Raw genomic sequence first — 123,567 nt, 5'->3', positions numbered from 1 at the left:
GAATTTGCTGATGACATTTGTATACTATCCCATCGCTTCCAAGATTCACAACATCAGATCAAAAGTCTTGAAACATTAGCAAAACAAACAGGCACATACATCAACACACAGAAAACTAAATCAATGAGGCTAAATACAAACCAGAAAGATGTTCTTAAGATCGACGACTACAGTTGAAGATGTACAACAATTCACTTACCTTGGAAGTATTGTCAGTAAACCAGGAGCCACATTCGAAGCACAGCAGGTATTTTCAATGCTTAAACCTGTTTGGAGGAGTACTGCTTTAAGAGCTAGCACACAGTTGATGATATTTACCACCAATGTCAAATTTGTACTCTTATACGGATCAGAAACCTGAAGAGAAACAGTTGTATATATCCAAACTTTTGTCAATAAATGAATGTTTGAGAAACATACTCAACATCAGATGGCCAAACAAAATATCCAACAAAGAGTTATGGAAAAGAACCAAACAACAGCCAACAACACAGATAATAAGAAAAAGAAAGTGGAAGTGGATCGGACATACCCTAAAAAAGACAAACATCACCAAGCAAACCCTAGAATGGAACTCCCAAGGACATCGAAAAAGGGGGAGGCCAAAACCCACCTGGCGCAGGGGACTAACAATCGAGCTGACCACAATTGGGAAAACCTAGAAAGAAACAAAACGAGTAGCCATGAACAGAAAGAAATGAAGATAAACTGTAGTTGTCCTATGTCCCCTTGGGACGAAGTGGATTAGGTCAAGTAAGTCAAATTTATAAAAATGACTATATACATGTTAATAGGGGTTTTAATTTTCTAACAAAACTGCTAGCTAGGATTTGTATATCAGATTTTTGTTAGGAAAGATTTATGATTGAATGCAGACAAACAGATAGTCATTAGTAGTAACATTAATTGTACCAATTTAACAGCACCAGATGGCATTATAACAATAAGTGTATCTTCAGTGATGCTTGAGGTGAATATATTTTTTAAAAAACCTAAACTTATATACACGAGAGCTGATAAAAACTGACATTTCCTTAAAGGTCAAATGTAAAAAATATTATTAAATATGAATAAACTCATCATAGATACCAGGACAAAATTTAGTATATACACCAGACGCGCGTTTCGTCTACAAAAGACTCACCAGTGACGCTCGAATCCAAAAAAGTTAAAAAGGCCAAATAAAGTACGAAGTTGAAGAGCATTGAGAACCAACATTCCTAAAAGTTTTGCCAAATACAGCTAAGGTAATCTATGCCTGAGGTAGAAAAGCCTTAGTATTTCAAAAAATGTAAACAGTAAATTTATAAATATAACCATATCAATGACAATTCATGTCAGCACAAAAATTAAGCTTGTGTTAACTACAGGCATTTGAATTTGGAAACATGTTCATTTTGGATGTAAAAAACATGGTTTTTTTTCTTCATTTCAAGGACAGGACTTAAACAGTAAGATCATTAAGATAATCGAATAATGAAAAGATGTATGAAAAAGTTTTTGTCCAAAAGGTAGAATATACCATGGTGACAATATTCTTCAGAAAAATAGGACAATACCATTGCAAAACAAAAGAAGGAAATAAGACATAAATTACAAAACACGACACTGAAAACTATGGTTGATGAACACCAACCCTAACAACAGCCTTGGGGTTATTATGTGGTCCAGAAGGGTGACCAGATCCTGTTCCACTAGCGACAACTTTCATATTTTTCATTGCAATAAAAATTGATTGATATGTTGCTTTCATTTATGTTGTAATTGATGAAAAAGAATACAGGTTATGGCTACGGCATTTGGGCTAGATCATTGTTTATACATGACGCAGATGATCATAACTGTAGACCAAATCATGGTGGCATTCACAAATCATTCGAAGTGATGACTCTTAACCAAAAGGAACACATATACTCATAGTTCTTTGTAAGCATAAACCCTCTTTCACGGAAATCGTGATAGGAACGCTAGCTCTGGAAAACTAGTCTAGTATCATATAAACTGGAGAAAATATAGATGCAAAGTTCACAATTTGAAAGATCAAATTCCTTGTCATAAAGTCTAGTTCTAAACTAACTCTTATTGTTAATTTCTTGTATTAAGTGAAGATATTAAGCAGACTTATTTGTACTTGGTGTATCCTTTAATTTAAGTTCTATTGGATTAATGAGTTCAACATAGTCGCCGAAATGATATGAAAAGTAGTAAATGATAAAGAAAGCTTCTTTCGTGTCCGTTCGAGAGAAGCTTCTGCATAATTTTGGCTCTATTGAATAAAGGACCAATTACCAAGTTTACAACTAGAGTAGTACAGTTGGTTCCCATAGGAATGCTAATTCCCAAAAATAATTCGTTTGAATCAGTTTGTTTTTTGTTACGACGTTTGATCCACTCCTAAACTAGACTTTTGAATCGACGTTTGCCATTCAGGGTAATGCAACAGAGTTGATCTAAGTCTTTCGTTCTTTCTTTAAGTTTAGAATTGGTAAAGGGTACAGAATTCAAAGCTGTCCAAATACTATTGTATGAGGATAGTGACTTAGATTTAATTTACTCAACATATTTTGGAATTTTTAAGATTAAAATTTAGTTCACACCACCATAGAGTATAGTTAGTTTCTGTGACAGTTACTATGAGGCCCTGTTTTGTTTGTTAAAATAGATGTTAACAGTTTGGAAAATGTTTTCGTGGAGCATATGGTATACACACCAGTTCATCTCTGCTGTGTAATTTTGGTTTCCAATACGGTGAGGGAAGCTGTTTCTCTTTGGTTAAAATTCCATAGAGACACAGAACAGACCTTTTCAGGGTTTCCTCTATGATGGATGTTGTAGAAGTATGTAATGAGTTTTCAAAAAAAGAGGTCAATACGGAAATCCTTTTTTTTTTTTGGAAAATTTTTAGAAATTCAAATGTGACGTCACTGTGTGCGTCGATCTCTTCGGCTAACTCGGCTGTGACTTTTTATGTCCTGGTTTATGTTGTTTTATGTATTCATTTTCATTCTGTAGTTAGTCACCACTTCGGTGTTATCATGTATATCTAGTATATAGTTATTTTTATAAATTTACTGTTTGCAAAAGTATGAATTATTCTAAATACTAAGGATGATCTTATCCAAGGTAGAAAACCTTAGCCGTATTATGCACAACTTTTTGGAACTTTTGATCCTCAGTGCTCTTCGACTTTGTACATGTTTTGGCTTTCGAACTTTTTTGATCTGAGCGTCACTGATAATTCTTGTGTAGACGAAACGCGCCGCGTCTGGCGTATTGAATTATAAACCTGGTAACCTTTGTTATTTGTGTTATCTCTGTCCTATATGTTCTCCGATTTTTTTTTGTAGTCCTGTCATGTATTGTTGTCATTTAAGTGTTATATTTAACATTGCCATAAAAGCGGGAGGTTTGGCTAGCACAAAATCAGGTTCAACCAACCATTTTGTCTTAAAATGTCCTGTACTAACTTAGGAAAATTGCAATTGTTATCTTATAGTTCGTTACTATTAGCATGTCGTAATGTTCTATTGTATTGTTTTAAATTTGTGTATTTCTCTGTCCTGAATGTTCTTCCATTTATTTGTATTGTAGTTCTGTCATGTTAAGTTGTCATTTAAAAGTTATATTCAACATTGCAATAAAAGCGGGAGGTTTGACTAGCCACAAAACCAGGTTCAATCCACAATTTTTTCTTAAAATGTCCTGTACCAAGTCAGAAAAATGGCCATTGTTATACTATAGTTCTGTGTGTTACATTTTAGTGTTGTGTTTCTGTTGTGTCGTAGTTCTTCTCTTGCATTTGATGTGTTTCCCTCGGTTTTGGTTTGTAACCCAGATTTGTTTTTATCTCAATCAATTTATGAATTTTGAACAGTGGTATACTACTGTTGCTTTTATAGACGCAGTTTATGTAATGTGATTAACAAACTAAAACGATATTGATATGATTTTTTTCTGCAAGGACAAAAACATCTGGTCATGGAGAGATAGGACTGCTGCTTAGCAACATTTTGGTCACTGAAGATAGATAAAGCATAAGGTCATAGACCCACGGTTTTTGTCGAGCCTGCAACTTTTGTTGCAGAAAGCTCGACATAGGGATAGTGATCCGGCGGCGGTGGCGGCAGAGGCGGTGGCTTTGTTAGATAACTTCTTAAAAGCTTTATATTTTAGAAGGTGGAAGACCTGGATGCTCTCTTAACCTCATTTCATGGATCAGTGAACAAGGTTAAGTTTTGGTGGTCAAGTCCATATCTCAGATACTATAAGCAATAGGGCTAGTATATTCAGTGTATGGAAAGACTGTAAGGTGTACATGTCCAACTGGCAGGTATCATCTTACCTTGACCTCATTATCATGGTTCAGTGGTTATAGATAAATTTTTGTGTTTTGATCTGTTTTTCTCATACTATACGCAATAGGTCTACTATATTTGTTGTATGGAACGATTGTAAGGTGTACATGTTTTACAGAGATGGGTCCGATTACTTTCAATGTAATTGATTAAATTACAATTACTTTGTCATTTGTACGATTAAATTAAATTAATGATTACATCATTTCTGAAAGTGTCTGATTAAATTAATGATTACATTTGCAAAGTAATCATGATTACATCTGATTACAATGAATTAAAAAAAAAATACATTTTGTATGATGTAAATGAATAAACGTTTAATATAGGTATAGCATTTTTTAGAAAGTATTTTGTTTGCTATATTATAAAATGATAACTTCAAACTTCATCTATTTAATTAACCACAAAAGTTCACTTCATACATCCATGAACATTGTGTCACTGGTTATGACCCATTGTACTTAATCATCATTGATCTCTGAATTATTTTGACTTCAATTGAATATAGCTTTATAAAAAGAGTTTGCTGTTTGTCTTCTGACCTATTCTAGACTTTAATTTATATTTGTTTCAAGGTGCAGTTTATGGACGTTAAAATATGGATGAAAATATGGATGAAATAAAGTTACCAGTTTAATCAAATTGTAAACAAAATACAAGTACTAAAAATCATTGCATTTTACATGTCCAGTCGAAATACATACAAATAAAAATTTGCTAATTTTAAACAAGATATTTGTCCCACTTTTAAATTAATTTTGTGCTAATTAGATAAATGATCACATGTCTGATTTATCTTTTACCATATATATTGAGCTATACTCAATTGGTAATTGCAACAAAAACAAACCTTAAATGGTTTCCTACCTGTCAATTCAAAGTTGACAAAAATCACAACATTAACAAAAGATTATAATTAAGGGTTAAAGAAAACTATTACTTGAATATAACAGTTATTTTCAAATATATATATGTAAATTTTTAAATTGTGAATATATGTACAATATCTTTTACTTAGGCCATTGATGACTTTTCAATACTGTAACAGTTTATTTTTTACTGAAGTATACAAACCAATTATCATGCTTTATAAAAACAGTAAACCAAACAATCTTAACATGTTAAATATTATTAGTAATTAAATAAGAATAACAAAAAGGTTCATTTATTGATAAACACAGTTTAAGATTTTTTTCATTGTAATCAGAATGTAATCATAACGTAATCAGGATTACAGGGTATTTTGAAAAGTAATTGATTAAATTAAATTACATGTAATCAGATTTTTGGCTGATTAATGATTACAATGATTACTATAAAAATTGTAATCAATTACAGCTGATTAACGATTACAATTACAATTACCGGAAGTCTGCATGTTTAGCGGGTAGATGTCATGTGACCTTGACCTCATTTTTATGGTTCAGTGGTCAAAGTTAAATTTTTGTGCTTTGGTCTGTTTTCTCATACTATATGCAATAGGTCTACTATATTTGTTGTATGGAACGATTGTAAGGTGTACATGTCTAGCGGGCAGATGTCATGTGACCTTGACCTCATTTTCATGGTTCAGTGGTCAAACTTAAGTTTTTGAGTTTTGGTCTTTTTATCTAATACTATATACTATAATAGGTCAACTTTATTTGGTGTAACGAAATATTTTATGATCTCTATGTCAGTCGCACAGGTTTTATTTGACCGTGATCTCATTTTCACGGTTCATTGCACAGTGTTAAGTTTTTGTGTTTTGGTCTATTTTTCTTAAACTATAAGTAATAGGTCAACTATATATGTTGTATAAAAGCATTGTTAGCTGTACATGTCTGCCTGGCATGGTTCATCTGACCTTGACCTCATTTTCAAGGTTCATTGGTCTATGTTTATCTTGTTATATCATATTTATATCTTATTATAGTTATCTTGGTTAATGTTAAGTTTATGTTACAGTTGTTATAAAGCTTAGCTTTATACTTAGGACTATCAACATAATATCAATGATTAGTATAGAAGGCGAGACATTTCAGCGTGTGCACTCTTGTTAGATTTTGGTTTGTATCAACAACCCAGGTGCCTTAGACCTTTTGAGAAGGGTAACCACGTGTTCTTATTTTGCGTTTTTTACCATTATCTGGAATGATCATCGACTGAATCCATTACTTTTTTTCCAATTTTATGGATGTGGGCTCCCTCAGAGAAGTGTTGTTGACAATGTTGAAGTCACATGCTAATTTCAGTATATTTTCAATCTATGAGTTTGACTATCCCTCTGATATTTTTCGTCCCTCTTTTTTTAATATTAGGAGATGGATTAGATGGTTAAGGCTTGAATTAGTCAATACTAGTATTTCTCGCAACAGGTGTTTGAAGATGAAAATTTTAGTCCAAATATAGGTGGTAGATGTATAAGAGATGGTAGGAATTGAACGGTTTTTGATTAGTTTTTGTATTGGTGGTTTCAAAATCCTTGACAAGCTGTTGGCATGCAAATATCTGATAGAGTCGTTTCTCCGTCAAAGTTTTTCCAAAGCCAACCGGTCCGAATAGTCTGTAAATGGAAATGTTTGTTGGTTAGAATGGTGATTTGTAACTGGGATTCGGAGACCTAATTTTATAAAGAATGAAGTGTCAGGGTCTATACATAACGGCTTCTGCATATATAGAACCATCATGTAATCGATTGATGACTTCGCAGTTCTGAACAGCGGTATACTACTGTTGCCTTTATCCATCAATAGATACAGGAGGTATATACAAAGACGACGATCATGCTTGCCTCTACCCATTCCTCGAGCTGCAGTTTTGGATTTATTAGAGTATACATGTATTCATCGTCAATTTTGACATTGTAACCATAGTGTTTCGCAGTTCACAGTTTGTTTATCCAGTAGTCTTCCTTTTGTCTATACTTCGAGGTGTTTGAAAGTGTTGAATACATCAAATATCATTATTAAAAACCTAATTTCGATGTATAACCAAATATTAGAAATTTACCTATGACGTCACTTTTTGTGGCGTTGATAGATTGGTGTGACACACAGTTTGTAATTCTATTATGCTGTTTTCGTGTACTGTCCTAAATTAATTTTAGTAATTCGTTGTTATTCTGTGGTTAACATTTCGAAATGTATTATTATAATATTTATTTATATATTTCTCTGTCCTGAGTGTTCTTGCATTTATTTGTTCTGTATTCCCGTCATATAATGATGTCATTTTAGCGGTATATTTAAAATAGCCAAAAACGCGAGGTTTAGCTAACACAAAACCCGGTTCAAATCACCATTTTCCCCCTTTAAATGATCTGTACCAAGTTAAGAACATTGTAGTTGTTAACCAACTCCAATGAAAATCCAAAAAGGAAAGTCCCTTATTGAATGGCAATTTCAAAACCTCAAACACATCAAAGTTTGTTTATATATATGTTACATTGTCGTTTAATTTTTGTTGCAAGTTCGTTTATATATATGTAACATTGTCGTTTAATTTTTGTTGCACTTCAGTGTTTCTGATGTTTCGTTTTTTTTCCCTCTTATAGTTGATTTGTTTCCCTCGGGTTAGTTTTTAACCCTGATTTGATTTGTTTTCTTTCAATCGATGTATGACTTTTGAACAGAGGTATACTATTTGCCTTTGATTGTCTACAATAAGAGGTTTTGGAAACTGCTGTTTATTATACCTGAGGTGTGTTACAAGTTGAATGATCAGACTAATGAAATGTTGATAAACCGTCCCAAGGTCATTTACATGTCTGATCTATAAGTGTACCTTTCGTTTCAGCTTAAAATACTAAACAGTAAAAGATCAGTTAATTTACAATGTATGTCATCGTAACATCGTATGCAATCAGCGGTAATGAAATTAATCTCCATCGTTTGATAATTTCTTCTTCCTTAAAGTTTGTTTGTATAGACGAGTTTTCCTCTTTATTTGTAAATTATTCGTTCTGTCCTGTACGTTTATTTCTTAATGTTTCTGGATGATATGCGTTCTTCAAGTTATTCTTATATGAATGTCTCCATTACTTAAAAGTAAAACTAGTCACAAACATACTCAGTGAACTCCGAAGAAAATTCAAAACGGAGAGTCCCTAATCAAATGGTAAAATACTTTGTTCCTGTGTTGTACTTGTTCTTGGTGGATTTTCCGAAGTTTTCAAGAGCACTGTTGATTTTGTCCCAATTTGCTTTTGAATAATGTACATTTTACTGTTACTGATAATACGGGTGTATCTCCAGGTCAGTTAGTAAAGGTTTCCTTCAAGTCCATATATTAGAGATACTATAAGCAATATATCTACTATATTTGGTATATAGAATGATTGTAATGGGTACATGTCCAACTGGTAGGACAGTCATCTGACCTTGACCTCATGTTCATGGTTCAGTGGTCAAAGTTAAGTTAGTAAGTTTTGGTCTTTTTTCCCCCTACTACTCATGATATGCAATAGATCAACTATATTTGGTGTATAGAAATATTTCATGATGTACATGTTGGTTTCGCAGGTTTTATTTGACCGTGACTTCATTTTCACAGTTCGTTTCTCAGTGTAAAGTTTTTGTGTTTTGGTCTGTTTTTGTCGAGCCTTCGACTTTAGTCGAAAAAGCGAGACTAAGCGATCCTACTTTCCGTCGGCGTCGGTGTCGTCGTCGGCGGCGTCCACAAATATTCACTCTGTGGTTAAAGTTTTTGAAATTTTAATAACTTTCTTAAACCAAGGATTTGTATAGTACTATACAAATCCTTGCTTAAACTATACTGGATTTCTATTAAACTTGGACAGAAGCTTGTTTATGATCATAAGATAGTATCCAGAAGTAAATTTGTAAAAATAAAATTCTATTTTTTTCCGTATTTTACTTATAAATGGACTTAGTTTTTTCTGCGGGGAAACATTACATTTACTCTGTGGTTAAAGTTTTTAGAATTTTAATAACTTTCTTAAACTGTCCTTGGTTTGTACCAAACTTGGACAGAAGCTTGTTTATGATCATAAGATAGTATCCAGAAGTAAATTTTGTAAAAAAATAAATCCATTTTTTCCGTATTTTACTTTTAAATGGACTTAGTTTTTCTGCAGGGAAACATTACATTTACTCTGTGGTTAAAGTTTTTAAAATTTTAATAACTTTCTTAAACTATCCTGGGTTTATACCAAACTTGGACAGAAGCTTATTTATGATCATAAGATAGTATCCAGAAGTAAATTTTGTAAAAAGATAACTCCAATTTTTCTGTATTTTACTTTTAAAGGGACTTAGATTTTCTTCCAGTTAACATTACATACAGTCTGCAGTTTAAGTTTTCAAAACATTAATTATATATTCATTTATAACTATCCTACATTTTTACCAAACTTGGACAGATGTTTCTTACAATCGAAAGGAATATTTTTATTGATTTTTTTCCCTCCTTTTTGTTGAGCCTGCGATTTACAGCAAAAGTAGGCGAGACACTGGGTTCCGCGGAACCCTTACAAATTTTTCTTTAGATCAACTATATTTGCTTAATGGAAGGATTGTAAGGTTTATATGTCTATCTGGCAGGTATGATCTGACCCTGACCTCATTTTCCTAGTTCATTGGTCAATGTTAAGTTTTCATTGTTACGTTTGTTTGATAGATACTATAAGCAATAGGTCATCTACATTTAATGCATAGATTTATTTTAAGGTGTACATGTCTGTCTGGCATTGTTCATCTGACCTTGACCTCATTTTCATGGTTAATCGGTCAGTGTTAAGTTTTGTAGGTTAAGACTGTTACTTAGAAACTGTAATCAATGGGTCAACTATGTTTAGTTTATTGAATGATTGTATGGTGTACATGAATTCTCCTTTGGTTTATCTGACCTTGACAACATTTTCTTGGGTCGTTTATATATTATTTGTTGTAAAGCTTTGTATTTAGGACTATCAACATATAATTAATGGTTAGTAAATAAGGCGAAATATTTCAGCATGTGCATTCTTGTTTATTCTCACTTGTGTATCATCTGTCCCTTAATGTTGTGTTGACGAACTCGAGGCTGAATATAGTCGGGGGTTGTGAACAAGAATGCATTGTGAAAATGTTTCACAAATCGATTTGTGTCCTTTAAGCTAGGTCCACACTGCCGATCAGATCAACTCGATGATCCCGATTGTCCAAATTTCCACGATCATGCTAAACCAAATTTTTGATTGGGCCTGTATACGACTTCTACCCGACCGCCATCCGACTATACACGACCTTAACTCGACCATTCGCGACTCCTAAATGACTCCATCACGACTCCATTCCGACAACAAAATGAATACTTATTCGATAATTCCGATCAACTCACGATCTTTACACAATCTTTACTCGACTAGCTAGACCAAATCAACTATTCACGATCTCACGTATATGGGTCGTGGGGATAATCGGGAATTGGACGGGTTTGCACATTTTTAGTATAAAAACGTCCAATTTGTTTTATTTCCTGCCGCTTCGGAGTTGGCATTAAGTGTTACCCTTGTCCGTTTGTACGCACACGTCCCAACATGACCCTTTATAATGTTATATATGCTAGCTGGGGCATTATCAGTGTCCCATGGATACATTCTCCGTTTATTTGGTTATATTGAAAAGAATGTCCGTGTAAATTCATACATTTAAAATGTCTACATAGAAATAAAGCAATTGGATTTGTGGGCAAGGTGCGTCTTCGCTAGCCAAGGGTTACGATCCAATTCCTAGGAGGGAAGTAGATCTTAACCCTTGGCTAGCGAAGATGGGGCAATGTGGTAAGAGCTCAGAAAGACAGGTTAATAGCTGGAACGGAGCTTGTAGAGTGCATAAGTGACGAACAAGACGGTGTAGTCGGCAACGGGCGCCGAGAAATCTAGGTACGGCAGTGGCTGACACGACGACCACTGTGTGGGCAGTATAAGAGACTTGAACCAACTCAACAAAGAGGAACCCAATGCTTATAAGATTCATCATAGTAGACACTGATATGTAATGGTATTGCTCTTTTTTTGGAAATAACACCACAAAATGAGATTTGTCACTGTATTAGTACTTATGTTAGATAGCAATATACATAAAATTTACCATCCCCATTTCCTTGCTTTCTTACAAATAAAGCGTACTGTTTGTAAAATATATGTGCATTAGTATATGTAATCAGTATTTTTCATAGATTTGATATCCAGTAGTTGAATGGTTAAATATAATTACAGTATTTTCTTTTTGCTGTATGGCAACAACCTGTATGTATTTGCCAACAAATATTGCAAAAAGAGAGCAAAGATGACACATGTTTCCCCAAAATTTTATCAAAGTAGAATATCAATCCCCTGGAGTGATACCGTTTCTGAAACAGTTTAAAACTTTACATATATCTATCAAGAGTGCATTTCTTTCTTACCAAAGTTTGGTAAACGTTGTGTGCCGTTTGTTATAGTTTGTTACACGTTTCAGAAGTAGAAACAAATGCATCGTTTTGTAAGAGGGGGTTAAAATTTTGAGTAATTTTAGACAATGGTTTGAGTTATGACAAGCAAGGACACGTTAAGATAATTGATTTGTTGTTAAAGTTACAAAGAAATGCATCGTTTGAACTAACAAACGACGAACGACAAGCTGTAGATGCATTTTCAGCGAGTATTTAGTTTGTCAAGTTTATGCAAAATTTCAAAAGTATGTTAGAAACAAATGATCAAAACGAGTGCTCGCTGAACAGTTTGTATCGTAACTACAGTGAAACCTGATTAAACCGAACCCTGAATAAACCGGAAACCTGTCTAATCCAAACTTGTTCTGAAGACCAATCATATCACATTTTATGCATTGTGAACCTGATGAAACCGAATACCTGCAAAAACCGAACAACATCTCATATCCCGAAAGGGTTCGGTTTAGTCAGGTTTTACTGTATATAAGAAAAAAATTCGCACCAACTTGATGATAAAAAATTGTCTTTCGTCTCATTTTTGTGTGAAATTACGTCAAAAAGTTCGACGGAAAAAAAAATACTGTAAGGTGACCTATAGTTGGTATTAAGAAATTCTGTGTCTTTGGTGTTCTGTGAAGAGCTGTCTCATTGGCAATTGTACCACATCTTTTTTTTTTATGCTACAAATATTGTACCACATCTTCTTTTTTTATGCTACAAATATTTTTATATACATAAAACAGGTAAAATATAATCTTGATGTTCTTATACACCAACTTTGAAAGATAACTTAGTCATCAACAGTCTAACAATGAATATTATTGCACAATTACTTCAATATTTGAAAAATCCGCCGGTGCCGAAATTGCAGGATTTTCTTCCCTTCCGGAACATCTGAGATCATCCCAGGTTTTGTTGGGTTACGTGTTGCTAAGTTTTTAGTTTTCTTCTCGTCGGTTTTCGTTTTTCGCTACATGACTGTGTCGGTTTGTTTTCGACCTTTGAGTTTGATTGTTCCTTTGGTGTCTTTTGCCTCTCTTTTAAAATGTTACCTCTCCTTGCAAAAGTAAAGACACGTATTTTATATGGAGGAATTTTTGTACAGTTAAAAATAATGTTGCCAATATATTTTTGCGGAAGCAGAGTTATGAGAGTAAATAAGATCTGCACACACTTTTAATGAATCGTGTAGCAGTCATGTGTTATCGTGTATGGCCGACTAGAGATCGAAGAGTGGTCAATGTGGTCTCGAAGGGTCCGGGTATTGGTCGGGTTGGTCTGGGATAAAATAAATATACAAGTCGCAGTGATCTGGAAATGATCGAACATTAGTCGAACAAAGGTCGAAATGATCGAGTACTGAACGGTAAAATTTTTGTATTCCGACCAAACTCGATCTCTACACGATCCTTTCCCTATCAATTCGACCGCTACTCGACGTATTCTCGATCTCTTCTCGAGTGACTTGCTTCTCGATCCTTACTCGAATGTTTTTTGACATGTCAAAAACTCTCGGGTAGAAAGTCAGATCGATGACGAGCAAGGTAGACTATCCCGAACATTCTTGTCGAATGAGTCTGATAAGTCTCCCGATCACGTAATTTGACTTGATCGGGCTTGCTCGAGTTGTCTGATCGGCACGGTACGATTATATGCATGTTTAAAATACTATCACTAATTACTATACAGGACACTATTTGGTAATCAACATTGAAGCAAGAAACGCGTATGGTATATAACAATATTTGGTTGTAAATAAGCATCTATTAATGTTATGCAAGACACTATTCATAAAAATTCCAAAGATCTTTTAGAGTACATACAATCTAACTCTCTTTCATCTTGTAACAGTATTAAGACATTTGACTTTCTACTCTTTACACAAGTATTCCACATTCCAAACTAAAAGACAAATTGAAAGAGTTGGTATTACTTTGCTTCATAAAAAAGAATGGCCAACGTAGATACAAGTATCTTGTCTTAGGGAGGGATAAATCATACTTTGTAAAGAATCACTCTGATTCAAACAAAAAATTCTCTGTAACCGATATTATCAAGATGCTTGATTTCTTGATTGACAACATATTTGTAACGTTCGGAGGACGTGTTTTTCAACAGACTGTCGGCATCCCAATGGGAACAAACTGTGCCCCTCTACTTGCCGACTTGTTTCTTTATCATTATGAGGCTGACTTCATGCAGGAACTTCTTAGGAAGAAAGATAAGAAGTTAACAATATCCTTTAACTCTACTTTCCGCTATATAGACGACGTTCTTTCACTAAACAATTCAAAATTTGGTGACTATGTGGAACGCATCTATCCCATCGAATTGGAGATAAAGGATACTACAGATACAGTTAAGTCGGCTTCATATCTTGACTTACATCTAGAAATTGACAATGAGGGTCGGTTGAAAACAAAACTTTACGACAAAAGAGATGATTTCAGCTTTCCAATTGTGAACTTTCCATTTCTAAGTAGCAACATTCCAGCAGCACCTGCATACGGGGTATATATCTCCCAATTGATACGATATTCCCGTGCTTGCATTTCCTATCATGATTTTCTTGATAGAGGGTTACTGCTCACAAGGGAGCTAGTAAACCGAGACTTCCAAATGGTGAAGGTGAAATCATCCATTCGTAAATTTTACGGACGCCATCACGAGTTGGTTGACCGTTATGGAATAACCGTTTCACAAATGATATCGGATATGTTCCTTACGTCGTAACTACAATCCCCTTCCCTTTCATGAATGTGACCTACCGAATTAGACTATTTACCGGATTTGTAATCACATAAACAACACGACGGGTGCCACATGTGGAGCAGGATCTGCTTACCCTTCCGGAGCACCTGAGATCACCCTAGTTTTGGTGGGGTTCGTGTTGTTTATTCTTTAGTTTTCTATGTTGTGTCATGTGTACTATTGTTTTTCTGTTTGTCTTTTTCATTTTTAGCCATGGCATTGTCGTCCCTCTTTCAGTTATCAATACCAAAATTCGTATCAGTCATCAACACATTTAGACTTACATATTTCCACTACGGATACAAACTTATCTTTTAGCAAGACTTTCAGAGTAGTCGTATTTGCTTACATGTTAAAGACGTGTGTCTTTTATCGGCACTTGAAAGATACATCCATCGTGTATCTCTTGAAAGTACCAAACTTATTGTATCTGGTTTTTTTTAGCAAATGAAGATTACCCATTCCTGTAAGTAATCATTTTGAAGAGTAATACATATCTGATTTTCAGTGGAATACATTATTTGGTATTTAGAACTAGATGGGAAAACAAATAGAAATCAAATTTATTTATCATATAATATAATGTATATCCGTAATGATTTTTTTATTCATTGAGGCCTATATGTATATGAAGAATGTTTGATTACTTAAATTTATAAGCCATTATATATGTATATGGTGAGTGTCCGAGAATTTGCCCCCGTTATTGCAAAAGACCAAAGAGGTCCATGGTTTACACCAGATATTCCAATTTAAAACCGTGCAGGTTAGTAAAATGGTATTAAATCTACCCATATATACATGGATACACTAGTAATTTTTAGGGCCCTTTATATAGCTTGCTGTTCTGTGTGAGCCAATGCTCCGTGTTGCAGAACGTACTTGACCTATACTGGTTTATTTTTTATAAATTGTGACTTGGATGGAGAGTTGTCTCATTGGCACTCATACCATATCTTCTTATATCTATACATGAAAACTTATGCATTGTAAATGCATAGCAAATGTCAATGAGACTTCAACTTTTCGAATACACTAAGACAAGACACATATATGGAATTTAACATACTGTGTTCGACAACAGACAAGTGTCTATACACATCATATTAAACTCAAAATCGCTGCAATTCTGGAAATGTGGTGCAGCTAGCTCCCAGTCAAATATTTCTAAACAGTTGGTATTATTTTACAAAGAATGAAGGATGACCCATAGCAACCTACTAGCAATGCTTGAAAGAGGATCCTTCCCAACTTACAATCCGTCTGGTGAATAAGTTCCATTGTTTTAGCCTAGGTGAATGTAATTTCCTTTGTTTTAAGCCTAGGTGAATAAGCTCCTTTGTTTTTAGCCTAGGTTTAAAAGCTCCTTTGTTTTAAGTCTAAGTGAATAAGCTCTTTTGCTTTTAGTCTAGGTGAATAAGCTCCTTTGTTTTTAGTCTAGTTGAATAAGTTCCTTTGCTTTTAGTCTAGTTGAATAAGTTCCTTTATTTTAAGCATAGGTTTATATGCTCCTTTATATTAAGCATAGGTTAATAAGCTCCTTCGTTTTAAGCATATGTTTATAGGCTCCTTTGTTTCTAGCCTAGGTGAATGTAATCTCCTTTGTTTTAATCCTAGGTGAATGTAATCTCCTTTGTTTTAAGCCTAGGTGAATAAACTCTTTTGATTTTAGCCTTAGTTCATAAGCTTCTTTGTTTCTAGTCTAGGTAAATAAGCTCCTTTGTTTTAAGCCTAGGTGATAAGCGCTTTTGTTTAAAGCCTAGTGAATAAGCTCCTTTGCTTTTAATCTAGTTGAATAAGCTCCCTTGCCTTTAGCCTTGGTTAATAAGCTCCTTTGTTTCTAGTCTAGGTGATAATATGCCTTTGCCTTTAGTCTAGGTGAATAAGCTCCTTTGTTTTTAGCCTAAGTGAATAAGCTCCTTTGTTTGAGCCTAGGTTCATAATCTCCTTTGTTTCTAGTATAGGTAAATAGGCTCCTTTGTTTTAAGCCTAGGTGATAAGCTCTTTTGTTTTAAGCCTAGGTGAATAAGTTCCTTTGCTTTTAGTCTAGGTGAAAAAGCTCCTCTGTGTTTAGTTTAGGTGCAAAGGCTTCTTTGCTTTGAGTCTAAGTGAATAAGCTCCTTTGTTATAAGCCAAGGTGATAAGCTCTTTTGTTTTTAGACTAAGTGAATTAGTTCCTTTGCTTTTAGTCTAGGTGACTAATCTCATTTGTTTTAAGCGTAGGTGATAAGCTCTTTGTTCTAGTATAAGTGAATTCATTCATATGCTTTAAGTCTAAGTGAATAAGCACATTTGCTTTCAGTCTAGTTGAATAAGCTCCTTTGTTTTGAGCCGAAGTGAATAAGCGCCTTTGTTTTATTCTAAGTGAATAAGCTGCTTTGCTTTTAGTCTAAGTGAAAAAGCTTCTTTGTTTTTAGCCAAGGTTTATGAGCTCCTTTGTTTTAGCCTAGGTGAATAAGCTGCTTTGTTTTAGCCAAGGTTTATAAGCTCCAGTTTGTTTTTAGCCTTGGTGAATAAGCTCATTTGTTTTAGCCTAAGTTAATACGCTCCAGTTTGTGTTAAGCCAATGTGGATAAGCTCCTTTGTTTTATCCTAGATTTATAAGCTTCAGTTTTTTATTAGCCTAAGTGAATAAGCTCCATTTTTTAAGCCTAGTTTGATAAGCTCCGGTTTAGTTTTAGCCTAGGTGAATAAGCTCCTTTGTTTTTTAGCCTCGGTGAATGAGCTCCTTTGTTTCTAGCCTAGGTTGATAAGCTCCAGTTTATTTTAGTTTAGATGAATAAGCTCCTTTGTTTTAGCCTAGGTGAATAAGCTCCATTTTTTTCCACGTAGTTGAATGAGCTCCTTTATTTTAAGCCTATTTAAGCGGTTAAGCTCATTTGTTTTAACCTAGATGAATAAGTTTCTTTGTTTTTAACATTATGATATTCTTTAAGTACTAGTATATAATATCTGACAAGAGATTGTGTACTAAAATATACATATCTTTTAACAGCTACTTATTTATTTTGAGTATTTGTCGACACCATTTAGTGGTAATTATTTGTTGTTTTTACTTGGAGACAACTACTCTTTCACTAATATCCATCAGTTCATTATATAAACACCAACAACCGTTTACACTATTGTATATTGGATGTTTTCCATAGAAACATATCTAGTCTAAAATGCTTGCTGAATGGTTTTAATTCTTTATCAACCAAAATCAGTTGTGTCCAGTGACGGATTCCGGGGGGGGGGGGGGGGGGAGAGGACATACGCCCTTTATAGAAATGTCTTTTTTGCATTTATACGCCGATAAACATTGCATTCAGCCCTGAAACCAAGAACTGTCATTCAAACGCATTGGGTTTTTTGTGTTCAAAACACTGATTTGCTGAATTCGAGCACCGGAAAAATATTGCTGACGTGACATATTTGATTCTACTACAGATACAATGTAGAAGTTATGTCACTACTTATTTGTTTTAAATTCATGTTTAATCTTAATTACCATTACTTTTTTGTGAATTTTTTGGTAAATAGTAGGCCCATTTCGGGTGAAATCACCATATAAAAAGTTCAATTTATTATCATGAACAAACGAATACTCTATAGAACTGTAATATGGTGCTCTTATGTTTATGTATAAGATACACCCACAAGGGCGTTAGCCCAATTTAGCGTACTTATTGTATGGTAAAGTATGATAAATGCAGGATATACAATCACATTTAATGACATCTTGGTGTAAGTATATTAATGAATCGAAGGTATTGTACATGGAGATAGTAACCACATCCAACGAAATACTTTTTACAATAACCGTATGTATTTGTTTATTTAGTCATTCCTCAGGTTGCATAGTTAACAGTTTTTTTTCTGACTACAACACATTGGTCAAAATTTAAATTTTGTTTTAAAAATAGAAAAGCAATGATTCACATTTGTAACATAAATAAAAGTTTCTTCCTCCTACACCGATATTTATTGTCATATTGACATCGGAAACAGCCCGGAGAACCTCTATACTCATCCTTGCATACATAGACATTAAAACATTGACAATTACAAGTTTAACACATAGTAAATTGATTGTGTATTTGATCGTATCTCGAAAAGACAAAACTATATCAGGTTTACTATAAAGAGACATTGCATTGTGACAGATTAGTCGCCCGGAAAACTTTTCATTCTAGCAGATTTTTTGTTTATAATTTACATATATATAACAGATTTCAAATGATTGATTTTAAACGATTAGACAAACTTTTATGCCTGTGGAAGGTAGTGCCACTTGTGTAGGAACACAGCTTTAAATGAACGAACCTTAGTTCATAGAGATGCTACACTCATACTGTTATTTTTACATAGGACTAAGAATGTTTACTGAGAAGGTTAGTAACATACAAATGTTAGATTTATATAAAGAGGTGCATTCATTAAGATGTGTTCAGAGTATGCTGTTGTACCCAGTGGATAATCTACATTTTCAAACGGATCTGTAAAGCTATTTTTCTATTGCATGTAGTCTAAAGGTTTGCTTTGTTTGTATAAATGTTTGCTTAAGCATTGTAATTAAGATTGACAGCTGCAATCAAAAGATAGGCAGGGCTTCAGCTAGCATGTTTTTATTGATGCTTTCTATCCAAAGATTTATACATGCAAAGCAAGCAAGCCAACTATAAACCTCTAAACTACATGCATAAGGAAAACAGCTCTAAACACACGTTATTGATTGCCTTTTCAGAGAGAATGTACTGATTAAGGAAATACAGAAATTCATACATGTATTTGAAATTGTTATCAGTTCTGCCTTTTTCCTGTAAAACTGAAATGTATTGTGTATGGCCAGACCTTGAAGTCATTAATCTTTGCTCAGTGCTCGGAGCACAAAAATCATGTTCGAAACATAAAATCAAGCATTTTGATTGGTTGATTTTGGAGTATGAGTACAAAAAAACTGACTCGAAAGTTTTATGACTTCAAGGCCAGGTGCATCTTTAATCACCCCATTGAATGTTTTCTACCTCCCCACTAGAATGTACACGACCATTTATCTTAATCATCAAGTGTTCGGAACTGTACATCAGATTCTTTGATTAACAATCATATTTCTTTGACATTGCCATAATATTCTTTATTTACTATTGAAGAGATATGTTTGCCTACGCCTGTAAAACGAATGCATAACACAACATATAAACGATGCTGTCGGAACATTTTTAGAACATGACATTTTACTTTTCTTGTAATGCAATTCCATACAATTAACCTTACTTAATTGTTTATCATGGGTACATCGTTGCAAAGGAAATACCGAATACAATCTTAGTGTTCGATCATTGTCGGAGATGTCTTGTTATTTATTATAGGTTGAATGGCATGTACAAATATTCACACCTGTAAGCAATATCGTTGTAATACTGTAAAGTAAACTGAGCGTTTAATGAGCATTGCATTTGTTTTTATGAAGAAACCAGAAGATTCGTCAAATGTCTTTTATATTTTGTGACTTTTATGCTATATTAAATGAAGTCATTGCAACAAATGCATAGTGAAACGTTCTTTCGTTTGCCGAGAATGATCTTGGTTCTCGGCTATTAGTGGGTATTTAAGCAGGACCCTTCAACTCAAGCAAAATTTATCTTCAAATATTCCAATATCGATATAAACACCTGTCTTCATTACATCTATGATGCTGTACCCTCATATATTGTGTTTTAAGCATATATGTGTAAAGCTCACAATTCACTTGGAACAAAAAAAAAAAAAAGACTCCAACGATTCGTAAACTTAATAAAAATTATAAACAACCATAGATGTTTGCTTTAACTTCCTTCAAAAACAAACTGGATAATCGAAAACAAAATTACATGTGCTATAACAGAGTCATGGTGCATGCACGCACTTATTCTTTATATAAGACTGTGACAGGGTAAATGTCCTAGGTTTTTCATTTGATATACAACCTGCTGAAAAACAGGCAAAAGCTATACCAAAAGGACATTAAAACTCACTAGTCGAAAACAAACCTGACAACGCCATGGCAAAGAAAAGACAAAAACGAACACAAATCACAACATAGAAAACGAAAGAATGACACGAACCCCACCAAAAAACGGCGGTGCTCCGGAAGGGTGAGCAATCTTGCTCTTATCGTTAAAGTGATTTTTGCCTATAATATTAATGGAAATTTGATATCAATCGTGTTAGAGAATCCGTATATACTACTTACATATCATATATAGTATATCTATATATATATATATGTATAAAAATTGCGGTTTTTATCCAACGCAATCATAGGTTTGAACGTAGTTTTCAATTTAGACTCGTTTATATTTTTTCGTTTGGACTTGTATCATATTTTCCCTCCGGTTTATATGATCCGTTCATCCTATATTGACTCTTAAAATTCAAGAGTCTATCTAAAAATGAGGGTACTTTTTAGATGGCCTTCCAAATACCGTTTCGATCCCTAACATCACTGAAGAGACATTTATTGTCGAAATCTGGATCGGCATAACATCGTGGCCACAAGTTATTTTTTTTCTGTTAAAGCATTAAATTTATATTAAGATCCATTTGTTACATCTTGTGATCAATTTTATTTGGCAATCGCCAATGGCAGACAGCAGGGTTAAAGAACATCAGTTGTTCGACCTGTTAGTCAAATGCGTTTTGTTTAAATATACTTTTTCACTTTTTTTTTGTCTTTTTGAAAATGTTGTTTGTGCTGTTTTTAGACCCTTCTACAACGAAATTTGTTTTACATGCACACGTATAAAAATTGCGGTTTTTATCCAACGCAATCATAGGTTTGAACGTAGTTTCAATTTAGACTCGTATATATCTATATATAAACTTATTCTACGATGAAAAGGGAGGAGTAAATTGTGTCCAATCTACTACTATAGGTTTGGTGACGGAAACCTTTCTCGTATTATTTAAGAGAATACTTAACAAAAGGAAGCTGGTATAATACTAAGTGTTTTGTTTATAAATAGTTGTGGTTATAACGTGGTTGTCCGAAGAATGAACCCTTTTGATTAAAATGTCCTTATGCTAGGTGTTTGTAAATATGCAGACTTTGTTTTGCAGATCGTTGAACTTATCTATATTCGCAACCTACATATGCCTTCCTATGGATATTACAGAAAATTGTTTGACCGAAATAAAATAATAAAGAGCAAGCTTGATTCCTTCTGTTATTCCTGTTGGTTTTCACGGAGCATTTCAAATCAATGATACTGATATCCAAGTAGTAGACTCCAAGTAGATATAGGCTCTTGCTATTTGGGTTGATTTAATCCGCCACTTACTACGCCTTATATTTATTGCATGTTTCGAGTCCAACTTCCTCGACAGTATATTTAACACATACATTTGAATTCATTTTTGACAATTGTACATGCATGCATGTTAATACAACAGGAATTTTATCTAAAAATGTCTTGAAGGTAACCTTATAATTTACATCACCAAAAGATGTATGCATGTTTTCAGTCAATCTTTCAAATATTGTGTTTAATAGATGGTCAGCTCGTCAGTGTTGTATAGATAGTAAAACATCTCCAGTGCTACATATAGACAGTAATACAATCTCTTAATGTGTTTGCCATGTTGGTATCCCTATGCTTTTTATTGCTAACTATAAGATTGGTTTTGCGTATTTTCAAGTTTCGAACTCTGACCTGTAGTTGTTTTTACTTCTATCCTTGAAAATATATATCATACTGAGTTAAAATATATTGAAATGTATTGTATTTCTTAAATTACCACTGCCCAGTATACGGCTTTCCTTTGACTGTTTTTCAAGGCAGAGTGTTTTTCAATGCATAGATGTTCACATAGAGTGAGTTATACCTTACAAACTGAAGAGTCTCACTAAAACCGGTGCTATTGTGGAGCTTTTACTTTACAATGAAGGTCTCATTGTAACCTTAAGGCGAAGAACGGTTAAAAAGAAGGGTTAACTTGTTCTTTTCTTTAAATGTTACCAATACATGGGTATAGATATTTTAAGTCGTGAATTTAGACTTCACACCCCTTCTTAATGTGTCTGTGTTATTGTTTACTATACATCTGCTTTTGGTTACTCGTCGTTATACTATTCCAATGCCCTTGCTCTTTGACCACAGGAGGTTGCGAGATGGCATGATGGCTTTATCCAATCTAACGATGATTAAAATATCGGCTTAAAATATAGACCTCTAATCTATTTATCCTCATATAATCTCAATTTAAAAAAAAATTAACTTCACCAGTTTTATTGTAACTTTTTTGAATAGCTTTGCATGTGCGTGCCGATGTTTTGATATTGCATGGTCAGTTTATATCGTAAGTTAATCTGTGCGTCTATAATTGTACTTTCTTTTTTATTACAAGTCTACAACATGCAGAACAACAATTTGTAACATGCCTCTCTATGATGACGAATCGTAAGATTCATTCTAGAGATTTCTATCAATTCAAATAACTCAGATTGTAATGGTAATCGTATTTGTATAGTTCTTTTTTCCTGCTAGTGAATTTTAGTCATACTAAAACATTGGCTAGCAATTCCACTTGTGACAAAAGGTCATACGAAAGGAGCAAATTGTGTAGATAGTTCTATAGACAGACCATGCATGTTTCGCAATATACCAATAAATGAGTTAGTCTTCACCCCCCCCCCCCCCCTAAATCCGGCTCTGACCGCCTCTGATAAACATACATAACAGTGCGAAACATACAGAGATTCAAAAATTGAGGCTCAAATATCTGAAAAAAACTACCGATTCTTTCTATATAACGAGTAAATCAGACGTAACAAAACTTTTCTGTTCAAATATTCTTTTTTAAACTACGATAGTGTACATGTACTTCGGGCAATTCGAACTAGTTAGTATGTAACTCTTGTACACGAAACACTATGTAAAACCAGAACTATAAACGATTACTAAAACAATCTGTATGATGAGGGTTAAATAGTTTTTTTTTTGTAAAATGCTTGAATAATTTCAAGAGAGCACCGGCCGGCTTCTATAGAACGCATTACGATTGTATTTGCATATTTTTTGTAAGATCTGTTGATCTCATAATCGACTATCCTTTATTCAAACAAACAAAAATTCCACAGTGCATGAAAGAGGTGTTAATAACAATCATATATTATTCGTTTCTGTAGACGAATATAACAAGTAAACACAGAGCACCATTGTCGTAGAAAGTTAGCGCAAAGACAGTAAGGCGCAAGATATTTTTAATCAAGGGGTAGAGCCTAGGATTATTTTATGATAGCAGAAGCATGTATTACATGCAAGAAAATTATAAAACAGTTCTTTTTCGCTCAATGGAAGGACTTATTAAACACACACACACACACACACACACACACATTTTTTTTATAATGAAAAAAATCCAAGGGTCGTCACTTGTAAAATTATCGAAGCTAATAAAGCTTAGAACGTAAAAACTATTGAATAGGTTCCAAATTTCAGTAAAACTGAGTATTCTTGACATGTTTAAAACATGGTATGACATTAGAAAAATTAGAAAAATATAAAAATATTTTTCGTCTTTCAAGGTCGTGCCATTATCAGTAGAGGTTTGTTGTATAAAGTATTTTGAATAGGAAACATTGACAAATCTACCGAGTATTGCAAAAAATATTTTATCAAACGGCCAGTAGTGTTAAGTGCTTGCTACTTTTGTCCACTTAAAGACAATTTCATATCACTGAAAAATCACACAACATTAGCGGATGTCTTGCTTTTCAATCCTACCAATTTATGACATAATTTGTTAAGTAGTTGGTCTTCCTGCCATTTGAGGTATATTCAAAGTATAAAAAAGCTTCTGTTTGTTCTTTCTGGCTGATGTTAGAAAGATATGGGCTGTTTATGATATTAAGCTAGGTGAACCATCTTGTAAGTTATCTATTTAGTTTTATTTGAGATTTTTAAAGATATCTGTGTTCTATAATTTTGTTAATCTTTTAATAATCTTTTAACTTTCTATGTCAATATGAAAAAATATTTATGCATGGCTCCTGGGTAATTTGCATGAATTAACATCTGTTTGGAAGTTCAAAAACACGACCTAATCTGAAAAATTAAAAGCACATTATACAGCAGGAAATGTTTGTGTTGTGATCTAATCTACTATCCCAAAGGAAGCGAATATTTAAGAATATGTACATGTGTTATTCTGTTGATCCGTATTATCGGTTAATTAATTATTACATGTATCAAAAATACAATGTATGTGGTTATGCTAACATATTAATCACACAGGGCTCTCTACCCGTCTACCATCTGGAAACTTCTGGAAATAAGGGATTAATTTACCTAATCATTGGTCCAGACGTTGGTCATTGGTCCTCAATCCCGCCTCTTATCTAATTGTGATCATACTAACAGTATGACACACGTGCATGTACACAATCATTCACTAGTATCGGCTTTCACGCGCGTCCCATATATGGAAGTGATGCTGCGCAGTTGAACACTGTGAGTCTCCTGGCATTATCTTGGGAAGTGATTTCGTACATATATTCTGAAGAATCTCACGTTTCTACGATAACCAATCTGATCTAAGACTATTTATAAACCAACCCTGTTTGGCTTAGATGTTGAAAATGTGTGTACAGTGAGAGACAAGCCGGCTTGTTACAAAACATCTCCCTTTTCCTTGTCAACTCTTGGAGTACGGACGGGACCTGACTTTTGACCACCGGAACTGACTTTCGGATTGACTATAATAATAATAGTAAGTTTTAATAACCACTTTTAAATTAATTCAAACTTGAACTGTAATTATTTGGAACTTTATTGCATTGGTAATGCAGTTTTGATTGGCATGATAAAGGTGTTATCAGACAAATTTGTAAACAAAATGTTATTACACTGCCAATCAAATTATTAATTTTAATAGTTTTGAATCTGAGAGTTTTGATGAAATCAACATTTTTTATTAAAGACCGTGAAACAATTAAATGAACAGTTTTAATAGTTTCAATAATAAACATTGGAACTGTTTACTTTTTCTTATTTTTCTTTCTCTTCGTTACTTTTTGTAGATAAAATTTAGGTTTTTAATACAAGTACATGTTAAATGTATGATCTACAAAAACAAATTTTGTTCCACCAAGATAATTTTTTATTTGTTAAACACTTGTTTGATTTCGTACTTATTATGACTTTCACAAAATGACTTCAGGGAAATGTTTTGAAACAATATAATGCAATACAAATGCATTTAACAAAACAAAACAAAAAATGTGGGATCGAGTGTGGGATGAATATTCTCTGACGGATAGTTTTCCCTACGGTGAAAATAAAAATAGCAATCCTCTGGATGTAATTCATCAGTAGGGATAAACTTCAAAGATTTAAAGACGATGATGGGAGATTTTAACGACCGTTACTGGCTATACAGCCCTCGTACAGTTGAGTGTTTTTAAAAGCCGAGTAACACTTGAGAAGCTATAAGTGACAAAAGGGCCGGATTTAAGAGTGGTGCACATAGGTTAAATTGGTTAATTAGTCTCTTAATCTGGCTCAGTCATCTTAATCTATAGCATAGCAATGTGTACATACTACAAAAAACATCTATTATCATGTGCATACAGTTTAGGATCAAACGATGTAGTCTGCTGTAGTGTCAGCTAAGCAGCTATATAAGGGTTGACAACTTTTGACAGATTGGCGCGATATTTCATCTAGAGTTATTGCCCTTTTTCTGTATAATTCATGTAGTAATATCACTTCTGGTATTTTCCTATATTTCTAGTTCACATTGGGTTGGTATGAACAAAAACTTCGGTTAAGCAAGGATTTGTATAGTATACTATACAAATCCTTGGGTTAAGTAAAAAAATAAGTTGATACAAGAAAGAAATTATATATGAAGTATCTATATCACAAAAAAAAATGACAAAAGACATCCATAGACTAAGTCAAAGTGAGTGGAGTTCTGGATTGATTGATACTAGATTTCTGTACATTCATACTTATTGGTTAATTGGCTATAGAGAGTGTTTGTGCAATATATCTAGCCATGGTTAGGTTGAGAAGTACTTTCTTAAGTTTCGTCTGGAAACTTCGCACAATAATCACCAAAAATTAGAATGCAATGTATTAACAACCGGAAATCATAAACGGCATATGGTTATGATTAGTTCAGTTGACTCTTATTTGTTCTACACATATTTTCTTCATAAGTGGTCTTAATAACAAAGTGACTTTAATCAATAAGCACGTCATGATAAAAATCATACTGAGTAATGAATAAATAATTCGAAATATGCCACAAGATGGATACTACTGATCAAGACAACAAACACATATTACATAATGGATATATATACTTATGTCACATATTAAAAAAAACCACACACACACACACAAGCAACGATGACAATACATTTTACTTTAAAACACAGACGTTACATTATACATAAAAATTAACATGTGAATGGATATATAATGAATATGTGAAAATAAAAAATAAAAGTTGTCTTTCTTATACCAAATCGGGTAATACTGCTTGACATCTAAATCGTCAGAGCAAGCACTGAACTAAATTCTAATTCTGGTTATATAATCATATCAGGATAATTCCTGTATTTCTGATATCTACGTACAGTTTAATACAATGTTCAAATGTCTTATAAATATTCAAAATATTTAAAAGATATCGTCTTATTTCTTACATAGAGATATTGATCTATACTCAAAGACAAAAAACTACAGTTTATTATTGAAGAAGACGCCTATTGTTTATGGATTCAAACCGACCTTCATCTTTGTCAGTTTTTTTGTGGGGCTCGTTTAACTCAATCTTAAGTGCTTTTTCTGTGGTGTTTTGTTTACTGCTGTTTGTCTGTCTGTTATATTTTTTGTTGTCATTGCATTGTCAATTTGTTTACAGCTTTTGAGTTAATAAATTCCTCTGGCATTTTTCTGCCTCCTTTTTACCAGTTAGACTTACAAAACAGCCGAAATACATCTAACTAAAATCCCAGAATTACAACATTAATTTGAAAAACAAACACCTGTTTAAAATGGCATGTTTCACATTAAGTACAAGGGAAAAGTAAATTGATGTGTAGATGCTGATAAAAGTAAAACTTAGAATCTATCGGTTTTCATCAATCTGCACCAGCCTATAATGTAAACTCCCAACCTTTCATCAGATTAAAATGAACATCTTAAAGTAAGCATTGATATTTTTACTCGATCTTATCAAATGACGAATGGTTCTCGCATATGTACTGACATCATTTACCGTGAATTTTCCATGTTTCAGAATCGTTTTCTGTAAAATCTACGAGAAAAGAACAATACTTTAAACTCAAATTTCCTGATTTCCATAAGGCAAGAACGTATATTTTTTTCTATGAACATAATTATACTTGATCATTCTACAAAATCTCACCGTATGTTGATGCAGATATTTATTGTTTTATTTTCGTGGTTTCGGCTTGTTTTTTTCATCAACATATACATCACATCTCCTTATTTCATATCTAATTACACACAATCAAGTTTTAAAATAAATGCCATACTAAGTGATAATTTTCATAATCCGATGCAATAAAGTCATCTTTTCAGATGTATTTTGCTAATTCCCAGTACTATATATAGACCAACTCAGATCAGATTTATCCCTACACAACCGTAGCCGGGGGGAGGGGGTCGAGGGGGTGAACCGTTCGTGCGAACCCTTCTGAAAATAAATAAGCACTATTAAAGTCGACGTTCTGTCATGTCTGTTTGTATTGTAACTGTCCAAGTTGAGTGTAATTGGATCGAACCCCCTCTCCCCTTTTTGGAAATTCCTGGCTACGGGCCTGCCCAATATTCTTGTATTTAATAATGTAGTGACGAACTTGGATTTCAGTGTCTGTATAGAACAGCTTGTGAAACTGTAATAATAAATGTCCGAATCCCTTGAAAAACTGGTCACTTATTGCAACTATTGTTTTTTCTCTTAATTATTTAAGCATTGTACAGCATAATTTATAGAATTACTTTTATATTGTTTCATTGAGCTTCTTATCATTGAAAAACTAATTGTCAGCGGCTCAATGGAGAGGGCCTGGGTGTTGAAATGAGCCTATCCTTTTTCATATATCTTATAAATAACATAGAATTAATGATGAAAATCAGGTTAAAACTATAATGTTAAACATACCCCTCCCCTTTTAAGTGTCTAGATCCGCGATAAAACTTTCTATACTGTATGGCCATACGTACATGTAGTTGCTGATTCTGTTTGACGGTACAAAAATTAAAACAGAGCACACAAATAACTTCTTATGTAAATTTGTACTTATAACATTTTCTTGGACACACCAGTTCTATCAGGGTGACAAAGTAAAAAAAAAGAAATTTGGGTGTCCCGAATTTTTTCAACTTGAGAGAACTGTCTATGGAAGTTGGTTCCTTGCATGCATACTTGTGAGACCTCATTGTCTGAGTTCAGATGACTTTTTTTTTTAGCTGGTGTGTTTCTCTTACACTGCCACAGACAAATATTTTTCTATATACCTTAATATAATATTGTTATATAAAGGTATATAGTGGGGAAAAAATCTGAGACAAGTGCTTTTGTACACTGGGTAAACCGTGCTCAGGGTACATTAAGGCAGCAACCATTTGATTTTCTTGGAGGGGCTATGGTTTTTTTTGGGAAAAAAAGTTTGTTTCCAGTTTTTGGAGAAAAAAATAATTTGCTTTTGATTCTGAGAAAAAAAATTTGTTTTGTTTCACCCTCAGCTGCCACTATATGTAATGCTAAAATTGAAAGAAAAAAAATGTTTTTCGCCGCAGGCGGAAAAAAAATTTGTCCAGAAAAAAACCATAGCCCCCCCCCCCCCCCCCCCCCCCCCCCCCAGAAAATCAAATGGTTGCTGCCTAACTTATTTGTTTTCAATCCATACAGTCAGTCAGATAAAGGCATACAATAATACCAAAATGTAAGATCATAACTACCAGTTTAATTATTATTCGTGTAATCGTGACACAAATTATTAATTATCAACTTGTGTTATAAGTACAATTTCACGTTTTCACATTCCTTATATATGAGTGGACATTTCCTAGTTCAAAACAATACACAGTATTAATTTTGTTTACTTTTTAGGTCAATCAGAAGTGATCAAGACCAATATTTTGTGCTGAAGGACCGAACAGGAGCGTCCAAATTTAGCGCCCACCTCAACTTTTTGAATTATTCATTTTAAAACCATTCGAGCGTAAAACACCTATATAAATCAACCATGGCTGAAAGCGAGGCACAATATTACGACGAGGACGAGGACGAGGAGATGCCTTTGACAGAGAGAGATCTCGCAGACGACGCACAGTGGAAATTAATTCAAAAGAATACCTTCACAAGATGGGCAAACGAACATTTAAAAACAGTAAATAAAACAATAGCAGATCTTGAAAATGACTTTTCAGATGGATTAAGATTAGTTGCATTAATTGAAGTTTTATCCGGCAAAAAATTTAAGCATGTCAACAGACGTCCCAACTTCAGGACCCAAAAACTTGAAAATGTCACCAGGGTTTTGGAGTTCCTCGAGAGAGATGAAGGGATAAGAATTGTGAATATAGGTAAGACAGCCGCATGTATATTTTGTTTACATTTTTTATGTTTGCCGGTAAACCGGTATTTATCATGACACACCTGTATTGATGATGTGTATTGAATCATGACAGTCAAAGTGAAACTAAGATTTGTTGTACACCTGTTTTGCCCACCTTTGGAAACCAATTATTCTGACAAAACAACATTTTAAGGGACAATTATTAACAATGTTATTATTAACTTAATGACACACACGTGGGTTTTTACCTGTAAACAGGTCATGACGTTATAATTGTTTATACATGTATACTCAATACACAACAATCTATTCACTACACTGCTTATAAAAAAATCTTTTTTTATATGTTATTTAATAACAAAAAAAAAGCTGAAAATTAACTTATATGCAGTTATCACCAGAGATACATATAATGTGTTACTTGTAAACATGTAAATAGCTCAAAGGTGCAATGGTACATATGAATTATTCATAAGTTTACCAGGTTACAATTTGCTGTGAAAGTGTTAAATGCAGATTGAAGTGGGTCATATAGGTGTGTCAATAACTCATACATTATACATTATTGCCCAAATAAACATGATAAAAGTATATTCTTGTATTGAAAATGCACAACATTTTTGCAAGGTTTGCAATTTACAAGCTTTAGGTCATAGCAAAATCTAAGGTTAAGGCATTCTGATATTATTTTACTGATTTTGTCTGCCTCCACTGCTGATAAAAAAGCCTTTATTTCATATTTATGGACTTTACTTTATTTGTTTTGAGATTTAAAATTGAAAAGGAACTAGCAGTTAAAAGAATTTAATTAAAGTTTGAAACTGATCCTCAACCAGTTTCTGTTTCAGGTAACAGGACATAAATTACCTGTGCCCTTCAATTTTATATCAGTCTGACAAGTAAATTCCTTCATGACCCTTAAGGTGGGTGTATAAACACTGCTAATAAAATTTGATGTCTATAGCAATTTTTAGGTCCAAGCAAAATTCAATTGCTTTCAAGATTTCAAGTATTTTCTCAAAGTTTAGTATTGTGATGAAATTTTATCTTAGTAAGCATTCTTTTTTCATGTTTTCTTAAGAAAAGACATTTTGGATGAAGATTGAAAAAAAAAAAAATTCAAATGTTCAAACTTCAAAAGATAGTATCTCCTTTCCTTTTAATGCACTGCACCTTTATACATTGTAACTGTTATAGATTGAACTTCCTATCTTCTTCAATTCATTCCATGAATGAACATTTGTTTTCTCATGACTGATTTAGTTCAAAAATCAAGATGTTTAAAGTTTATCAAATAGCTCATTTTTCAATGAAAGGTTTCATATCATAGATGGTCTCATTCAAGTAAATAGATCTGGCCATTTTGTTGAATAATGTAAAGGGTAAACAACACCTATTGTATAACAATATCACATGTCAAACGTCTTAACTTTGCCTTATACTATATAGTATTTTTGTAATAAAATACATCAATAGTAAACAGATTCCTTTTACCTTTCATTGCCACAAATAAATTATAAAGGATAGAATTTGATGGACCATAGATCTATGGAATAAGTTGTTTCATTTGGTTTAAAATGCGAACTGTCAGTTTCTTATAGACTTTACTGCATGCGAATCAACTTATTGTATTATTTGGTTAAGTTTTAATCTTGTTTACGGTCTTTCTTGTCTGACAAAACTCTTTTAACTGAGTTCCTGTTTTTAGAAAGAATACCCTTCTCCCCTGATACAAAGATTTTATTGTTGTACATGTGTATCATGTCAGGAGGATAGTATATTTTGTTATGGAAAACAACAGGAAGTGCACATGACAATACTTTACTATCCAGGGTTTTATGAAGATTTATAGATATAAAGTGTAGGCTCAACTAAACAATACATCAAAGATAGGTTTGTCTTTTCAATGCATGTCAGTGGCCTGCAAGAAAGAAACATCAATCCTGTCAATTTCTCTTATTATTTTAATATCTAGACATTCATGTTACATATCACTGAGTTTCTTTGAACTGTAACCCTAATTGACAAATTATGTGTGTATAAACATCTGTGGTGGGAAATATAGCCATTAGTGATGGTACATTTGTAGGTATTACATGTATCCTATGAATGGATTTACTGACTGTGTTAAGTGTGAGGTAGCCTGTCATTTAGTGATCTGGTCACTGTCATAAAATACTATTATTTAACAATAAAGAGTTGTTTGATGGCCTGTTTAAAACTCATAAAGACAGATATATTACTACCTCTTATTACTTTTAAATGCTGATTTAGTTTGAATTAGACCCCCAGTTGTGTAAGCAAATAAATAGTTCTTCATTTTATGTCACTGACTTAAAGTAACTACTATCTTTTTTTATAATATTGAATGATATCTAAATTATAATGATAGACTAAAACACTATTGTAATAATGTAATAATATTCAAACATGATAACTTTTGATTTTACACTTAAAAACACTATTGTCATAATATTCATACATAATAACTTCTTATACTAAACTAACACACTATTGTCATAATATTCAAACATAGTTACTTTTAATACTAGACTAAAACATTATTGTAATAATTTTCAAACATAGTAACTCTTAATACTACAAATAGAATAAAATGCTGTTTTGCAATGTAATCAATAGTTTGGTACTGTGTGCATTAAATTTATGATACTCTTTTTATTTGTCACCACAATGGTTTCAATTCATAAATTAGAATTAGTGTATTCATACAATTCTGATCTGTTGATCACTCTGACAGGTTTAATATCTAGAATATATAAAAAGGTGTGTCTGTATTTAAGCTTTTTCTGTGTATACATGTGTAAAAGTAAAACTTAGTCTGACATCAGACCTCAGATCTTCAATAAAAATAATGTTTTGTTGGTTTATTTAAAATATTTGCTTTTAGCAGTAAAAGCTAAAATGATTTAAAACTCTAGTACATAATAGATTTAAAAAGTGTTGTTAGGTTAACTTGTGACATGCAGTCAGGAAAAACTATAATTTTCTTTTTATTGCGGATGAGGTTCTCTTCCTTGATCCCTTTTGATCTACCTGAGATATCGGTATCATTTATTGAGCATTCTTTGTGATGTCCTCCTCCCCCTTTTTCTGCTTTGTTATAGTCAGCATCTACATGTACATGTATGCATTTATCAAGCTGTCATGTCAGACAAATGGTGCACCACCCGATATATTGTTTTGTCTATCATTTACCTGGTACTAATTGGGGAAAGTGACGTAGGACTTTGAATGATTAGGTGTTCTCATATAGAATGATGACACAACAATGCATCAATGTGCACGTGTAGAAATAAAATGACAGAAATAGACTCAGAACTTTGGCAAGATCTGATTACCAGTATCATTTGCATAGATCAGCAAAATTTCAGTAATACATGTACCTACATGTATCGTTCATTTAGTTTTGATATTATTTTTGTACCTTAAATACTCAAGTTAGTAACATTGAAGAGACTTTAGTCACCTAACTAGCACCCAGTAGCCACATTTATTTTGGAACTATAGCTTATAGTTTTTTTTTCTTCAATGTTGGTTGAAGGTAATGGTTTTTCCTTAGCCTATGTACAGTGTTCATTATTTTCCTTGGAGAGCACATCGATCACTCCTGTGTTGATTTGTTACATTATTTATAAACTATACAGTAATTAATTACAGTGTATAAAGAATAATAAAATACCATCTGGTATAAATCTAGGTACAACACTGATCTGTCAAAACCAATTCTGGTAATAATGCTGACAGGGCATGCGCAGATCATCAAATTCTAGAGAGGACTTTTCAGGAAGAGGTAGCTGAACAAGATAAGCGTTGGAAGATTTTGTAAAATACCTTTAATGGAAGTATCTACAAATTATAACACATTCTCTGTATGATTGCAAAGTAGTATACTTTAACTACTCCCCTAGCAGACATCAAGTTGTAACATTTTTGAATATCATTAAATCAACTTTTTTTGTCAACTTTTTTTGTCAACTTTTTTTCCGATTGGAAGTTGACAAATTTCTGAGGTCTAGAAGAAGACAGGTCAAGATTAAATCAACTTTATACCTGAGTTTTTTTTTAAACTTAAAAGCTCATAGGGAGTATACCTGGATGTATTTTTCTAAATATTGTACTGTGACCTGTGTAGTAAAAGTCCTATAGGAAAAATAATATCGTTTAAAGTCTTCGATAAATATTTTGGTATCTGTGATTGAAAAGAAAAAAATCCCTCATATCCCAGTGTGACTCAAAGTATTTTAATCGACACCTTAATCTGTTTGAGATTATATAACTTTTACTTTAATATCATAATAAGACTGCACAGTTGGATTAGTCTCTGTCTTTTGATATTTTTAATTTCAATTCAGACTGCATACTTTGAATCTAAGAAAGGTTTTTGTCCACCATTAGTGTTGAGGAAGTTACATACATGTATGACAGGTGGCTAATCAAACACTCCCATTAACAGACAACTTCACCTTATTTCACTTCTACCTTATTTGTATAGACCATTTTTTTATCCATGACAAGTGGACTTAAGTGTCTTGGTCAGTTATATCAATACTTTTATAATTGAGGAGCTTTAAGAAGATTACTTAACATGCTTAAAGGAATATTTAGTTACAGAAGTTTTAAGTGCCAATATCAGCATTTTGACTGTGGGATAATTTAGATTATTTATTTTAGCAAAGGGGTCTGTGACATCTTTTAATAGTTACTACGAAGGTAGTTATTTTTCATTTACAATCACTCCTTGCCTTGCAATAGTTTGAATATGCAAGTCTGAAACATGAATTTGCAATGATTGTTATCAAATTACTCGAAATCTGTACCAAAGACATTTACTGGTTAAAAAACTGCTTGCCTCAGAAACATTGTTATTAAAGACGTCATTTCTTATTATCAATCATACATATATGTACATGTAATGTGAATATAAATGAAAAAATGTCATAAATGAATTTGTAACATTCAGTGTAATACTTTTCATACCTGTGGCAGGTAAATAGCCCTGTGGCTCCTGTCTAGGATCATTGGTGCAGAAACTAGTAATTCTTGACATTTTATTTAATTACATGATGGTTGTCTTTCACTTTGAAACAGTCTTGTTTGAATATTGGCACATAGCATTTTTTTGCAACAACTTCAGTGTTTTCTTGTTTTTTTTAATTTTTCAGAACTTTAATCCTGCAAAAGAACAGGATTGGGAGGTTTACCGCAATGTTTTTTTTTTGTGTTTGTGGTGGCTGTCTTTTTCCTTATCTTTCTGCTAGTTACTTTGAATTGATTTAGCCTTGTATTAAAACAAACAAACCTCAGGCCTACAGATCATACTGATTTGACATTAAGAGCTTATTTTTGGTCCATACTTGTACTGAGATACATGTTATAAATTCTAAAAGATATTCAATATCCAAACAAATTTGTGACACAATCTTTAAACCTTTACCATCATATTAAAGTGTATGTAATTTGTAAGTGAGATTTGTGAAATAAAACTTGCCATCTATGTTATGAATCACAGATTGATGTTAAAACTAGTATAACATTGAAATATGAAACACACTTCATTTCTCATGTCTACCCATGCATATAATGACCAAATTTGGCAGAAACTGAATGAATAGGATATAATAAAATGTTCCCCTATATATGGACTACATCCCATAATAATAGTCGGGTAGCTTGGATATAATCAACATAATCACCTACATATTGGAGCAGGTTTCTGACATTGATCAGGATTTATTAATCCTTCTAACGATTAATCTGTCTTTATCAGTCTTTATAGGATGACATATGATAGAGACAGAGATACTGTCACATAAGTAGGGTATTGTAGGGAAAATAAGGTGGATATAATTGCTTGAAGGACCAAACCTAACTAGCTAATCTTGTTTTAATTTCTGCAGTTTACATTTGTGTTATGGTTCGTTTACAAGCTATAAAAATGTTGTAACATGACTGGATGGTGCAGGAAATAAGATGTTATACAAGAGCCCACCCATTAGGTACAAGAAATATAACATGATCTTTATTGATGGTGTTTGTTTGTCATGTTCTGTCAGGGAATTTAATCCAATTCACATATTTACTCAGGATTTGGTTGCATGCTGCAATAGGCCAATTATTTTGTTAATGGATATCCTCTAACATAGACAACTTTGTAACCAATCTTCCTTTACACAAGATGTATTTGATTTAAAGCTTCAATGTGATGGATTTTTGAAAAGGGGATTGGAACTCTCAAAACTGAATAACTTTTTTGGAATTTTTGCATCACAACCTTAAAAAAAAACCCTCAAAATCTAAATCTGATGGACATAAAACACCAATTGACCCAAAGAAAAAGCACAGATGAAAAAATTAGTACACTACACAAAAGATATCCTGCATATAATGAACCCACTAAAAACTTTTCTGAGACTGAAGATGAAAGTTCCAGAATGGGATGTATATAGTGGTAAATGAATGAGATCAAAATAAGTTCAATGAACGGCTTATTTCACAGTATATTTCATGTTAGACTAAACAAATGGTAATTGTATTCTGGACTCAGTAAGGTGTAACAAGTAGTTAATCAACACATAATGGATATGTGTGTGTATACTTAATATTAACCAAATTACTGAAATATACAATGATATAGATGAGCTGATGCATCACTAAGGAAAGACTGTGTACGACCTTGAGACTTGGCAGGGAACCAGATCTCTCTTATGTTTGCATGTTTTTCTCCTTGGGTTTTGATGGTTTTGTTTCAAGCAGTCAGAGCATTCCTATACAAAAACAGACATTTGATTTGCTGGAGAATATTACATCAATAAATACACTACAGAATCATACATTACAGCAATATTACGTAGTTGTTGATACACATTTCCTCACAATTTGTCTGAATCCCCAAAAGCACTATTTTGATATGCTTGATGTGCAACTTGTATTGCAAAAACTGATGATCAAGCAGCTTTAACAAAATGGGAAAGTGATTATCATTCAGTTTTCTTCTGATTTAATCTACAGTTAGATATATAACCTATATTTTAACGAACCAAAATCAGTTGATAAGAACAATTTTTTTTTAGAATAATGGTATCTCTAAAAGTTAAGTGACCTGAAATTTCACTATTTTATTTTTTAGCTATGCCATATGGAGGCGTTCTGTTAAATTCTTCTGCATACATAAAGTTTCAAGTATATCCAAACAGATAAATCATGTGAACTTAAAAAGCTCCACCTAGATTTTTGAAATATAAATGGCATGTGGAAACCTAGATTTGTAAACTTAAATGAATTTTTTATCAGTTTGTTTACTCAAAAGGATTATGTTAAAAAAAGATTTTTTGGAGATAAATTATATTCTTAGGTTAATTTTAATATTACATAGTAATTGATAGACAGATTTAATGGTTGAATTAACAATATTTGCAGAGGCGGATTTAGGGGAAGGCCCAGGGGGCCCGGGCCCCCCCTTTTTGGGAAAAAATTTGGTTGCTTATATAGGGAATCATTGAAATCCGCCACTGATTTGTGAAATTGTTCCAGGTTCTGTTAGAACTAGCTATAGTTTTACCATTTCAGCTATTTTGGTAACTAATAAGTCTCAGACTGAATTATTTTTAACTTGTCTACCAACATTCTAAAGTCTGGTTAAACTGAGGATAAATCTTATTATTACATTGATAAGAAGTAAGATGTATTTGTGTTCTATTTTATGTATATGATAGGCCTTTATACAAATGAAAGAACCGAACCTAGTGTTTCTTAAATCACTGATTATTCCAAATGGTCACTTAAAGAGGAAAAAATAGGTGAGGTACCTAATTAGTCCTATTTTCATATGACAAATGATGCCATAAGATGATGTACAATAATTCTTGTTCCAAACCTTAAATTTGAACAGCAGATTTTATGATCAGTCCCCCAAAAATAAGGTTGAAGTTCAACCTTGTATAAATCTGTTTGACAATTTTTTTAGAAGGATGAGTTGAATTATTGGCCTTAAAAATTAACTCAATGGATAGACCTGGGTTCATTGATAATATAAGGGTTTGATTAATTGACAGATAGATGGATGATGGATGGATGTGAAATTTCCAGTATCAAATATTACATTCTCCTCATAGATAATGATGACATGCTAACATCATCTACTACTTGCTGGGATTTATTTAAAAATGATAGTTACCAAGGTTAGCCTGCTTGAAGACATTCAAGCTTACATGCACCAATAGTTCTTACTGAATACAACCAACTAAGCTTTTTGTTGGAAGTACCAATTTATGAATTTCAAAGTACTCCTGTTTCTAGTATAACCCTCATCAGGTATGCTCAGGGACCAAAAGTTTGAAATCCAATGATTTGCCTAGTGATAAGGTTTGGAATATCATTGACATTTTCCAGTAGACCATTGTAATAAGATGGGTATGCTGAGGACTCAGGTCTTGTGAGATTTCCTGTGTTGCACTTTTATGTTTAACTACAATTTTCATCTCGATACAGATCATTTTGAAGGCTATAAAAATAAAGTGACCAATAATGACTAGCTGTTTTATTTTGAAGTTTAAGAAATCTCTTTAAATTTCATACTTGATCGACATATATTTTTATTTCCGTTTTTGGTGTCAGAGTACAAGGAGATTATTGTTTCTCATCTTTTCATTAAAGGATCTGGTGTTGTAATTTGTGTTATCTCGATACAACCATATTCTAGCTATGGTAAATAGCTACATTGTTTCTTCCAAATATTTGCATTGACCTATGTATATCCACACAGATTGGTATAGTTGTATTTTTAGAGTTGAAGTCAGTGTGAGGCACTTAGTTTACAAGGTGTTTCCATTTTCATTGTTACTAAAACAATCTTAATAAGCATTTCTGCTTTGTTTATTTAACTCTCGCCCATATGTACTTCTCTTTGAGATACAATGTTGATAGCTCTGGATTCATACAGAGTGATGATAGGAAGATGTCTTAAGAATGTATACTGCACTTGATAAAACTCTGGAAGGAATGCACCAACCATAGTTGTTCCCTTTTATATAGGTACTTTGTTGTGTATTAGTCTAATGTATGGGCTGAGTTTTGCTAAAGCATGTGAAAATGCATTTTTTACCTTTCAATATAATTTATTCTAATTTCATAAGTTATATGACTAGCCTACATTGATTGGTAAAATCTCTTCTCTCAGATGTATCCAAATTAAGTTGGGTGTTACTGAAGGTCATTTCAACTACAAATATTCTGAATGTTAATTTGAGAGAACATTTTTTACCAAAGGAATTCCTCAGCATGACAAATTTCAGGCTATAAACTATTTTTCAGTGCATTGAACATGTGTTCTTTTTTTATTTGCTCTTGCTACATTTATGATTACAACCTACATACATTGTTGTGCAATTTGTACCTTCATCATTGATTTCTATTCAACAAGGGGGGCCTCTGTTTCAAAGTGGTCTAAGTAGTTTGTTCATCTTCTATTTCACAAGCTTTTCATCATTTGAGTTGTGAGTTCAAACTGTGCATTTGACTCCAATCTTAATTATTGACTAGGATTGTCAGTTTTCCTGCAGAATTTCTGTGATTCTCTCAGGCTTCCTCCACCAATAAAAACTAACCTCCACAATATAGCCAATAGTGTTTAGAGGGTACAGGGCATAATCTTCTTGTGTTTTATGAACAAAGTGAAGATGAATATCAAGAATCAGTTCTGATTTCAGCAGCTTTCAAAAACAGATGTTGACTTCTCTGTAGAAATGACATGCTTAAATGTATTACTAATCAGTGACCTCCTGTCATAACTACAAAAATAGTTTCAGACAGATACTATTACATTAAAACAAACTGCTGACTGTGCTCCTCTACTGTATGAACTATAACCTTTAACATTTTTAAATGTCCATTTAAAGTAAAGTGGTATTTAAACAGTGTTATTATTGTAGTGGTTACATATATGTTTACAAATGAATTAGGATTTGGAAGTTGTTGTTTGCAGTGATTCATGTCTCTATCTCACTGTCACTGCAACTGTTATCTGAATAACTTTGTACAATGTGTTAAACACATAACTACTTTGCTATATGGTCATCAGTAAAGAACTTCTATTGATTTATTAGGCTCTTTTCCTTATTGGTCCCTCTTATTTATTGTAGTTTTTTTTTGCATTCCTTGATGATTTATTGTTTTGTTTATCATATGTGTAACATATCAGAATAATGGAAAGTTTCCATGTTTACATAATAATCAGTGATAATGCAACTTCTGTTAATCACAGTGAGTGAGTGACTCTTCAAGTGTTATTTGAAGCCAACAAATTCAAAAGACATTGAACTGACTGTTCAGCAGGATAGTACATCTTACCCTTCTGAGTTGACTGAATGCTGCCAATTTGCACTTTATTGCAATAAAAAATATTACTTGAAAAAATGAAAATATACCGATTTATTCTCAAAGTACATACACAAGGATGGTATTCATCCTTAAAAGGTTAATCAGTCTAGTGCTCTACCTCATGTAAACCTCATGTTTAGATAGATATACAATATTTTGACTGGGAGTGGGAAAATTAACCATCTATTAATCATATGCATGTATGGTTACAACATTGTTATCTGACATGCATTCATTAAAAATTATGTAAATGTAGACTGCTTTAACTTGCATAGTTATACTGAAAAGGGCATTTAATTTTATTCATTCAGTTTGAAAATGTAAGGTCATTAACCTCTTATTTAAAAAAAATAGTAACTGCTTACATTAATTTTTATTGGAATGAGGCAAAGTTAAAAACAGAAAATCAAGTATTTTGATTCTGCTTCTTCTTATGTATTGTATGCCCTTCAGAATCTATTTAGGGTACTTACACTGACAAGTGTTGTGTGATTATAAAGGATACTTGAAACCTTGAATTTTAAGTATTGTCCATAGTTATTTTAAATGCTTTGGGCAACATTTGACCTAAGACCCTGTATTAATAAGCATGGACTATATCCTACAGCAGAATGTAACAGTTTATACAAAGCCTTAGAAATTTTGCTTTCAGTAATTTAAACCCACTAAATGAAGGAGTAAATAACAATTTAATGTACATTCTTTAAAGACTTTAGTGCAAATAGTTGATAAGTTAATTGAGATAATCAAATTCCGTATGGGTTACACATTTAAGGAAATGCTCAATATGTTGAGATATTTAATTAGTTGGTGTAAAAGTGCGTACACATAAGATATCTAACAAAACACGTCTTACTCATAAACCAAATACCTAAATATTATGACGCGTTTGTCTGCATTAATATGCACAGTGGTGGTATAAATATTTGGCTCAGATAGAAAGTGGGGGTGGGTGAAAATTAAGATGTAAAATTAATTTACAGGTAATATAGATAAAATATGATACATTACATTAAAAAATAACAGGTCTGCAGGAATTTGTACTTGTCTCAGAAGGATTACAATCAAAATTTATTTATGTACTCGAGTGTAGGAGTTCTGATAAAATTTGATTTTAATGGACATAACTGATTACCAAGGGTTATTTCAGATAATGTTTTTTTTCTCAAATATTTAAAAAATCTTCCTGAAAAAGAAAAGAATTTAATAAAAGATGTTTAGCTGTGAAGAAAGTTTTCCTGTATTTTGTTGATAGATTGATAAAGATGATGTATTTTTTAAACATTGAAATAATGATTGACCATCAAAAGGATTTTTAGGAAGTGAAACTTTATTTGTTTATTTGAGACATTTGCCACTTGCATGTGCTAAAAGACCATGCTCAGGATTTATTGTCAGTCTTTTCAGAGACAGATTTAAGGAGGGGAGGGCATGACTGGAGTGACCCCTCTTAGGCAGTCAGTGGGCCCCTCTTATGAAAATTTATCCATCTGCCACTACTTCCCGAGGATGTTTGTTCATTTACAGTGAAATTCTATTGCATCAACAGGCAAGTAGTAAACAAATTTACTGGCCATCAAATAGGTAATATTTTGTCCTGAAGGGGTATTGATTTGAGTATCATCATTCCCTTCTTGTCAAATGTCATAGCCAGCCTTTATAATTATTTCCTTGGACAAATAAGATATAAAACAATATGGGTTTCCTGCTGTTCCTTAAACTATGAAGAGATGTTAGATATATTGAGCTAACTACCCATGACAACCAAATATGAACATTTAGCAACACCTCTTTGAGATTCTGTCTGACAGTTCATCATGATAACAGAATATTTTACAAGGATGGCCAGGTTATTGTCTGAAACTGACTTAGCCGGGTTATTGTCTGAATGGAAGGTAGTAAACTGACATGGACATTAGATTAGAGTTATCATGACTTCTGTAGAAATAAGACATATTTTGTTGATATGTTTACTATAAATCATCTGCTGTTTCCTTTGATTTATTGGTACTTAAGTGAGAGATGAAAAAATGAGAAGCATTGACATAGTTGAAGTTAAACAGATCAGGATGATCTAAAAAGACAAGAAGTTTATCTTGACAGGGATTAAGAAAGGGAAGGATTTCATTAACAGTACATGTATGATGTGGTTTATCCAATTACATTTTTATAATTTTATCTTACACACTTGATTTGAGCAGTCTGTGACATAAGGGTGGAATGTTTTTTTGAAGTTGGATTTCTATGAAATGAAAATTGCATAGAACTGTATGATGCTATTGTTTGTCTTGCCTGAAAGAAAAGACATGGAAGTTTGATGAGAACCAGATACTAAAGATTATGATGTTTTCTATAAAGTTGTATTACTATCAATACATATTAGTTTGATAACTATTTTGTGGCCCTGTCCCCTAGATCATGGTCTAGCAACTTTGAATTAATTAGCAATGTTGCTGTCCATATGAATAGATTGTCTTTTTTTGAATTTTCTGCCGGCAGGGGATACATATATCTATGTGTCAACAGTTTATTTAAGTTGAATAAGATTTGACGTTGAAAAGTCTTTGAAACCAACACCTTCTATTCCTCAAGGCTATGCAGATCCTTCAATCTCTGAGACTCAGAGTTACATCAAGGCAATCCTGTCAGCCTTTTGTTTTGCCATTTAAAAAAGGAAGGTTTAAACAATTTATCATACTGTTATTATGTAAGTTAATACTTCACAAATAACAAACCCTATTTGAGTCACATTGTAAATATGGCATTTATTAAGTGCATTAACATATGAATTAATGTCAACAAGATTACCTTGATATACACGTCTAAAGAAGGTGGATAGAGTTTTCTCCCTTTGTAAGAAATTACTCATGGTATAGCTGAAACATTATATAAATATTGATATTGGACAAGTACCAGACAAATAAATAGACAGTCTAAACTATTTTGAACTTTAACCTTTTAATGTAACATTTAGTGTTATTGTTTTGTAATTGAAGTTATGGGCTATTATGATTATTCTAAAATAATAATCATATAAAATCAAGTGCATTTTACTTGTATTTTAATGATTCACATTAACTACATCATTACAACCTAGCCTTCGAAGTATACAGGTCATTTACATGTTCATAATGGAAGAAATGAATGATTATATGAGATGCATTGAAAATAAATTGATCACTGCAATGAAAAAAGATAAACTCATCAAAACGAAGCATATTCTTATAGCTATATTTTTTCATTTCAGATTCTTCAGACATAGTAGATAGTAATTTGAAGCTCATCCTTGGGTTGATATGGACCCTTATTTTACATTACTCAATCTCCATGCCCATGTGGGAAGGTGAAGAGCCCGGACCACAGGAAGGTGGCCCAACACCCAAACAAAGATTGCTCAACTGGGTACAAAGTAAAGTACCAGATATTCCTATCAAGAACTTCAACAATGACTGGAACAATGGTAAAGCCATTGGTGCTTTGGTTGATGCTGTTGGACCTGGTAGGTTAAGATAGAATTATAATTGATAAAATTAGAATAAAACAAATGATACCTGTCACTCAGTCATTGAGTAACGAGATATTTGCTGAGTATGACCCAATAAGTATAGATTATCTGGTTTTCTACACATTTGATACGAGAATTACTGAGCGACAGAGCACGGTGATATAGGCGTAGGGAAGAACGATAAGATCACATTTCCAATTATACAATGCAATACCAATACCAATACTTCTTTACCAAGACCCACAAGGGGCAATGAACATAAACAATTATAAAACAAGACATACAGAAACATTCATAAGACATAACAAGGCTTTAAAAAAGTTATATTTAGAGAAAACAGAAATACTGTTAAATTCATTTCAAAATATATATTAATGCCAGGAGAAATGAATAAAAAATGCATTGCAAAACTATTCCAATATCACAACAAAACCAAGGTTATGTGCCTTAAGCTTATATTTATAATTTTTCATTAAAAAACAACAGATTTTAAAATACCACTGTTAGATATTCAGATGTATTGGTATTTTGGTAAAATTAAATATTGATTTCATCCTTTACCTCACAAACTTATTTCTTACAATGATGATATAGTGAAGCTTCAACAGGTTGTCCTTGATTTCAATCATCCTACCCTAGCCATGAGCTAGATTCGTACATTTGGGGGTTAACAATAGGAACAAAAAGGGTTAACATGGCTTTTATGAGTGAAATAGATACAGGACTTCTGAAATGATATACCAAAACATATTAATTTATTCAGTTTATAATGAAAACCAATAAACGAATCAAGGCCTTACAGAAATATAAATGACATTATCCTTGGGCCAAATGAACGCCAGACAGCAGACTGCATATTAGTTCTTTCAGGAAGAATTCAGTTTTAACTGTTTTTTTACAAACTATGAATAAATAAAAGTATGCATCTTTGAAAAAAAAAAACCCACTAAGATACTTATTTCCATACCTATAAATATAAGTCGATAAATATTATTTTTCTTTTTTCAGGTTTGTGCCCAGACTGGGAGGACTGGGATCCCAAGAATGCCAAGAAGAATGCCAAAGAGGCTATGGATGCTGCCGAGAAATGGCTTGATGTTCCTCAGGTATGAAATCCTATAATTAATGTTTATAGAAACCTTCAATTCAAAAATATTCTACCAGTTAGGATTACTGCCATATTTTTTGTCATATGAAATCAAAATTTATACTTCTTCCCCTGGATTGCAGTTGAAGGTGCTATATATTGCATATCAAATGGCTTGATATGAAATATTACATAATGGTTCACGCAGCGTAGAATTGGTGATGAGTAGTCAGGGTCAGGAAAGCACATCACAAGTGACTATGAAGTATGTTCTTGACTATATATATACCTCAGTCCGTCCTATCATCTACTACCTGGATGTCACTTTGTAATTTCAAAGCAAACAGTTAGGGATATAAAACAACCATGATTATTTAAAGTTTATAATGTTAAATTGTTGAGGGTCATAAAAAGACATAAATATTTTGGTGATAAGTGCTTGTTAAGCAAATCAAAATGGCTGAATCTCAGAAGTCTAATAAAAAGGAACAATGGATTTGGACCAAGGAGGAGGAAGAGGAGAGACTTGATGTAAGTTTATCATGTACCTCATTGAACATTTAGATCTAAACATGACTGTATTGTAAAAATTCTGATTCAATTTTAACTAATTTCCTTTATAATTTTGTTTTAGCTCATCAAACCAGATGAAATGACCAACCCTAAAATTGATGAGATGTCCATGATGACATACCTTGCACAGTTCCCCAAGGCTAAACTGAAGCCAGGAGCACCACTCCGTCCAAAACTTAACCCAAACCGTGTCAGAGCCTATGGTCCAGGTCTGGAGCCCAAGGGTAACCAGGTCGGAGCACCTGCCAGATTTACCGTGGAGACATTCTCTGCTGGGTCAGGATCTTTAGAGATCACAGTATTGAATCCTAAAGGCGTAAAAGAACAGGTAACTATAGCTTTAAAAGAAATAAGTTAAAAGAATTATTATCTATTTTTGGATTGTGATGGGGGTATTTTGTTATCATAAAGCCTTTTGGATATTGCAAAGTCTCTTAATTGGTGTAGATTTATATGAATGAAAAACACATTTTAGAAACAGAAGAAAGAAGCAGATAGAAATTTAAAATCAGTTAAGAAAGCTTTTACAAAAAACTGAGCATTTGAAATATAAAGAAAGGAGCACCTGCATACATGAATTCAATTTCAAATCATATTGAATCAAATAAATGAATTTAGTGTTGGTAGTTGATTGTTTTCATATACTAATATCCTATAATTTTGTGTTTCAGTGTGAAGTTGTTGATAACAAGGATAGAAACATGACATACTCCTGTGTATATGTACCCAGCACAGAGGGAGAATATAAGGTAATATACATCATACAATAGAGCTTGAAATCATATAATCTAATCACCACATTTTTTTTTCACAAAAGAACACATTTACCTAACAAAAGTCTTGTCTTAATAGAAAATTTCCAGTCATTAAATCCAACTGTAATGAGGTTTGGAATGACTTTTACTCTCAATACTGTCTTGAAATATGGCTTTTTTCAATTGTGTGAAAAATTTAAGCTGTTAAAAAACAGGGGTCCCTAAGTATGCGACCTGGGCTACTTAGGTATTTATATAGCAGGAAATAATTGAATAAAAATATTTGTTATCGTTAAAAAAAAAAATTGTGTGAAAAATTTGTTAAAAACATAACATTGCTAGTGAAGAAAGGGAAATAATCCAAATATAAATATAAGACTGCAATAGTGGCATTAATAAATATTGCCATTTACATAGTTAGTGTATGATATTGATTTTGTCTATTGATAAGATTTTTTGACAAATATGCCCCGAAAAAGAAGGACCCCAATAAACTCAAACATAAAAATGTTCATCATATCAAACTGGAAAGGAATTAATGTATTGATGTAAATCATTAATGATACCAAATATTAGTACATCAAAAGTTAACTGTAAATTTGTAATTTTATTATTAGGTCATCATTAAATTTGGTGCTAAAGAAGTCAACAAGAGTCCATTCAAGGTCAAAGTTGAAGGAGCAGCTGGTGATGCCTCAAAGGTCACTGCCGCAGGACCTGGTATTGAGAAAACTGGAGTTGTTGCCTCAAAGAGAACATACTTTGAAGTGTTCACCAAAAGTATGTATTGTATGAACCTTGCCTCATTTGAATGTGTTTTTATTGACATGGAAATAATGTTAGATGATTTAACTGATAGTTATCAATTGTTTTACTGAGTTAGGTTTTGTTTTTTTGGATAACACTTGGTTACTGGCAAATGAAAATTTTACTTTAGAGCTTTTATTGAACAGATCCCTTCCCATTTATATTTGATCATTTTATGAGGAGTTTTCTAATGCAATATGCAATATGAAACACCACTTTTGATTTGATGCTGCTGGCTATCAATTCTAATGTACTGTTGGGGTCATAGGCAACACTGTTTCTCAGTTGCAGTTCACATTGATGGCATATTTAAAATTTGTAAATATTTACAAGTATTGTATTAGAATAGGAATAACAGTACTGTGTTTGAAGAGTTGCCACTATATAGATTGGATTTGATGCTCATAAATAGTTTCATTGGTTTCACTCTGTGTTACCTGTAAAACTGTCAATTGACAAGTGGCAATTCTTCGAATACTATACTGGTATTTTTTAATTCACAAACATTTCACAAACACATATACATTGTTTGGCTTACAGGCCATTTCACAAAATAATATTTGGTTCTATAAACTTTTTATAAATTATTTAGTAGTAAGGTTTTAAAAGGTTCAAATTATTTTTTGAAAGTAGTACTAACAATTTGATTATTTTTATAAGTTATTTGGTTCTCAGAAACTAAATAAATGAGGTTTTTAGATGGCATCAAATATAAGTAATTACTTCAACAATTTTATGACCAAAGATCCATTTGATGAATTCTTTATTTCTCTCAGCATATAATTTAGATGTCAATAAATCTAATGTTATTTGTAAATTACCAAAGTTTTTCTTTAAGATTGTCTCCCCTTGACAAAAATTTGTAGGAAATTCAAGCACTTAAGTTTTTGTCTTTTTTCATTCACTTTTTCTCAATGAATAAGCAGCTGTTGGTTGTTTTCCAATGACTGGGAACCAAATATTTTTTATGACATTATCATATTAGAATAGATTGTTGTTTGAAAAGTAATTTAAGCTTCTAGTATATAGTCTTGTGTTTGAGCAGTTTTATCATAACTTAAAAGTGTTTGATTAGTGTACTAACTTGAACGTTATTATGTTGTTTAATTATTAGTAGAATAAGATTTAAAATTTCTCAAGTGGTAGATTCAGTGTCCATGAATTTACTGTACCAGTATATCGCCATATGCTGTTCCAACATCTATATATATTTTATGCTTCATAATGTTTTGTTTTGGTGTACAAGATTTTTCCAGGGAATTTTTGAAAAAAGACCTTAGTTACTACTATAAATATGAGTTCCCTGGAAGAATCTGTATGGGAAGTTATAATTTATTAAATGGTTGGAGTTTTAATTATAACACCCTTGCTTTCCTAAATTAATTTAATAGATTCTGGAGCGCCAATACCTAAAAAGGGTGAGTACATCGAGGAGACCTATTCTTTCCTTTCTCATTCCATTTGTTTCTACCTTAATCCATGCATATCATTCACTAAGCTTTATGCTTCACTCTGCACAGATATATGGTGGAGGATTATTGTTCTTTTACTAGTTTCATTGTTTGGATTCTCTACAAAGTAATGCGCAATGTTTTGCTTTTGATAATACTTCAATGGCTTTCTTAACATTTTTTTTTCAAAAATATTTTTAAAAAATTGATGAAAGATGCAAGATTTCTAGTTAAAAATTCAAATGTTTCCTAAATCAAAAGGTTGAAGTATTTTGATTAAAAAAAAAAGCAATTGAACAAACTATGATAAAAAAATAGAAAATATCTTTATTGGCTTTGGAAAATATGCAGTTATTGAAATATTTTTCGGTTAAATAAAGTGTTCTGTAAATTCAATACTTTCAATACCACTATAAATGCTTTATTTTTTTAAGATCATTGATAATCAAAATATTTGAACTTTATGCTTTTAGCTGTTGATTTGTAATGGATAGTTAACTTTGGCTTTGATTTGTGTTAAAATAAACATCAAAAGAAAAAATGAAAATTTTGCATACTTATAAAAGGCTTTTTACACATCCTGTATTATGAATATCTGATATATATCAGTCAGTACAAACACAAACTAGTAAAAGAACCTTACAGAAATCGATATTCATCTTATATTTTCTATGTCTCACTATTTTCACAGTGTCTGTGGTTTGTTTTTATAAGTGTTGAATTTTAATCTGAAAAATTGTAAATTAACAAAATCCTAAAAAAAGAGATTCATTGGAATAACTTTATCCTATTTTGATAAATATCCAATCCTTAAAAGAGATATTTTTTGTCTGTCTTAATAATTCTGTTTTGCACATACAATGTCTTGTCCTTGTCAGTCTCTGTCATGCAGCCATTCTATGTGTCAAGTAATTGTAAATGTAGTAAGTCATTCACATGTACTTTGTTATCCACTGCAGTCCTCTTTTGTAACATCTATCTGTTCCATATTTTATTGAAAATCATACAATTTTGAAAACTATTTAAATGTACATGTATTTGTATTGATATAAAATCCTATGGTCAAAATAACCCCACTTTTAACATTAACCTTTCAGTAGATCTCCTTTGAAGACTTTCTTTGAATAAAGCAAACAGAAATAAAAAAACATATTTTACCTGTTAAGTTTGATAGTTTTGAGTCTACATAGAAATATTTCTTTTAGCAACTCAGAAACTTTTGATTTGTCGTGTTCTCTTGTTTTAAGTTTTAACTGAATATTTCTCCAGATTAATTACAGACTGTTTTACAGACTAAATTACCAAAATCTTTTACTTTTAATCTAGCTTATTTTAAATGTTGTTACTTGTTTACCTCAATTGAATAAAATGAAGATGTTACAAAGAAATTGGATGTCATTTGTCTGAAATGTTTTGCTTCATGCAATTCGTTTTGAGTAATCTTTTCCACTGAAGGTCTGGCTTTAAGCCTGGAAGGACACAACTATTTCAGTCAGATATAATACTAAGAACATTCCATTTCATACTTCATTTCATTCTCACATATCATATTTTATATCTTTCTTGAAGAATTGTATTTTATTTGTATATTTTTTATATATATAATACAATGTACACAGTAAGATGTGGGATTTAGTCTATTTATTATACTAGATACACAATATTTATTAGGAAATGTGGCAATTTATTGCAAAAGAAAACAAAAATCTTCATTTTCCTTTTCAATTATGTAGGTAGTATTGTATAAAAAAAATTTAAAGACATGTTAAAAGTAAAGTAATAAAGATGATTGCAGTTTATATTTTTATTTCTAAAAGTTTAAAAGGTAAAAATGAAAGTGAAAGTTTATAGATTATATTTGATTGAATGATAGCTAGGTACATTATGTTGTAAATGCTAGTCTTACATTTGTATGGAACTAATTATTTTTAGCTGCATTAGAATTATTACATACCTAATTTTTATAATTATCCAACATTCCATTAATGCATAAAACATAGTATTCTTGATCTGCATTACGTCAATGTATGAAAAGTTAGCATGACTCAAGATTTCATTTGTGATTACTTATTCTCTGATTTGTTTTTTTTAAAGTTCTAATAAAGATTTTGTTTGACCAATGTTTGAGTTTGACATTTTTCATTTTATTTGCAGAAGCCGGCAAAGGAAATGTGGACGTTGTTATTCTTGATCCACATGGTCGTAAAGACACCATTCGTCCAAGCATCAACCTGGCCCCTGGAAAAGAGAAGGAGGGAATTTACCTTGTAGAATATGTGGCTTTGGAAACTGGCTTACATTCTGTCAATGTTTACTTTGCTGGACAACAGATTCCTAAGTCTCCATTTGGTGTGGGTGTTGGAGCAGGTAAATACAACATTTTATAGCATCCTGATAAATGCACCCTATCCTGTCTAAATAAAAGTTTTGATTTTGTGCTTCATGTCCACGTTAGTTTATTGAATATTTGTTAGAACAAGGTTATATGTATAAATTTGTTATACAATGAAACAAATGAAAAGAGATTCAAGGTTCAAGAAATTAAAAAAAAAATAATACTGCCCACATTTGTTTTATGATCAGTGCTTGCCCAACAGGGAGATAACTCTTACATAAGTAAAGTAATGGGGAACAAAGATATTCACAGTCAAAATCACTATTTCCAAGACACACAAGAAAAAAATGTGTAAATTGGAATAGACATCTGGCTGCTAAAGGGGAAATTTCAATCGAAAGAAAATATGTCATAGATCCTAGTTCATATTGTGTTAGCATACAGAAATGTTTGAAGTTTAAATATCAATGTTTTAGAATATTTTTACAATCTGCTTTCAAATGATGAAATTGATAAGGGTATTTGCCAGATAAAAATGATGTAATTGTGGAATCATGTGCATTGCGTTTAGCTATTTGATCACCATTTGAACTTTCACATTTTACAAGAACAGACTAATTTTTAATATATTTTACATATATATAGAATCTATTACTGTACACTGTAAACTGTTTTCTATTGTGAAGAACAGAATGATTTCTGTTTATAAGGTCAAAGTGCAATTCATAAATAACCATTTAGAAATGAAAATATATTTAACAAATATACAATTTTTCAGCATCTAATGCTAAAATGTGTTATGCAACTGGCCGTGGTATCCAACCAAGAGGAGTTAGGGTCAAGGACAATGCTCCATTCAAAATACACACTAAAGGAGCTGGAAATGCAGAAGTCAAAGTTCAAATCATTGGTCCAGGTAAATATTTCTATTTAGATTTTTCTTATATATGTAATGATAAGTCTGAAAACATTATGTTAGTATTTGACATTGAATGTTTTTAAAGGGAACTTGTTGATTTGGCATATTTCATTAACTTGGTCTGGAAAAAGCTTTGTGGTTGTTTAACAGTCCTTTCATTTAGTTATTTTGTTATTTTACCTATCAAGTTTCAGTGGTGCCAATTCTTTCATATAATAATAAGTTTTGATAATGATGATCCAAATTCATCCAAAAAATATTTATGTTTAGTTCTACAAATACAAAAAAGAGTTAAATGTGTAATTAATCATTAAAAAATTACCAGAAATTGACTTCACATTAATCTGAACATAATTCTTTTAACCACAGGTGGAATAGAAGTCAAATGTATTCCACAAAAATCCAAAACTGAGGAAGGAGTGTGGGAATGCTCATACATGCCAATAAAACAAGGCCAATATATCATCAACATTACATTTGGAGGTGAACATATCACAAAAAGTCCATTTAAGGTTGACGTAGGTCCAACAAAGACCAGTAAGATTAGGGCCTATGGTCCAGGTCTGACAGGAGGAGTATGTAACCAACCAGCTAGGTTTACTGTAGAGACTAATGGAGAGGTTGGAGCTTTAGGTAAATATTTATGCAATAAAATGTTAAATATTGTTTATAATAAACTTTTTTTTAATAATATTAAAGAAGAAAAAGGAGATTTTTACAATAAATATCTTTATTTAAATTCAAATAGTTTTGAACTCTCTTTTTGTTTGGATGGTCAAATCATTTTAGAGTCCGACATTTGAAACAATTATGAAGATATTTTTGTTGTTGTTGTAAGAATGTTGGATAAGGATGTAATTAAAGGTAATGTTAATTTTTAAAGCAATTGCTTTTATGCCGTCGCGTATGGCCATCTTTGTGACCCAGATCAGAGACTCCGCCCAGATCAAGCCATAGTATTTTGTTAAACAGGCTCCTGGTCAGTCATTCTTTAACACCTATGTATGTTTTCTAATGCAATACATAGCTTGAAACTTTAAAAAAAAGTTAGTGGATTTAAGAAGTTTCAGAATATGTTCTTGTAGATGTATTTTTGTATTTAAAGGGTCAACCGTTTGACTATCAAATAACATAGAAGTCCGAGTGAAAAAAAGTACATTTTTATAAATGCGATTCCGTTTTCCGCCGTTCGTACGATGTTTCAACAAAATATGGATTCATTTCAGTTGTTGATTTAGTATTGAAAATTTAACTGAATTATCTCCTAATAAATACGGTTTTTTATGTTTAATTTGTGTTTCTTTAAGAGGTCAGGTGCTCTTGTTCATTCATAAAATTCTCGTTCATTCATACATTTATCGTAAAATCAAAATCACTACACAGGTTAATGCGTAGTGTCAAATTATTACCTGTAATCTAAAAATAGACAAACTTTATTTGCGCAAATAATTTAGCGGAACGAAACCCTTGTTGAAAACACATAACAATAAGTTCGTTTTCCTTTTCTGTCAAAACTCCGTAATATTTATCGATCACCTTACTAATGAAATGGACCCGTCCAAACGTAGTAGATGCCAAGTCGGTCCAGATGAAGAGATATTTACAATTTGGAATTTTCTAGTTTATTAATACATAGATTGAAAAAAAGTACGTCTTTATAAATATCATGATCAAAACTGGGTTTGCATAACAAATGTCAGATGAAACCATTATCCTCGTCTTTTCAGTGAACAAGTCTACTACGTTTGTTGACACTCGACGGTCCACCGTGTTAGCAATTTTATTTCACATGTTTTCGAAATATTGAAGATCATTTTTCGCAATGTTTCCTGAAAATTGATTAATATCAAAGCAACGTAGAGCTGTTTGTTCTTGTTCGTATAATAAAATTGAGAATGGAAATGGGGAATTTGTCAAAGAGACAACAACCCGACCATAGAAAAACATACAACAGCAGAATTAAGGTCACCAACAGGTCTTCAATGCAGCGAAAAATTCCCGCACGGTGCACCCGGAGGCGTCCTTCAGCTGGCCCCTATACAATATATATACTAGTTCAGTGATAACGATTTAATGTCATGTTTGTCTGTGATGACCCCCCTTTTCGGGATTGCATGAGAATTGTAGTTATCTCGTACCCACATGCACTTGTTTCTATCCATAGGAAGGTCGACTATCCATATAAAACTATTTATATGGATAATCGACCTTCCTATGGATAGAAACAAGTGCCTGTGCTCGTACCACATCAGAAGGACACATATCAACTGAGCAATAATGTTTGGAACTTAGTTTTAAAAATGATGACAAAGTAACATTATGAAAATATTTTTATTAAGCTGAAATATACATTTATTCTTTACATGTTTATGTCTTGTAAGATATTTTATTTCTTTCCCGTTTTTTAACATTTGCGTCTGGAAAGTTGAAATGTTTTAACTTAATCATTTGTGTTAATGGTTAAATATAAATTAATCATGAAAATTGTTAAAATTAAATCAATAAAGGAAATTATTGCCAAGGAAGTTACAAACACTACCAGGGGATAATCCATGATGATTTCTTTTTGGGTTATATGTTTCAGCACATGTATATTTGACCCCAACTTTAGCCTGGTAAACGTGTTGTCTCCTTGTGAAATATAAAACATATTAAAAATGACTTTCTGCTAAAGTCTTTTATTTATATAAAGTTAAAACCTTCTTACTTTTAACTAGACAACACTCATGTCAGGTTTAATTCTTGTATATATGTGGATGAAAAATAAAAGTCCCCAAACATTAACATGGCAGCAATTGCTTTTACAGCCTTTAAGGCTTTGATTTTACTAGGATTCTCAATTGAGGGACCATCAGAAGCTAAGATTGATTGTAATAATAATGTTTATGTTTTTACTAGGATTCTCAATTGAGGGACCATCAGAAGCTAAGATTGACTGTAAAGATAATGGAGATGGATCAGCTGATGTTACTTACTATCCCACAAGTCCAGGGGAATATGCCATCCATATCCTGTGTAACGAGGAGGATATACCAGAATCTCCATACATGGCTGAAATTACACCAGCTACAAATGCTTTTGATGCCTCCAAGGTAAGATATATGTTAAATCTCTAAACATTTGTGAGATCACATCAGCTTACAATTTTCATTAATCTTGAACCCTCAGTGCTCACAAGCACTTCAAAAAGACATAACTTGCTTGATTTGAATTTTAAAGGTTTTTAAGAAAAAGAAGTTTTGACAAATTAATGTGATTAACACATTTCTGTAATAAAAGAGTTTTTCGATCTTTCATATAATTTTCCGTTTTAATGCTTTAATATTTTGACTTTCAGGTAACTGCAGAGGGTCCAGGTTTAGCCAAGACAGGTGTTACAGTTAACAAATGGGCAGAATTTACAGTAGATGCACGTAAAGCTGGAAAAGCTGCACTAAAGATTGTGTGTGAAGATGATCAACACAAACCAATTAATGTTGAAGTTGTTGACAAGAAGAATGGAACATACACATGTAAATACATGCCAAAGAAGATGTCCAAACATACCGTCACAATTACATGGGGTGGTGTACAAATTCCTAACAGTCCATTCAGAGTGAGTATAAAATCAATTAAGGGATCACAATTGTATTATAGTATTTTTAATAGAACTTTTTTCCTGAAAATATGTTGACTTTCAAACATTACCAGTGCAGCAGATGAGAAACAAGAATAGTTGCTATTTTTTTAGTCGGGCAAATTGAATGAATAAATTTATACAGGTGATGTGTTTTGATGCTTCTTTATTTTTTATTTCGAACTTTCCGGAATTCAATATTTTTGTTTTTGTTTAAACAAAGTACTTACTAACAACAACTTCATTATAATTACATTTTTTGTCTTTAATATTTCTTCATATGATTTTAAAATTAAAACGAATGATTATTTGATGATAATTTAATTTGAAATTTGTTTCAGGTAAATGTTGGAGAAGTGAGTAACCCAGCTAATGTTAAGGTATATGGACCAGGTGTAGAGAAAGGTGTCAAGACATTCAAAACAACCTACTTTATTGTTGATTGTAAATTAGCAGGACCAGGTGAGTTATCTAACTTAGATGGCAAGAGTTGTCTTTCTTAGATGATTTCTGTTGAGCTTTTTGTGTTCACAGAAATGATTTTACATTTAAATCAAAACTTTCCAATCATTTGCTAGTAATGGATTTTTGTTGTTTTTCCTCAAGATTTGTACTTTCTATATAGTTTATTTCAAATTTAAAAAAAAAAAGAGTTTTGTTAAAAGGTATGAACACTTTCTTCTGCTTTTTCTTAAGTTTTAGTATATCCAATTATTTAGTTTCCTGAACAACAGTTTTCAATTTCATTTTCTATTACTAACTTATTTTGTCTAGATGATTTTGATTTTACTATATAATATGACTGAATTAAAACCTTTGTTTCTAGGTGATATTGCTATTGCCTTGACTGATGCCCAGGGTAAAGATGTACCTGTCAACACCATTGACAACCAAGATGGTACCTTCAAGATAGAATATACACCATCAAGTCCAGGAACATATACTGTCTCTGTCTTCTTTGCCAATTCAGAAATTCCTAAGAGTCCTATCAAGGTCAATGTTGAGTCAAGTATTGACCTCAGCAAGGTCAAGGTTGTTGGACTTGATACACGTAAGTTATGTTTGATTATATTGAATGGGGCTTTTGAAGAAGAATTCCTTCATTTGTGATTAAATTGAGGAGGGAGAGTTTGTGATATGCTGTGAAAACTGGGTATCAATTTTCTGATATTTTAAAATCAGTTTCCCATTTTCGAGTTGAATTTCTTCCTTGTTGATAATAGAAGATCGAGTCTTGCATGCTCATTGCCCTTCATGTCTTTCCCCAGCAATCAAACTTGGTGAGAAGAGAGATATTTCAGTAATCACCAAAGGTGTAGGTAAAGCGGATGGACCTGTAAAAGTTACCATGACAACACCTAGTAAAAAAAAGGTTAACATCCTTCTTAAAGAAAGTATGGAGATACACAAAGGCCAGCTCATTCCTACTGAAGTTGGGCCACACATAATTGAAGTAACATATGGCAGTTATGTTGTACCCAAGTCACCATTTACTGTTAATGTCACATCCTCTATTGACCTCAGCAAGGTCAAGGTTGTAGGACTTGACACACGTAAGTGGGTCTGCTGCCCTTATGAATATGCATGTTTTATTTCAGATATTTACCCAGCCATCAGTTTTCTAACAAACTGTGTATGATTTGATTTTTTGTGTGAAAACTGTATTATATAATTCTAAGCTGCAGTCCTGAATCTTAGATAAAGGAATTATAATCCAGGATTAAGGATTGAGTTTTATTTCAACTCTATTACTGTTGGAAGATAGTAAACTCATCTTTAGTGCTGATACCATATTACCTTTAACATGGAATCAGGACTGGTAATTGAAGATGTTAATTATATTGATGCTTAAAGTTTGCAATATGCTTTTGACAGAAGAGAAAAAGTTTCCGCAAATACCTTTTTTTTCTTTGACTTATATTTTTTCCATAACATGAAACATTGTAATTGTGTTTGATATGTTCATGTTATGTTTGAGGATACCCATTGAGGTTATCCAGTATAAATATATGAAATCAGGCTTTATATAGGAATTAGTTTTCGACTAAGAGAATGTGAAAAGTAAAAAGATTGGATGAAATTACCGTAAGCTGTTTACCCCATATATGAAGTGCTGAATTTAAAATCCAACTAATCAATATCAATCTTTCCTTGTTCACTTTTTAATCTTGTCTTTGAACACACGTACATGTGTAATCTTGTCTTTGAACACACATACATGTGTATCAAGGAAGAATTATTTCTCATTAACATACTATGAAGTTTTCATGCATATTTTGATTTTCACTGTTTTATTGACAAAAATATATGGAGAAACCTTCTCAAATATATAGGATAAAATATTTCAGATGTTTCAAAATGCTCAGATATTTCACTTGGTAACTTATTTGCTAACTTTTAGCAAAATTAAATTAATTTTAACATATACTTATGAATATTTTCTTTTGTTTGTTCAAATCTGAAGTAATAAAATATTTTCTGCTATCAAAGAAATGTAAATTTGAAAATTAGATCTGCCTTGCAGAGTTCGTGTCTTCTTCTTTATACTACATCTTCGAACTATCCTTCTCTTCTTAGCAATTAAAGTCAATGAGAAACGAGAAATTTCTGTCATAACCAAAGGCGTTGGAAAAGCAGACGGACCTGCTAAGGTCACAGCTACAACTCCATCTAAGAAGAAAGTTGAGGTCCCATTGAAGGAAACCCCAGAAGGTTATGTAGGTAACCTGACCCCAACAGAGGTGGGAAAATACACTGTTGATGTCTCATACGGAAGTGCTGTTGTACCTAAATCTCCATTTACCGTTGATGTAACACCTGGCGTTGACCTTGGCAAGGTCACCGTTACAGGACTTGATACTCGTAAGTCGGCATGATGTTTGTTGTGTTTAACCAGCCAAATTTTCATTAACAGACAAGAATGCAATTTATCCGAGTATTTTGCCTGCAGTACAAATAAACTGAGAAGTCATTTTAAAAGTTTTAAGTATGCGCTGAAGTAAAAGCAGTTACAATAAAAGGAAAATCTGGTTTGAGTTGCTATTAGTAGTTGAATGTAGTAGTTAAATTATAATAATGCTTTGTTAAGCTTCTAATCTTTTTCTTCTTTTTGAACTTATGCAAAGAAAAGAATTGTTGACCAATTGTGACCTAAAGGGTTAAGGACCTGAAATTTTTCTTTATGGCTGCATTTGTTTCTTTTCCCAGCAATAAAACTTGGAGAGAAAAGGAATATTAAAGTCATTACAAAGAGTGCTGGAAAGTCAAATGGGCCTGCAAAGGTTACTATGACAACACCCTCTAAAAAGAGGTTTGAAATCCCTGTTAGAGTTACTTCAGATGGTTATGAGGGCCAGCTTGTCCCAACAGAAATTGGACCACATAAAATTGATGTTACTTATGGCAGCTCTGTTGTTCCAAAATCTCCTTTTACTGTCAATGTCACCCCTGGTGCTGACCTTGGCAAGGTTAAGGTTACTGGACTTGACACTCGTAAGTTGTACATGTGGTTCTGTCGGATTGTCTGTTCTTACATGTTATGTAAACATCTTGTAAAGTGTTCCCTGTTTTTTATTCATTTTGATTGTTCTGTAAGTGTTTTTTTTTTTTACATTGTCAAGTCTCTCATGAATGTGTTAAATTGTTTGAATGTTTGTGTTTGCTTCAATGGAAACAGTGTTGTATTTGAATGTCTGTGTTTTCTTCAATGTAGTGGTACATGTGCCACAACACATTTATTTTGTGAGTCAGGTCGTGACTGAAATTCCTCCTTATTCCCACTTATTTTATTTTCATTTTTATTTGCCTTAGTTAGATTTTGTATTTAGTTTGTATGCATCTAATTTTTTATGTGTATTTAGTGTATGACCTTACTGTTTCAGCTTTTCCGTTGTTAATTTTTTTTCCTTTTTAGTTTCTTATTCCTTGTTTATTTTTACTATAAATCTTTTGAAAGACAAATAGAAGAACTTTTTTTTAAATGAATTTTATTTCCTCTATGTACTTTAGAGTAAACATTTCATAATGATCTTGCATTCTATTTTTAAATATTAAATGCATGCATCTATATCTGTTTTAAAGGAAAATCTTTTTATACTTCCTAATTCTATTTTCTTTCTCAGCAATTAAAGTTAATGAGAGACGAGATATTGCTGTTTTAACAAAGAGCGCTGGCAAATCCGATGGGCCTGCTAAGGTTACTATGACAACACCCACTAAAAAGAAAGTTGAAATTCCTCTCAAAGAAACCCCTGAAGGTTTTGTGGGTCAACTTGTTCCAACTGAAGTTGGACCACACAAAGTTGATGTTTCCTATGGAAGTTCTGTTGTACCAAAATCTCCATTTACTGTAGATGTCATACCTGGTATTGACCTTAGCAAAGTCAAGGTTACTGGACTTGATACTCGTAAGTTTTGGCACGATCATGAGATTTTTGGAATAAAACTTTCTTAGGTTCACATCTTGATTGGTTTCATTTGGTTTCAATATATATTGAAAGAATACAAATGAAATAATTCCAAGTTCATATGTTAGAAAGGTTTCAATGGTTTTAAATATCTTCATTCTTCATTTGAATTGTTACAATGAGAAAAACAGTGAGATTTAAAAGATGTTTAATTCATATAAATACATTTGAATATTGTGAATGATTTTTTTTCTAAACTTTTTTAGTTGTCAGAAAAAAGGATAATAAACATAACAAGAAAATTACACAAGGTGACGGATTAAGAAATATGGGAATCCCAGTTTTAGATTACCTGGCCTTCTTAGTCATAGCGTTAAATGCTAGCTGATGGTCACAGACTCCAAAGATAATCAGTACAATCTTTGAAAATCACTCACAATCCAGATAAAATTCCACTAATCCTATTTTAAAAGAATCAAAAAGAACTGTTAATTCTTCTTTTCCTAGCAATAAAAGTTCAAGAGCGACGAGATATTGCTGTTTTAACAAAGAGTGCAGGAAAATCTGATGGGCCTGCTAAGGTTACCATGACAACACCCTCTAAAAAGAAAGTTGAAATTCCTCTCAAAGAAACCCCTGAAGGTTTTGTGGGTCAACTTGTTCCAACTGAAGTTGGACCTCACAAAGTTGATGTTGCCTATGGAAGTTCTGTTGTACCAAAATCTCCATTTACTGTAGATGTCACACCTGGTGCTGACCTTAGCAAGGTCAAGGTTACAGGCCTTGATACTCGTAAGTTTCCACCATCATGAGTAAATTCAGAATAAAACTTTCCTAGGCTCAAATGTTTATTGGATTTACATTTGGGTTCAGTGAAGAATGAACTCTATTAAAATGCACACGTTAAAAAGTTCAAAAGTTTCAATGCATTTAAATCTCTTCTTTCAGATTTTCCTAATGATGAAATTATTTTTCTACATTTGACGGGCTGGCATTTTCAGAACATTTCTGCGTTCATTCCTTCTTTTTATTAATGTGAGAAAAAATAGGAACCTAAAATGATAGTTCAATATAAATCATTTTGATGCATTACTAAAATGTAGATACAAATAACTGCTACTGACCTTTACTTCCAATGAGGCTCCTGCAATTTTGGTAAAAAAAGGACTATACAATCTAGGAGATTTTTGCAAAGAAATTTGATTTAAAGGCTAGGGAATATAAAGTTAATCAAACAAATATAAATACATTTGCATATTATGAAAGTTGATGATTGGTTGATTTAAAAAATAAAATAAATGAATGGACAGGACACTAAAGGGATATGTAGATTGACATTTCAAATTTGAGTAAATAAGGGAGTCATCAGCCTTAACTAACTTACCTTGCTCTCTTGGTTATTGTGCTAAATATCAAGTAATCTCCAAAGATATCCAGTACAACCTCTTTGCAATTCAGATAAAATTTTACTAATCCCATTCATATGAATCAATTAGTACGGTGAATTCTTCTTTTGTTAGCTATTAAAGTTCAAGAGAAACGAGATATTGCTGTTTTAACAAAGAGCGCTGGCAAATCTGATGGGCCTGCTAAGGTTACCATGACAACACCCACTAAAAGGAAAGTTGAAATTCCTCTCAGAGAAACCCCTGAAGGTTTTGTTGGTCAACTTGTTCCAACTGAAGTTGGACCACATAAAGTTGATGTCGCCTATGGAAGTTCTGTTGTACCAAAATCTCCATTTTCTGTCAATGTCGTCCCTGGTGCTGACCTTAGCAAGGTCAAGGTTACTGGACTTGATACTCGTAAGTTACATTATCATCATGAATGTTTAGGAAGGGCATCATACTAGATAATCATGGTGATTGAATCCTTGTGCTCAGAATATCAGATTATTTGGATTGTTTATTGGTGTTCTAAAAAGTAATGAATGATTCAAATTGGAAGTGTACATTGTGGGAAATGTGTTAAAACAAAAGTGAATTTATGTATCATCAATCATAAAGTGTTGTTGTACATGTGATTGCATGGTTTGTGTCCATTGAGATGAATTGTACATGCTGGAGATGTCTAAATGTGTATGTCTCTTGTTCACACACACACACACCTGTTTTAAAAATGTACAGACCTTTCCTTTTTAAATATTAAATTTGAATTATGTTATTAGAAAATGTGTTTGGTTTTTCATAGACCGGTAATACTTTTAAACGTTAATTTACTTAAAACTTATTTATATTTTGTAAAAATAATGTTATTTTTATAACTTTATTTTATTTTCCTCACCTCTTCTCTTTGTGATTTTTTTTTTTTTGTCTTCTATTTTCTCATATTTCTCCCTATTTCTATTGTCTGTTCTATGAAAAAAGCATGACATATGTGCTTTGTCTCTTTCATAGCAATTAAAATTGGTGAACAAAGAGATGTTGCCATTCTTACCAAGAGTGCTGGACCATCTGATGGCCCTGCCAGAGTTACTATGACAACACCAAGTAACAAGAAGGTTGAGGTTCCAGTCAAGTTGGTACCAGAGGGTTATATTGCTCAAGTTGTTCCATTTGAACTTGGACCCCATAAGATAGATGTTGCCTATGGAAGTTCACCTGTGCCTAAATCACCATTCACAGTTGATGTTGTCCCTGAGGGAGCCGGTAAAGTGAAAGCCTTTGGATCTGGTCTTACTGGAGGAAAAGCATTCGAACCAGCAACCTTTACCATTGATACAAGGGAATGCACTTCTCCTGGTGAATTAGGAATCAATGTTGATGGACCTATGGAATGCCAGATTGATGTGAACGAGAACCCCGATGGTACCGTTAATGTATCGTACATGCCTGAAAAGCCTGGTAATTACAACATTGATGTTACTTATGGAGGAATCCAAATTCCTAAGTCACCATTCAAACCAAAGATTGAACCAGGAAAACCAACCAAGGATCTGAGCGGTGTCAAAGTCTTTGGACCTGGAGTTGACAAAGCGGGTAATGAATGGCACTTGCATGGAACGAATATTTACCAATGTATGATGGAGTTATCTCTCCTTGTAAGATACTACTTGCTTTGATGTGATTATGCAATAACCAGGGCTGTATGTATATAGAATAACAATGTATCTAACTGATTTCTTGTGCTTTCTCTAGGTTAAGGCTTGTTGGATGATTGAACTTGCTTATCTCTGACTTCCGACTGACAAATAGCATGAAGAATAATAGGTGCAAATGATGTGAAATGTATTAAACCAACCCAATATAGCTTGATGTCTGCATGACATTACATTACAGAAAGTTGACCTAGCATTTGTTAATATTTGTGTGTTTATATGATGAAATGTTTAGTGTGAATATGATTACTGAACTTGATGTTTGTGTGTTTGCAGCTCAAATTTATACTAATGAATATATTAGCTTTGTTGATGTTGTAAATAAATGAAAAATTAACACTGTGTTTGATTTAAGATCCTTGTAAAATGTGTGTGATATGCATAGATAGAATCTGTTCATTACATGTTTGTTATGATAAGTGGATTTACATTATAACAGAGAGAAACTTTCTTTATATAATTCACCTAATTTCAGGTGAATCAGCCTAGATGATCATTATAACAGTCATTAACTGTATTAATGTACATTATTTAAAAAAAATAGTGTTTTTTAATTCATGACAAATTCAATACAGTAAGATTATAAAATCATTTTTGTATAGACAACATTGCATATGCCGTGTGCAGAGAAAACTTGTCCTTCTGTTTAAACAGAGGTTATTTCCCTTTAACAACAGTTATAAGTCTCTTGTTAGCCAGTTATTCAAAAATGACTTAAAACAAACTTCATTTTCCTAGGACAGTTAATATTCCAGCATATTTCTAAAAGTAATCAAGATATAATGTCCAGTGTTTTGATATCAAACTTTGAATATGACACCTTTCTTGACACCTTTCTATTACCATGTTGTACTAAACTGTGTTTCAAAAAGATCATAAAAAAGCATGTGTTGTTTTAAAAAAAAATCAATATTCTTCCCATTGTCAAAAATTTAAAAGGAAGACAATATACACCCCCTGATGATACAGTACAAAAATTTACTTAAATGAGAACAAACATACATCAAATGTGTTTAATATGCCTTTTTTTTCTGATATAATTGCTCATTTACATTAATGCAGAAATTATATATTATAATTAATGCTTTGGTATTTCGTGTAGCATTTACAAAAATACTATATTTGTACAAAACACCATATCAATAGTATTGTATACTTACAAGTTTTATGTATAATTAAGACTCCTTTTATTTACTTGACATTTTGCAGCCATAGAAACAGTCTTAAATAAATAATTTTACTGAAAAGTATAAAAAAAAATGAACCAAGTTAAGCTTATTAGAAAATTGTATTATCAGTGCAAGTATTTTTAGACAGAATTGGAAAGTGACCTTTCTAAAGAGATGGTATGAAATCTGCTTTATTTTTTTTACTGTATATCATAATTGTCATAAGTGTGAATTGATATGCCATATAGCTCCAAGCCTATGTGCTAATTTACTTACAACTTTTCACAAAACCAGAATACAAGTCAGTTGTATGGAATTTATTTTTTTAGACTAGATTTTAAAGTTTTGTTTAATGGAACCTAAGGAACACATTTGGAACAGGGAAAGTGACCATTATTTCTATGAAATTTTGGCCAGTCATGGTAAACAAATTCATATTTTTAGTGTTGTGATCTTATCATTTTAAAAATTTTAAACATAAATGGTGAATACAAACTGCATGAGTCATGTAAATTGAAAATGGACGAGGTTAATTGTCGGTCTAGATTTTGTACACAAAGACAAGGGAACTAATTTGAATGAAAATCATTTAGTGATTTGTGTTTTTGTTGTGTTTTACAGGAGTGTTCTTGGATTCACCAACAGAATTCACAGTAGATGCCAAGTCTGTCTCCCCCAATGGTACAGGCACTGTCAGAGCTATTGTCACCAATCCATCAGGAACCAAGAATGACACCAACGTAGATAACAAGAAAGATGGAACCTACAGTGTTTTATACACACCTGTGGAAGAAGGTAATAATTTGACCATTTACAGTAAAAACTAATTTAATCATACCAAATTATCTCACCATTAACAGTTCTACTAGTTTAATGATCCCATTCTAAGCTTAAAATTACATTACACTGCTTTAAGTATGGAAATCATATACAAGGCATTAATTTGGCTAGGAATTATTATTAACTATAGAATTTATTTGTTTTGACTCATCATCAAAAGGAAAACCAATACACAAAAAAAACCTATTGAAAGTGTACAGAATAGAACGGAAAAACTTGAGGCTTACAAAGAAAGAGATTCATATTTTACATTAAATTGGTTTTAACAAAAGATTTTAAAAAAGAGTTCCCAGAATCTTGCTTTAGGAGCCAATTAAATTCTAAAGTTTTGTCTTTGTCGTGAGATCAATATTTATTATTTCAGATTTTTATTTTTATCATATTTTGACTGCAGTTTGAATTAATTCACTTAATTTCTGATATAAAATTGATCAACTTTTTGGTGGTACATCATGTTCAATGGTAATAGATCTTTCATTTTGTATGACATAGACTGACTAAAAATTATTGTATTATAGGAACAATGGCAATCGATGTTACATATGATGAAATGCCTGTTCCCCAGAGTCCACTCAAGGTCAATGCCACGCCAGGTAGTGATGCCACCCGTGTTCAAGCTTATGGCCCAGGTTTGGAAGGAGGTATTACTGACAAGAAACAGGAATTCACTGTTGACATTAAAGGTGCAGGACAAGGTGGATTGGGATTGGCTATTGATGGCCCAGCAGAGACACAGATTGGATGTAAAGACAACCATGATGGAACATGTACCGTGGATTATCTTCCAGTAAAACCAGGAGATTATGCAGTATCTATCAAATTTGCTGAACAGGATATTCCAGGTAACTATTGAAACTATTCAACTTCTTAGTCTGTAAATATCAATGGAATAGTAATAAAGTAAGCTGAAACAAGAAAGTATGATTTTTTATTTGATTTAATTGCCCTTCATTTATTCAATTTTTGTTTATTTATTTATAAGATATTTAATTTAGATTACCTTAGCTGTATTTAGCACAACTTTTTGGAATTTTGGATCCTTAATGCTCTTTAACTTTGTACTTGTTTGGCTTTATTAATATTTTGATATGAGCGTCATTGATGAGTCTTATTTAAACGAAACGCAAGTCTGGCGTACTAAATTCTAATCCTGGTACCTTTGATAAATATTTAATGTTGCCTCCCTTTCGTTTGTGTGCCTTGAGTTATCTTTCTTTGTATATTAGTAATGCATTGATTTCTATGACAGGTTCTCCATTCAATGTAAAGGTAAAGAATGATGTTAACCCCAACAAAGTTCGTTGTTATGGACCAGGGTTGGATAAGACCAAGGGTGTTCGTACTGGAGCACCTGCTACATTTACTGTTAACACTGCCGAGGCTGGAGAAGCTCCATTAGAAGTCAGCTACATCGATGCTACAGGTAAGAACAGTCTACAGACATATAAATAACAACAATTGTTTTGTTTTCCAATTTTTTATCAGTATGAGCTGTTTGACCTTTATATTGCTCCTTGAATAATACTAATTCATGCTTTATTAATTGAATGTGAAAAAGTTTCAGAAACATTAGATGTCTAATGGTTTAATGATATAAAAGTAATTAAAACATTTTCTTAAGACATTTCAGCCACTGACTTCCTACAGTTTCTTTATTATCCTTAACTTCATGGTTGACATGTTTCCTATTGGAATTTTGAAACAAGAATGATATACATGTATAATGATTTTAAAAACAGATATTTTTTTTAATCCTGTCAAGAACAGCAGCTTTAAAAATGAAAGTGTAGCTCTTTATAATTTCACTATTAATATGGTTTGTGATTGCAGGCAAGGCTAACCCAGTTGATTTAGTTCCTGTATCAGAAACTGAAATCCAAGCTACCTACTATCCTAAAGACGAAGGCAAATCTAAAGTTGATGTACAATATGCAGGAAAACCAGTACCTGGAAGGTAAGGCATCTTACACAACAGGATAGTCAGACTCTCAAATTAAAACAAGGTGGCACTGGGTTAAAACTTTGAATGCATTTAGGAATGCAGTGAATATTTTCTATACAGATATTTTCTAATTAATTGGTCTTTTTAATTTATGTGCATTTAAAAGATTACTTCAATAGTATGTATGCAAGAAAATTTAATAGTGGCAGTTGGTTTGTTTTTTTTTGGTTATAGTAAAAAAGATTTTGAAATATTTAAATGGTATTAATTTTACAGTCCATTCCCAATGGAAGTGTTCCCAGGAGCAGATGCCAGCAAGGTTCTTGTTTCTGGACCAGGTGTTGGAAAGAACGTTCATGCTAGTATGCCTGCTCAATTCACCATTGATACACGTAATGCTGGAATTGCTCCACTTGATGTTTTAGTACAGGTACATAATGTTATTTATGCAAATTAGTTAAAACAAATTCATAATCATAACAATATGCTGCTGTGGAATAGAATAGTATTGTATGCATAAATTTAATTACAGCATACTATTAATTTTATAGCTTACAAGTCTCATGAAAGTCTGTTAAATTTATTATTATTCCAGTAATTTAAATGGCTTGGCTCTAAAACAAAAATTGAAACTGAATTATCAGCAGCTGGCTGTAAACTTTGAAATAAGATATTTCTTTTGAATTTAAAGGCAAACTTTCAAATTTATTATTGTATAAAAAAATATATATTACCAACATAATGGCTGAAATATGAAGGAAATTGAAATATCATACAAAAGAATCTGTTATCTTTTTGCTATTGTTGGCTTATGTCAATATATTTAGAAGTGGGGATATTGGTATTTGAATAAGCTATAATTGATGTATTGGTGTTCTATTTCAAAATCTATCTTTTCATCTGTCAGTTAAAGATTGTTTATTGTTTATAAGATATACAACTAATCAGTTTAACTTGATTGCATCAATCATCGTTTCTGGTGGAAATCTTTTCTCCCATTGACAAGTCTTTGTTAAGTATGTATATTAATTGATGTTGAGAGAAATATTTACAATTCTTAAATCAACACTGCTATGTATGTGGTGATTTAGGAAACATCCCAAACTTTATGATTCTGGAAATAGACATAAAAAGTAAAAATGAAATAAATAAAGTTACACTGAATCATGTTATTTCTCTTTCAGAACCTCAATAAATTAAATTCAATAAAAAAAAAAAAAACAATGAGGAATTTGCGTATGCATTTTGGACATAACATCTATATTATGTAATAGTAAGAACATCAAATATGTCAATTCTTGTTTGATGTCTATCTGGAAATTTGCAGGCTGTATAAACTCTAGAGAAGTAATTAGTTAGCATAACGATATAAACACTTGAGATTTATCAACAATTTCTTTTATTTTAGAGACCTGATGGTTCATTAATTAAACCAAAGGTTACAGATAATGGGGATGGAACATTCGCAGTCCAGTATATACCTGATGATTTAGGTACATATGTACTGAGAGTCAAGTATGCTGGAAAGGATGTACCTTGCTCACCATTCAAAGTCACCTCTCATCCTACAGGAGATGCCAGTAAATGTGTTATCAAAGGTAAGTTGGTAGCTGTAGGATAGACTTTTACATAAACTTGTTTATAAAAGTTGAAAGGGATACAAATATGGTCACCTGGTCTTCCACTTCTACCAGTAACATACATGCTGATGGGCACCTGTTTGCTGTATAGGGTGTACCAATATCAAGCCATATCTATTGAAAATGGATACAATGAATGTGATGCTTGGTCGATGGAGAGTTCCATTCTCACAGCTTATTGAAAAATCCCTGCAAGAAAACTTTCATTATCTTGCAGGTAACTTGTTGCAAGGGAAAATCTCTGTCACTTTGGAACAAGCGCTCTATCCAGTGGCAGTCAAAATATTCTACCCTTATCCTGATCAGCTAACTCTGCAGATCTTACTTACCCTTCAGATTAATTGTTAGTATGTTCTTGCCTAGCTGCAGAACCGTAGCTCTTAGGTCCTTATGTTATTTTATATTATTCACGACGAGATTCAATATGGCCGAACAAAATAGGCGGAGAATGTATACAAATGGAAATAATTAGATAATAGTGTTTAGGAAATGAATATTCAAACATAAATAGGTACGTCATATCCTAGAAAAATATCTAACGAAACGAACTATATATATTGACAAGCTTTGCATTGATTATCAACAATAATTTTTTGGCAAATAAATGTGACCTGAACCTGGGTCGCAATTCCGAATATTTTGAAATAGGAAAAATCCGTAGCTCTATGGTCCACAAATAGTCAAAAAATAACATAAGGACCTAAGAGCTATGGTTCCGCAGCTAGTTCTTGCCCTGAATATGAATGAAATGCCTGCCACTGGACATTAGGCAACAACTATCAATCATTCCTTTAATTTAAAATACTCAGTAAAAACACTTGAATTTAAACAGACCTAGAATTTAATGAATAAATAATTTGTATGACTTTTTCTTTGCATTGCAGAAGGTCTTGAGAAGAAAACCGTTCAAGTCAACAAGGAAACCGTCATTTGTGTTGATGCCTCACAAGCTGGAGAGGGTAAAGTGACATGTCGTATCCGTAGTCCACAGGGTAGTGATATTGACATCGACATTGTAGAAAATGCTGATGGTACATTCAGCCTCTTGTTTACCCCACAGATAGAGGGCGCTTATACAATCAGTATTAAATTTGGTGGTCAGACTGTACCTGGTGGAGAATATGATATACAGGTTGGTATTTGTGCTGTGTTTGAAATGTTGTTTTGTGGTAAAGAAAGGATTTTGTATATAACAATTCATAAATTTTTCAAACATCTGTGGAAGAAAACATATTTAAGATATTATGTTCTTTATACATTGTTTCTCATTCATTTTACAGTATAATAGGATTTTAAAATAATGGTATATTTATACAACTTTCAGTATGAAAGAGTTTAAAAAAACAACAACAATTAGACATTGAAAAATTTATGAATTGTTTGAAGTTTAAAAGGTTACTAAGGCTATGCATAGGAAGAAATGAGATGAATATAGAGATTAATTGAAGTTTATTTCATTAACTTGTCTTCAAATTCAGATGTTAATGACACTTGAACTGTATGGGTCACTTTTATCCAGGCTACTATAAGAACATAATCTAACTACTTTATTTGTTAGGAAAAGTACCCAGCTTGAAATATAAGTTGGGGAACCCAGGTTAACTCCCAAACTTAAAATGATACCCAGATAAAAAAATCATGCAATTGCTTTGAGAACTTTTGATTTGGGGATGATACTGAACCCATACTACATACACTTGCATCTTTATCATTACAAATTAAATGGAAATGATTTTCAAGATTACTTAGAATCTATAGAAATTTATGAGATGGGCAACCGCATTCAAAAGAAAAACCCTAAAAAGATGATTCCATAAATTTAAAGATTTAGCAACTTTACTCAGTAAAAGAATGGTAGTCATTTGACAAAATGTTTCTTAAATGAACCCTGTAAGAGAATTAAATTTCACTTTATTTTATGGTAATTGTAGACCTCTGGTTTCAGTCCAGTAAGTAAAATGCAACCAGTTTTGATTTACCTTAGTATAAGTAGATGTTCGTCCCACTTAATTCTGATACTAATATTCCAAAGAAAAAAAGACAAAAGACATAGACCCCCAAAATAAGCATGTTTTAGAATTGATTTCTTTCAAATCCCTAATCATTGCCCTATAATGCAGTGAAAGTGATTTTTAAGTTATCTTGCAAGTAAAACATTCATCTTCTGTTTATTATATTTTATTTAAGCAACTCAGTTATCAATATAGCGTGTGTTGTTCAAACCTCTTTATTTATTTTATTTGAGATTATTTAAGTGTTCCCCTTGCATCATAGCCTTAGTATAGATTGATACACTTACTGATATATAACAAATTGATGACTTACCATTTTATTCACACCCATGCAGTGGAAAATTTCACTTCAAAGAGAGGTGTAAATGAAAGTTTAAAGACTTGATAGATTATAGAGAGATATCACATGATATTTCTCTAATGAGAATGATAATGGCATGATATTGTGTGAAGTGGCTTAATGCATGTAGAATAGTAGATAATTCATAATTAGTTAGGATCTTTTCATTCAACTTGAAGTACAGGGTTGAAATTGAATTGTATTTAGACTTTTAATTTGACACTGCTATATATATAAATTTTGTTTAAATTAATAATCTTGCTGTAAGTGGTGTGGAGGCATGTCTTAAAAGGACAAACAGCATAAATTAAAATGAAAATTGCAATAAAAGAGATGTTGTAATGATACAGATTGGGAATATTTTATATGTCCTTTATTTATATATTTTGCGAAGTGACTGTTTTCACATATTTTTTGTTGGGGGTTAGGAGGTGGAAGGGGGAGAATATTGGGAAATAGCCTAATTTTCCATAATATGGCGCTTATATGGTTACGGATCCTTTCAGCAATAACCAGAGTTCAATATTAAAGCAAGATCAAGAACATCCCTTTCCTTAAGCGTTGACCTAAGTGATACTCTTTGACAGTAAACTGAAGGCATAGGTGGGATTATCTTTGGATGTTTATACAGAGTAGGCTGTAAATACAAGTAGGATTATTTTCTATTTATGCTGATATATAAAGAGAAATAGTAGATACAGATGGGTTTATCCACAGCTTTATCACTACTCCCTATTGTTTATTCTTTCTTTATCTAAATACTGTAACTTGTCTGTCTGAAAACTTGGTAGATTCCTTTAGGTTGAGTTATTTTAAATGAGAAATTAGTCAACATTTTCACCAATCAGTGCCAAAATGTTTGTCATCAATCAAACAACATTGTTTTCAGTGATTCACTCGCAAAAACACTTTTCTAAATTGTAATCGACTGATAAGATGTAAATTTTAAAGCAAACATTTGAGAACAATATTTATCTGAATAGAAAGTTGTATGGTGCATTCATCTCTGGTGTTTCTAATGCTTCATGAAGTCTGTGTTTTTATCCTGTGATAATTTTAATTGGTTTGGTAAGGACAAAAATACTTGAAAATTTGAATTGAATCTTATAGGGCTGTCTGATGCTTTGAAAGATTACATATTAATGAAAATGTCATTCTTAGCCCTGGTTATTTAATAAAATAACTTTCCTCCCAAAGAGTTGTATTTAGCTGTGAATCTGCTGTATCGCTTAGTGAAAAAAAAAAACATAAAAATTATCACATTAAAATAAAAACCAATAGACAGACAGTTGCAAACATGCAATTTGCTCTTTTAAAAATGATTAGATTAATCCCTATTAAATTCTTCATGTGTGAGACCTTCTAATTTTTGAATGACTAAAGAGTGTGGGGGATTACATTAACTAACTTTTTAGAAAACAAACCATTTGATATGCAATGAAAACAAATGCATGTTGGAAATTAGCCCACATGTTATTATTACAATGTATATCAGAGCTTATCTCTGTACAAAACCTACATGAAGACTTTTCATCTTTCTAATGATATATTCCTCCAGGGACAGTCTAGAAAGTCCCTGATTCCTCCAAAGAAATTATTGTATGGTTTTTTCTGCTGTCTTTTTAACGACTTGAAATTTAACTGCAGAAACACATTCCAAAGTAATTTAAATTAATGTACTCTTCAGACGTTGTTATTTATCTGTTAAACATAATGTATTACATATTCTTAACAGAAGTACATTTCTTAAATATCTTACTGTTTCCTGTAAAATTAAAAGCATGTGCATCAATTGCAACACTTTAGTTAGCTTAATTTTAAAAAGTACAATAGCATCGATTGGGCTAGGTTCCAGGGTGAACACCTGAATAAAGTACTGGTTATCTTAAAAGTACAAGAAATGTTGATTATTGACTGATTGATAATCAATGAGGGTACTTAGAGGGAAATTATAGCCGAAAAAGATTTAAACAACTTAGTAGCAATAGAAATTTAGAATCATTTGTATGTTAAGAATTTAAATTGACGGACATACTATCACCAGGTAATTGCCACAAGACCTTGAACAATCAATAGTTAATGTATTGCCAATGTACATGCAAGACCAGAAACAAATCACAAATTTCTTAGACAGTTTTGAAAAGTTTGTCATATTTATATTAATGTATTTAATTTTCACTAAAAGGTCACAACCTATCCAGTGTGTGACTGGAACGGTTCCACGGTAAGCATTCATTATTTTCAAAATACAAAAAATGAATATGCATGAAAATTCTAAAAAAAAACATGATATTATATAATCAACAATAGAATGGAAGTACTGATCACTATAATATCAAAAAGATATTTTCAAATAGAACATATCTCCAACTTTGCATGAAATGATATTTTTCATGATCTATAATATTTTTATCCAGTACATTTTTTTTTACCTTTTCTTAGAAGAGTGTATGAAATGATCATATCATCTTTACTGCATGAATTCACAATTGTTCTTAATTTGTATCAACATGTAAAATTTTCTTTGAAAAAGATTATTTTTTCTAGTTTAAAAATAGCAGTGTATAATATACATTCAATATAAGCATGAAATTATGTAATAATTACAATTTTATGGCTTCTTTATACATTGGCTGTCTGAATTAAGTGACAAATATGGTCCCTGTTCTGTTTACCTCTTTGAAGATACCACTTAAGTGAATGTGTTTTTTTTTATAAATTTTATTGATATTTGGAAAAATTGATAAGTAAACTTTGAAAACAATTAATAAATAATTATCTAATAAATACTTATATGAAAAGTGATAACTATATTGAAATACAAATGGTTTCTTGTTAATATTTTCTGCTAAGATATATTTTGATTTAAAGTTTATTTTTAGGTTAACTAGGAAGTCAGACATCTAGATAGAAAGATACCTATCAGTGATGCACAAAAATGGATAACCAATTTCAGGTTCATTTGAAGTCCCACCCCCACTTTATAATCTGACCAATCAGAATCGAGCTTCAAATTTATGAAATGAGGAATCATTTGGGAGAATAAAAAAACTTTTGAAAATAGTAATTACAATGTCTTAATAACTTATTTGAAATTAAAGAAAAAAAGAGTTCTTATCAGTATGGAGTTATCTTCTATTATTCCCTATAGATCTGTGTTAATTAAGAGAACAAGAGAAATATAAATGCCTTATAAATTAGCTTCCATTAACTCTGGCATCAACTTTCAATTGCTACATGGCATAAGATGCAAGTATCCATTAAATATTTACTTTTCAATAAAATCAAAGTGATTAAGTTAAGTATCCCAGACAAACCAATATTTGCATATATTTACTACAAACTGATGTAAAGATAAGACGGAGAGATTGAAGGGCATATCTACAGTTATCTTAGCTTCTGCCAGCATAGGTTTTGTAGTAAACCAGTTGTCAGCTTTCTATCATATTGATTTATATCTTCTCAAATTGTGAAAAAAAATACCCAGTTACATCTGCATTGTGAATTTTCGTGTGGTTTTGAAGATTGTATTGTTTAAAAATTGATATAAAGGATTTCATTTCAAATAGGTAAGGTTCTAATTATTTATTAATATTTTTATAATAACAAACAAGTATGGATACTTATAGTTGTTTATATCTTTATTCTTTGACTCCTTGTTAGACCAAACAAACCACATGATCACCTTATTTTATATGATCATTTAAAACTTTTTTGTTTAAAATATAAAGAAAAGAATAAGTACTTTGATTCATAACATTAACATGCAAGCTTTACAAACTTAAAAGCAAAAAGAAAACTGCTTATGCATTTTTTAAGAGACACAGCTTTTAAGAGCAACATGCTTTGATATTAACAAATATTTCTGTTTCCTTTGGTATATATGAGTTATCTCCCTTAGTTGTTGTGGTGACAACACTAGGATGTAAACTATAGCATTATATTAGGGATAAATTTGAATATGGGTTATAGGCCTTTAATATATCAAAACAAAATAGCCTTTTGCTTCATGCAACTTCTTTTTCAGATAAATATATTTGATTTTTGTTAGCAGTTTGATTTGTTGGATTTCAGATCAAGTTTTAAAGAAAAAATGCAAACCCATTAATATATTATCATAAATGAAAGTTTGGTTGCAACAAAATTTTCAAAATCATTGTTTCGAGATAAAAACATCTTTATTTATCTAAGGATTTGATACATGCTCTTCATTTATCTAGCTAGTAAATCAATAAATATACAATTTGATGTTGTTGAAGAAAATGTTCAAAACCAACTGCATGTGATCTTTAATTACACTTTTCACAAAAAGAAAACATAAATGTAGAAATTTGTTAATTTTTACTTTTATTTTAAGTTAGTGTTATACAAAGAAATGAACAGTTTGTTAATGCTTTCATTTTAAGTAAGTGTTATACAAAGAAATGAACAGGAAATCTTACATCATGTTTACTACATACGAATCAACAGATGCACAATTTGTTGCTTCCTGTAATTTTAAATATGCAATTCATTATCAGTGTGATAAATTAAACAACCTTACTTATTCTTTGTAAATCAGATAAAGAACCAAGTATAAAACGTTTTTTCTAATTATTCAGTTTTCTTTTTGGAACAGTTTTCTAAGGAAACCTTCATAAACTTGCTACGTCAACCCTTTCAGAAAACAAATTGTTAGACAATTAAAAATCAGATGGAGAGATAAATTTTAAAGAAAAGTTTTTTTCATTGAATTTGTTTGTTGCTGATTATAAACTCAGTAGGTAATATATAACTTCTTTTTGTCTTCACTTCAAATATTTAAAAGATCTTAAAAGTGTTAGTTCCTACAGCTTTATTGGCGATAATAACAAGATATAAACTTAGATTCAAATAATGAGGTACAAATTGTTAACAATTTAAGGTTTTAGCCAAAGATAATGGGAACATCAGAAGAAAATTTAAAAAACTGGTTACATCTTTCACCCTATATAGTACACATGCACTTAACTAAACTAAAAACATACAAAGGAAGTAAATAAAAGTTAAATAAAAGAGAGTGAGCAACATAATCAGAAGTTAAAAGTTGAAAAAACACAACAGTCCACTAAACACAGAAGATTTAGCAACTTAAACCCTACTGAAACCACTGTCAACTCAGATCTGTAAACCTTTTCTGCTCCACTAGTTGTACCATCACAAAGAGAGCTGTTCTTGTTACAAAGTTAGTGTTCAGTGACAATATACCTTAAGGTCTGTCATTCAGGTTTTTTATTTGGTTCTCTTACCAGACATTTCAGACTGCCTTAATTTACCACCCTGACAACTTCTTTACTTGGTCATGCTCAAAATGTGAAAAAAATGTCATGCTACTCATGCAAATGGTACTAGGTACTTGTACCCCTAACCTTGTAACCCCATAGTCTTATCATGCTCTTTATCTGGCATGTCTGACATCTTAGATTGGCCATCATTTAGGAATATGAAAAATTGTGATTAAGCATTAGCAATAACAACCCCTATCTATCAGGCATTCCTCTCCAACTGACCATGTTGATTAAATCATGGAGAGTTAGAGATAGTTTTTAGTGATAAGTAGCCTGTAGATAGAGAGAAAAATAAAGGGTAGTTATCCCAAGATCCTTAGTGACTTTGTATTATATTGTTTTCCTGAAAAGACATGTAATACAAAAACAATAGATTTTTTGATTTAGGATTTGCTTTAAGTAAAAACAATAAACTTAAACAGTCTGACAGCTTCTATAGAATTTCTAAGCTTTTACATACTTGAATTACTGTAAATTTTTATGCTTTTCAAGAATCGAAATGCTGGATATTTGGAACCTATAAGCGATATCTAAATCTTTTAAGTACTGCTTGCTCATAAAGTAGAAAGAGAACATACTTTTCAATTTTACTAATTATGTTGAAATGCAGTTTATCATTGGTAGGAATGTTAAGTGAAGAATAATGCCAAGATTTAGTATTTAGTGGGATGTTCTACGAATCTATATTGAGCCAAGGGTTAAAGACCATTCTAAAATCACAATCAATGTGAATTGTTCATCATGATATTTGTAAAGAAGAAACTTTCTTCGTCTAAATTTAGATTTTTAATAGCTATAAATACAATATCAAAGTGTTGTTTATCAGAAAAGAAGTTTATTTTGGAATGTAAGGAGGATACAGTTAATTACCACAAGGATCAAGTTCTATTATTACTCATTTACATAACTTCTGTCTGGACAGAAGGCTCCATCAATGATAACTTTTGAAATTTGTATTGTATTGGTGCATATAATTGGTCTTTTCTTTTACTTTTCTTTTCTTAAATTAAATCAGAATCAGATTTGATATCTGCTTGTTTGTTTTGTCCTTTGAATTGTATAACATTCTGTCATATTGGGACCTTTGTGGCATACTATATGGTATTGGTTTTCTCATTGTTGAAGGCTCCATCGCATACTGTGACTTATAGTTTCAAGCTTACATCCATGTCATTAGGTCTCTAGAAGAAAGTTGTCTCCTTGGCAATCATACCATATTTTTTAGTTTTATATTGTTTGTTTTGTGGATGATGAGTATATTTATACTGAAGTTGGTATAATCTGAAGAAGTTTTATCTATTGCTTTTAAATTGTGTGGGGCACAAACACCACAAAGGATGCTTTGAATAGTTTCTTTTTTTAGATTAACAGGATTTAGTTAGTGGTTTAGTAATTGATATTAAATACACTAGCAAAGGTTCAATAACTTTGGGAAGATGAGCCATTAATATATTGTAAAAACAGCAGTAACCAATTGAACATTATTAGTTGTTTGTTTGTAGTTGATTAAGTTTTTGATGGAATAATTCCATCCCTAGCTGTGAATGCCCTTAGAGAATATCTAAAATATCGGTCTTGGTAATCCTGCTGAGAAAAAATTAGGATGTAGTGAGGCTTGTTGTTTTCTTCTTAGTAAAGGCCTGGCTTCTAAAAAATATTCATAATGATATAATTGATATGAATGAGTTATGTCATAAATAGAACATTTGTCATTCTTATAAATTATCTTAATTCTCATTTTTTGTGGCATGGTTTTGGTAACTCTTGAATAAGTTAATAAATGAACAATTAGTGTATCAAGGCCATATTTAAAGATGGTCTGGTAGTGCATATGTACCATGATTAATTGATCATTTAAGTTGACTATTTTGAACGTATTTGTTTATAAATCTGTCTCTTAACAGCAACTGAATTAATATTTGCTTAAAAGTTTTAAAAAAGATAATGAATTTAATAGACAGAATATTTTATTGAGTAATTAAAAACAGCTTGGGAGGAAACTATAGTTATATAATGTGCAACATCTTATTACCTCCATATGAATTTGTATTTGATAAAGATAGGAACAAACTCGGTTACTAAGGAACAAGCCATTTATAAGTTAATTGATTTCCACAGATTTGATGAAATAACCTATCAAAAATAGATGGGCTTTCAATGAAACAATTAACTACCTCAAGAATTCAGTTAAGTTTTGTTGATGTTTTTTGGCAATCTTTGATGGCATACTTATCTTCATTTGAAAATGTTTACCAATTATGCCTAGCCAAACAAACACACATAATGTTTACCATTGAATAATGCCTAGCAAACAAACTAAAAAATGTGTATCATTGAATAGTGCCTAGACAAACAAACACACGTATGCTAATTACTGAATGCTTGCTTCAATTCTGCTTCATTTTCAAGAGATGTTTTAACAATGCCACCACACTGCTACAACAATAGATTTAATGTACACAACAAATTGTAACTTGTATACTAGTTGTTATACATGTTCAAAATTCACTTGTTTTGAAAAGATTGTGTGAGCATGGTCTTGCATGTTTGATTGACTCCACCTTGTTTTATATATAGGCTGTTTCACCTGAAGAATATGAAGAATATCTCAAGCAACCGGTAAGATTTTACAGTATGGTGATGGTCAATACTTTATACATTTTCCCAGATGATGCGTACATATATTGTGTCAAAAGAAGTCGGTAATGTTTTTTTTATTAAAAGGAATAGATCTTAACCTCAATATGTTGAGATATTTACTAAAATAAGTTCTGTTAAGAAATGAGAAATGTTTTCACTGGAGAATTGGTGATATTGTGCATGCTACAACATTAACCAACAAGCTTTGATTACTAATTCAGTCATTGTTTTGGCATGATGCAACACATTTTATTTATTACTTGGTAATAATAAAGTAATACTAAATATTCTTTTCTATGTAGATGAAATCATCCTGCATAAAAATTTGAAGTTTGAGAGATAATGAAAAATTCCATCACTCAGTGATTGATGCTGTGTTTTTTATAACATTCTTCTCACAGATAAAATTCATTTCATTTTCTTCATCTTTGAAAAGCTGACAAACTTTTTATTCTTGCCAAAAGCATGGTATGGCTTGTTTGAAGTTATATTTCACCATGGTTTGAACTAGTTGTGAAATGATTTATCTTTTTCAGCAAATTGAGATTAACCATAAAGGGATGGCAATCGTTTCTTTCATTTCATAACCAGCAATATTGTAATAGTTGTTTTAACTTTTACAGGTTGGTGAAGATCTGATTACAGCTGATACCGTAGACTCTGTCAAGAGTGCTGCTCCTGGTGCAGGATTATTTGCACCAGTGGACTTACGTATACCAGTAGGACCTATATTTAATTTTGTATCAGGTCAGCATTCATTATTTATATTTTAAGTTTTACTTTTAGTGTCAAGGTTACTCTTAAGGTCACGAAAGTCAAACTCAGACAAAAATTATAAATTGAACACCGTTTTATTTTTCTCGCATTCATTGTGTATTGTTAAAAAGATGTTGGAATTGTACATAAAGACTTGTTTCTTAAAAAACATTTTATTTATCTCCTATTGCATTGTGTATTGATAAAACAATGTTTGATATGTTATTTATTTTTGATTGACAGCCTATGTAGTCATGCCATCTGGTAAGAAGGCGTATCCTAAGATCGAGGACAATAAGGATGGTACAGTGACAATCCGTTATCAACCAACAGAAACTGGATTGCATGAGCTCCATGTCAATTACAATAACTCAGAAATTGAAGGTAAGCACAATACGTTACTTGAGCAATAAGATTAAAATATGACCATACTGAATATTTTGGGTGTCCATGTAAATAGACAATTTTTTCTTGTTTTTCCTCCCTTTATCATCAGCTTTTTCTTTAAGTTTAATTTGGTTTCAGTGTATTGTTTAGAATCGTTAAGGTGTCTCGTATTCAAGTAAAAAGTATGTTTCAGACACATATCAGATTTATACAGTATTCTTAAAATAAAATATTAGCAGGACATAATTGCTGTTCAATGATTCTCAACATAAATTTGGATAAAAAAATTAATCTGTGCAAGGATTGAAATCTTAGTTCTTATACATACCAGTTGCTAGAAATCATTATTATCTCAGAACAAAAATTGACATTTACATAGCTTATCGATAAGAATAACAGTTGTTGCACTCTGAATACTAAAATAGAAGATTATAATTATTTTCTGCAAACAAATACATGTAAGAGTACTTATAAATTATGTACTTTCAAAGAGTTTACTAATCATTTTTAATGGAATCAATTTTTCAATTTTGTTCTTAAGTTCCTAATTTTTCCAAAATTTAAAGCTTTTAAGAACCAAAGAAAATTGAATTGACAATCTGTGTTTCATTTATTGGAAATGAAAAGAGGGTTTTTGTGAATAATCATTTGCTAAAATAATTTTCACACATCTCATTGTGGATGTGTGATAATAGGAATAATGTAGTTGTAGTCCATACCTTCCAACTGTCACTATTTGCGGGGGATTTCCCCCATGGAGGCTCCCAAATGGAAATTTTGAAAGAGCAATTTTGTCCACAATTTTAAACAAAACAATCAATTTTATAATGACTATAGGCTTATAAAAGTATGAAGAAGCCAAAAAACAACATTAAAATGTATCTGAAGGCCCCCTTGAAGGTTTTTTAGGACTATAACAGCCATCTTGCACGCAAAACCCCCATGGGCATTTTGAAAAGTTGGCAGGTATGGTAGTCACAGCATTGTGCATTAATCATAAACATGATTGTAGTGATTTATTAATTTTTAGATTATTTTTCAAACTTTCATTGGCATCTATAACTTTGTATTTTGGAAAGGAACACATCTGATAGTTAACTTAAAAAAATATCAGTATGATGCTTTATAATCTGATATTGTAAGATCCTTAAGCTATACTTTGATATGAGCAAAAGTTAGAAATATGTCATCAGATTTCATTAACTGCCAGAATTTTAAAAGAATATTTTCAAACGAAACTGAAATAGTAAAGAGAGTTATAGGGTGTTAGAGTAAGAGAATTTAAAAATTGCATTTATATAGCTTAAGCTTTAAAGTTCATTATATGCTTGAATATAAAATAGTATCTAAGATAGAAATGCAATACTAACATTTTAACCATGAACTTTTGTTATTTATAACAGGAAGTCCATTCAAGTTCCATGTTGATGCTGTAAACAGTGGTCATGTGACAGCTTATGGACCTGGTCTGACTCATGGAATTGTCAATGAACCTGCCTACTTTACTATTGTCACCAAGGATGCAGGAGCAGGTATGTTCATACATAAGTATTTTGGTTTTCATACAGATGAAAGATTCCAACAATTCTAGTTCAAGTTGAAGTTTTCCCTGGTTGTGCTGATTACATTTATTCCTTTAGTCTTTTCAAGATAACATTCATTACTTCATCAAATACATTTGTAAAACTGTTAATAAGTTTCAGTATATGTCAACAAAATATTTAATAACCCTATTTGTTAAGCTTTATACTACCTCAACATCTTATTTGCAAATTACAAAATTGAATTTCACAGTAGCAAATTATCCACAGTCCAAAACCCTTAACTTTAATATCAAATGAAAGTATATATAGTAATAAGTTACTAGTTTCCAAATTTTTGATTTTATCAAGCAATGTTACATATAAATATCTACCTTTATTAATACTGTAAACATAAATTCCTTGTGTTTTTATAATCACTGTGCACTATAAGTGGTTAAAATGATTCAAATCCCTTGAAATATTTGTTACAATGGTAGTTTTGACTGAATCGGTAATATAATTGATGGTTCTCTTACTAATTCCTTTGCCAGAATTCCCTAGCCACATCTATTACATATTGATTAAACAATAAAAAGATCAACAGATAAACTTATTTTCTGATTAATTAAATAAAACAATCAGAATCAATAAAGATGTGCTGCTTTTATGAGCACTTCATTTGAAAACTTGAGGGAAATCTTTAGATTATCAAATTTCCTTTAAAAGATGTGTAATTTTATTTTAACTTTTACTTTCATATTGTAACTTAATCTTGATAACAAAGCAGGAAGCTACAAAATGTTATTTTTATTTTGTAGTATTCAATTAGTTTGAATTCCATTGAGCTTCATATCAATAAGAGAATTCAGTCAGTTATACCTATAGGTACCTTCATAGATTAACATCTTTTGGCCAACTTGCTTGCTTCAGAGACAGTTAAAACAAGGTTAATCGTCTGAACCATTGTTTGCTTGAATTATTTGTATCAAGATTTTTATGTTCAGGTTGTTTTCTTTGTGGATAGGGAATTTGTTTGTTTTCTGTAGTAAAAATAATGTAGATTTGGACTTTAGTTATGAAACATCTGGAAAACTTCAAAATTGATTTAATCACCTATGATAATGAATATTTGTATGAAATATATATTGGCTATAGCTTGATAAAGGAATTCAAAGACTAATTAGTTTTTTTTATAAAAGATTAATTTTAAGTTTTTGGGAGAATTTAACTCTTAAATTTGAGGTAAGGCAATTACTTTTATAAGATATTTTACTGCCATACTGGATTGATTGTAGTTTATTTAATGCAATTGTAAATGTTTCCCAACTATTTTCCTGGAAGAGAATAAATTCACCTGTTTTATATGAACCAATACGTTTTATTGTCATATATGTTCCTTCTTGTGTATTATGAATCATTATGTTAGACACCTTTAAAGCTAAGAACTTTTATTTAAATCCATAAGGGTCTATACAAATATATAACCTAAAGAAACAAATATATTGGACAACACATCAAACTGCAATTACATCCAAGTAATTACAAGAAATGCATTATTTGTACTTTTAGGAAAATATAAAATGTAGGATATTCACCCAATTATGGTCTAATTTTGTCATAATTACAACTGAGGTAAAAAGTTGTTATAATAATGTTCTTTGAATATCACACTAATTTGATTTGACTTAATTAAATAACACAGGAAGGTGAAAACTACTAAAAAATTAATTTTCCTTATTCCGGTAGATAATTATGCTGATTGTAATAGATTCATCTATTTTAGGAATTGTTCATCATTAATGTAATATTAAACAACTAACTTGTAAACCTATAGTAAAAGATCATCTATTTTCTCTTGTAGGAGGTCTTTCTCTATCTATTGAGGGACCATCAAAGACTGAAATCAAATGCCAAGATAATGGTGATGGTACATGTACCGTCAGTTATGTACCAACAGCACCAGGAGAATACCAGATCACTGTGAAATTCGCTGGACAAAACATTTCTGGTTCACCATTTACTTCTAAAATCACATGTAAGTATTTATAAAAAAAAATAGGCAAAAGATAGGCATATACACATAAACAAACAGGGATGAATGCATAAACGATATGATACACATAATATTCATTAATTGATGAAAAGAGGGTTTTTTTCTCCATTACTTCATTAATTGACAAAATACTCATTGTGTTTCATTGATTGACAAAATACTCATTGTATTTCTTTTATTGACAAAATACTCATTGTGTTTCTTTAATTGACAAAATATTCATTGTGTGTCATTGAATGACAAAATATTCATTGTGTTTCATTCATCCACAAAATATTCATGGTGTTTCATTTATTTGACAGCTCCACCAGGAGAAATTAAGAGGAAGTCACAATTTGGTCGTAGCAGTGAGTTTGAACTGAAGATTGTTGAGGAGGATATTGGTAATTTGATGGCAACAATTAGAACCCCATCTGGTACTGAAGAACCATGTCTACTCAAGAGATTAGCCAATGGTCATCTAGGTATGTATTGTGGTATTTTTAAGATGCAAGAAAAGAATAAGAAAAGAACAGTGTTTGAAGGAGTACATTAACTAACAGAACTAAAAATAATAGAAGTAGGCAATGATGGCTAGGAAATATTTTGTATTTGACTTTGAAGCTAGTAGATGAATGGGTTCACTATTGTTTTATTGTTCATTATAGTGTTTTTCTAATATTGAAAATATAGTATAGTTGGCCTCATAAGGATGAATTATAAAAGAACATATTTTAATTTCAGGAATCTCATTTACCCCACGTGAAGTAGGTGTACACTTAGTCAATGTATACAGAAATGGTCATCACATACAAAATAGTCCTTTCCAAATCACTGTTGGAGAAAGTGAACTTGGAAATGCCAGCAAGGTCAAGGTTTCAGGACCTGGATTAGAAAAGGGCATGGCCAATGAACTGAACGAATTTACTGTCGACACTAAAGATGCTGGTATGTATTTAGGTTGCTTGCTTTTAGTGTATTCAAGGTAGTCTACTTAATTTATGTGGCAGAAAATAAAGAATAACTTGAAAAGATCATATCTAAAACCACATTCACATTCATGGAATATTTTAATTGTTACTTGGATGAGTTAATGAATTCAAGATAACATCCAGTTTTTAATATATTTAGTGTATTGTATGATAAAATACTTTTAAGGATGTTCGCTACTCTGCTTTTGAATAACAAGCTTTTCAAAAGACTGATTGAATTGATAGTATATAAATAACAAAACTAAAAAGGCAGACCAAAATGAAGGGTACATGTCCTTGCTTTGGAAATAATTCTTCTAGACTTTTCATAGATTTAACATTGGTACCATTTTTCATTCAAAAACAATGAAAAAATATTTTTTTTTTTTTCAAATATAACATTTTAAACTATATGTTAAAAAATTCTGGAAAGAAAGTAGGGGTTAATAGGCAAAATTATGTAATGGCACTACATGGATAAAACCAGAGGATTCTGAATATCTGGCAAAATTCTAAAACAAGAGGAGCAAACATAAATGATAAGTTGTTTAGAGATTAGATATGATAACAACTCTCTTCCTATCTGTAGGTTACGGAGGACTAAGTTTGTCCATTGAGGGACCCAGCAAGGCTGACATTGAGTGTACAGATAATGAAGACGGTGCTTGTATTGTCACATACAAACCAACAGAACCTGGAAATTATATTGTCAATGTTAAATTTGCAGATGAACATGTTCCAGGTAAGCTTTATAACTTACTTTTTTGAACTACTGAAGATTTCACTGTAAAATCTGATGTGAAAGTTTGCCATTTAGAGATTACATATATTGTGATCATCTGAATTCTTTCAGTTTTACAGTTTTTATTGAAAATAATGATTTTTACTTGTAGAAAATAATCACATGTGAATGTTTATTTAAATGCTTATAGATTAAAAAAATCATTGGTTTCTTAATACATATGCACTTGGGAGAATTATATAATTGACCTATCATTTTGAGATTATTTGCATACCATTATTATCAGTATATAAGCAATTCCTTCGTCATACTTAGACCTTTGATATTTTTAAAAGATCTGATCATAGGGTAGCAACTGCTATGTAACATATCTTTTATTTCATTGAGTTTCAAGGTCATGGTCATCATTTGATGATTCTATAGCAGAGTGTTGTACATGTCGTTAACATTCTGTTCTCAATCACAAATTTTTTGTGTAAAAGTACGAATAAGTGAGCTATCATGTAAACATATTTATTGAAGCTAGTTGGAACTTGCATTTGTTTATTTAAGTATTGCTATCTTGTTATCAATCTGAGATTGACAATGGAAGGCTAACTAAAGTTAATTGAAGTTAAAAGAATCAACAATTGAACTTGCTGATTGATGGCAACATACTTGTTTACTATTTTCTAGGCAGTCCATTTAATGTTAAAGTGGGTGGAGAACCATCACCAAGATTAACAGAAAGAATAACTCGTCATAGAGAGGCTGCTGATGTAATGCACATAGGAAGCCAATGTGAACTTAGTCTGAAAATTCCAGGTTCGTTGACTATTCTTACATTATTTATAGTTTAGAAATTTGTTGAAACACTTAAACATTAAAATGGTATATTTATGTTGTATTTGGCTTTTTCAATTAAAAAAGAGAAAGTGTATAGAAATTGATTTCAAAGAAAAAGTTTGATAATAAAAGCTTTAGATATATTAAATAATTACAATATTATGATGTTAAAATGATTATGTATTGTAAATGTTTATTTGTCCATATGTAGTGTCTTTCTTTGGCGGAATCCTGACTTCAGAGCAGATTGAAGCTATACATCTACAACAACAACAGCAAGGTTTGTTGGGTGATTACTCCCACAAACAACCAGACCCAGAGTGTCTTATGTTTAGTTAGAACATTCTATCATTTAGTTTTGAAAATTCTGGAAAAAAAAGAAATCAATCATTTATTAGTTTAAGCATGTAGTCCCAGTTATTTTTGTATGTATTAAAAGGTAATACTTTTTCTTTAAATTTTTAATAATTTGCTTCATTTAAAGATTACCCAACTTAAACTTATAGAAATTTCATTAAAGAGCATAACAGAAGAAAACTTTCTCCAGAAATCATCTTTTTCTCTTTATTTGTGTTATTTCATTTAATTTTTAATTTGGTATTTTTTATAATTTAAAACTAATTTTGAAATTCTTGTTAATCTAACAAATAGAACTATATTTTTATTACCCATTTTCCCCTCTTGAATAAGACTTTAAAAAAAAATGTTTTCCAAGACCCCCCCTTTCCAATATATAGTTGAGCATGATAAGCAGTAAGAACACCTTTGCAGTGATAGTAAAAGACCATGATTTGACAGTATTGTTAGTTGTAGATCATTTTGAGGGGGAGAGGAAAGAGATATTCATATTTTTTTTTCTATAGAGTACAAAAAATTTTCTTTACTACATATAATTCAGGAGTCAGTTACAATCATATTTTGTTTGGAATTAAAATCATTTTTCTAAAGAAAATCCACAATTTTCATGAAAATTAATCAGACCCTAAGAATTATTCTAACAATATGAATATTACGAAATTATGAAATCAAGATATTTTCAGTCTCTATATTGAGAACAACTCTATTATAAAGTAATATTTGTGTTTATTTCCAGGCACGAGTCCATTTGATATGACAGCCTCAGTAACCAATCCATCTGGAATCACAGAATTATGTGACATTGTTAGCTTAGATGATAATCACTATAGTATCAAATTTGTTCCTAAGGAGATGGGTGTCCATACAGTTAGTGTTAAACACAAGGATATGCATATCCCTGGTAAGTTTTTATGTTGGTTTGTAATTTGGATTTGATAAATTTACTTTATTTGAAAGTATCAATATATAATATAAACTATTGTTTTTATGAAATTAATGAATCTAAGATAATATTTTAGATTGATAAAACAACTAACAAGCAGACAGTCTGTGTATTGTACTGAAAGTTTCCTCTGTTTTTGGTTGTCACAATTTATGAGGGAAAACATATGAAAATATAACTGGAATATACATACAAATGAAAATTTAAAAGACATGTGAGAAAATGCAATCTTAATGCCAGAAATACATTAGTTGATGTGTAAAGTTAATCCTTCTTCTTATTACATTTAAGGTAGTCCATTTGAGTTCACAGTAGGTCCCATTGCTGGCGGTGGATCACACAAGGTACATGCTGCCGGACCTGGTCTAGAAAGAGGAGAAGTCGATCAACCATGTAAGTACCTCTTTTATGTATGTAAGTACCTCTTTTATGTAAAGTTACCATTATCTCATTCTTAATAGTTGTAAAAGTATGTTTTGCATAATCACTATTTATAATTACTTGTGGATTCAATGAAATACTGAACTTTTTTTAGTGGAAAATAAAATATCAAATCTCTTTAAACTTTAGATATGACAACCACATAAAAACTGTATCGGTTAGTGTTATTTTTGACATTTGAAAACATTTTGTCTTATTGTTTACAGGTGATTTCAACATCTACACACGTGAAGCTGGAGCCGGTGGTCTATCCATTGCCGTAGAAGGTCCATCTAAAGCAGAACTGGACTTTGACGATAGAAAGGACGGATCATGTGGTGTTACATACAGGGTTACAGAACCAGGAGAATATTTAGTGTCAATCAAATTTAACGATGAACATATCCCAGATTCTCCATTTAAAGTAGACATTTGTCCAAGTATCGGAGATGCTCGTAAAATATCTGTTAGTGCTTTACAACAGAAGGGATTACAAGTAGGAAAACCAGCTGCCTTTGTTGTAAACTTTAATGATGCTCAAAAGGGAAAACTGAAGGCTAAAGTAGTAGCTCCCTCTGGAACAGAAGAAGAAGCCATTATTCAAGAAATTGATGATGGTAAGTAGATACCATTTAACAAAAATTACTATTGTGCTGTTGAACTGATTAAATATCTCTATAAAAAAGATTGTGCAAATAAGGATTTGAATTCAACTATTTTTTTTTTTAAGTTTTAATTACAGAAATATATTTGTAAAGCTGTATTAAATTATAACTAGATTTTATTTCATTGCATAGAAAATTTGATTTCATTATTAAATGTTGATGATATGATATTTTAGGTCAGTATGCTGTACGATTTATCCCCAGAGAAAATGGAGGTCACAATGTTCATGTATTCTTCAATGATTGTGAGATTCCAGAAAGTCCATTCCGTATTATGGTAGGAAAAGTAGACTGTGATCCAGGAATGGTACATGCTTCAGGAGATGGTCTTAGAACGGGACATACAGGTTAGTCTATAGATAGAGTTGTGGTACCAGAGAATTAAAACTAGGCTGCTTAGTGCAGTCTTTTTTTAAGAAATATAAAACACTACTGCTTTATTCATAGTTTCTGCAAATCAATTGTCTTGTTGACATTGAATTTTCTTGCATTTATCTTACAGCTTCCCTTTGATGATCTTTTATAAAGCATTTAAATATGTAAGTGTAAAATAATATCATCATTTGTACACTTTGAAATGTAAAAAGAAAAATGTGATGTTTTGAAAATGCATAATACTATCAAAAGGATTTGAAAATTAAAACTTTCCCATGTTACAGAAAATTACATATCGTGTATTTTTTTTATGTAGGTCAACCAGCTAAATTCTTGGTCAACACAGTAAATGCTGGACCTGGTGCACTTGGTGTCACAGTTGAAGGTCCATCAAAGGTCAAATTAGAATGTGCTGAAAAAGATGAAGGATATGAATTCACATACACCCCAACAGCTCCAGGAGACTACTTAATCACTATTAGATATGCTGGTGTACATATTGCTGGTAGTCCATTCAAAGCCAAAATAGAAGGTAAGCAAAATTAACATCGACATTTTTTGTCGGAAGAAAAAAAACTTTCATTTTGATATGCAATAAGTAGATGTGGTATGCTGATGAGACAAATATCCACCAAACATTAAATGATGTAGATGTTAAATAGCAACTATAGGTCACTGTATAGTCTTCAACAGTGAGCAAAACCCATAGTGCATAGAAAGCTATAAAAGACTCCAACATTACTAAATCTAAATAATAAAAGAAAAAGTTTCCTGATTTATAACATTTGACAACCACTGCATAACAGTCTCTCGACTTGAGATAGGCATTTACAGAATTTGTATGAATTATATCATACATCAAGTATAACGTACATTCTCTAATTCTATGGAAATATATCCCTTTCTGAACCCATTGTATAAAAAAATTTAATCAACATGTGGTTGCCGGTGATCTCAGAAGATGATTGGCTGAGTCAAAGGGTCATAACCTTTCTCAGCTCCCTGAAATGATCAAAATGTTCTAACAGGTGTTAATGAAATCGACAACTTCGTGGAAAGTGGAAGGCACTTGATCTTGTTTTAGAAAAAAAGGAAACATTATCTTTTAATCATTAGAGAAACAGATTATTACATAGTAACGCGTGGATTATCGGTTTTATCCAATCTCGATAGTTAAATTATAAATTTTAAAGTCCTCACCGAGGCTCGGACTTTAAAATTGATAATTTAACTATCTCGATTGGATAAATACGATAATCCACTTATATCAATGAAATGATCTATATTTATTATATTGAATGTGTGTTATACAACTGTAGATGAGAATTTCATTTTATTTTCTATTCTGTTTTTATCTTTTTTAGGTCAAGCTGGACCATCTGATGTCATTCAGCATGGTATGTCCCAGGTTGTTGTAGAAACAGTAACTAAAACCAGTATAATGAGCAAGTTTAGTGCATTACCCAAGTTCCAGTCTGAAGCCAGTCGTGTTACATGTGAAGGAAATGGTCTGAAGAAAGCTTTTAGAGGAAAACAAGCCACTTTCAATGTTGATGTTACAAATGGCGGTAAGTTTTATATATTATTACTTGTAATATAAGTAAACATTGATATGAAAATGGTAAAATAAATGTCAAATAAATAAGAATTTTATACCCCCAGCAAATTACAAATATGTTATGAAAGTATTAAAAAGGAATTCATTTTGCAATGTCTAAAATTATAGAAGTTGTAATAGAAACTTTCTTGAATATACAGTATAGGAAAATACAATAAATGAGTATGAAAAAATTGGAAAATGGAGAATTTTCAAGGATATTCTATTATTGTATATCTAACAATACTAAGAAAATTCTTATTAAATTTTTTACATGATAAAATTCTTATTATTAGAACTTTAATGATAAATTATTACGGCATTACTTTATGAAAAATTTAAATGATAAGACAACAGTATATAACATTTTGAAAATGATTTCTATTTTATTTTTATTTGTATTTCAGGAAATAATATGATGTTTGTTGGAATGATGGGACCTAAAGGCCCATGTGAAGAACTTTGTGTCCATCATAAAGGAGGATATGTTTACAAAATAAATTATGTTGTTAAAGAACGTGGAGACTATATGTTAGTTGTTAAGTGGGGAGAAGATCATATTCCAGGCAGTCCATTCTGTGTCCATTGTGAATAAACAGCAGTGTTCCCATCGCTGCATAGCTTTATAAGTATGAATGACGTGCTTGACTTAAAAAGAGAACGTATATATGTTGAGGTGTATATGGGTAATGCTAAAACTCAGCTACAAAAGATATATAGTCACTGTTACCCCTGTTTGTGTTTCATGAATTTCATTGTTAAGATTATTAAAAAATTTATGTTATGAATGTTTGTTTCATCTTAGTTTATTTTTCGTTATAAAAAATATCTACAAATCAACGACTTACCTTTTAACATTTTTTACTTTTATGATCAAATGAAATTGTCACAATTTTTATTATATTTTGAAAATTACAAATTTCACTCTACAAAAATAAACTTGGATGAAACTTTTCATTGTTGAAGAGATGTAATATTTTTATGGTGCTTTTAATTTAATGTGTTTTTGTTACTATTTTTTTTTGTTTTGAGCAGTCTTTGCTTGCAAAATTTCACTTTCAAGCATAATATAGTGAAAATAAAGACTGCAAAGTCCATTAGTATTTGTCTGTTTTTAGCTTTTCTCTCTAAAGCAAGCGTTTTTAAGTGGAAATACTCTGATATCAGAGAACAACAAAAAATAGAATTTATGTCAATTTGTCTTTTAATACATGTATGTTATAAGATATGCAGTATTTGTAGCAATTTTACTATTTTAAAGATTTTCTAGGGTAATTTTGTTATTGTATAGAGTGCTATATTGATATAGTCCAATAATCATGTAATTATGAAATATATATTTACAAATTACTATATGCAAAAAAAAAAATGTTAAATATATTTTTGTTGGTTTTTCTATAAAAGTCATTCAAGCATTTCTTGAATTGTTTTTGTTATATGTGCAAATGTACATAAATGTATCTTCGACATCTGGAATGTTATTGTTTGAAATTTAAAACAAACCTTGTGATTATTTTATACATAAATAAATTGCAATAAACATTTTTAGTATATTAAATTCACAGTGAAACCAGTTTTATCTAAACTTTAGTATTTTTGGTTGCATACATATTAAATAGTAAATACCAAGAACCAGTAAACATTGTTATAAATACATAATTTAGATTAGGGCATTATAAAGAAGTACATAGTCGTTATATATGTAGGTCATGCTATACATTTCTTGCCAAAAAATTACACTAAATTGATTAAATCAAGTATTGTGTAAGTTCAGATAAAAAAGGTTTCACTTTTAGCTACAAATCAAATATATATGTTGTTTTTTGCACATTTATACATATTATTTTTTTTTCATTCATAATGAATCACCTCATTCAAAAGAATTGTATCCCCTTAGTAGGGTTTCCTTGCCAGTAGGTGGAGCTGATGCATAGATATGCGTCATATTTTACAGCTTATGTAGGCTTTTATACTAGCAGATAAATTTTATACAAGGCATTTGAAGGCATTTATAGCAATGTGTATGCTGACTTACAAAAAATAAAGTACAGTTAAACATCAATTGAGTCTTTGTTTCTTATATAATATCCATGTTGAGTATTCATCATTAATCTAACAAGACCCGTGTACCAGGTCTAAATTTGTGTTGCTGCATGCAATTCAATGAGATAGTGTGTATACTGTATTATAAGTGATCATTCCCAGACGATGGACCAAATATTAAAATTTTCACTTCAAAAGGAGCCAAGAAAACTTTGACGAAAATTTTCTTTGTACAATGAGTAACAATGTTGTATTTTTTCAAACAATTAGCAATTAGGAAGTGGTTTCAGGCTGTAAATAAAATACCAAATCCATTCCCATTGAAAATTTTCCTTGTACAATGAGTGTTGTAAAATTTCAAACTATCAGCAAATAGGAATTGGCTACACTACAATGTAAAAGTGGCTACAACTCAATATAATCAAACTGAACACACAATAATTAACCATTCCTTTTCATAGAAGCCAAGAAAACTTTCCTTCTACAATGAGTTGTAAAATTCGAAAATTTTCTTGTACAATGAGTGTTGTAAAAAACTATTGTGGAACAGGAAGTAGCTGAATGGCAGATGTTAAAACTGCTTACATGCTACAAGTCAACATTATTAAGCTGCAGGAAATATTGAGTATCAGAGAAACAAATCTAATGCCAGTAGTAATGGAAAATAGCGGTCTGGGTTCCTACATTGGGAATATATATTGTGGTTCGCCGACCTGCGCTGATGATGTCGCCCTGGTTGCAAATTCACCTTCAGATCTCCAGTCAATGATAAGTACAGTTGAAAACTACAGTATTCAGGAAAAATATAAACTCCAACCCACCAAGAGTCTTGTACTGAAAAATGTGCCCTCCACTCGAAATACAGACTTTGAATTTGAGATCAATAATACAGCTATGCTTCAGCCAAGCTCGGCTCTTCATATAGGAATTAAACACAGCTCTGACTTAAAGAAAACAATCAATATTCATATTGAAGGAAATATATCTAAAGCCAGACGGACAATGTATAGCCTAATGGGTGCTGGTCTTCACGGAAAGAATGGTCTAAACCCAATTACTTGTCTACATATCTTTCAAATATATATCCTACCTGTCCTTATTTATGGACTAGATATATTACTTCCAGACAAAAAACACATAGAGCCATTAGAAGTATTCTATAGGAAAGCAATGAAACAAATCCTATCACTGCCAAATAATACTGCAGATGCAGCTGTCTATACTATGACAGGAGTAATTCCAATACAAGGAACAATACATAAAGCTGTCATAAATATTTATAACAAAATATGTGGAATGGAATCCTCAATAGAAAAGGAACTAGCTGAACGACAACTACTTATGTCTGGTTTCAACTCTCAAAGCTGGTTCTCAAAAGCAAGATGCATTCTAGCCCAATATAATCTACCTTCAGCTCATGATCTAATGCTCAATCCGATCAACACAAATCGATGGAAAACACAAGTAAAAAAAGCAGTTGACAGTGTCTGGCATGATCAATTGAGAACAAAAGTATCCCTATATAGTTCTCTCAATTATCTATCCACTAACAATATACTCTGGCGAAACACTCATCCTTGTCTTGCAAGTGTAGGCACATCATCTCAGGATATAAGTCGTCTTCAAACAAAACTAAAGCTTCTTACAGGCACCTACTATCTTCAAAGCAACAAAGCTTCATTTAATCAAAATAGCGTAGATCCAACCTGCTTACTATGCAAAGAATCCGCAGAAACGGTAGATCACTTCCTTCTGGAATGCAAGACTTTGCATGATATCCGCATACCATACCTGCATGAACTTGAAAGCTTTCTTTGTAGCTTTAGAAACTGTACCAAATGCTTTAATCTTACTAACGTTGTAATAGACGCACAGCTCATTTTAGATCCAAGTCACTTATTATGTGCTTGTGGTTGCAGATGCAAATGCACTGACAATTGTTTTATGGTAGAATACATATCCAGAAAATTATGCTATGCGTTACATGCCAAGAGAAACGAACTCTTAAAGACCTTACCGTCTAGCAAGAGCAAGAGTCAAAGACTGTAGCCAACGTACACCCCACGGGGCGTACATTTATATTTATATTTTTTATATTTTCAAACTAAGTGTGTATAGACATATATTCATTGTGAAGTGCTCCTTTGAAGGAGGGATTTCCTAATACAGATACAGATACAGATACAGAATGGCTAAATCTTTATATGTATTGACCAATAAACCATACATATGGAAGTCGTGGTCAGATGTACCCAGCAAACAGACATATACTGAACTAGTATACATATTTGTTTAGGGGCCAGCTGAAGGACGCCTCCGGGTGCGGGAGTTTCTCACTGCATTGAAGACCCATTGGTGGTCTTCGGCTGTTGTCTGGTTTATGGTCGGGTTGTCGTCTCTGACACATTCCCCATTTCCATTCTCAATTTTAATTTTATATACACATATAAATCATTCTACACATTCGATATAATTCACCTTATGCTTATAGGTATCTGTGAAAAGGACCTAATCACTAAAAAAAAAATAACAATGACCAAGAAACTATAAAAATCAGGTAAATTTCAAATGAACATAAAGATTTACTTTTATAATTTTTGACTTCAATGGTGAGTTGTCTCATTGGCACTCATACCACATTTCCTTATAGAATCATATTCAAAACAGTGTAGCTGTGGCCATTGATTGATCCCATTGACAGGGGCAGATAAGGTGAACATGTGTCTGTAACGACAACTGCTCACTACTTACTTATTATAGAATTTAAACTGTGGGGTCACCAAAGGTTATTAACACCTTTAATATTAAAATAGTTCGAAAAATTAATCAGGAATAACTTTATGTTTTGATTTATATTATTGATATAAATCAAAACATCGTGTTATTCCGGATTAGTTTTTCTAATTTCTTTATTTAGGTGTTGAGAACCTTTTGTGACCCCACAGTTTAAGTGCCTTTAACAAGAACATAGTGAGCAGCCGTTGTTACAGACAAACGTTCACATAATCTGCCCCAGTCAGTGGGATAATTTAAGGTTGTCAATCAATGGCCACAGCTACACTGTTTTGAATATGATTCTATTTATATACAACTTACAATCATTCCAAAATTCAAGCAAACACTGAGAAAGAGACATAACCATGAAAACCATGTTGATCACTGATCCATGAAATGATGTCAAGGTTTATGTGACCATGTCTAGTAGGTATGATTTTATATACCAAATTTAATTGTCTTATTTATTGTGATAACAACAAAACCATGAAAAAAGTTCAAGTACAACAAAAATATGCCAGATATAAACTGGAAATAAGGCATCTGTATACAAGATATGAAGTATCCAGGTCTTCTTCGTCCTTCCTGCATACAAGGTTTACAAAGTCACTGCAAAAAAAGCATCCCAATGTCTTGCATCAATTTCATGACATTTGTTTTTTGGAGAAGTTTTTATTTTTTATTAAGTGGTCATTGAACCATGAAAATGAGGTCAAAGACATGGGACAAATACCAGAAATGAATAGGAGCTTTTTTTCCCCAATCTTTTTTTTTGACACTGCATAAGCATTCTGCAACATTGGTCCAAAGAGAGAAAAGTGTATAATACCAATTCAGTGTGCATGACACTTGTCCTTGTATTCACTATAATTATATATGCTTAAGTTTTAGAAACCAATATATACAACACCTGAAAGCCTCAAAACCATATAAGAACAGAATTGAAAAGTCACCAATTAATTTTACATTATTTATCAACTGAACATTTAGAACCAGTGATTAATTTTAACAATGCAAGGACTGATGCACTGGTTATTTCTGAAATGCATTCCAATTTCAAATTTTCTCATTAATCCTTTCATTGGAGGTATCAAAGATATATAGATTCTTATAATAATAATCAATCATCTTTTGTCATATTTTCCAACTGATAGGAAGACGCTGTAGAAATAAAAACCACAAAATCTAGTTAAATGAACAGTGCTAGATCTTTAGTGTAAGACAGCAAATATTTTCAGATGTTGACCTGGAATATTGCCAGGTACTGCTGATTCTAAAAAATCAATAAATAATAAAAACCAAAGACTATGTAACATTTAATGTTGACTGATAGGATGCTGAAGTGTCTATTTTTAGAACTTCTCTCAATGCCATGGTAGCATAACAAGATGATGGCAAGGTCATTTCTATTTTCAAAGCTTTAAACTGTCCATCTGAAATAGAAATAGGCAAACATATAATGTTGAAAACATATAATAAATTTACATGTATTGCAATTTGATTACTTCCCCACTTAAAATATTTACACCTATATTTCTTTACATAATGAAGACCACAAAAAAAACAGTCTGATAGCACAAAAATAATTTATAAATAAAGTACCAATTAGCACAAAAAAACAAGAATGTGTCCAAAGTACATGGATGGGGCATCTCGCACTATCCTTTTTCATGTTCCATGGACCGTGAAATTGGGTAAATATCTAATTTGGCATTAAAATTAGAAAGATCATATCATAAGCAACAAGTGTACTAAGTTTCAAGTTGATTGGACTTCAGCTTCATCAAAAACTACCTTGACCAAAAACTTTAACCTGAAACTCCCACTTTCATTTTCTATGTTCAGTGGACCATGAAATTGGAGTCAAAAGTCTAATTTGGCTTAAAAATTAGAAAGATCATCTCATAAGCAACAAGTGTACTAAGTTTCAAGTTGATTGGACTTCAGCTTCATCCAAAAACTACCTTGACCAAAAACTTTAACCTGGACGGACGAACGGAACCACAGATGGACGGACGGACGAACGGAGCCACAGACCAGAAAACATAATGCCCCTCTACTATCGTAGGTGGGGCATAAAAATTGATATCAAATAACATACAAATGGTTTACAGAATAGGCTATTCAAGTAAGGTGTAAATGACAATGTGCAGCTGTGACAAAAGAGCATAAATTGCATGTATTGTGCAAATTAAAATTGTTGCAAGTACGAAAAAGAATTTTAAAAAGTTAGTAAAATGGCTCTGTAGAAAAACAAGAATGAGGATAAATATTGCATAAAATATGACTGTGCAAAGTCCAATAACTGTTGAACAACTAACCAGACAAAATTGCTTAATCAAAGTTAAAAATCTAAATTCTACAACCCCAACTACATTGTTGAGTTTGTAGTAGTTTGATCAAAGCATACTAGAGCTAGTGCCTGACAAGTAAACATGTTGTTTATAAATCAAGCATACTAGAGCTAGTGCCCGACAAGTAAACATGTTGTTTATTAATCAAGCATACTAGAGCTAGTGCCCGACAAGTAAACATGTTGTTTATTAATCAAGCATACTAGAGCTAGTGCCCAACAAGTAAACATGTTGTTTATTAATCAAGCATACTAGAGCTAGTGCCCGACAAGTAAACATGTTGTTTATTAATCAAGCATATTAGAGCTAGTGCCCGACAAGTAAACATGTTGTTTATTAATAAAGTATACTAGAGCTAGTGCCCGACAAGTAAACATGTTGTTTATTAATCAAGCATACACGAGCTAGTGCCTGACAAGAAAACACGTTGTTTATTAATCTGAATGTCATATAACTCTGGAAAGCCACTTTTGAAAAATAAAATTTGAAAATTGAACACTGTTGCATCTTTAACAGTTCTAGAAAACATGTAAAGTTTCCAGTAAATCAATTCAAATATACTCATGTGATGATGCACTATGTGAACATTTTACTTAAAACTGACAAAGTCCCATAAAAACTCAGACAAACCAGAAAAGTTCCAAAATCAAATTGCAGATTCCTTTTATCAATTCCAATAATAAAATTTTGAAGAAAGCAATCCAAGCATACTGTGCCCATTTGTGAAAAATTGAAATACTGTCTCCAAATATATCTCATGACTCGAAGAAAATTGGAATTTGTGGTTACTGGGTAAACCATGAAATCCCCAAAAAATGGTATTTAACGAATAACAATAAATCCCCAGTCACATGTCTACACTAAAATATTACCTGTTTCATATGAAGGCTCTGTCTTTTTCTGCAGTTTATCCAGATCACTCAAAGCTAATTCCACATTGACATCATTATATCTGTATAACTTCCACCCAACATCACCAGGCTTGATCACTATTTTTCTATAGGCTCCAGGTAATGATAATGATCTGAAATAATCATCAGGATATTTGTAGGCAGATATATTCTCTAAAGAAAGAGGTATCATCTCAGATGGTAGATGGTACTGGAGTCAATATATATATTCTCTAAAGAAAGAGGTATCATCTTAGATGGTAGATGGTACTGGAGTCAATATATACATTCCAAGATACAAAAATTCCTACTCAAATTTTCTCACATTTTTACAGTACCGTACTCATGAGAAAAAAAGCAAATAAACTGAAAATCATTTTGGATCTTGAAGGGGTCTCATTAAGAGTCTGTACTAGTATTTGTTACCTGGTTACACAGACAGTTGCTTTTGACTTTGCAAACATGAGAAATCTAGCACCATCTTGGATAACAGCTGATTTTCTTCTTAAAGGGTTTAAAGGAGGTTTGTGCACAATCAATTAGGAAATAAAATTGTTGTCTAACCATGAACAAATAAAAATCAAATAGCTTGCACATTGCTTTTGCTCCAATTTGTAAAAATCAAGGTGAAAAATCAGTTTCAAGAACAAAATCCTTTGAAATAAAATTTGCAAACACATTGTACAAAAATAACTTTTTACCCCCTTCATCTTTAAAAGAGGCTAAATGAAATTATTCAGTTTTACAAAACAGCTTAAAAGGAGATAAAAATAGAAAAACTTTATTACATCAGCTCTCAAAATAAACCTAGAGACCTGACAATGAAGTTAACTTTGAAAGAATATTGCCAAGAACATACTCAAAAATACAAAATGTAATTAACTGTGGTAATTACTGTGTAACCTTGATTTATGAGTAAACTGTGGTAATTACTGTGTAACCTTCATTAATGAGTAAACTTGAAAAATATAACAATCATAATCAATTCTGAACTGTACAATCAGAAAAGTGTTATATTTTGGGATGATTGTATTGACCTTGAAACTGGATATATGATGGTATTGACCTTGAAACTGGATATTGGATATATGATGGTATTGACCTTGAAACTGGATGTATTCATTCAGGCAGCAGATTATTTATAGACTGCTATGGTTTTCTGATATTTGCAGATGATTTGGTCCTCAAACTTTCAAAAATATCCCAAAGATCAATTCCATAAAAGCAATGGTTAAACAGCTATATACATTCTACACCTTGGCAAAAAGAGATGGTAAGATTGACATGAAAATATCTGTTCAGTAAACCACTGCTTTACTTAGAAATTTAATTGCAGTCATAGGACACACTCTTCATTACACTATTTTTGTTCTGATTTTTAAATCAAAGAGCAGATTGCTCTGAGGGATACGATTGCCATTGTTTCATTGACACATGTATGAATGTAGCTGGATAATATTATTTTCAAAACTAATTCAAAAGACAAACAGACATGTAAAATAGTTACAAAATAGCCAAACCCGGATAAAAGTGTATGAACAATGTAATTAGGTCTATTGTGTTTTATTTTTGTACTATCAATACCAAGTTTACTTTCCACAGCAGTCACTGACTGACTCAGAGTGAGAGATGTCAGAGAAGGTATTTTATTTCACTCATTGGTTATTATATTTTATTAAGTGTCTGTTAGCGATGCACTGACGTATAGTCATCAATGTGCTGATGGATCGTCGTATGATGTAGATGTAGATGTAGATTTCAATTTGTATCTTATCACCTTTTTTCCTACGTTAATTCTAGGAGGAACCCCATTCCTAACTCTTTAAATATTTAATTTCCTTTGGGAAAGTCATCATGGCTCCTTTCCGTACACATTTATCCTCAGAGCATTTATCGGTTTACATTGCATTCATTTTTAATATAATACGATGTTTATTGACAGAACGAGCTAATACTCGACATCTTGTTCATATTCAGAATTCACGGAAGTTACTGCCGGAAGGGAGACAACTCGAAACGACAATATGGAAGACTCCATTTCGCCTGAAGGGGTGTTCTACGATGTTGAATATATTTATTTTAATCTAAATGATGCATATGATTTAAAATTATGCAACAACAATAACCCTCAATAGCAGACATACATAGAAAAGATCCCATGAGTTATAAATTAATTAATTGAGTGGGGAATCCAGAGCAACCATTCAATCTAAAACCCCTTAAAGTCAAGAAAACTATACGCATGCACACTCGAGCATGCGCATAATTTCCAAATCAAACCCTGTGGCAAGATATATTCCAAATGCTTATTAAACGACCTAGATGGTTCTCAATTTCTTTATGGAAGTACAATCTCAAATATCAGTTTCATAACGGTAACATATAAGAAAAACTCCACTTCAGTTCTTATATGACAGAAATAGATTTATCGGTATTCAGAGAACTCTCACATTTTATCAAAACTGGGAATTCCCTCTGACGTGTTTCTAAATTTATAACTACACTAAATATAAATACTGCTTAATTCTGATTTTCCGTGTTGTTAAAAACACGCATCGAAGTCAAGGGAATTATCAAACATGAAGATTATGAAAAGAACATTATAGGAAAGTTGATTAAGTTCAATCCCTTTGTTTGTTTTTACCTTTTAAAGCAAGACAATCATAAGAATCCGAGATGTTCCTTAATGTTTAGAATAATACGATTGACGTGAGGGAAATTGCTCTGAGTCACCGGTATAAGTCTACAGATTGCTTGAAAGCAATCGTATCCCAAAAACTTAGGTGCTCTAAACTCTGAATTTCACTTTATTTTACTTAAACCATGTAACATTTAGTATAAATTCTTACTTGATCTTGTGCTTAAAACTGTCAAGAGTTAATCCATCTTCTGCTAGTAATGATTCATACCATTTTCTGACTGAAAATAAATTTAGATATAATGATATAATTCTTATCAATATATGATAATGGCTGTCAGTGGTTTTAATTCATAACCAACTTGTCTAGACTCAGGGTAATGTCCATTTTCAATTGACAAAATTTGGACCTAATAGTGGTCATGGGCTTCAAAGATTTTATTTCAATTTGGAGACCAAAATCGTTTACAGTGACAATCAAATTTCATGCACAAATGTGTTTTTCAACAGTCATATAGGTGATTAATACATGGGGAACTGCTGAAAAAACTTTTTTTGAAATTTTGAAATATAGATGTAAAACAAGAATTTACTGCAATTTTTATACCTTTTCAACAACAAAAAAACATGTTTTTTTACCTTAAATATCAGTTATTCTAAATAGATATATATGAGCAATAGAGACTCGTTGGAGCCTCTAGTTTGGTTTTATAATGTTAATGGTGACATTTACCCTTCAAAAGCCTATATCTCTGTTCATTTCATAGAAAAGTAAAATCTTAATATGTTGAATATATGAATTAACATATGAGAAGAATAATTCAATAAAAGTGCTCGTCAGCCCTCAAAAGATTTAGATTGCATTCATCTAGCAGTGGTTACTAAAATAAGAAAATTTCATTGTATTAAGCCTTATAATTTGTATTACTATAAATTGGAGATATCTTCCATTGGCCATAATTTGTTTTTGTTTTATTTTAGAACAGAAAGACTCATATGGTTATGCATAGAAGAATTTCTTGACTTGCTCATGGAAATGATATGTAGGATTTGGTTTCTAAGTAGTAATAATTTCTGGCCACTATCGAGCCAGTCCAATGAGGGTTCTGATTGCATGAATGCAATTTTATCCCAAAAAACTATAATAGGGCCTATGAGGAAGATTCCTTGTTATTATTTTAAAAACATGCTAAATCCAGTGAAAAAAATCTTGTTAATTTTGAATGATCAATATTATTTTATTTGTCAACAATTTCAACCATTTTATTTGTACAAATTAAACACCCAATTAGCAATACCTACCTTCATTCGGTGGGTATGTGACATCATGACCAGGCAATGGTAAAACCACGTCCAATATGCTGTATTGTGACACATTCTTGTCATCAAGGACTATTGGGTGTACTATCCTTATGTCTTTATTTTCACTGTCCTCACCTGTTGATTAATGTTGAAGTATACGAATACAAAAATGTACAAATAAAGTTTTAATGAGGAGTAGATTGTAATTTACAAATGCAGCATTGAGGCTTTAATTATATTGAGATACACATGAATTGAAACATGGGGTTCCTAAAAAGTTGAAATTGACAGGAAAAAGATTAGTAATCTTTTAGGTAAGTTTAGGTTGAGAGTTATAAGGATTAAGTCAATTTTCCTAAAAGGTTATTCATGTGTTGACTGGCTTGCTGATTCACAAACTCTTTACCACATTGGGTTATTTAACCTGTTCATCTTTCACTTATTAAAACAAGTCATTTGGTGGTTTGTACAATTGTAGCAAAGTCCAAAAATGGCACTCAATTCAGATATCTTTTCTTATTTTTGTTAACTTAAAATCACCTTTCATCAAATAGATATAAGTTGAGTTGAAACAGAAAATGTTGAAGTTATGATTCAATACAGTAAACCAAATCAGTTAACACATGCCCAATAAAGTGTGGGACTAACCAAATCAGCTACACATGCCCAATAAAGTGTGGGACTAACCAAATCAATAAGCACATGCCCAATACAGTGTGGGACTAACCAAATCAGTTAACACATGCCCAATAAAGTGTGGGACTAACCAAATCAGTCAACACATGCTCAATAAAGTGTGGGACTAACCAAATCAGTTAACACATGCCCAATAAAGTGTGGGACTAACCAAATCAGTTAACACATGCCCAATAAAGTGTGAGACTAACCAAATCAGCTACACATGCCCAATACAGAGTGGGACTAACCAAATCAATAAGCACATGCCCAATACAGTGTGGGACTAACCAAATCAGTTAACACATGCCCAATACAGTGTGGGACTAATCAAATCAGTTAACACATGCCCAATACAGTGTGGGACTAACCAAATCACTAATCAAATCAGTTAACGTATGCCCAATACAGTGTGGGACTAACCAAATAAGTTAACACATGCCCAATACAGTGTGGGACCAACCAAATCAGTTAACACATGTCCAATACAGAGTGGGACTAACCAAATCAATAAGCACATGCCCAATACAGTGTGGGACTAACCAAATCAGTTAACACATGCCCAATACAGTGTGGGACTAATCAAATCAGTTAACACATGCCCAATACAGTGTGGGACTAACCAAATCAGTTAACACATGCCCAATACAGTGTGGGACTAACCAAATCAGTTAACACATGCCCAATACAGTGTGGGACTAACCAAATCAGTTAACACATGCCCAATACAGTGTGGGACTAACCAAATCAGTTAACACATGCCCAATACAGTGTGGGACTAACCAAATAAGGTAACAAATGCCCAATAAAGTGTGGGACTAACCAAATCAGGTAACACATGCCTAATAAAGTTTAGGACTAATGTTGCTCATATCTTGTTCTTCCAAGATAACTTTTTTGTTTTTACTATTACAACACTAACCTTCCTGTAACTCCTGGATTTCCTCTGTGAGTACAAGATCTCCTATGACAGGTTGTAATCCATGTTGTTTAATTCTTTGTGAGGTGACAGAATTCCATAGATAACTCTGGTAGGCATGTAAATACATTAATTTTGTATTCCTAGCTATCTGCAAAATAAAATTACATTTATTTCAAGACACTGGTAAGCATCTTCATTTGATTCTGCAGTAATAATATTCATGTATTATAATTAACAACAAGAGGCTGTCAGAGTGACAGCCAACCGGATTTCCCGCAGGGGTCAAACCCTAAACAGTAGTATGGACACTACATTCAAGCTTAAAACAGCTCTGAGTTTGGTTGTGATTGAATATTTGGCACATTATGGTCCAATATCCAAAGTTAAGTACATTGTTAGAATCTGCATATCAAGATTCAATAATTCAAATTTTGAAGGGATGAAATGAAACAAAAATTTGATTTAGGACCTTTTGGACCTCAATGTGGACTAATTTGATAAAGGAGCCCACAATCCAAAATCTCTATATCCATGGTTAGAAAAGGCATTTCAAAGAACACCATAAATTCATTTTTTGTTAAAATCAAGCAAGGTTTCATATGGAACTCTGATTTGGACCAACTTGAACATTAGTCACCAATATTGTTTTATATTATTTAAGTTTATCTGTTCATTACACTGTTGTTACATACAATTGAATCCTAATACACAATTGGTACCTGTTATGACAATATGATTGTCTTGTGAGAAGGTTCATATTGAATTTGATTCGATTTTTGATTTTTGGTGTTTTAACGCCCCTTTAAGCACTGCTTTTGGGCTATTTCGTGGCAACCAGTTTTTATGGTGGAGGAAGCCGGAGTGTCGGGAGAACACCACCAACTTTGGAGAGGAAAACTGACAATCCTAGTCAATTAAGATTGGAGTTGAGTGCACCCAAACAAGTGGGGTTCAAACTCACAAGCTTAGTGTTTACTGGCTAGTAATTACAGTAGGAACTAATTAAGACGACTCGGCCACCAAGGCACCTGGTTCATATTGGAACATTAAACCCTGATTTATAATATTATTAAGTTGTTGATGGACTTATCTGTTTATCATACTGTTCTTGTTTACCTTTTGAAAAGCATTACAAAAGTTATGTTTGTTAGACTTGAGTTCTTTGAGGATAGTTTTCTCTATAGCATTCTGATTTGGTAATCCTATTAGAGCTTCATCTGGATCTTTATTTCTTTCCCAACATTGACGACATTCTACTATTCTACCAGTTTCTGAAAAAGGAAAAAAACATATGGAAACAATACAGTTCAGTGGATGATTTTTTAGAATTTATTTGTTAAAAAAAATGCTTGCTTGATATTTTCACCCACCAAATGAGAAGGTACTTATGAAGAGGTATATAGCTCTATCATTGAAAATAGAAAATCATATGGTACAATTGTCAATCAAATTTTTAATTCTCATGTATCTAAATTTGTAGATTCTGGCTGTTGCAATTATGCAGTTTGACAAATAGAGAGGAAATAAGCTATTCTTTTTCAACTATTAAAATTAACCATACCACAAAATAAGTCATGGCAACAGAGCATGACAATATATTGTTGGGACCTCATAACTAGTATCTAGTATCTGTTAAACATATGTAATACTAACCACCAGGTCTTGGTTTTAAAATTAGATTCACAGCCTCTTCATAATCGTTCTTTAATACAGCTCTGTAATAGACATACCACAAATTTCTTATAAAATTAATATCAAATTATCTGTTAAACTTGTGTAACATTTAACCTTATTAGGAATAACAACCAACACCAAGCATACAGAATTCTTTTCCCATTATTCAATTAAAAAAAAAATCTTTTATGTTTTTAAGAATTTAAAAAACAAATGTTGTTCAAAACAAAAAGGTGAAGACCAGGGGAAGGGAGTTATGTAGTTTTTTTATATATACATGAGGTCACTCAAATCATTAGCAATAAAATCATAACAAGCTTGATACTTGTTTATAAAGCACTAGGAAGGAACATAATGTGGACCTAAAACCTTCAAATGTCATAAAACTTTAGGAAAAAAAATAATTTTAAGCATATAAAGGCATGTATTTTTTTAATGAATGTTTTAGAAAATATTTTAAAAAGATCAAACAGTCAAGTATGCACACAAATGCTTGAAGCTGCTTTAAAATTTATTTGTATTTCTCATATATGTATCTACATTCCATCAAATCATAATCAAAGATTTAGTTTCACAAATGTGAAAGTGTTATCATTGAGAAAGGCCTGCAATTAACTCTTTGAGTTTGTTTTATAAGGATTGAAACAATTCTTGGCAGAACTTATATGAATTTCATATAAAGAAACTTTTTTTTTACTATAATTTTTGTTTGTTTAATACAATGGTTTACCTTCCAATGTGGTGTGTAGGTATCGAAGTTGTACCAAATCTCTGCATTCCAAAATAATTAATAAATCCTTTTTCTTTTAGCGACATCATTGATTTATCTAATGTTTCGTCATCTCCAGTTATATTCCTAAGAAAATCGTACAAACAATAGTGGGCTTAATGAAAAATAGTCTGTGCCAAAATAGAACAAAGATGCAAAAGGCATACAAACTATATGCACATTTTATGTGATTGCCATTATGAAAATAACGCCTGTGCTAAAATCTCTATGAATACAGTTTTGTTCTGTATCAACAATTGTTGACACAAGGTCAACACAAGACAAAACAAGGAAAAATGCTGAAAAGTGAATATTTTTTGGTGTACACTCTGTAAAGGCCAATAATGTTGTTAGGAAAAATATTATATATTGATCGCTGTAAATATTATATATTGGTTGCTGTAAAGGGCAATAATGTTGTTATGAAAAATATTATATATTGGTTGCTGTAAAGGGCAATAATGTTGTTACGAACAATATTAAATAGTATTAAGGCTCAGACTGATCTCTGATGGCATAAGCTGAACCCCCCTTCCCCATTGGCCTTGATGGTTAACAAAGTTTGTCATGAGAAGAAAAATTAATTAATCAAATATCTTTGTTACACTAGTTTGTTTCTATAGTGATTTAGATGATAACATAATGTTGACTGCTTTAGCCCTATTTTTGACATTTTTACCTACTATGTCTGTTTGTTTTGTTCATGCATCGTTGTCAATATAATGGAATTTGATGTGACTGTCATACAAGTGAGAGGTTTAGCTAGCTATAAAACCATGTTCAATCCGCCATTTTCTACATAAGAAAATGCCTGTACCAAGTCAGGAATATGACGGTTGTTATCCATTCATTTGGTGTGTTTGAGGTGATGATTTTGCCATTTGATTAGGGACTTTCCTTTTTGAATTTTCCTAGGAGTTCAATATTTTTGTGATTTTACCTTTTAATAGTTTTTAATCTTACCTCAGAACAATAGTAAACTTGTTGCCTTGGCATTTACCTAACCTCAGTGGTTCATTTACATATCTGTAACACAAATAATGTATGTAAATACAAAGTTAAATAATTAATGCTTACTAAATTCATTCTTCACTTCCATTTCAAGCAGAAGATTGCTTGGTTCCTATATATTTTATGGTCCATAGTTATAACAATAGATTGGTTGTGGTAAACCTCCAATAACAAGAATGTGTCCCCAGTACACAAATGCCTTACTCACACTATCATTTACTATGTTCAGTGGACCCTGAAATTGGGGTAAAAACTCTAATTTGGTATTAAAATTAGAAAGATCATATCATAGGGAACATGTGTACTAAGTTTCAAGTTGATTGGACTTCAACTTCATCAAAAACTACCTTGACTTTAACCTGAAGCAGGACAGGCGGACGGAACAACGACGAAAGGACTAACAAACGGACCCACAGACCAGAAAACATAATGCTCCTCTACTATCGTAGATGGGGCATAAAAATATTTTTTTTACCAAAAATGTGAGATAGCCTTATATTTCCTTTGTATACCTTTTAAAGTATACAATGATGTATTGTCTTTCTTATACTGACCAGGTCCTCATTTTTATCTGTTGGTGAACAAAAACTGGTAAAAAAGTTAATTCTCTAAGTTTTATTGGTCATATCTGTAGAAGTGCAAAGACGTTTTAAACTTGTAATTTATGTAATGGTCTTTATTTCTTTTATTTTTAACTGCACTAATTTATATCTTTTCTTGCTCACCTGTAATTTCCAAAATGCATATACTTCATTCTTGTGTTTAATTCTTCTAGTCTCTCTGCAAACATTCTGTAAACAAGAACATAAACTGTTTTTAAGACTTCAATATTTTCTTCATAAAATTACTGAATGTAATCTGAAGGAGATATAGTTTTGAATTAAAGGAATAGTTAATTCTCCCAGTAATTATATTTTCCCTTTTCTGTACTTTACTTATTTACCTCTAACTCCTGTCAGTATTGTTGGTGTATTTCTAATGAATAGACTAAAGAAACTGAATATTCAGAAAACACATGTTTGTAAAATGATCATAACTTATTTCTGAAACACTTTTTGTGTTAAAAAGACTTTAAGAGTATTTCACCAAAGAGTTAAAACTATTTGAGAAAAACTGTATTTGTTAAGCTGACAGTACATGCAGTACACTGTTATGTTTTTAGTCTTTTTAAATATTAGAGAAATATGATTTTTTTTTACCTATACACTGTTATTTCTTGAGAAGTTTTGGCTCTCTTGTCTTTAGTACCTGCATACTGGAATAAGTTTCTGTTTACACTGAAAATAAATAAATATTATTTTTTTACCATAAAAATAGAAATGTATTTTTATATATAAAAAAAGCATTCATACTTTACCCATACATTAGGAATCACCTCATGTTTAGTTTTTTCCACATATTATTTATACTGTACACTACAAAATTAAGCAGTCTATTTAGGGAAATAAAATATAGAAATCCTCGATTAACTCTCACTTGAACACTATAGGCAGATCCAAAAACAAGATACACACATACAAACTTGCATTGTGGTGATATAGAAATCAAATATAGGATCATGCATCACAACACTACACAGAGATGTGAAATATTACTTGTAGGAATCCATTCACTTGAAAGAGACATGACATATAAACTGAGTTAATGTATATAGCCATATAAACAATAATGTTTAGTGTATATTGACCAAACACCAGAAGTAATGATATCCAAAGAGCAATTATTACGACACACTCTGGTATAAAAAGTTTGATACCCAACATAATTTGTGTTTCTAATTACCTCTAACTAATAACCCAAAAATCTCAGGCCTTTCCTGTAATCAACCAATTTGCATAGTAACTTAGCCATTGCTGATGAACTTTTATATTAGTCTTGACAACTTACTGAAAGAATTTTGATATTTAAAATATACAAATCTATCAAAGTCCCATCCATACTTAAGTATTAACTAACCTGAGAAATCTTGCCATATCATTTATAGCTGACATTGTATCTCGGTTTTCTTTGTACAGGATAAACTGACAGTAATTTCCTCGACCTGCTGGCCACTCATTTTTCCATCTGTTTTTCACTGCAAGGGATTTAGTTTAAAATGAAAAAAAGATTATTAATTATTACCCAATAAATAGGTCTTTCACCCTTCTATGGAAAACCTTTTCATTTTGTTGAGATGACTGGTTTTTTTTTATACTGCTGCTATAAAAATATGAATACGAATATTTTAGTCTCAATCAAGGGCCCTTGATAGGCAGCATAACATTATGATTTCGTAAAACATGTTCACATTGAAATGAAACAGTAAATGTTTATACAGTTCTAAGTTCTAACCTACTATATATATTCCTTTATCTCATATAAAACATGATATTTGATATGATATGATACATGATATTGAGATATTTTTATTTATCAAACATATAAAAATGATTTTTGGAAGATATTACACTCTCAAATCTCACAGCATATAACCAAAACACCTTGTCAGTGAAATCTTAGAGCCTTTAACCAAAACACTGTGAAATCTCTGTAAATACTGTTTTTTCTTGCATTTGTAACCTGAGAGCATAATTCTACATACAAAATCCATCTTCTATTTATTATACCTAATCAAACTTACTCTTAGTATTAGCCTTCTTGACAACTTTAATGACTTTTTTGTCATCTTGGGTAACAGTAGAACTATCTAAACCAGGAAATTTAGATTTGATTGTCTGATGATACTTGGTTCTAAGCTCCTTGTCATCCATGTTCTTGAAAAAAAAGTTTTAAATATTTAATTTATTGACATATAAAAATAAGTAGATGTGGTATGGTTATCTATGACACAGCTGTCTACTAAAATTCAATTGAAGTGCCCGCCTGTGAATGTTCACTGCCTTCAGTTAATTTTTTTTTTATTACTTGTGAAATCTAATTTCCTACTAACACCCAAAGTTACAATTCTTCATAAACTTTGTCATTATCTCCAATTCACCATGATAACATTAAATATGTGCTTTAAATAAATTTTGGACAACTTCCTTTGAATTTTTTAAACAGCCTGTTCTATGAATCAGAATGGATAACATAAAACTTTAGTAATTACATTTTAGTCATTTTGATGAATTTTCTTTAGCATTGAAATAAGATTGCTAAGTAAATTAATTTATTCAAACTCTATAAAATGCAAGGGTATTAGGTGTTACAGCTTTTATATGTTATAAATATAATTTCAAAAGAACATGATCAGAATCCTCTGTTTTGACAAGTTTGTGGTGTAGATTTATATATGAAGACTATTGTAGTACCTATGAACAACTATTAATTAAATCAAAATTACCAAGCTTAGAAATTAGAAGAATTAGAATGATAGCAATAGAGGTATATAAAATTATTAATAACCAATGTCCATTATATCTACATGAACTTATTGAAATTAAAAAATGTAATTACTCTTTTAGAAATAACAACATAGCAGATGTTCCCAGGGTAAGGACAACTACCCATGGGCTACACTCATTTAGATATGCAGGAGCCAAACTCTGGAACGAACTGCCAAATAAAATGAGGGACGAAATGCCATTGGGTCAGTTCAAAGGTTTGGTTGGTAATTGGGAGGGCAGTTCGTGTCAGTGTTCCTCCTGCAGATCTCAATGAGCTGTAGATCAGTTTATTTATTTATCATGTATACTCTGGCTTTTAAATTATTTGGCATAATTTTTTTTTTTTATTTGTGTTCTTAATGCTTGGATTACTTTTAGTGCTTTATAATTGCTATTGCATGAATGTTAGTTTATCTGCATTTTATGTTTGCTTATATGCTTTAATTGTGCTAATTAATTGTTGTGCTTGATAACATTATTTATTTTGCATGTTTTATGTGTTTTATGTATTGTGCTTGTCTTATATGTATGTCGGATAAAAGCTCTACAGAGCTTATGTTGTATTGTTATATGTATAACCGACTTTAAATAAATCTTTTATGCTTTATGCTTATGCTAGATCTGTCCATATAATAAAGATGATATGGTATCAGTGCCAATGAGACAACTCTCCTTCCAAGTCACAATGTATAAAAAGTTAACAATCATAGGTCAAAGTACTGTCTTTGGCATAGTCATAGAGCCTTGTGTTACACAAAACAGCAAGCTATAAAGGGCCCCAAAATGACTTGTGCAAAACAGTTCAAACAGGTTAACAAATGGTCTTATCTACATAAAAAACGAGGAAACAAGAATCACCTATTAACCCCACCAACAAACGACCACCACTGAACAACAGGTTCCTGACTATGTCTATATCAACACTTCAACTTACTTCCATATGTATAAAAGCAGGTTCCATCTCAGATTCAGAGGATAAGGCTAACAATATCTTCATTACATCTTCTGGCAACTTAAATCTTTCCTCTTCTTCATCCTATATACAAAATAAATTCAATTATTTAAAATATCATGGAAAGTTCAAATTGATAATTCACTTAAAGCAAAATAGAGCGAATCTCTCTGCTCTCCAAACCCCAGAAATCATACACATCCAAGTAAATAGAAAAAAAAATATTTGAAAAGATCATTCTTGAAAGTTACACTGAAATTTATTCACTAAACTAGAGGGGGAATTGTGAATAGGGGTATAAGAGGCGCAAAATTAGCCACCATCAGAATAGCAATAACTAGACTATGTACTAATCCAATAAATGAACATTAATTTTATCAAGCATATTCTGGCTGTATTTTTTCCATTGTTTTGCAATAGGAAAATGTCTGATTGGAAAGATAACCTATGTAGTAGTTTAGTACAAAATGAGAAAAAAATCATAATTTAGTTCTTTAAAGAAATATAAATTATCGAAGACTCTTTTTTTTTTTTTTACAGATATAAGAATTTAACGGCATAAAAAACAAGTGTAACTGTGAGCTACTGCTCACTGATGATACCCCTGCCGCAAGTGGATAATTTTAATAGTGTAAAAATATGTAAGTGTTTGGTAAACAAGAAGTTGTTGAGTGATGAATCTGAAAATGCATCACACAGTATTGCAAACTTATATAAACCCTGAACCAAATTTCAGAAATCCTTGTATTGTAGTTCCTGAGAAAAATGTGACGAAATTTTTCAACTTGGTTATCATGTGTAAAATAATACAAGTGTTTGGTTAACAGGAAGTTCTTGAGTGATGAATCTGAAAACGCATCACACAGCAAACCAGACTTATATAAACCCTGAAACCAAATTTCAGAAATCCTTGTATTGTAGTTCCTCAGAAAAATGTGATGAAAATTTTCAACTTGGCTATCATGTGTAAAATCATACATGTGTTTGGTAAACAGGAAGTTGTCGAGTGGTGAATCTGAAAACGCATCACACTGTATAGCAGACTTATATTAACCTTGAAACCAAATTTCAGAAATCCTTGTATTGTAGTTCCTGAGAAAACTGAGACAGACTGACGGATGGACATACAGAGGTAAAACAGTATACCTCCTTAGTCAAAGCAGGGGTATAACAGTATACCCCCCTTTTTCAAAGCAGGGGTGTAACAGTATACCCCCCTTTTTCAAAGCGGGGTATAATAAAGACTAACCTGCACTTTTTCTTCTGATGTTTTATCCAATATTTTATCAACTTCAGTTTTTGTTAATTCCACAACTTTACCATTCACATCCACTTCATTCACAATGAAATCAGAGTACCTGTAAAATCAACAGATATAACAAATTATAACTAATGAACTTCAAACAAATTATAACTAATTAACTACATGTACATGTATATGAAATAAGGGCTAAAACTGAAATAAAAAGAATTCTATTAACAGATAAGTCGATTCTTTCTCATCAATTTTGCAGCATAAAGTCAACTATTTACTAAAAATCTTTAAACACTGCTGAAAACATTGACAATAAAGTTTATGTTCATGTAGTCCTTCACACTTCATTACCACCAATGCACTTCAGCAAAGTTATCAACAGTATAGCGTCACAATGCCACCATCGCATCATAGCAAGGTAAATATGCACTTCAGTTTCAAACCATGGCACTTCAGCATGACCATCTCGTTTGGTAGTACCATTGTGGTTTTGTCGTACATATATACTGTATGTGAAACAATAGTCATTGATTCCTTACCAAATATTTTTTTCTTTTTTATACAAAGGAGTAGGAGCAATAAAATCATTTTTTGGGGAACATACCTTTGTTTAATAACTCCATGGCAACCAGGTAAATCATTAATATAGCAGAGTATGCCTACATCTGTTTCTTTAACAAATTTGACTTCTTCTGTCTGACTATTTGAACTACTGACTTCTTTATTATCTGTTTCCTTGGTTACTGGCGTACTGTCACATGATATATCATCATATTGATTATCTACCCTAAATGTTGGCTTTGTGATAGCATCAGTCTCAAGTCTGGCTTTCTTTGCCTCTGGCTCCATTTACTTATTATCTAAACTAAACGCATAAAAAGTACATATATGTTTCTGTTGAATAATGTGGCAATTGCGTTCTTGAAGTGACTTGCCCTTTAAATAGATTAATAAATAAAATGAATTGACCAAGCAGGTAATAGACCAATTTCGAATTTGTCTGTCACCGAAAAAGACTCTGTCAATGATGCCCCCCTTTATGACGTCATTTACCAGATAGAGGAGATCGCCTATATCCCTGCACTATTAACGTTCATCAAGCGTCTTGGAGATCGTCTTTGTGAAGGATAAACTAGAAACAATATTTATTCTGTAGATACTTAATCACAATTCCCTAATGACAACAGTGCTGATTGTTTATTATGAGAATTCAATTTGCCAATTAATTCGTGCAATATAGCATCATAGTTTTCCAACCACTTGCTCAACATGGGAACGGAAGTGACAATGCCCCTAAATGCACAAATGATGACATTCACAGACCAGAAAACATAATGCCCCTCTACTATCGTAGGTGGGGCATAAAAACTGAATGGTCACTGGCCTGGGTATCAAAAGAAAATTTAGATGAATATTTAGTTGCTTTGTTTCACAAAACAAAGTAATTAAAAAATTCTTTAAAGCTTGTTGCTTTGTTACATTAAGATTTCAAGTTGCTTGTGATGTATTCTGTTATATTCCTGATGACAAACGTAAGTTGTAAGCTGCTGACAGACTGATGTGACATCATGTGAATAGATTTAATGAAATCATAAATCAAAAAGTTTTATATATTTATCTAATTAATTTTGAATATTCTTTTTCAGAGACACTAGTAACATATTTGATTTTATAGTTTTGTTCACATGAAATGTTAAATTCTTTACCTAAACAATAATTTGGTAAACATCTTTAACAGCTGTAGGTCTTGTCACCTTCGAACACCACTACACACCGCAGAATACATTAAAATACCATCTAACACATATGCATATATATATTGTTTTCATCTTTATTTATATATTTGAATTACCTATGAACGAGGATGAATATGGGTTTAATATATATATATACAACTCGTCTAAACATCAACCCAACAATGTTAGATCTGTTCTTCCCTTGCATGGATTCGAACTCATGCTACTGGATATCGTGACACCAAATCGCCTGCTATATATATATATACCACAGTATACTTTCAAGTCTAACATTTTTTTTAATATGATTATTGTTATAATTTCACATTAAATAAAATGCTTTATCTTATTTGAACAGTGTAATTCTAATATTTGAAAAGTAAAGACCATAAGATAATAAACAATGATATACAGACAATGTAAATCTGGAAAAAATATTGATGGATCCTGAAGCGTTTTTTGGGTTGTTTTTTTTGTCAGTTCTATATCGTCGTGTCATATGTTTTCATATGTCATATGTTTTTATATCATCCATATTTCATTGGTTTCGGTGCACATGCCTATATTGTGGTGGATTTTTTGGTTTCTATATTTGGAACAACAACAACACTACAACTTGACATCTTTAAAACATATTCAAAGTCGTTTTAAAATACGCTAGAACAAATTTAATAAAACTGACCAGATAAGTCATTTTTATTTACCGGTAATGCCAAAAATATGCCTCTATGTGGTCTTTTTTATTACAAAAGAGCGAGTTAAAATTATCATGATTCTTATATAAAATTGCTGTTCAAAATCCATTTTTTCAATAATTTATTGATAATTCTTTTTATACATCCTTGATACACGAAGATGAAAACAGTCTGAACTTTTTACATTTAAACCACAGCATTTTGTTTTCCAAAAAAATAATGTCCTTTGTAGGAACCAAGTGTCAATCGGAAATAAATAAAAATGTAACAATTTCAGCACATGAAACACCAACCTAAAACTATTTACTATTTATTTCTAGTACAGAAAACTTTGAATAACCTTTATTATGATTCAAGCGATCACCAGAACCACGACTTTAGAAAACACTTATTTCCGGATTATATGGTATAAGGTCCATTCGCCCAATACACTTTCGCACCCTACACAGTCACATCTCATACATTCTCACCCAAAGTCTGTTCGCACTCTACACGTTCACACCCAATTTTAAAGCAAATTCTAGTTGGAAATAGACTTGCCGAAACTTGATTATAAAGTCATTAAACACAAAACCAATAAAATAATTGGGTGCGAACGTGTAGGGTGCAAAAGTGAAAGGGTGCGAACGAGACTGGGTGCAAAAGTGAAAGGGTGCGAACGAGACTGGGTGCTAACATGACTGGGCGCGAACAAACCCCAATTCTGATTATATAGTCATTTACTGTCTATGAACTGATCCAGATTTTAATTCATACAAACACATATGAAGCCGTTTTTTTGACATACGAAAATCACAAAGTAATCAGACGGTGAAAAATCGTAGAAATTTAGCCTTGACAAAAAAACTAGATACCTAAAAATATTCGATAGGACATGCTTTTCAAATTTGAGTAAAACACCTGAATAAAAACTCATCAGTGAAAACCGTCAGCAGTGAAAATTATTATTAGTAGGAAAACACATCATATGATGATACTTTTATATCATTTAACTGATTTAAAAAAAAAGAAATACACATAAAAATGTGAAAACATGAGAATGGATTAGATTTTACTTTATTTAATAGATTTTATGGTTTTATTGTGTACTATTACTGTTTTTCTTAAGGGTTAGAGGTCTTTTTAGGTGTTCGGTTGTGTTCAGCGTTGTGCGGTGGTGTTCAGTGGTGAAAAGACCATAATTTCCTTTTAGCAGTGATGAAAATAATGATTGACTTATTAAAAGGCAAAATGCATTTATTTTCAAATGATCCGTAATATTTGGAATTTTCCAGGTTCACAAGATTGTTGGTGTATTTATTCACAATAAATGATCATATAAAATTTGAGAGTAAAAACACAAGACAATTTTTTTTACAAAATGGTTATTGGACGATCTGGAGGGAAATCTGGCTGTTACATCTGTAACGTAATGGATAATAAATAATCAAGCATGAATATAAAAACGTTCAATGTGGGAATATTACAGTCCCTTTCATTTTAAACAGCTGCTTACAGGTTTTTCAAGTTTCACGTGTTGTTTCACTTTGATGATGGCGGATATGACGTTACTTTCAGTTTTCACCTTAAAGTGTTGATATAAATATAACAACATGTGTCACAACAAGTTATTTTCCATAATCTTTTTTTCTGGACCATCGAATTTTCAGAAAATATGTTCTTTTAAGTGTCTGTTTAAGAGAGTTCATTTCTTTTCTTGATAACCGTGTAGTAGACATGCGTTTTGGAATCAAACATGTCATTATCCCTGCAAACGAAGCCCCAAACAAGATAAGATAAGAAAATATTAGATATTACAGCTTTTACATTAATGCTAGCAAGACAAATCTTTGTTTGGCTTGCTTGCTTTGTTTGTATCAATGTTTGCTCAAGCATGGCAATTAAGATAGACGGGGTTTCAGCTTGTATACATCATACTTAAATTTTATTGGACGTTATGTTTGAGGTTAAGGACACTAAATTTTAAAACATCACATGACAAATATTCTCACATGTTTCCTTACCTGTAAATATACAATACAGTCAGGATTCTACTTCGTCAAAATTATCTCCCCATTACGGCAGTTCATTTTCACAATCGTAGAAATGGAAACCAATTTTTTTTTCGAACATATGCATTTTCATCATCCAACTTAAAGATTGTCGTCAAATACTTTTAGTAAAATAGCTATTCGAACACACCTACTCTGATTTTGTGATTCATTGGATAGGTATTTCACTTGACCCCTACATTTCATCTTTTAGTATTGTGATTTTTTTATGGTATAAAGTCAACCTGTAGCTTTGCTATATAAAAATGATAGAATCTGAAGCGAGATGATGTATCAAATACTCTTCATTTGTACGTTTTCAAGACAAAATATTCATCTCAAACACACCCTAACATAAAAAAAGGTGCACTCGATTTTCTCTTTTCGATACAATTGTTACCCATTTATTGGAAATTTTTTTTGAGTTACATAAATGAAAGGGCAGACACGGAAACAACTGAACTAATAGATTAATATGTTATAAAAAAAACAATATTAAGTTTATATTTTTCTTTCATTGACCAATTATTGTATTTTTACAGGTGAGGAAACATGTGAGAATATTTGTCATGTGATGTTTTAAAATTAAGTGTCCTAAACCTCAAACGTAACGTCCAATAAAATTTAAGTATGATGTATACAAGCTGAAGCCCCGCCTATCTTAATTGCCATGCTTGAGCAAACATTAATACACACAAAGCAAGCAAGCCAAACAAGGATTTGTCTTGCTAGCATTAATGTAAAAGCTGTAACCATTTTTGTCGAGCCTTCGACTTTAGTCGAAAAAGCGAGACTAAGCGATCCTACATTCCGTCGTCGTCGTCGTCGGCGGCGGCGTCCACAAATATTCACTCTGTGGTTAAAGTTTTCAGTGAAATTTTAATAACTTTCTTAAACTATATTGAATTTCTACCAAACTTGGACAGAAGCTTGTTTATGATCATAAGAAAGTATCCAGAAGTAAATTTTGTAAAAATAAAATTCCATTTTCCCGTATTTTACTTATAAATGGACTTTGTTTTTCTGCGAGGAAACATTACATTCACTCTGTGGTTAAAGTTTTAAAAATTTTAATAACTTTCATAAACTATCCTTGATTTGTACCAAACTTGGACAGAAGCTTGTTTATGATCATAAGAAAGTATCAAGAAGAATATTTTGTAAAAATAAATTTCCACTTTTCCGTATTTTACTTATAAATGGACTTAGTTTTTTTTTGCCAGAAACAGAACATTCACTCTGTGGTTTAAGTTTTTAAATTTTTTATAATGTTCTTAAACTATCCTGGATTTCTACCAAACTTAGACAGAAGCTTGTTTCTGGTCATAAGATATAATTCAGAAGTAAATTTTGTAAAAAAAAAAATCACTTTTTCCGTATTTTACTTATCAATGGACTTAGTTTTTCTTCTTTCTGTCGCATTGCAGGTCGGATCGCATTTTAAATTATAAACACATTATAGTATGTGGTCTGTGTGCTTGACGAAGGGATTTTGTCTGGAAAATTCAATTAAATTGTTCCTTCGTGATATTGAAAAATGTATTTTGTTTAATTAGTGAATTTGAGAAATTTTAAAAGCATACTTTTTATCCATCATAGAGTATGGCAAAACTCATAAGCCTTCTCGTGTTTTTTATTATTATGTATTTACTTGGTCGTTTTTAGCTCACCTGGCCTAAAAGGCCATGTGAGCTTTTCTCATCACTTGGCGTCCGTCGTCGTCGTCGTCGACGTCGTCGTCGTCGACGTCGTCGTCGTCGTCGTTAACAATTTTTCAAACATCTTCTCCTCTGAAACTACTGAATGGATTTGAATGAAACTTAACATGATTGTTCCTTAGTATATCCTGCACAAAATGTGCGCTTCGATTTTTGATCCGTCAAAAAACATGGCCGCCGTTACTTAAAATAGAACATAGGGGTCAAATGCAGTTTTTGGCTTATATCTCAAAAACGAAAGCATTTAGAGCAAATCTGACATGGGGTAAAAATGTTCATTAGGTCAAGATCTATCAGCCCTGAAATTTTCAGATGAATCAAACAAACCATTGTTGGGTTGCTGCCACTTAATTGGTAATTTTAAGGAAATTTTGCAGTTTTTGGTCATTATCTTGAATATTATTATAGATAAAGATAAACTGTAAACAGCAAAAAAGATCAGCAAAGTAAGATCTACAAATAAGTTAATATGACCAAAATTGTCAATTGACCCCTTTAGGGGTTATTGTCCTTTAATGACAATTTTTCACAATTTGTTCATCATATTTGCTAACTTTAAAAAATCTTCTCCTCTGAAACTACTGAATGGATTTGGTTAAAACTTAGCATGATTGTTCCTTAGATTATCCTGCACAAAGTGTGTGCTTTGATTTTTGATCCGTCAAAAAGCATGGCCGCCGTTACTTAAAATAGAACATAGGGGTCAAATGCAGTTTTTGGCTTATATCTCAAAAACGGAAGCATTTAGAGCAAATCTGACATGGGGTAAAAATGTTCATTAGGTCAAGATCTATCAGCCCTGAAATTTTCAGATGAATCAAACAAACCATTGTTGGGTTGCTGCCACTTAATTGGTAATTTTAAGGAAATTTTGCAGTTTTTGGTCATTATCTTGAATATTATTATAGATAAAGATAAACTGTAAACAGCAAAAAAGATCAGCAAAGTAAGATCTACAAATAAGTTAATATGACCAAAATTGTCAATTGACCCCTTAAGGGGTTATTGTCCTTTAATGACAATTTTTCACAATTTGTTCATCATGTTGACTTACTTTAAAAAATCTTCTCTTATGAAACTGCTGTATCAATTTCAGCCAAACTTAGGCTAAATGAGTTTCAGAGTTTCAGAGTATCTAGTATAAATTTTATATTTCATTTCCTTGTATGTCAAGAAACATAGCTCCTATGGCTAAAATAGAACATAGGAGAAAATGATTTTTTTTTGCTTTTGAAGAAAATAGGACGATTCAAAGAACATTTAAATAAATTGAAAAGCCAAAATAATCATTGATGAGAGATTAAACCAAAAAAATTCAGGTGAGCGATTCAGGCTCTTGAGAGCCTCTTGTTTATAGTGATTATTTGATTACCAGACCAAATATTTAATGATTATTTGATAACCTAATATAAAAAAGAATATGTGGTATGATTGCCAATGAGACAACTGTCCACAAGGGACCAAAATGACACAGACATTAACAACTATAGGTCACCGTACGGCCTTCAGCAATGACTCAAAGCCAATACCGCATAGTCAGCTATAAAAGGCCCGATAAGACAAGACAAGGTAAAACAATTCAAACGAGAAAACTAACGGCCTTATTTATTTAAAAAAAATGAACGAAAAACAAATATGTAATACATAAACAAACGACAACCACTGAATTACAGGCTAATGACTTGGGACAGGCACATACTTAAATAATCAGGATGGCGAGGTTAAACATGTTAGCGGGATCCCAACCGTCCATAAGATAAGACAAGGTAAAACAATTCAAACGAGAAAACTAACGGCCTTATTTATTTTAAAAAATGAACGAAAAACAAATATGTAATACATAAACAAACGACAACCACTGAATTACAGGCTAATGACTTGGGACAGGCACATATTTAAATAATGTGGCGAGGTTAAACATGTTAGCGGGATCCCAACCGTTCCCCTAACTGGGACAGTGGTATAGCAGTACAACATAAGAGCGAACTATAAAAATCAGTTGAAATCGGCTTAACTCATCAGATGGACAAAAATACAAGTGGACGTGGCCGGGTACTTGTACATCCCGACAACAAAAAGACACTAGGAACAGATCTGAGACTATATTTTTGATTATGTGATTATTTTGTTTAACAAAAATAATTAATGAGTATTTGATTATGTGATTATATTGGCAAAACATTTGTAATCATGTGATTACTTGGACAACTTAAAGTCCACATAAACTTACCCCATTTGATAGAACAAGTTAACCATTAATTGCTATATTTTTTTTTTGCTTTATATAACCGAGGATTCTTTATTTTTATAATGCGGAAACTCAAGGGAAACTGACTTCAGATAAATCTTATAAAAACAGCAATATTTCTACATTAATTTCTTTTAAAAACAAGGTTGTAATCCATATTAACATTTTACGAAAAACGAGACGATTTCGATCTCTATTGTTATATCCCTTTGGGGGGGGGGGGGGGGGAGGGAAGGGGTCATGTTACTTTGACACCTTCTTACAGGTTGTATATGTTTGAGATACAATCGGTACGCCGGTTAATATATTGAGCCCAGGGGTCGTTGTTATGACGTTCCCCTAATAACGACAGCACACGAAGGAGGTGTGGTATGATAGCCAATAGGACATTTCCTATTTGAACCTTTTAGTTGTGATTTCAATACTCACTCAAATCTTTGCACTACGAATGTATCAACCCTTTCGTCGGTGTGTCCGTGTCTATGGAGATTTTTTAAAATCCGAAATGATCATTATATGTACAACATTATTAGATCTTGATTCAGAAATTATTTCGTAAAACCGTTACGAAGTTCGTTCATAAATTGGAAATTTGTCTCTACCTGCAAGAACCTTATACAATCGATAGTCTACATTCTATTTGAACGGTGATGTTGTTTATATATAGGACCCTGATATCTATATAGGTAATATTCCGTAGTCATAAGACTTGGTAGAGACATTACTGTCAATCAGATACTTATCAAGTTAGATAGCATCTATGGTAACACTGATCACAGAGATGTATTGATGGCGGAATTTTAAGGGGCCAGACAGAAAGAGGATAAGGACATAACTAATTGGAATTGCAGGCTTGAAAATGTAATTGGTAGAGCAAATGATTTAGGAATGGTACAGGTTAATGATGTTGAAGCAATGCTTTCATTTCATTCTTTGGACAGGATTGCGTCAAGACTTGAAGGATGCCAGCAGTCATAAGTATGACACTATTAAGGATGTTGACAGTTTTTAATCGAGTAGCCCTTCGCCAGATTGAAAGAGGAGATCATGTAGTTTCAAAAGTGACCGATACACTAAAAACTAAGATTAAGCAAGGAACATCTAAATCAGCGACCACTACAGAGGAACCACAGTATGATAAATTGGTAGGAAGGATAAACCAGCTTACACAGAAGTAACTTCATTCGAACAACAGAACGCAACAAAAAGATATTCAAATTAATTCAACAGAGGATATAAGAGTAATGATAGAGGATTTGGAAGAGGTAGAAGTCAACCACCAAGAGGTACTACCAACTGACAATCACCAAGAGGTACTTGTAACTGGCAACCATTAAGAGGTACTGGTAACTGGCAACCACCAAAAGATTCAGGTAACTGGAAGTAGCAATCATCAGATACATCAACCTATGAAGATACCCAACATGAACCTAAATAACAACAGGGATATCAACAGGAACCTGAGTGCTATAGATCGTCACTTAGATTGAAACAAGGCCGTACGATGACCTATCATTGTTAATTTCTGTGTCATTTGGTCTCTTATGGAGACTTGTCTCATTGGCAATCATTGCACATCTTCTTTTTTAAATGTACTTTTTTCAACAGTTTCAACTCTAGCATACTCTTATCACAAAAAAACACCTTTCTACTTTATTAGGCTTTCATACACTTTTGGATATTGAAGGTGCAGGAGGAACTCATTTACCATATTTAGGATTTATCGAAGCAAGAATAACAACCAAAACAACATCAACAGAACTTATCCGATACTTTTACCAGATTGTTAATATAACCAAAATGTACCTTTACTACTTGGAACTAATACACTCAACACTTTGATTTCAGAACTTAAACAACATCATGGAGGTGGATTTTTTACACAATAAACAGTTAACTACACCCTGGTATCTTACATTTAGGACTATACCATTAAAAGAGATACAACTTAGCAAGAACAAAAACAGATTAGCTTTACT

At 31.9% G+C, this 123,567-nt stretch overlaps 2 protein-coding genes across 51 annotated transcripts; one reads left to right on the top strand and one right to left on the bottom strand.

The window, feature by feature from the left end:
* The first annotated feature begins 24,276 nt into the window (after nucleotides 1–24,276).
* Nucleotides 24,277–92,598, top strand: LOC139496959 (filamin-C-like). 50 transcript variants are annotated; one of them, XM_071285128.1, is made up of 47 exons: nucleotides 24,319–24,418; nucleotides 29,640–30,115; nucleotides 43,751–44,002; nucleotides 45,017–45,114; nucleotides 45,730–45,996; nucleotides 46,340–46,417; nucleotides 47,041–47,203; nucleotides 48,622–48,648; nucleotides 50,836–51,048; nucleotides 51,795–51,932; nucleotides 52,305–52,568; nucleotides 54,834–55,027; nucleotides 55,273–55,530; nucleotides 55,893–56,013; nucleotides 56,378–56,602; nucleotides 56,820–57,104; nucleotides 58,129–58,413; nucleotides 58,759–59,043; nucleotides 59,673–59,957; nucleotides 60,465–60,749; nucleotides 61,478–61,762; nucleotides 62,354–62,935; nucleotides 64,845–65,018; nucleotides 65,582–65,905; nucleotides 66,313–66,486; nucleotides 66,894–67,017; nucleotides 67,282–67,435; nucleotides 68,414–68,603; nucleotides 69,530–69,777; nucleotides 73,183–73,221; nucleotides 78,881–78,922; nucleotides 79,567–79,690; nucleotides 79,943–80,083; nucleotides 81,490–81,618; nucleotides 83,471–83,644; nucleotides 83,965–84,126; nucleotides 84,386–84,589; nucleotides 85,202–85,354; nucleotides 86,030–86,158; nucleotides 86,391–86,459; nucleotides 87,273–87,437; nucleotides 87,771–87,872; nucleotides 88,127–88,516; nucleotides 88,741–88,911; nucleotides 89,256–89,471; nucleotides 90,304–90,507; nucleotides 90,944–92,598. In XM_071285128.1, the coding sequence occupies exons 2-47, from the start codon at nucleotides 29,776–29,778 to the stop codon at nucleotides 91,129–91,131; spliced, it is 9,120 nt and encodes a 3,039-aa protein (XP_071141229.1). In that variant the 5' UTR covers nucleotides 24,319–24,418; nucleotides 29,640–29,775; the 3' UTR covers nucleotides 91,132–92,598. The 50 variants fall into 50 exon arrangements, with proteins under 50 accessions (XP_071141442.1, XP_071141451.1, XP_071141463.1 ...); XM_071285127.1 differs by lacking the exon at nucleotides 24,319–24,418 and adding an exon at nucleotides 24,655–25,259; XM_071285131.1 differs by lacking the exon at nucleotides 48,622–48,648.
* Nucleotides 92,599–96,657: 4,059 nt separating this feature from the next.
* Nucleotides 96,658–117,214, bottom strand: LOC139496943 (pseudouridylate synthase 7 homolog). The gene is made up of 17 exons (XM_071285126.1): nucleotides 117,088–117,214; nucleotides 113,766–114,026; nucleotides 113,156–113,264; nucleotides 111,889–111,990; nucleotides 110,210–110,342; nucleotides 109,546–109,663; nucleotides 108,789–108,866; nucleotides 108,315–108,380; nucleotides 107,542–107,604; nucleotides 106,540–106,665; nucleotides 105,789–105,850; nucleotides 105,252–105,406; nucleotides 104,136–104,283; nucleotides 102,539–102,673; nucleotides 101,448–101,517; nucleotides 98,581–98,732; nucleotides 96,658–96,787 (listed from the first exon to the last, which is right to left on the bottom strand). Exons 2-17 carry the CDS (start codon nucleotides 114,008–114,010, stop codon nucleotides 96,660–96,662), a joined length of 1,890 nt encoding a protein of 629 aa, XP_071141227.1. The 5' UTR covers nucleotides 114,011–114,026; nucleotides 117,088–117,214; the 3' UTR covers nucleotides 96,658–96,659.
* Nucleotides 117,215–123,567: the final 6,353 nt, after the last annotated feature.

Source organism: Mytilus edulis, chromosome 1, assembly GCF_963676685.1.
Source record: "Mytilus edulis chromosome 1, xbMytEdul2.2, whole genome shotgun sequence".
NCBI lineage: Eukaryota > Metazoa > Mollusca > Bivalvia > Mytilida > Mytilidae > Mytilus > Mytilus edulis.
The sequence above is the reverse complement of the archived record's forward strand: the minus strand, read 5'-3'. Positions and strand labels throughout refer to the sequence as shown.

What these genes read in the sequence shown, in the direction of transcription:
- LOC139496959 (XM_071285128.1), top strand. Translation starts at nt 29,776, where the DNA reads ATGGCTGAAAGCGAGGCACAATATTACGACGAGGACGAGGACGAGGAG. An exon ending in CAATAACTCAGAAATTGAAG is followed by an intron (nt 80,084 to 81,489) that starts GTAAGCACAATA and finishes TATTTATAACAG; the next exon opens with GAAGTCCATTCAAGTTCCAT. An exon ending in TGTTGATGTTACAAATGGCG is followed by an intron (nt 90,508 to 90,943) that starts GTAAGTTTTATA and finishes TTTGTATTTCAG; the next exon opens with GAAATAATATGATGTTTGTT.
- LOC139496943 (XM_071285126.1), bottom strand. Translation starts at nt 114,010, where the DNA reads ATGGAGCCAGAGGCAAAGAAAGCCAGACTTGAGACTGATGCTATCACA. An exon ending in CATCAGAAGAAAAAGTGCAG is followed by an intron (nt 111,991 to 113,155) that starts GTTAGTCTTTAT and finishes TTTTGTATATAG; the next exon opens with GATGAAGAAGAGGAAAGATT. An exon ending in ATGCATTTTGGAAATTACAG is followed by an intron (nt 107,605 to 108,314) that starts GTGAGCAAGAAA and finishes TTTGTGTTACAG; the next exon opens with ATATGTAAATGAACCACTGA.